Raw genomic sequence first — 144,179 nt, 5'->3', positions numbered from 1 at the left:
TCGCACCATTGTACTCCAGCCTGGGAAACAAGAGCAAAACTTCGTCTCAAAAAAAAAAAAAAAAGAAAAGAAAGAAAAGAACATTATTTGTTCAATGGGGACTTCTTAGATCTTTCCTATTAGGCTGTGATATTCGTGTGCAGGCCAGAGTTACAGTATTTGCCATTTTAGGAACAGGGCTCATATGAATAAACATTACGGTCCAAATGCGGACAGTAACTGCTATCCCTGAACAGTTGTGCGGCTACTTGAAACTGAAATATGCTGTGAGTATGAAAGACACATCAATTCTCAACAAAAAGAACATATGCAAATGAAGTAAAGAATGTGAAATACTTCATTGTGTATTTATTTATAATGATTTCAGGTTGAACTCGAAAATGTAAAATTATGTATGTGGCTTGCATTTGCAGCACACATTGTATTTCTCTTGGATACCACTGGCCAAAGTTCAAAGCTTAATGCCGGGTGTGGTGACTCACATCTATAATCCCAGCACTTTGGGAGGCTCAGGCAGAAGGATCACCTGAGCCTAGGAGTTTGAGACCAGCCTGGCCAAAATGGTGAAACCTTGTCTCTACACAAAATACAAAACTTAGCCAGGCATGGTGGCGCACGCCTGTAATCCCAGCTACTCAGGAGGCTGAGGAAGGAGAATTGCTTGAGCCTGGTTGCAGTGAGCCGAGATCACACCACTGCACTCCAGCCTGGGTGACAGAGTGAGACTCTGTATCAAAAAAAGGAAGAAAGAAAAAAAGCTTCAGTTATCCCTACACTCTATATGTGCATATTGATAAATCAAGAAGTGCCTGTATTGAGCTTCTGCAAAAGATTTTTTGGGGAGGTGAAGGAAGGAGCAGTTCCATCATTTTAAAAGATTAATTTTTAAAAGCTTCAAGATTAATCTGTACTTTTAAAAAGGATTTCACAACTATTTTACCTGTTGTATTTGTTCTTGGCTGAGTAACTACAGTTGTATTGTGAGTAAGAAGTTCTGGATCATAAATACATAGTTGATATTAATATTATAATAAAGCATTTAGAAGAAATTTACAGGCCTTTCTCACACAGCTGTGCACTGCTAATTATTATTATTATTATTTGAGACAGAGTCTCGTCCTGTTGTCCAGGCTGGAGTACAGTGGTGCGATCTCGACTCACTGCAACTTTCGCCTCCCAGGTTCAAGCAATTATCCTGCCTCAGCCTCCCGAGTAGCTGGAATCACAAGTGCGCACCACCACACCTGGCTAATTTTTGTATTTTTAGTAGACACGGGGTTTTGCAATGTTGGCAAGGCTGGTCTCAAACTCCTGACCTCAGGTGATCCTCCCACCTCAGCCTCCCAAAGTGCTGGGATTACAAGCATAAGCCACTGTGCCTGGCCAATTTTTAAACATAATCCATTCTGCCTTCATTTTATAGTGAAAATAATCATTTTGGTGACTTGAATTTTGAAAATAGAAATTTTCAGACATTCAGGTGAGACTAGCTGGATGTCTCCAAAGTCATCTTTTTTTAAGATAAATATGCAAGAGTCACTTTTCCCCCAAACCAGCTTAATTCTGTTTCTGAATCTTAGATGAACTGTCTCACAGCAGGGCCAGAAGCAGCTTGCTGTATCATCTTAAACCTTTCCTCTCAATATACAACTCAGTCCCAATGAATATACACAGATGCACAACCTCAATCAGTAAGCAAGACTCAACCCACTTTAACATTCCTTTCATGAGTAGAGAGAGGCCTTCTGTTCCTACCCCCAACACTCAAACTACCCATGTATTACCCTTCAAAATTAAGCCAGAATAACCTTTCTAAAGGGCAGATCCAAATTATTTTAAGAGGGAACTGCTATGAGACCATTTAATGACTGCCACTGCTTTTGTAGGATCTAAGACCTTCCTCCATTTGGCCACCCAAGTCTATCTATGCAATCCCACCATGCCCACATGGCACTCCTCACTCCACACAGAATGGGTGAGGTATGTGAATATGTGGGCATATTTGACATCTCCCTGCCTTTACTCGTATTTGGAACACGTTCCCTCCCTTCTGGATGCACAAATGACTGATCTGGGTATGCCATCCTTGCCTTCTCCCCTAAAAATTCTCAATAACTCTTCATTGCATTTTTCATAATATTAAGCCTCCCAAGGACAGGGTTCTTGCTAGACCCAATTTTGCACATCTGATACTTATACTAAATACATGTTTGTTCAATAAATGAATCTAAATGTTAATTGTAAATATAAGGAAGTCATAATGAGAGGGGAACAAAAGGCCCTTCCTCATCGAATTAATCTCTCCTTAGGGAAGACACTGAATTTGTTTCTGCAGATTATCATCTTACCTTTTAATAAGAAATTTAATTCGATTGCCCACTTGAATGATGTTTTCCAGCCTTGCAATTCCATACCACGAGAGACTTCTGAAAGGAATGTTTTCTGGTAGCCCTTCCACATACAGATCATTCGCATGGCCTTCAAATTTTTGGTACAGTAGAGCCTTGGCTTCAGTGCTCCCCAAGGCTTCAGCTGAACAAAACCAAAGCAATTCAGGAGACTATGCTTGTGTTGAAATCAGATTTTAGTACAATCCAAAGCAAGGTGCAGGTCAATTTTTTTAAATTGGAAAAACTCTAGAAATATATTTACTAACTATTGAAGCAGGCTTAAAGCAAAGGCAAGTATAAATGACCCATTATTAGACATATCAATGAGACAGAAAATTAACAAGGATATTAAGGACTTGAAGTCAGTTCTGGACCAAGAGGACTTAATAGACATCTACAGAATTCTCCACCCCAAATCCACAGAATATATGTTCTTCTCAGCACCACATCACACTTATTCTAAAACTGACCACATAATTGGAAGTAAAACACTCCTCAGCAAATGCAAAAGAACGGAAATAATAACAAACAGGCTCTCGCTGCATAGTGCAATTAAATTAGAACTCAATTAAGAAACTCACTCAAAACCGCACCAACTACATGGAAACTGAACAACCTGCTCCTGAATGAGAACTGGGTAAATAACGAAATTAAGGCAGAAATAAAGATGTCCTTTGAAACCAGTAAGAACAAAGACACAACATATCAGAATCTCTGGGACACATTTAAAGCAGTGTTTAGAGGGAAATTTATAGCACTAAATGACTAATGCACTAAATGCCCACAAGAAAAAGCAGGAATAATCTAAAATATAACATTTATGCAGCTAACAAACATGAAAAAATGCTCATCACTGGTCATTAGAGAAATGCAAATCAAAAACAATGAGATACCATCTCATGTCAGTTAAAATGGCAAACAATAAAAAGTCAGGAAACAACAGATGCTGGAGAGGATGTGGAGAAATAGGAATGCTTTTATACTTTTGGTGGGAGTGTAAATTAGTTCAATCATTGTGGAAGACAGTGTAATGATTCCTCAAGGATCTAGAACCAGAAATAACATTTGACCCAGCAATCCCATTACTGGGTATATACCCAAAGGATTATAAATCATTCTACCATAAAGACACATGCACATGTATGTTTATTGCGGCACTATTCACAATAGGAAAAACTTGGAACCAACCTAAATGCCCATCAATGATAGACTGGATAAAGAAAATGTGGCACATATACACTATGAAATACTATGCAGACATAAAAAAGGATGAGTTCATGTCCTTTGCAGGAACATGGATGAAGCTGGAAACCATCATTCTCAGCAAACTAACACAAGAACAGAAAACCAAAAACTGCATGTTCTCACTCATAAGTGGGAGTTGAACAATGAGAACACATGGACACGGAGGGGAACATCACACAACAGGGCCTGTCGGGGAATGCGGGGTTAGGGGAGGGACAGCATTAGGAGAAATACCTAATGTAGATGATGGGCTGATGGGTGCAGCAAACCACCATGGCACGTGTAACAAACCTGCACGTTCTGCACATGTACCCCAGAACTTAAAGTATAATAAAAAATAATAATAACCAAATCCTGCCCCCAATCCAAGGCCACAAATAATTTAATTAAAGCCTATAAAATAGGACACACAGAAAAGTCACTCTGTTTCCTTGACTCCACAACTTGTATGTGTGGCTTATAATGCATTTACTTTATTATCACTCTCGATAAATTCTGGGGGAGAAAGCCGGGGGTAACACACCTAATCCTTTCATGAAATGTATAACATGGCCTCGAGTGTGTGGAATCTTTTCTCAAGCCCCCATGCCTGAGTGCCATTTGCTGATGGCCCTTCCCTATGATTGAGGAAGCTGGGTCACTAGTTGGACACTAAGTACAAGACAGCATGAGAATCATGCTTGCAGCTGCAGTTAGCTGGAGGGCTGGTAGAAGGCACTGCTCCATGATTGTATATACTGAGTTCTGCCATCTTAATGATATCTGTATATGTTTTCTATCTTTGAAGATACTTGCATTTTTACATATCAGAATCTCAAGGCTGAGAAATAAAAATTTTAAAAATTAAAAAAATAATAAAAATAAATGACCCACTATTACCAACCAGACTTTGGCAGATTTAAGTGCCCTGATCCTAAGACAATCTTAATAACTCTAAGATCTTAAAATATTAAACTTTGTTTTTCAATATTCTTAGGAAGAAGAGAAAAAAATTATAGACAATAAAGAACACAACCTGAATACTATTTGTCTTTTTGTTTGTTTGTTTTGTTTTGTTTTTTTTCTGAGACGGAGTCTCGCTCTGTCACCCAGGCTGGAGTTCAGTGGCATGATCTTGGTTCACTGCAAGCTCCGCCTCCTGGGTTCAAGTGATTCTCCTGCCTCAGCCTCCTGAGTAGCTAAGATTACAGGTGCCCGCCACCACACCTGGCTAATTTTTGTACTTTTCAGTAGAGATGGGGTTTTACCATGTTGGCCAGGCTGGTCTCAAACTCCTGACCTCAAGCGATCTGCTCACCTTGACCTCCCAAAGTGCTGGGATTACAGGTGTGAGCCACCACAGCTGGCCTGCAAATACTATTTGGAAGCAGCCTTTTGCCACTAACTGCTTGTGAAATTAATAACCCTCCTCCACTGGCTGCTGCAAACAGGCACATTTCAGGCTGAATTTTCATCCACACTGCAACCACGAGATCAATGTTCTTTACCCCTTCAACCTCATGAGCACGCTATTTTAAAAGAAATAACTTTCCACAAAGAATTCATGAAATGGGAAATAAAAATAGTAAGCAGAGGCCAGTTTAGATTAAAAGAGGCATAACAACCAAAGTTAGCACATGAAGATTGTTTGGACCCAGATTTAAAGCAAAATTTTTCAGATAATGAGGAAATGAGATACTGTTCAGGTAAGAGTAAGGAAACTTGGCCAGGCGCAGTGGCTCACACCTGTCATCGCAGTACTTGGGGAGGACGAGGTGGGCAGATTACCTGAGGTCAGGATTTCGAGACCAGCCTGGCCAACATGGTGAAACCCTGTCTCTGCTAAAAATACAAAAATTAGCTGGGCATGGTGGCGTGCGCCTGTAATCCCAGCTACCCAGGAGGCTGAGGCAGGAGAATTGCTGGAGCCCGGGGGGCAGAGGCTGCTGTGAGCTGAGATTGCACTCCAGCCTAGGGTGACACAGCAAGACTTTGTCTGAAAAAAAAAAATAAAGAGTGAGGAAACTCAACTAAGGGTTACAGATGAGCTGACACCAAAAAATCATTGTAATTTTGTCAGATGTGATGAGATAGTAGCTGTGTAAGAAAATGTTAATGCTGTTCGGGGATGCACACTGAACAGATAAAATGATGTGATGACTGATTTGCTTTACAATATTCCTGCAAAGGGAGGTAAAGGAATAGAAGAACAAAACGTAGGACAATCTTAATGATCACAGAAATTGAGGAATGGGTATTTTAGTGTTCACTGTACAATTTTCTCTACTTTTGAATAGGTATAAAAACTGTAATTTAAAAATGTAAAAAAAGTGCCAGGAGCGATGGTTCATGCCTGTAATCCCAACACTGTGGGAGGCTGAGGCAGGTGGATCACTTGGGTCAGGAGTTCAAGACCAGCCTGGCCAACATGGTGAAAGCCTGACTCTACCAAAAAAAAAAAATCAGCCGGGTGTTGTGGCAGGCACCTGTAGTCCCAGCTACTCAGAAGGCTGAGGCAAGAGAATTGCTTGAACCTGGGAGGCAGAGGCTGCAGTCAGCCAAGATCGTGACACTGCACTCCAGCCTGGGTGACAGAGTGAGAATCCACCAAAAAAAAGAAAAGTAAAAATGAATTGACTAATCCCTGCTCTGAAGCCACATCCAAATCAAACTCTAAAAAGAAAGATTCAAGCAATTTAGATCGTGCTATTTATATATAGATCTCCCTTGCACCTCTGTATGTAACATTTAAATATTTTGTAACCTGATGGTTGGGAGTGGCTCAAAGCTGGGCATGGTGGCATGTGCCTGTAGCCCCAGCTACTTAGGAGACTGAGGCAGGAGGATAACTTGAGCCCAGGAGTTCTAGTCCATCCCAGACAACATAAGACCCTGTTTCTTTGTTTCTTTTCTTTTCTTTTTCTTTTTTTCTTTGTTTTTTTTTTTTTGAGATGGAGTTTCACTCTTGTTGTCCAGGCTGGAGTGTAATGGTGCAATCTCGGCTCACTGCAACCTCTGCCTCCTGGGTTCAAGTGATTCTCCTGCCTCAGCCTCCCAACTAGTTGGGATTACAGGCGCACGCCACCACACCCAGCTAACTGAGTATTTTCAGTAGAGATGGGGTTTCTCCATGTTGGTCAGGCTGGTCTCGAACCCCCCACTTCAGGTGATCCACCTGCCTCAGCCTCCCAAAATGCTGGGATTACAGGTGTGAGCCACTGCACCCAGTGGACCCTGTTTCTTTAAAAAGAAAAGTCAGGGAGCTGTCAGGGAGCTCACTGATGAATTATTTTGGTGATATCAACAATTGCTATCAAAACACAACTATAAAATCCAAAATTATAGGCCGGGCATTGTGGCTCACACCTGTAATCCCAGCACTTTGGGAGGCTGAGGCAGGCAGATCACGAGGTCCGGAGATCGAGATCATCTTGGCTAACACAGTGAAACCCCGTCTCTACTAAAAATACAAAAAAAAATTAGCCGGGCATGTGGTGGGCACCTGTAGTCCCAGCTACTTGGGAGGCTGAGGCAGGAGAATGGCGTGAACCCAGGAGGCGGAACTTGCAGTGAGCCGAGATCGCACCACTGCACTCCAGCCTGGGCGACAGAGCGAGACTCCGTCTCAAAAAAAAACAAAACAAAAAAACAAAAACAAAAAAACAAAATCCAAAATTATATCTATTGCCAGATCTTTCTCCTTACTTCCAGACTTATTTATCCAACTGTCTCCTTCACCTCCACACCTCAACTTAAATGTCAACTTGAAATTAATTAATTAATTAATAATTTAATTATTTATTAATAATTAATATCTTTGTTCTTAGATTGGCTTTCCTCTAACATCTTGAGATTTGTCTTAAATTCTTACTTCATGATATTAGCACCAAATCTGAAGGGCTGTAGTACAGGAACTCTCTGAGATCAGAAACACATGTATTTTTGAGAAACCACACAAAATGAAATAATTATCATAGCTGTAAAAAGAAATATGCCCATAAACAAATCATAGTAAAGGATTAGAGGCTTTCAGTCACACTAGAGAGTGATGTTAAATAAAATTATTCTGTTAATTCAACAAGGAAATATATAAACCTAATTCTAACACAGTTTTTATAAAATAAAAAAGAACCAATTGGAGTTGAAAGTGAAAAGTGGAAGTTCAGAAAGAGGCGAGGCCAACTACAGAACGTGCTCATCACATATCATCAAGGCTGCCCCAATCACACCCCCTGCCTCCCCATTTCCCTTATTCCACTTAATTCTTTCCCAGACCTTATACCTTCTTACAGAGTAAATATCTCCTACTTACTACACATTTCCCCACCAGATTGAATGCTCCAGAATGCACGGCGCAGGCCACTGTCTTCTGCACTGCCCAGTTCCCCCCGCACCTGACTCAGAGGTGCCAAATGACTTCAGGATTATGAGGTTGGAAGTAGTGAATATTTCCTGAATACTTGCAGTGGTTCCCAGCAATGACAAACGTAAGATTTCCTCTCTCCCTTTCAGGAACCTTAAAGAAAGCAGCAATACTGTCAGAGGTGTTTGAACAAGAACAACTTGATCTTAAATAGAAGCTGGGTAAAATGAGGCTGAGACCTACTGAGCTGCGTTCCTAGATGGTTAAGGCATTCTAAGTCACAGGGTGAGAGAGGAGATCAGCACAAGATACACGTCATAAAGACCTTGTTGATAAAATGGGTTGCAGTAAAGAATTCAGCCAAAACCCACCGAAACCAAGATGGTGACATGAGTGACCTCTGGTTGTCCTCAATGCTACACTCCCACCAACCGCATGACAGTTTACAAATGCCATGGCAACATCAGGAAGTTACCCTATATGGTCTAAAAAGGGGAACCATAAAAATAATCCACTCCTGGCCAGGTGCGGTGGCTCACACCTGTAATCTCAGCATTCTGGGATGCCAAGGTAGGTGGATCAGCTGAGGTCAGGAGTTTGAGACCAGCCTGGCAACGTGGTAAAACCCTGTCTCTACTAAAAATACAAAAACAAATTAGTTAGGTGTGGTGGTATGCACCTGTGATCCCAGCTACTAGGGAGGCTGAGGCAGGAGAATTGCTTGAACCCAGGAGGCAGAGCTTGCAGTGAGCCAAGATCACACCACTGCACTCCGGCCTGGACTCCATCTCAAAAAAAAAAAATAGTAAGAGAGGCTGGGCGTGGTGGCTCACAACTGTAATTCCAGCACGTTGGGAGGCTGAGGTGGGTGGATCACCTGAGGTCAGGAATTCGAGACCAGCTTGGCCCACAAGCTGAAACTACATCTCTACTAAAAATACAAAAATTAGCTGGGCATGGTGGCAGGTGCCAGTAATCCCGGCTACTTGGGAGACTGAGGCAGGAGAATTGCTTGAATCTGGGAGGCGGAAGTTGCAGTGACCTGAGACTGCGCCACTGCACTCCAGCCTGGGTAACATGAGTGAAACTCCTTCTCAAAAACAAAACAGTAAGAAAAAACTGGAGCTGAGTCCTGCTCATTATATTTACTTTCCTAAAATAAAACAACATTATAAAAAACATTACTCAGTAATATACTTTAGTTGAAAGGGGAAAAAAGAGACTTACCAAATTTTTTTGCAGAAAAGCTGATCCACCATCTTTCTTCATTTAGTGATTCTGGCATACCATTCTTCCTTTACTGTCGAAATCACAGGAATACAAGTTTTCTCAATTTAATGGGTTTAATAGCTTGGGTTATTAAATATTATTATTATAAAATAGACAGTATTATTTTTTCTTTTCCTGTGACTAAAATTATTTCTAATATCCAGAATGTATTTACTACTGAAACAATGCTGACACACACTGCACAAAAAAGGAAGAACCAGACATTCATGAAAGCTGGGAAAAAGCAGAACTCAGTGTGCTCAAGAACCACTAGCAGGCCGGGTGCGGTGGCTCACACCTGTAATCCCAGCAGTTTGGGAGGCTGAGGCAGACAGATCACCTGAGGTTGGGAGTTCAAGAACAGCCTGGCCAACATGGTGACACCCCAGCTCTACTACAAATACAAAAATTAGGCAGGCGTGGTGGCAGGTGCCTGTAATCCCAGCTACTTGGGAGCCTGAGGCAGGGAGAATTGCTTGAACCTGGGAGGTGGAGGGTGCAATGAGTTGAGATCACACCACTGCACTCCAGCATGGGCGACAAAGCAAAACTCCATCTCAAACAAACAAACAAAAAACAGCTAGCAGGTGCCATTTGCTATGGGGAGACTAGGGATATAATCTTGCTGCAATCCTTCCATTTTAGTAAATCTAAACAGTGTGATTCCATTCTGTTTTGTCCCCACTCTACTCCAGAGCCAAAACAAATAAGAAAATCCGTTATATTTCTATTTCTTTCAAAACACATCTAACAATTAAGAGATGATATGCATGGCTCCATACTCTAAAAGGAAGCCTCTTATGTCCTGGGTATCATGGACATTTGAGGGATGTTTGTTCAGTTGTCTGGTGCAAGCTTCAATAATAACCTGTTCAATGCATTATGCCAGACAAATTCTGCATCTCAAAAGTAGGAAAAATATTGTTCTTTTAGTTCTGTCTACCCATAAATGCAACATTTACATGTATTTATAATGGGTTAATACAAATAAAATGAGTTTACTGTTCTAGAGAGTATTAGAATTTTGACAACATGAATTCTCCTGTCCTGGCATGTAATTAAATGTTAGAGGAATACTATTTCATGTGGAAGATACCATTAAAAAATCAATGTTAAGCATTAAATAATTATTTCACATAATCTTCTAATCTGACTTAAGACTGAAGACCTACCTCCTGCAGCTGGTTTATCAAGTTGTAAATCTTCACTTGTTGAATTCACAAGTTCATGTCTGCAAGTGAGAATAAATACTTAATATTCACTAGGCAATATTCAGCAAAGTAATATCCACTAGTACATATTTAACATTTAATCACCAAGGGTGGCTTTGGAAAGAAAAGACAGGCTGGGCACGGTGGCTCATGACTGTAATCCCAACACTTTGAAAGGCTGAGGCAGGCAGATCATGAGGTCAGGATTTCGAGACCAGCCTGGCCAACATGGTAAAACCCATCTCTACTAAAAATACAAAAATTAGCCAGGCATTGTGGCAGGTGCTTGTAATCCCAGCTACTCATGAGGCTGAGCTAGGAGAATCACTTGAACTTGGGAAGCAGGGGTTACAGTGAGCCGAGATCACACCATTGCACTCCAGCATGGGCGACAACAGCGGAACTCCAGCTGAAGAAAAAAAAAAAAAGAAAAAAAGAAATATCCCATTACTTTAAGGCAATGTAGATACAGCCAGAATTTCTACAGAAATCTGAACCACATTATAAAGCCAAAAAAAAACCAGCTAATATTATTTAAAACATATAGTACTAAATGGAATAGGTAATATTTTCGTTTTTTTTTTTTTTTTTGATACAGAGTCTTAGAGTGCAATGGCAGTGAATCTCGGTTCACTGCAACCTCTGCCTCCTGGGTTCAAGCAATTCTCCTGTTTCAGCCTCCTGAGTAGCTGGGACTACAGGTGCTCACCACCATGCCCGACTAGTTTTTTTTATTTTTAGTAGAGATTGGGTTTCACCATATTGGTCAGGCTAGTCTTGAACTCCTGACCTCAGGTGATCCACCCACCTCAGCTTCCCAAAGTGCTGGGATTACAGGTGTGAGCTACCGCACCTGGCTGGAAAAGGTAATATTTTCCACACATAAACATTAGTGTAACTTTATTGGACTTAAAAAAATATTTTTTTTTAGTAAGAGAAGCAGAAGATTCTCCTGAACTGCATCATTTCAACTAGCATTTATTTACTCATGACTAAAATACTACAACGACTATAAAAAGTCAAGTGATGGCCAGGTGCAGTGACTCATGCCTGTAACCCCAACACTCTGGGGGGCCAAGGCGGGTGGAGCACCTGAGGTCAGGAGTTTGAGACCAGCCTGGCCAACATGGCGAAACCCCGTCTCTACTATAAATACAAAAATTAGCTGGGCATGGTGGCTCTCACCTGTAGTCCCAGCTACTAGGGAGGCTGAGGCGGCAGGATTGCTTGAACCTGAGAGGTGGAGGTTGCATTGAGCCATGATCACGCTGCTGCACTCCAGCCTGGGTGACAAAGCAAGACTCTGTCTCAAAGGAAAAAAATAAAAAGTCAAGAGCATAGGGATTATTAAAATCAGACATAACCAATGGTCTCTCATCTGAACAGCTCCATTTTTTTGCTATCATTATGTGTTAAGGTCTATTTGCTAAACATTACTATTTGTACTAAAGTTTCAAGTGTATCCTATAACACATTAGTGCTGACTTAGGTTTAATGTCCTTTGCTGTACACTATACTTGAATATCATACTTATATATCACAACAAATGTATCTTTCTCTAAGGCAATTACCATTAATACTGCTTTAAAATTACAAAATGTGGGCCAGGTGTGGTGGCTCGCGCCTGTAATCCCAGCACTTTGGGAGACCAGGGCAGGTAGATCACGAGGTCAAGAGATCAAGACCATCCTGGCCAACATGGTGAAACCCTGTCTCTACTAAAAGTACAAAAATTACCTGCGTGTGGTGGTGCACACCTGTAGCCCCAGCTACTCTGGAGGTTGAGACAGGAGAATCGCTTGAACCTGGGAGGTGGAGGTTGCGGTGAGCCAAGATTGCACCATTGCACTCCAGCCAGAACAACAAAAGCGAAACTGTCTCAAAATATATATATATATATAAAATGTGAAGATTGTTTTTATAGTTTCACAACAACTGAATATTAATGTCTTTAAATAGTAAATCACCATCACAACAAGAGCCCCACAACATAATCTGTTTCATTTTATAAAAAGCACTGACATTTATAAAATTGTCATAGACAATTTATAAAACTGTAATAGCAAATTATTTTTACTCAGAATAGTACTAAATTAACAATATAATAAAAACATAGGTCGGGTGTGGTGGCTCACACCTGTAATCCCAGCACTTTGGGAGGCCGAGGAGAATGGATCATTTGAGGTCAGGAGTTCGAGACCACCCTGGCCAACACGGTGAAACCCTGTCTCTACAAAAATATAAAAATTAGCCGGGCCTGGTGACACACCCCTGTAATCCCAGCTACTTGGGAGGATGAGGCAGCAGAATTGCCTGTAATCCCAAGTATTTGGGAGGCTGAGGCAGGAGAATCACTTGAACCCAGGAGGTGGAGGTTTTAGTGAGCTGAGATTGCACCAATACACTGCAGTCTGGGCAACAGTGTGAGACTCTAACTCAAAAAAAAAAAAAAAAGGATAAAAGTAGAGACAATAGGGGCATCTTGGTGAATACCGAATTTAACAAAGCAGATTAAGAGAAACAATTTGTTTCAAAAAATAATATTCAATTAAATCTCTAAGATCCAGGGCTTTGCAATAAATATGTAAATAAATCACCAATATCCATGCTGAAAGTTTAAAAGAAATGCTAAAGAAATAAAACTTTTCCTTAGTTTTGCAGTAATCTAGAAACAAAGAATGTTTCTAATATTTAGACAGAAACTACAAAGCACCTTACAAGGAGAGACGTGTAAGGATGGCAAGATTCATCAGCAGCCCGGGGCTTGTCCACAGTACCCCCATGATGAACAATAACTCCATTGTGTAAATGCTTATGAACAAAGTATTACAGGACTTTTCCAATTTAAACATACCGTATTTTCTGTCAGACAATTCTTCAACTTGTTTACATAGATCAGCGATATGATTATTCCATTTCTCTGAAAACTGAGCAAAAGTTGATTCTCAATAATATGTCCCTATGTCAGAGCAGCACTAATATATAATGACTTATTTCCTATATTTTACATACTAACAGTCCATATCATTTTACTGCTTTCGAAAACATTTTTCCCTTTTTTGGTGGTTCTTAGAATTAGTTTAATAGGAGACTACAAGAGAAGTTTTAAAGTTTAATGCCTCTTTTTAGCCTTTAATTTCTGAAAAGCAGGAGGGCAGAAAAGATCAATCAAATTAAACACAACAACAGGGAGGCCACAATGAGGAGGTCTCCAGAGGCCTTTTCGCAAACTTCCTAAAACATGTCTCAGCTGTGTGGAAATAAGGCTTTACAGCAGCTGGGTGCAGTGCTGTATCTCTACTAAACCCTATCTCTACTAAAAATACAAAAAATTAGCTGAGAATGGTAGGCGCGCACCTGTAGTCCCAGCTACTCAGGAGGCTGAGGCAGGAGAATTGCGTGAACCCAGCAGGCGGAGGTTGCAGTGAGCTGAGGTTGGGCCACTGCACTCCAGCCTGGGCAACAGAGCAAGACTCTATTGAGGCAAGGTTTCTCATTCTCAGGTCCGAGGGGTTCAATAACTGGGCCCTTAGGGAGGTGTGAGCTCCCTGAAACGATGCAAGGTTTTGTGTGGAGAGTGTGCACATGCGTTTCTGGGAAAACAGCCCACAGCTCTCATTCTCAGCAGGCTCCACACTCAAAAAAGGTTAGACTCTTGCTACAGAGCTGTGGGAGCAGCTAGGTGAGGGGCCTGCCAAGGGCACTCTGGGGACTACCTGGGCAGTCCTGAGCCCACCTGGGCAGTCCTGAGCCCACTGTCCCTTAGGTAGGCTGTGCTGCTTGGTATTTGCAGAGCTGAGGGGGTGGGGCATGCGGGACTGTGAAATCACCCTGAGATGACCCACGGTACTCAGCTGGGAAGTGAGGGGTGTGTATCCTGCAGCATCCTCCATCCCTAGGGCCATGGGGCCAGGAGAACTGGCCCTTGCAGCAAGTGAAAAGCCTATCATTGACTCCCTCCCTGGCCATGTAGACAATGAACCAAAGGCACCCATATGAAGTAAATGCCTTGGTCTCTGTGACCGAGGTGACCAGTAGGCATTCCCAGGTGCAGGGAAGGTCCTGACACCAAGATATGCACCTGGTCACCTGAGGAAAGAGAAAGGACTATCCAAGTGGTTGGGGCTGAGCTGGGTGTGGAGTGGTCCTTGTGGGTCATGGTGAGTGGGAGGGGGAGCAGCATGAGCCAGGCCTCGCTTCAGGAGGACAACCAGGAGACGGCCTGGAAAAAGTGCTGGACCCATGAGGGTTCAAGACTGGCCAGAGAGGGAGATGGGATAGGCTGGGAAGTCCTGAGGTCTGAAGATTGGCCCTGGCAGGCAGAAACCAGGAAAGGTGGGCAGTTACCTACACCCTGGGGGCCAGATGCATCCTTAGCCTAGAGCAGGTGCCAAGATTTCTGGCTCTGGGTGTGACCTAAGTCTGGGGAAAAGCCCCAACACCCACCAGGACACCTGCCCCCCAAACTACTTCAGATGCTGAGCCCAAGCCAGGAGCAGGAAGCTGGACTGATGCCTAGGGTAATCCCGACAAAGTCCCTGACTCCCCCCAGCTATGGGGCTGAAGGGGAATTACAGCCCAAAGCCCAGATGCTGGCTCTCAAACTAACACTGAGCCCTCAGTGCCCAAAGGGAGACTCAATCAGCACACTTTCCAGATGGGGAAATGGGCTCAGAGAGGTGCAAAAGCCTTGCGCAGTGCCCCAGACCAGGACTCTAGGCCCAGAGTGTTCTTTTGTCACTGTGTCCAGAGGGTAGCAGCTGCTCTGATATAGCCACCTGAGCCTGGCAACTTTCTCCAGCTTTGGAAGCCCAGGAGCATGGCCCGTGCCCACAGATGCACCTGGCATGAGGCGCACCCAGAGGGACAGAGGCAGATGAGTTTCGCCTCCTCCACTGGATTGTGAAGGCCTCCAAGGAGACAAAGATCTGCTTGAGAAGGCAGCAGATAGTGAGCAACCTGGGGTGGTTTAACTCTGGATGGATCCGCAGTGCCTGGATGGGACCTGGCTCAGACAGAGCTCAGTTCTGCAGGTCACTGAGGCATGGAAAGGTCACAGCTACCAAGTGTAGGAGTCTGGATTCAAAGCCAACAGCGTGACTCCAAAGTCCCTGCCCTAGCCCCTGGACCACCCACCTCTCGGAGTCACCCTTGCAAGCTCATCAGATGTTCAGGCCAGTAGCACAACCAGCCAGGGCCAGGGAAACTTGGGGAGCCTCATTCCAACATAATCCTTGCACCCTTGCCCCTCACCATCTTTCTTCCTGGGTTAACATCACCCCCTACACAGAGCCTGGGCCACTTAACTTGACATCAAACAGATGCCTCAATAAATCAGAGTCTGATCTTCTAGAAAAAAAAAAAAAAGACAACAGATATACAGTTGCAAGTTAGAATGTTAAAGAACATAAACATACAACAACTTAATGTACATATAAATTCAATATGTAGCCAATCATTGTGACTATGACACAACAGAATATTAACATACTATTTTCAAAATGTATACAAGCTTAATGATCTATTTATATTCAAAATATGAATCATCAACATAATTTGCCATTAATATCTCATTCAGTCCCTTCACAGGACACATGATCCACTGGGAGTTAACACAATAGCAGCTGGCAGGCAGTGACACACAGCAAAAACGAAAACCAACAGGTGAAATAGTTCTGAAATAAAGAAGGTTTTAAAGCTAAGAGAAACCATTGAATTACTAAGTCGTTAGCACTAATTTTGAGCCAACTAATTAATATGAGATGAAACAATGTCCTATGCTTTGGTGAATTCAAACCATGTTTAAACAATGTCTATAAAGTGACTTTCAAAAAGCTCCTGGCTTTACAAAGGTGAGATTATAACATAGTAATACATGCTAAAGCATTTCCCCCTGCAGATGAGCATGTTGTAACTTTCATCAGCCACATTGAGAGTCCAGAAGATGAGGGAAAAGGTTGTGGATTTCACTGAGAACTTACCAGAGTTGAACCCCCTCACTTTCCGTTGCCCATCATTGGCAGGTTCCGGAACTGGTGGCTGTGGTAGTTTGTTGGCCTTTGGTCTCTTAGAAGGTGAAGAATCATCATCACATTGAAAAAGAAAATGGTCATTAATGAAGGAACAATCCTAGGTTACAGCCACCTCCTGGTCAATTCCCAACATTGAAAAGGTGAGCAGCTTTAAAGCTATTTTGAATATTAATAATTATTCCTGTACTACGATCTTCAGCATACCTTTTTCTAGTTACATTTGAAATTTTATTCTTTTGGGATGTGCTCAAGTGAATACTGCTTTATCCTCTGTCTTGCTTCATTACTTTTTAGTTTGCTTCATTTGAATCATCATTATAAATCTCCCCTTGCCCTCAAATAACTCTGAAATTGCTGCCAATAACTATACTGTTTTAAGGCTTTTCAGAAAAAACTTTCAACAAAGACAGTCACCTAAAGTTATACAAATATAGAAGAAAGGGAATATAATAAAGCTTAGGTTGGAAAAAATATTTAAGCTTATACAAAATTCAAACATACATAAACAAGGGAAGCTGGATAATTTTATGTTCAAATACTTTTAACAAGTGCAAAATGTATATGCTTAAAGAAATAGGGTTGGCCGGGCATGTTGGCTTATGCCTGTAATTCCAACACTTTAGGAGGCCAAGGCAGGCAGGTCACTTGAGGTCAGGAATTCAAGACCATCCTGGCCAACATGGTGAAACCCCATCTCTACTAAAAATACAAAAATTAGGCTGGGCGCGGAGGCTCACACCTGTTACTTTGGGAAGGTGAGGTGGCCGGATCCCCTGAGGTAAGGAGTTCAAGACCAGCCTGACCAACATGGAGAAACCCTGTCTCTACTAAAAATACAAAATTAGCCATGCATGGTGGCGCATGCCTATAATCCCAGATACTCGGGAGGCTGAGGCAGGAGAATCGCTTGAACCCGGGAGGTGGAGGTTGCAGTAAGCCTAGATGGCGACATTGCACTCTAGCCTGGGCAACAAGAGCGAACCCCGTTTCAAAAACAAAAACAAAAAGATATTAGCCAGATGTGGTGGTGCCTGTAATCCCAGTTATTCAGGAAGCTGAGGCAGGAGAATCGCTTGAACCGAGGAGGCAGTAGTTATGGTGAGCAGAGATCATGCCACTGCACTCCAGCCCAGGTAACAGAGCAAGACCCTGTCTCAAAAAAAATAGGGCTACATTATTTATGAAACAGATACTGTTGACTCAGTCACCAGAAAGCGAAGGTCGCCGACATCAGACAAATTCACTGGAGGACCTATGTATGTGCTTTGAAAGACAAAACTGCTTTTGTAAAGAATACTGTATTTCAGAAAAACATAATCATATTAACAACTAATAACACTGTAAAATGCTGATGTGTTGAATGCTACTTTAGAAAAACATGTTCAAGTCTAGGAAAAAGATTTCTAATAGAAAACTACGTATCAATTACCTAGCTAGCTAGCTATCTAGAGACAAGGTTTCATTCTATTGCTCAGGATGGAGAGCAGTGGGATGACCATAGCTCACTGCAGCCTTCAGCTCCTGGCCTCAACTTATCCTCCTGCCTCAGCCTCTTAAGTAGCAGGGCCACAGGTGGACACAGGTACACCTGGCTTTTTTTGTTTGTTTTGTATAAACAGGGTTTCACTACATGGCCCAGGCTGGTCTCAAGCTCTGGAGTCTTGCTCTGTCACCCAGACTAGGGTGCAGTGATGCTTCTCGGCTCACTGCAACCTCCGCCACCTGGGTTCAAGAGATTCTCCTGTCTTAACCTCCTGAGTAGCTGGGACTACAGGCATGCACCACCACGCCTGGCTAATTTTGTATTTTTAGTAGAGATGGGGTTTCTCCATGTTGGTCAGGCTGGTCTTGAACTCCCAACCTCAGGTAATCAGCCCGCCTCAGCTTCCCAAAGTGCTGAGATTACAGGTGTGCGCCACCGCGCCCGGCCTAATTTTTGTATTTTTTTGTAGAGACTGGATTTCACCATATTGGCAAGGATGGTCTCAAACTCCTGACCTCAGGTGATCCACCCGCCTCGGCCTCCCAAAGTGTTGGGATTACAGGCGTGAGCCACCGCACTTTCTTATGTTGTTAAATAGCCTAGCCCAGGAGGGTGTGGTGGCTCATGCCTGTAATCCCAACAACTCTAAAGGCCAAGGTGAGAAGATTGCTTGAACCCAGGAGTTCAAGACCGGCCCAGGCAACATAGCAAGACCCCCCCATCTCTACAAAAGATACAAAAATCAGGCCAAGCGTGCACCGTGCCTGGCTAACCTTTGTATCTTTCGTAGAGACGGGGTTGCGTCATGTTGCCCAGGCGCATCTCGAACTCCTGAACCCAAGCCATCCTCCTGCCTCGGCCTCCCAAAGTGTCGGGATAGCAGGGCCCAGGCAGCCTCATGTGTTCTTTAAGCAGTCCCTCCCGGTTGTACACTTGGATAGTTTTCTTTTTTACTTTTTTATACAGGGTTTACCTCAGTCTCGCAGGCAGGATTGCTGTGGTGAGATCACAGCTCATTGGAGCCTTGAATCTTGGGGTTCAAGTAGCTGGGAGGCTGAGGTTGGACTACAGAGATGGGGTTGAACCATAGCTGCTGTTGGCCTGAAGGGATCCTCCTTCCTGGCCACACCCAGACACATAGTTTTCCATTTTTGACCCACGTAAATACTGTGCTGGGTGGGAGTTTGTCAACTACCGCTTTCCAGCCAGAAACACACAGGAACTGGCAGGAAGGTCGCGGTTACCAGGCTCCACTCTGAGAAGACTGCCCAGCTCCAGGCACTGTATAGCCATGATGTTCACCATGATGCAAACTCAAATGTATTCCACTATATGAATAAAGTAATATTCTAATTCTTCATCGGAAAGTTATGGTGGTGGGAGGTCCAGGCAGGCGGATCATTTGAGGCCAGGGGTTCAAGACCAACCTGGCCAACATGGTGAAACCCTGTCTCTACTAAAAATACAAAAATTAGTTGGGCGTGGTGGCACATGCCTGTAATCCCAGCTACTCTGGACGCTGAGGCATGAGAATCCCTTGAACCCTGGAGGTGGAGGCTGCAGTGAGCTGAGATTGTACCACTACACTCCAGCCTGGATGACAGAGCAAGACTCCGTCTCAAAAAAAAAAGTGTTCCTTGGAAATTGTCAAATGTATTCCATTATAGATCTCTCATTTAATGGCTAGGAGAAGAGAGAGCAGCAGAGATGGAAGAGAATCCTTATAAAATTCTGCTGAGAATACGACCCCTTTCTTCATAATGCTCACGTTTCTCATGCTGAGAGTAGCTGTGCAATTTGGGTGTTTAAAAAAATTGATTAGCAGAATATTTTCTGGCTGACTTGATCAAACTTATATCTAGCCTGTGTTTTTAAAAGATGCTTTTAACTGTTTTTCTCTCAATACAATTTTTCTCAGAGTGAGAGCTGTTTTTCTCTTGAATGCTTTTGGTTTTTGTTTTAGAGGCCCCATTACTATCCCATGGTGTCTGTGAATGAGGTGGGCTGTCACAGAGCTCTTAGAGCTATCTCTGTCTGGACTCATACTGAAAATCCAGCAGTATTTTTTCTTTGTCTCTGTTATAAATACAAACTGAGGCTGAAACAGTGCTCCTATTCCCATTATTATGAAGGTGCAATCCTACCTGGGAAGCCTGCAGGCTCTCCTGCCACTCAGCACTTCACTGGAGTGCTGCTGTGGCAGTTGGTGATAACCTAAGATGTGTTCTGCCAGCTGTGAGCTCTGTGCTGTGGGTTGTGCCTCAGGGAAAGATGGTAGGAGTCAAGAGAGGACACCAGCCACCAGGACAGAGCAAGCAGGAGTGCTGTAGTCCAGTGGTCAGGGAGTAGAGAGCCATTGCTTTTAAATGTAAATAGCCATAAAGATATTCAACCCTATTCAATGATTTCTGTAGGAAAGGGAGAGCCTACCTTCTGCAGGCACCTGGCTTCAAGTTGCAAAATTACCTCTTGTCATGAAGACATGAAAAGTTTATTTTGTCATTGATTATAACCAATTAGCATACAAGTATGTCTTTGCAATCTCTTAAGCAGATTGACTGTGATGCGTGTCACATTCTGGTTTAATTGTGTAATGAAACAGTTTTCTTTCTGTTTTATCATTGTGGAGTTACTCTGGGGCTGGATAAAACTTTTAATTATATTTTCCAAACACTGTTTAAGCTTACCACACATGATATAAACATATAAGGTGCCAACCAAGCTTTAATCTAGATGGGCCTTTCCATCTCAGGCTTCCAGTCAACTCACGATTGTGCTGCAAAATGCATGCTGTCCCCTGAATATGCAGGCTGGATCGTGCCTCTGCCTATTTGGTATCTAGTCCTGTATAATCACATCTAGAGAGGCTAGACCCAATTTCTAAATACTTCGTAGAACAGCAATCAACCATTTTACCTCTTTCAATGACTCTTGTATCTTTAGACCTTGAGCTGATTCAGAGACCACCGGGCCCGGAAACCCAATTAGATTAATATGCATGCATTGAATAGATATGTAGGCATGAGAATCTCCACTTTCTCTTTCTCCTCTTTTTAAAATGCCCACGAATGTGCAGATGACATCTGCTGCTACTCCACCCATCCAGGACCTAAATTTGCAGCTCCAAATTCTGAATCTAGGTCTTGAGATTTGGGGGAAAAAAGCCTTTATTTGAGAAATGCAAATCCTTTTAGTTATAAGGCTCAGAGACATTAAAATTAGACCACAGTTATGTCTTTCTCCCTTCTTTGAACTGTGCATTTACTTGTTAAAACTGCTTGCTATTGCCACAAGTAGGTATAAATTAAACTAATAATGACATGCTGGACACCATAACCCACACCCTATAGCTTAACAATGTATATCCAATTAGTAATCCATGTTATTTTTTGTGAATAAAAAGAATTTCTGACAAACCAATATGTATCAGTCCACTCTCTGTCCTCTTATTTTGCCTTCACAGATCCACTTGTAACTGCTGCTAATCCAAGTGTAGATTCCAGGCATCTTGAATTTTTGCTCCCAGGTTACAATCCTCAAGGTTGGCTCAAATGAACTGTCTACTTATATTCATGTTGCCTCAGTGATTTCCTTTTAGGTAGACATATCATTTAGAATATGCTAGAGCAACCTCTATGAGGGAATCTCTTTTTTGTTGTACTCTGCTTGCTGTAACACTCAAGAATACAGAGCCAGGTTGATTCGACCTAGAATCTGCATAAAAGAGCTGGCCTCTGCCTGATATTTATAAAGCAGGGTCAGACTTTGGATGGAGAATGTACAGGAAACCAGCAGGAGGCATTTTCTGCATTGTGAGGTGTCAACGTAGACATCTTAAAGCCCCCCTTTAAGAGTGTGGCTCTTTGAACTTTTCAGATCTTGTTCAGTGACCTGCTACAGTAATGTAAGAGGCTCCAGATGTAAATAGAATCTGATGGTAGAATCTGTAAGTGTAAGCAGGCATCTTAGGAGTGAGAGATCAAGGTCACAAAGTATCCAGAGCCATGACCACAACTATACCTACCTGTAAAATTTGATACTGGAGTATTCTTGTCCTTCCTACCCAAGAGCTAGCCAATCAAGACAGGTGATCCAGGTTCTGGAGGTCCACCAGGGCATTTCCATTTTCTATTTAGAATCAGCCTGAGTCTGCCCTGCTTGGCTTATCCTTAAGCAATCAGCCCAGGTAACTGGGAATCTTCTCACAATCATCTAGGCATCTCTCAGACATTTGAGGATGTCCACAGCAGAACTGTGTCAGGCTGGCAAGAGCGGTTAATTCTGCTTCTGTCTCAGTGTAAGAGAAATGAGTCATCCTGTGTTTGTCCCTCCCCTAATATAAGAGATGTCTTTGCTTGGTACCCAGATGAGAGTTTCTCCAGTTTCCTGGTACTTTAGTGAAAAACAAGGAGGAGGTCTGGAGACTCAAACAGATAAACCAATTGCTACCATTTCATATGGCCATTAGAAAAATAGATGAAGCATCATTGTCCCTACCATCCAGGAACTGTTAGTCTAGACAAGCAACTGAATTCAACATGGTTGAATTAAGCATCATATGGTTAGCACAATGAATAGATGTGTGAAAAAAAAAGTGGGCTTTATTTGGGCAACTTTCTGTATATTTTTGTAACTTCTGATGTCATCATTTGAGTGGATGTTTATGGACACAAGCGTTGTAATTATTCTTCTTATTTCTTATACCTTGCTAAGAATACATATTTATCTTCCAATAAAATTACCCTACAAAACCCTAAGAGATTTGTTAAATTGCTTATTAGCATATGTTATAAAATTGACAGGGCAGTGGCTAAAAAAGATTAAAACTTCACAACTGTGTGATTTAGTTTTCTTTTAGGTAAACTTAGGAAAAACAGAACTGGAAATACCCCAGTGGCATAGAGAGCAGAATTCTACATAGGGTCCACTCTCTGCCCCAGCCCTGTTCAAATTCATCCTTTTTGGAGGCCTTACTTAGTTCTGGCCCCACCCTGGATCCTTGTCTCACAGAACTGATTAGAAGAGATCAGAGTATTGGATAGTGAATCCTGCAGCCTTTCTAGAGCCAGTGCGCACAATTTTCTGAAACCCAAAAGCAGATAAATGGAAAAAATGTGTGAGTCTTAATTTTTAAATTTTTACTAAAACGGGTGCTTGCAGAGAGATATTCCATTTAGCAACCTGTTTTCTATTCCTGCAGATGCAATAGCTGCTCCATAAGTAACAAAAAATTAAAATAAACACAATAAAAATTTCTTTAAGCTACATTAAACTTTTCCTTTCTGTATCCCTCTCCTCAGTCTATATTTAGCTTTTATTCTGTACATTTTTAAATACAATCAGTGACAGAGAAACAGAACAAATAAAAATGCTGCACTTTTAATCTAAATCCTTAGAATTATTAAACACTTAGTACCAGCTCCCAAGGTGTTATGAGGATTAAATCACATAATGTGTAATTCCCAGTAAAGTGCTCTGTAATATCCTCTTCAGCACATAGTACCTGCTTTATAAACATTGCATTAGTACATGTGAAAATGTTTTTCAAACGCAGATTTATTCAGATATGGCTGCCTTCTGTTTGTTCTGTAAACTTTAAAGAGCCAGCAAAGAATATGAAAATTGATTGTCTTCATTTGAACTAGAAGTATTTGTGTCGTGACAAGAATGCTGAGTGTAAGGGACTCTGCTGTGCCTGCTTTCTCTAACTAATGCTAATAACGATCCCAGGAGGAGCATTCACAGGGGACTTGTTTGAAACACCCATTCATGGACCCTTTCCAAACCTGCAGAATCTCATTACGTAGAGTGGGGCCAAAATCACCAAGTGATTTATAAGCTCATTAATGCTTGGAAGGCAATACTTACCTAAGTGGTTATTGGCCTAGGCTTCTAATTAGGATTACATGACCAATTTGCAGAAATCTCTTTACTCATGCCCTTTCCACATGTTTATTAGTCTGGGTGGAAGCATCCATGTTGTTTTAGTTAAGTTTCTCATGTGACTCTAAGGTGAGGACAGAATCAAGTATGAGTTGTTCAAGATACATTCATGTGAATTGAGTTGTGTTTTGTTTTGTTTTTTGAGACCCACTCTTGCTCTGTCACCCAGGCTGGAGTGCAGTGGGATGATTTTTGCTCACTTCAACCTTTACCTCCCAGGTGCAGGTGATTCTCCTGCCTCAGCCTTTCGAGTACCTGGGACTACAGGCATTTACCACCACGCCGGCTAATTTTTTTGTTTTTTTTTTGTTAGAGATAGGGTTTCACCATGTTGGCCAGGCTGGTGTTGAACTCCTGGCCTCAAGTGATCGACTCGCCTCTGCTTCCCAAAATGCTGGAATTAGAGGTGTCAGCCACCATGCCCAGCCTGAGAGTTAAGTTTTCTTTTGCAATAAAGGGTGTTCACAGGGCTGGACCTATTTGGATTTGGTAAGGAGAGGGCAGTGTGACCCATATTTCGATTACTGTAGCAGAAATTACTGGTGTCTGTGGCAGTGGAGGGCACATTAGGACAGGAACAGGGAAACTTACTTTTCTTTTTTTTTTTTTTTCTTTTTTTTGAGAAGGAGTCTCGTTTTGTTGCCCAGGTTGGAGTGCAGTGGCGCGATCTCCACTCACTGCAAGCTCCGCCTCCCAGGTTCACGCCATTCTCCTGCCTCAGCCTCCAGAGTAGCTGGGACTTCAGGCACCCGCCACCATGCCCGGCTAATTTTTTGTATTTTTAGTACAGACGGGGTTTCACCATGTTAGCCAGGATGGTCTCGATCTCCTGACCTCGTGATCCACCTGCCTCGGCCTCCCAAAGTACTGGGATTACAGGCGTGAGCAACAACGCCCAGCCAGAAACTTACTTTTTGGGGGGTTGGGGGAATGGAGTCTTGCTCTGTCACCCAGGCTGTAGTGCAGTGGTGCGATCTCAGCCCACTGCAACCTCCGCCTCCCGGGTTCAAGCGATTCTTCTGCCTCAGCCTCCCGAGTAGCTGGGATCACAGGCACGCACCACCACGCCCAGCTAATTTTTGTATTTTTAGTAGAGAGGGGGTTTCACCATGTTAGCCAGGATGGTCTCGATCTCCTGACCTGGTGATCCGCCCGCCTCGAACCTCCCAAAGTGCTGGGATTATAGGCGTGAGTCACTGTACCCGGTCGGAAACTTACACTTTTATCTCCATGGAACAGCTTATTTTTCCTGAATCTCTTCTTTATAAAGGACAAAAACGGGTGGACTTTTTCTGCAGGTCTTGGACCTTCTGCCTGTGGGTGTGGTGGTAGCAGGTAAACAGGTGGTGCTGACACCTTTAAAAGCATATTCGCAACATGCAGGTGTAATTTGTCCATAGAATCTCATCTTAAAAGGAATCCCAGAGAAACAGGAGAAAGAGGAAGACATGACCTTTTTTTTAGCTTAATATGTCTCAGATAGAGAGCTGTGTCCACTCTGCCTCCTGGAATGCCATGCGTTTAGTTCTTGCAAACCTTTACTTCTCTAATTGTGTTGTTTCTCCCTAATGAGTTTGTTTTAACTACTTTTTAAAATTCTTATGATAGTCAAGGGTCTCTGAAAAATATTTTTTCCTATGTACCAGAGGCTTCTCTACATCTCTACATCATGGCTCTTTATATGCCACGTAGAAATCTCATTATGAATTTATAATCTGCAACATGAAAAATGTTCCCTCTGTGGCTGTTGAACATGGGAAGGTGTGACTACTCAAGATTCCTATTGGGGAAAAGCTAGGGTCTTTAGTAAAGAAGGAGAACATGTAATGTTGAGGTACCATCTCTGTTCTCCATTAGCTCTATGCAGAACACGATTAATAAAATGCTTTTTCAAACAGAATGGCATTTATTACCCAGAAAGTTCTGAAACACATTATTAGGAGATAGATACCTGCTCTTTAGGGTGCTAAAGAAAGACTACTTAAAATCACTATTAAAAATTACAGAACATACGAATTATCTGTATCTTGAAGTTTCCATAAAACTGATTTTTTATGGTTAAATTCAAACTCTAATTTGCTTTTGAGATCGATATCGCAGCAGTGAAGCTGCATTTTTCTGTGTGCATCAGCACATTACAAAAATTTGTCCTAGTGCAGTTGATGTTAATGATTCAATTGGTTAAAGAGCTCTTGGACAGATTTCTTTACTATAATTATTTTTCTCTTCATTATTAAGTATCTTTATGCTGCTGATGTGCATGTAAACCATCACATTTAATCTGGCAGCTGCCTTTCTTTCTTAGGTTTTCTGTGCGTATATCTGCCTTAGGAAAATGAAAGCTGTCATCCCTTTTTACAGGCCAGAAAAACTGGGAAAAACACAGGCTCATCCACCTACTAGATGTTTGACAAAATACTCTTCTTGGGCCAAAAACATTGACATTATTGGTGAGCTTTTTAGAAATTTAGAATATCAGACTGTTCCAGATCTTCTGAAAAAATAATCTGCATTAACGAGATCTGAAGTTTATCGTACACATTAAAACTTGAGAGGTACCTTTTAACTCAACATGTCTTTTTCATCTCAAAAATACACACAACTCATTCTGTATGATGCAGATATAGCATTTAAAAATAGACATGTTGGCGTTTATGCCCTAATTTATACTTTATTATCCAGAAAAGTACCATATATACACAGATGTTGTGGATCTTATACCACTTTCTTTTCTCAGGGTTAGATAATACATTAGAAAATATTTCTGTGTTAAAAATTCTTTTATGGATAGTTTCATTCACTCCTATAAGTCAGAACCAGTTTTCTTTACTGTTTTATTTTACCTTGAAATTTAAAATTATGCCCATGGCCACTTGGTAAATGTATGTGATTTTGTGTATGTGTGTGTTTTTGTGTTTTTCAGGGACCATTGACATTTATGGATGTGGCCATAGAATTCCCTTTGGAGGAGTGGCAATGCCTGGACACTGCACAGCAGAATTTATATAGGCATGTGATGTGAGAGAACTACAGAAACCTGGTTTTCTTGGGTGAGGGTAACTTCAATACACGTTTTCTAATATACCCTAAAGGTTTTAATTCTCTTTTTTGTAGAATGTTTTTGGTGATTTATGCTTTGCATCAATTGAGTTTCAGATCCCTGTTTTCAAAAAAATCTTTTAGATTTGTCATTGTAGAAAATAGTTTATTCAAGATGTTTCATCTTTACCATAACTTTCCACATTCCTGAGATGATCTTTATCATTCAGTCTTGATTAGTGGTAATTTTAGAAATTTATTGGCATAAAATATTGTTGCCCACACCTTAAAATCTAACTCCCAACAACAATTGTTTTGATTCAGTAGTACCAGGTAGTGAAATTAAGAAACTACAAATTTAAAATATTTTCTAAATCTTTGGAAATTTTTGTTATAAATTAGCATTTGGGGATTAATGTACTAGAATATTCTATTGCATTCTCTTTACTGAGCACATTATCAAGTTGGTAATTGGAGAATATGTGCAAGATTTATGTTATTTATTTTCAATAAAACAGGTATTGCTGTCTCTAAGCCAGACCTGATTACCTGTCTGGAGCAAGGAAAAGAGCCCTGGAATATGAAGAGACATGAGATGGTAGCTAAACATTTAGGTAAATGAGAGTGAATACACAGATGGCACAGAGAAGAGGTCAAAGGCCAAGGAGAAGGCCACAGCTTAAAATGTGATTTGGTAAGCTGTGTTCCAAAGGAAATAGTTTCTGGAAAGCCCGAGTTCTTTTTTATTTTTCTCTCACATAGAACATATTTTGTATTGTTTTTCAATTCTCTAAGGATTCCTCTTTCCCTTTAGTGATCTGTCTTCAATTTCACAGTGAAAGCCAACGTCCTCTTCATGGGATATAAAAGACTGCACAATCTGACTGGTTTTTTTTGTTGTTGTTGTTTTGGGGGACACACAAATATGCATAATTTTGAGAAACTCTATGTTAAACAGTTTTTTAAATCCTCTTTTTGCATCAAGTCTGAAATGTGTGAGTAGTGATTTCTGTTCCATTGGTTTTTTTGTTGTTGTTTATTTTTCTGTATATTCCATTCTGTTTTTACTACTATAGCTTTGAAATATAGTTACATATGTAAGGCATATGCAGTGCCAATATACCTTTTCAGGATTTGGCTATTTTGGATTGGCTTTTTCTTTTTTTTGGCAGGACAGATTTGCTGCTGGTATTATTCTCACTTGACAGCTATTTTCTTCAGGACTTTGACAATGTCACACAGTTCCCTTCTGGCCTGAAAATTTTCTTGAGAAATTCACTCATTACCTCATAAGACTATGCTTATAAATAATATATCACTTTTATCTTGCAACTCACAATATTCTCTTGTCTGTGACTTTTAAAATTGTGCTTATATATGTTCTTGTTGTAAATATCTTTGTGTGTATTCTAGTTTCTTTGTTAACCTTTTTCATTTTTACATCAGTTTCTCTTATAATTTTTCAGTTCCTTTTTTATATTTTTTACCTCCACAATATCTGTTTTTTGATATTTTTAATATTTTTGTTATCCCAATTTTTATGATTTTTAATAGTTGTCTGTGTTTCTATTTCATTCATGGAGTATTATTCAATTTATGTTAACTTTTTAAAATTAATTTTTTAATGCTTGCTTTCTGAAAATTTTATAATATCTGATAGAGCTATGTTGCCCTAAAATTTTGTATGCATTGTAATCTTTAATTGAAATTTGAACATTAAAAACAAGCTACCTGTCACAGTGTCTATAATGTAGCTTTGTCCTGGCAAAGTCTGAAACCATTTGTCTTAGCTAGAGATCCTGAGAGTCTTTCAAACATGTTCTTAGGATGTGTCTTGTCTGAAATGTTCTAGTTGTTTTTTAGTTAAAAGACTTTATTCATGTTTCTTCTTAATAGTCATCACTTGCCACAACTGTTCCCTGTCTGTAGTACAGTCTCTTTCCTGCTGTAACATTTACCTTTGATCTCAGGAGACTCAAAATGTCATTCCAAAGTATACCACTGTTAATTTCAGCACTTTATGTCATTGGAGACAGAAACCAGTGTCCGCAAAAGCACCTAATAAAGCCAGAAATAAAGATGTGGGTGTGTTATTTTTCTTGTCTGTTGAAAAAGAAAGCAAAAGTTGGTAATGTACTTCTAAAGACACTATGTTATACTGAGGAGCAGAAAGAACTGTGTTGGGTAAATGTAACCAACTTTTCTTTTCCTTCCATGTGGCTTTTGGAATTGTGCTAACCTGGAACACTGCACACACGTAACTAATTTATAAGTTTTCTATAAATGCATTTTGGTCAATATGCTTTTGTTACATTTATATGTCTATGAAGGAATTCAAACTTATGGTATTTTGCTATGCCATCTTGCTTATGTAGTTTCTGTAACTTTATGGGTTAGATTTGTAAAGTATATTCATCTGAGTCGAGCAAGTGAAGTAATTTGTTACTTTTATTTCTTTCAGTTATGTTTTATTATTTTGCCCAACACCTTTGGCCAGAGCAGAACATAAGAGATTCTTTCCAGAAAGTGACCCTAAGAAGATATAGAAAATGTGGATATGAGAATTTACAGTTAAGAAAAGGCTGTAAAAGTGTGGTTGAGTGTAAACAGCACAAAGGAGATTATAGTGGACTTAACCAATGTTTGAAAACTACCTTGAGCAAAATATTTCAATGTAATAAATATGTAGCAGTTTTCCATAAAATTTCAAATTCAAATAGACACAAGATGAGACATACTGAAAATAAACATTTTAAATGTAAAGAATGTCGCAAAACATTTTGCATGCTTTCACACCTAACTCAACATAAAAGAATCCAAACTAGAGTGAATTTCTACAAATGTGAAGCATATGGAAGAGCCTTTAACTGGTCCTCAACCCTTAATAAACATAAGAGAATTCATACTGGAGAAAAACCTTACAAATGTGAAGAATGTGGCAAAGCCTTTAACCAGACCTCACACCTTATTAGACATAAGAGAATTCATACTGAAGAGAAACCCTACAAATGTGAAGAATGTGGCAAAGCCTTTAACCAGTCATCGACACTTACTACACATAATATAATTCATACTGGGGAAATTCCCTACAAATGTGAGAAATGTGTTAGAGCTTTTAACCAAGCCTCAAAGCTTACTGAACGTAAGTTAATTCATACCGGAGAGAAACGTTATGAATGTGAAGAATGCGGCAAAGCTTTTAACTGATCCTCAAAACTTACTGAACATAAGTACATTCATACTGGAGAGAAGCCGTACAAATGTGAAGAATGTGGTAAAGCCTTTAACCAGTCCTCAACCCTTACTACACATAAGAGAATTCAAAGTGGAGAGAAGCCCTACAAATGTGAAGAATGTGGCAAAGCTTTTAAACAATTTTCAAATCTTACTGACCATAAAAAAATTCACACTGGAGAGAAACCCTACAAATGTGAGGAATGTGGCAAAGCTTTTAACCAACTCTCAAACCTTACTAGACATAAGGTAATTCATACTGGAGAGAAACCCTACAAATGTGGAGAATGTGGCAAAGCCTTTAACCAGTCCTCAGCCCTTAATACACATAAGATAATCCATACTGGAGAGAATCCCCACAAATGTAGAGAATCTGGCAAAGTTTTCCACCTATCCTCAAAACTTAGTACACGTAAGAAAATTCATACTGGAGAGAAACTCTACAAATGTGAAGAATGTGGCAAAGCCTTTAACTGATCTTCAACCCTTATTGGACATAAGAGAATTCATACTGGAGAGAAACCCTACAAATGTGAACGATGTGGCAAAGCTTTTAACCAATCTTCAACACTTACTACACATAAGATAATTCATACTGAAGAGAAACAGTACAAATGTGATGAATGTGGCAAAGTTTCTACCCGAGCCTCAAAACTCATTGAACACAAGAAAATTCATACTGGAGAGAAACCTTACAAGTGTGAAGAATGTGGCAAAACTTCTAACCATTTCTCAACCTTTACTAAACATAAGATGATTCATACTGGAGAGAAGTTACACAAATGTGATGAGTGTGACAAAGCTTTTAACCGATCTTCAACCCTTTCTACACATAAGATAATTCATACTGGAGAGAAACCCTACGAATGTGAAGAATGTGGCAGAGCTCTTAATTGATCATCAAACCTTATTAAACATAAGAAAATTCATACTGGAGAAAAATCCTACAAATGTGAAGAATGTGGCAAAGCTTTTAACCAATCTTCAAATCTTATTAAACATAAGAAAATTCATACTGGAGAGAAACCCTACAAATGTGAAGAATGTGGAAAAGCTTTTAACCAGTTCTCAACTCTTACTACACATAAAATAATTCATACTGGAGAGAAACCATATAAATGTGAAGAATGTGGCAAAGCTTTCAACCTATACGTAAACCTTACTACACAAAAGAAAATTCATACTGGAGAGAAACCCTACAAGTGTGAAGAATGTGGCAAAGCTTTTAACCAAGTGTCAACTCTTACTATACGTAAAAGAATTCATACTGGAGAGAAACCTTACAAATGTGAGGAATGTGGCAAAACTTTCAGTCGATCCTCAAAACTTACTACACATAAGAAAATTCATACAGGAGAGAAACCTTACAAATGTGAAAAATGTGCTAAAGCTTTTAGCCAGTCTTCAACCCTTTCTACATATAAGATAATTCACACTGGAGAGAAATGCTACAAATGTGAAGAATGTGGCAAAGTTTTTAACCGATCTTCAAACCTTACAGACCATAAAAATATTCATACAGGAGAGAAATCCTACAAATGTGAAGAATGTGACAAGGCCTTTAGCCGGTCCTCAATGCTTACTAAACATAAGGTAATTCATACTGGAGAGAAACTGTACAAATGTAAAGAATGTGGTAAAGCTTTTAAACAGTTCTCACACCTTGCTATACATAATATAATTCATACTGGAGAGAAACTCTACAAATGTGAAGAATGTGGCAAAGCTTTTAACTTATCCTCAAACCTTACTGCACATAAGAAAAATCGTACTGGAGAGAAACCCTACAAATGTGAAGAATGTGGCAAAGCTAACCTATCATCAACCCTTACTCCACATAAGACAATTCATATTTGAGAGAAACCCTGCAAATGTGAAGAATGTGGCAATGCTTGTAACTAAATCTCAAACTTTGCTAAACATAAGAAAATTAATACTGGAAACTTTACAAACCTGAAAGATGTGACAATGATTTTCACAGCACCTTCAAACTTTTCTAAACATAAAATAAATCATACTGGTGAGAAATCTTAAAAATATGAAGAATGGTACAAAGCCTTTAAATGGTTGTCACACTTGATTGTAGGTAAGATAATTTATACTGGAGAAAACTCCCAGAAGTGTGAAGAATGTGGCAAAACCTTTAATTAATTTTTCACACGTTATAGCACAGGAAAGCACTTCAGAAAAATTGTACAAATATAAATGTGGAAAAGCCATTAATATCTGCTTACATCTTACTCAGCATTAGAGAGTTAGTGCTTAATAAAAGCATTATAAAAGCAATTAGTGTAAAATCAGAAAATGAAAGCTTTTTTTTTTTTTTTTAGATGGAGTCTTGCTCTGTCACCCAGGCTGGAGTGCAGTGGTGTGATCTTGGCTCACTGTAACCTCTGCCTCCCAGGTTCAAGCAATTCTCCTGCCTTAGAATCCAGAGTAGCTGAGACTACAGGCACACACCGCCACATTTGGCTAATTTTTTTATTTTTAGTAGAGACTGGCTGTCACCGTGTTGGCCAGGCTGATCTCGAACTCCTGACCTCAAGTGATCCACATGCCTCTGCCTCTCAAAGTGCTGGGATTATAGGTGTGAGTCACTGTGCCTGACAAATATAAGCCTTTAAAGAGAAGACGGTTTTCATTTTGAAGACAAACATTAGGTACATAAAGAGGGTTGTAGTGTCTTTACTTGTATCACAGATTTTATTGTACACATTATGTACTAAAGGAAAATCCTGAAGCAGTGCTCAAACTTTGATCAACATCAGGGAGTTTATGTTGGAGAAAAACTGCAAAAGTAATATATTTGGAAAAACATTTTTCAAAAACTACTGCTTAGAAAACACCAGGGGATTTATACTAAAATATATTTTTGCAGATGCAGTAAGTATAAAAGAAATTTAATCCAAAATTAAGTGTGTGTAAATATCAGAGAATTCACAGTAGAAATATCTAAGGCACTGACATTTTAGACATTGAACTTAATCAGTGTGCTGAGTACAGAAAATAATCCAAAATTAAAGTTGGTAGATAAATTATTTGTATATAACTTTAAAAGAGGTAGAAACATTTTTAGTTATAATTACATTTGAAGTATACTTTTTTCTTTGAAAAAATTACAAAATTTTTAAAAAGTGAATGATGTAATTCAACTCAAATTACTTCATGCTTTTCATTCTATTGTATTCACATGTGAAAGCATGTGATCAATTGTTGCTTCATCAAAGATATGAGACATTCTTTTTTGTTAGGTGGGCAATATTTTTTACCTTTTCTATGGAAGAGTAAAGACATTACAATGTAGGATGCATGATAAAAATCTAAGTGGAGAGGCTCTTTGTGTTTAATTTATAATATTGAATGATGTATGAGGGAAGTGTTCAGAGGAATATTCTGCATTCTAGTGAAAATATCTTTTATTTTAGTTAAAATTAAATTAAAATTAGTAGTATATCATTTTACTAACTGTACTTTTATGTAATAAAATGCAGCACATTTTAAAAATTTTAGATTATTGTGAACTTAATTTTTTAATTAAACTTTTTTTTAACATGTTAAGACCAATTGTGCATTCAGTGAAGTATTATTATGCCACTAACTTTAACCTATCCCACCTTACTCAAGGGTGTTGGTAAAAGATAGTAACAATGTACTATTTAATAACAGAGTGGACTAACATCTCTAATAATTTCTCTTGCCAGTGACTTTAAACTAAAGAACTTAATTAAAGAACATTGTTCCCATAGGTTAAATTTTTATTATTTTTCTTATTTAAACATATTTTTCTTAACTTTTGTGGGTACATAGTGTGTGTATATATTTATGCCATATATGGCATATTTTGATACAGGCATATGAATAGGTATTAATCACATCAGGGCAAATGAAATATCCATCAACTCCAGCATTTATCATTTGTATTACAAATGAATTCTACACTTTTAGTTACTCTAAAATGTACAAGTAAATTGCTATTGACTATAGGGTCATTTTCATGGGTATAATAAAAATTATATACAAGTATAAATAAAATCCTGAGTCTTAAAATTCTGAGTCCTGCTTAAACATTATAAAAATTTTGTTATGTATTTTTCTTTGAACATGTCTCTCTGCCTGCAAACATAACAGAATTTTAGTATTGGTTTACATAGAGTTAACTATACCCATATATTACTCTAAAAATAAACGTTAAGTGCAAGAAAGTTATGGACTGTTTTTGTGTGAGTGTGAGTTTGTACTTGTACTTATTTTCAAAAGAAAAGAGCAATATTGGAACAAAACAAATATTTTAATAAAGTAATGTACTAGACAACTGAAAACTTCAAAAATGCTGAAAGTAAATGTATACTCTGCTTTGTATTGAATTCATTACTGCCAAATCTTCTGACTTATGATTCAGAGTCTCTCCATGCAAATTATGTTTTTACTTGCCTGTTAGTCATGCTAGACCTATAATTTTCTTGTTTCTTACCTTTTTTCTTTTATACTTTATGAGGTATTTATTATGTGAGCTGTTCATGGATTATAAGAATGATTTTTATAAAATTCAGTACTGCACACAAGATAAGTTTTAGATGTATTTCCAAAATTGTGTATTAATTGTATTTAGTTAGAACATTCCATTTGTTCTTTTAATTGGAGAATCCTATATAAGCCTATATTTCTTATTCTTTTCTCTTGTTATAATTGACATAAGTAAATTTATTTATTTATTGAGCCAATTTGTTCAGGTAAGAACTAGGAATGCTTCATAAGTCATGAGGATGTTTTTATATATATATGTGGCAAACAAATATGACAGTGCTTGCTGTGTAACAGATGTTCCATAATAACCTGTAAACATTCCTGCTGGAGTTAGTTTGTAACTTCAAGTCAGAGATGGAAAATACCAATAGTGAAGAAATAACATAGATTCTTCATGTGCAGATAACATTTTTTTTCCATGCTGCAAAGTTAAATTTTGCTGAATTTAAAAAGAAATTTTGGTTCTTTTATTTCCTAATTACCTTTAGTTTTGTTTGTCTTATTATGTGACTTCTGTGTATTCATCACAGCCCTTCGCCTTCTTTTTCTATGTGATGGCTACACTTTGCTCACTGTTGTTTTCATGCCATGTCATTTTATACGGTACTTTGTAGGTTTTGATGAGAAAGTTGGTATTTTTAATGCACTCAAAAATTGCTTTTTGGCCGGGCGCAGTGGCTCACGCCTGTAATCCCAGCACTTTGGGAGGCCGAGGCGGGCGGATCACGAGGTCAGGAGATCGAGACCATCCTGGCTAACACAGTGAAACCCCGTCTCTACTAAAAAATAAAAAAATTAGCCGGGCGTGGTGGCGGGCGCCTGTAGTCCCAGCTACGCGGGAGGCTGAGGCAGGAGAATGGCGTGAACCCGGGAGGCGGAGCTCGCAGTGAGCCGAGATCGCGCCACTGCACTCCAGCCTGGGCGACAGAGCGAGACTCCGTCTCAAAAAAAAAAAAAAAAAAAATTGCTTTTTATTGGAGAGTGCTTATCAATATAACTTTCTGATCAGTTAATTAAGATAAAAGGCATACATTGTCTACAGGTGAGAGGATTAAATCAGTTAGCATTGTTTTTTTTTTTCTGTTTGTAAAAGGAAAAACTTATTAAATTTTTAAACGGAGTTATTAAACAGAGTTTCACTCTTATTGCCCAGGCTGGAGTGCAAATATATTGTGGCAAATATAAAATTTGCTAGAAAATACATCTTAGAAATTAAGTTATAAGAGAGCAAATGGTAAGTGAAGAATTTTAAATTTAATTTTCTATGATATAGCATAACATACATTTCCATGCAGAATCTTTTATTTTTAAATGTGAAATTTAAAGGTTGCAAAATAATAAAATGACTTCTGTGGATTTGATACTTGGAATGATATTTCTTTTTTATATTGATATTACAATTCTGAGGAATTTTTCACTTATTATTTTTTTAGTGGGTGAAGGTGAGTGTACAGTTATTGCTTTTTGTCACCTAACTATAGTCAGCTTCTTGGTCATTTTCTCTAGAAAACTTTTGAAGATTATGGCAGCTTTTGGATTAAACATTTTCTGTTATTTTTATGCAAATTCATTTATTGTGTTCACAGGGTGGCCAGTCATGAGACCATAAGCAACAGCTGCCCTTTTAGTGTCTTTCATGCCATTACCATCTGTAATAAATAAATGTGTACTTTATTCTGCAAAACATGATGTTTGGAAGTATATGTTGTCAAGTGCTTAATTCTAGGTAATTAAGGCTTTACCTCACATCGTTAACATTTTTGTGGTCAGAGTATGTGACATTGTCAATGTTTTTCAAAAACACAACTACATTATTATGATCTGTAGTCACTATGCTGTACAAAAAGACCTCTTAAACTTATTCCTCCTATTAAACTATAATTATGTATTCTTTGACCAACATCTTCCAAAACCCCCCTTTTTTCTAAATACCTTGGTGTCTGGTGGTCACCACTTTATTCTCTACTTTAATGGGATTAAGTTTCTTAGAATCCCTGTGTAAGTAAAATCATGAAAAATAATCTTTGTGCCTGGCTCATGTAGACAAATATAATGTCCTCCAGGTTAATTCATGTGATTGAAAATAATAGAACTTTCTTTTTTAAAGACGAAGAGTATTCCATTGTGTATATATACCACATTGTCTTTATTTACTCATAAATGTTGAACTGTTGATTGTATATTTTGGTAATTGTGAAGAGTGTTGCAAACAACATAGAAGCATAAATGTTTCTTCATTCTGATTTCACTTGTTTTGGATATATAACAGTAAAATTGCTGTATTGTGGTTTAATTTTAAATTTTTTGACAAATTTTTGTTTTTCATAGTGACTCTCCTCATTCACATTCAAACCAACAGTGTGCAAGCATTCCTTTTCTTCATACTTTGACTAACACTTTCTTTTCTTTTTAATAAGAGTAATTCTAACAGGAGTGAGTTGATAATCTCCTGGTTTTTCTTTTTGCTTTCCTGATTGTAGTTGATATTGAGCATTTTTTATATATCGCGACCATTTGTCTTTTCTTGAAAAATATTTATTTAAGCCTTTTGCTCATTTTTAATAGTTATTTGTCTTCTGTTGTATAGTCATTTAAGTTTTTTATATGTTTCTGTTATTAACCCCTTGTCCCACGTATGATTTGCAAATATTTTCTCCCATTTTTTTCAGTTGTCTCATTTTGTTGATTGTATCAGATTCCATGAAGCAGCTTTTTAATTTCAAGTAATCTAACGTATCTATTTTTCTTTTGATTTCCTTGGATTTTGAGGTTAAATAATAAAAGTCACAGCCTAGATCAGTGTTAGGGGCTTTCAATCTATATTTTTATGGTAATTTCTGAGTTTTAAGCCTTACATTTAAGTATCTAATTTTAGTTGATTTTTATATGTGGTGTGAGAAGAGGATCCCATTTTATTTCTCTGCATGTGGATATAAAGTTTTCTCAACCCCATTTGTTGAAGAGACTGTCCTTTTTAAAAGAAATTATAAAATAAGTTAGCTTAAATACGTGGATATATTTCTGATCTCTTTTCTGCTCCATTGGCCTATGTGTCTGTTTTTATTCAAGTACCATACTGTTTTGGTTACTATACTTTGTAGTATATTTCAAAGTCAGATATAGTGATACCTTCAGCCTATTTTTATTTTTTTATTTTTTTTCTGTTTGGTTGCTTTAGCTATTCAGGGTCTTTTGTGGTACCATATAAATTTTAGGTTTGTTTGTTTATTCATTTATTTATTTATTTATTTATTTATTGAGACAGTTTCACTCTTGTTGCCCAGGCTGGAGTGCAATGTCATGATCTCACCTCACCGCAACATCCGCCTCCCAGGTTCAAGCAATTCTCCTGCCTCAGCCTCCCGAGTAGCCAGGATTACAGGCATGTGCCACCATGCCTAGCTAATTTTGTATTTTTACTAGAGATGGGGTTTCTCCATGTTGGTCAGGCTGGTCTCGAACTCCCAACCTCAGGTGGTCCACCCACCTCAGTCTCCCAAAGTGCTGGGATCATAGGCGTGAGCCACCATGCCCTGCCAAATTTTAGATATTTTTTAAAAATTTCTATTAAGTATGTCATTGGTATTTTGATAGAGTTTGCATCATATCTGTAGATCATTTTGTGTAATAAAGATATTTAGTGTATTAATAAGGCAAATTCGTGAATAAGTACTATTTTTCCATTTGTTTATTATTTAATTTTTACTTTAATGTTCTTTAGATTATAATATATGGTGTTTTAATATTTTGATTAAATTGATTTCAAAGTAAAGTTACTACAGTTATTGTAGATGGGATTGTTTTTAAATTTCATTTTGAGGTAGTTAATTTTTAATGTATAAAGCTGATACTATTTAATGTTGATTTTAAATTCTGCAAATTTAATAAATTTGTTTATTCTAGTGGTTCTTAGTGAAGTGTTAGTCTTCTATACTGTAGATTATGTTATGTGCAAAGAGGGATAATTTAACTTTTTGGTTTTTTCAATCTGGATTCCTTTTATTTTATTCTCTAATTTCTCTGTCTTGAATATTTAGTACTACATTCAGTAAGTGTGAAGGAAGTGGGCATCCTTGTCTTGTTCTAGCTCTTAGAGTAAAAGCTTACAACACTTTCCTGTTTAGTATGTTGTTAGCTTTGCATTTTTTTGTTATACATGGCATTTATTGGCTTGAGATGCATTTGTCCTGTAACTATTTTTTTCAGAGATTTATTGTGAGGGAATGTTGAATTTTTTTGAAACTTTTATTCTGTATTTATTTGAATGTTAGATTTGTGAAATCACAACTAATCCCATATAAATACAGAACATCCTCAGATACTACTATAAATATCTCTATGCATGCAAACTAGAAAATTTTTTAAAAAATAGATAAACTTCATATACACAATCTCCCGAGACTGAACCAAGAAGAAAGAGAAGTCTTGAACAGAGGAAAAATTTATAACAAAATTAAATTTGTAATTTAAAAAACCCTACATAGTATAAAAGGCCCTGGATCAGATGAATTCACAGCTAAATTCTACCACATATACAAAGTTGAGCTTGTGCTAATCCTTCCTAAATTGTTATATGAAATCAGCATCATCTGGATACCAAAATTTAGTTAAGACAACAAAAATATAGTTCAGTATGCCTGATGAACATTGAAACAAAAATCTTTCATGAAATACTAGTAAGCTGAGTTCATAAACAAATCAAAAAGTTATTTTGCCACAATCATGTGAGTTTCATTTCATGAATGCAAGGGTGTTTTATCATACGCAAGTCAATAAGTGTGACTCACCATATAAAGATAATTAAAATGATTAAACCATATAATTATTACACTAGATGTGGAAAATTATTAAAGGAAATTTGATGTTCATAAAAATATTCTCAACATGCAACAAGGCATTGAAAAAAATACCTCACAATAATAAGAGCCATCCTCAGGCAACATTATCCTCAGGCAACATTATACTGAACAGGAAAAAGCTTGATGCATTCTTACAAATAAAAATAAGAACAATGTCCACTCTAAATATTCCTATTCAACATAGTTCTGGAAGTCCTAGCCAGAGCAATCCAACAAGATGAAAAAAGAAAAAGGCATCCAAATAAGAAAAGAGGAAGTCAAATTATCTTCACTGATGATATAATTCTCTACTTGAAAAACGTTAAAGATTTCTCCCAAAGACTCCCAAGCCTAAAAAATGATTCAGCAAAGTGTCAGGATACCAAAGCAATGTACACAAATGACTGGAATTTCTATACACCTTGAATAACATTCAACACTTGAATAACATTTAAGCAGAGAACAAAATCAAGAACAGAGCTCTATTTAAAATAGCCACAAACAAAAAATAATATACCTAGGAATGGATTGAGTCAAGGAGGTAAAATATCTTTAGAAGGAGAACTACAAAACATTGCTGAAAGATATCAGGGACAACACATACAAATGGAAAACATTCCATGCTCATAGATTTGAAGAATCAATATAATTAAAATGTCCATGATGCCTAAAGCAACTTGTAAATTAAATGCTCTTTCTATCAAACTATCAATGCAATTTTTTGTAGAATTAAAAACAATGGTTTTAAATTCATATTGAATAAAAGAGCCCAAATAGCCAAGGCATCTTTAAACAAAATGAATAAACCTGGAAGCCTCACTTTACCTGACTTCAAACTGTACTACAAGTGACAGTAACCAATATAGCATGGTTCTCATACAAAAATAAACATGTAGACCAATGGAACAGAAGAGAGAGACTTGAAATAAAGCTACACTCCTACAACCAACTTATTTTTGACAAAGTCAACAGAAATAAAGGGGAAATAACTTTCCATCTGATAAATGGTACTGATAAATAATGGACTATATGGTTAGTCATATGCAGAAGAAAAAAACAACCCTTACCTCTCAGCATATAAAAAATGTAACTCAAGATAGATTAAAAACTGAACATGAAGCTTCAAGCTATGAAAATCCTATATGAACACCTAGAAAGTACTCTTGTGGACACTGGCCTCTGAAAAGAATTTGAGACTAACACCTTAAAAGTAAATGCAACAAAAATATAAATTGACACCTAATTAAACTAGATCTCCTGCACAGCAAAAGAAATTTGACAAAGTAAATGGACAAGCTACAGCATAGAGAAAAATATTTGCAAACTGCACACAACAAAAAAATTAATATACAAAATCTATAAGAAATGTAATAGGAAAAAAGCACAGAATATATCAATAGATACTTCTCAAAGGAAGATATAAAAGCTGTCAAGAAACATGCAAAAAATTGCCCACCATCTCAAGCCATTAAAGAGATTAAATCAAAATGACAATGTGATACCATCTCACACAGTTAAAATGGCTGTTATTAAAAAGTAAAAAAAAAATAGCATGTTGTGGAGAATAGGGAATGTTTACACAGTCTTTGTGAGAATGCAAATTAATTCAGCCTTTTGTTGATTAATTCAACCTTTTGTTGATTAATTCAGCCTCTTGTTGGAGCCTCTACTTCAACAAAAGATGACATGAATTTCAAGTTATTATGCTGACACATATATTGTCTCTAGAAGGGTTCTGGTTTTTTTGCAATCAAAGTGTAGCATTTCTGGCTTCCCTTGTGCTGCTTTGTTTGTGTGAAATAGGAAGGTAGGAAGTAAAACCAAGTAAACCATGACATTTCTATTTTCTACAGCCACAGCATCTGAATTCTAGTGTTATGTCAACTAGAAATAATGTCAGTATTTCAAAACTGACAAAAAGAAATTGATACTTTATCTTTTTAAATGTTTTATAGATTATAAAAATTTATAGTTTCTGAATTATATAAGTTAAACAACCTGAACATGCAGATACCTAAAAGTTTTACCTAGATAATAGTATTAATATTTTAATAGGTTATGATTGTGAGTCACAGTTGCCCCATTGAGTTTACTGGAAAGCAGTTATTTATCTTCTAAGTGTATGTAGAGAATAGGCTTTCATAATCCTAAACAAAGAGATCTTTTAAGATTAGCACTATATTTAGATTTGAATAAAATTCATAGGCTTGTAGTAACAGAAATTTTAATATATTTTCTAATAGAAAAAAGTCAATAGAAATAAGTTATTCAGATGAGTTTTAAAAAACTTCACGTGTTCATTAAATAACATTTAAAATTACATTGTAAGTGACTGATTTGTAATTCCAATCTATTTCATTTTAGTCACTGAGAAAACAATATCCTTAAATTATTCAATCAGAAAAAGTATTCTTATATTAGTGTTTCTGAAACTTTCAGAAACTGTAGACCACTCAGTGGATGGGGAGGCATATGCAGACCACAAATTTTCTATGTAATAATAGGTTCATCTTAGCTTTAATATAAAAATTAAATATATTTCAAAAGTAAAATTAGTGGCTTTTTTAAGTCATGAGAGACATATTATTGTTAGAACCCATTTGCCAAATTATTTGTGTTAGGCTTAGTAATAAGTGCTTTCAACCAAAAATCAAGTTCTACATACTATCTCAGCGTAAAAAGAAAGTGGTTTTTATCTTATTTATTTTTACCAATAAAATATTTTTATTTTTAAACTGTTATTTTAGATTTAGAGGGGGTACACCTAGCCTTTCTAGACTTCCTTAGTAATTGGTAAATTTCTCTTTTTATTTTGTCATTATTACTTTTTCTGCACTCAGGCTGGAGTGCAATGGCGCAAACATTGCTCATTGCAGCCTTGAACTTCTGGGCTTAACATATTCTCCCTCCTCAGCCTCCCGAATAGCTGAGACCACAGGCACAAACCTGTGTGCCCAGCCCATTATTATTACTTTTAATGTCTGCTAGTTCCTGGGGTGCACAGAGATTTAAAGGTCACATTCTTCCAGGGTTTGGGCATAACATGAGCACTGGAATTAAATAGGTAGGTCCCACAGGGAAGGCAGTGCCCAGGAGAATAGAATCTAGGTGTGGGTGTGACCACTCTCCTTCTCAACTTGGCTCTTTCTTCTTGTTTGAAGAGACAGAGTAATACTGGGAGGCAAAAAAGGACCATGGGCTTGGGGTCAGAGGGTGTGATTTGAGGTCTGGAGTTGATCTCTTAAAGGCTGTGTGAAGTTGGCACTGTCTCCAACCTCTCTCCTGCAAAATGAGAAAAACAAGGCTGGATGAACTGAGTTCGCTTTCAGTCTTTTTTTTTTTTTTAAGTTTTTTATTTCCATAAATTTTGTGGAACAGGTGGTATTTGGTTACATGAGTAAATTCTTTAGTGGTGATTTCTGAGATTTTGGTGCACCCATCACCTGAGTAGTATACACTGAACCCAATTTGTAGTCTTTTACCTGATGCCTTTACATCCTTATAGTTTAGCTCCCAATTATGAGTGAGAACATACAATGTTTGATTTTCCATTTCTGAGTAGTATTCAATTATATATATATATATATATCCACAGTTTCTTTATCCACTTGTTGATTGATGGGCATTTGAGTTGTTTCCACATTTTTGCAATTCCAAATTATGCTGCTATAAACATGCATGTGCAAGTATTTTTTTTTTAAATAATAACTTCTTTTCCTCTGGGTAGATACCCAATAGTAGGACTGCTGGATCAAATGGTAGTTCTCCCTTTAGTTCTTTAAGGAATCTCCACACTGCTTTCCATAGTGGTTGTACTAGTTTACATTCCCACTAGCAGTGTAGAAGTGTTTCCTTTTCACTCCATCCACACCAACATTTATTATTTTTTTATTTTTTTTATTATGGCCATTCTTACAGGAGTAAGGTGGTATCACGTTATGGTTTTGATTTGCATTTCCCTGATCATTAGTGATGTTGAGCATTTTTTCATGTGTTTCCTGGCCATTTTTATATCTTCTTTTGAGAATTGTCTATTTATGTCCTTAGCCCACTTTTTGACGAGATTTTTTTTTTCTGGCTAATTTGTTTCAGTTTGTTGCAGATTCTGGACATTAGTCCTGTGTCAGATATATAAATTGTGAAGATTTTCTCCCGCTCTGTGGGTTGTTGTTTACTTTGCTCACTTCCTTTGGCCATGCAAAAGCTCTTTAGTTTAATGAAGTCCCAGCTATTTATCTTTGTCTTCATTGCATTTGCTCTGGGGTTTTTGGTCATGAAATCCTTGACTAAGCCAATGTCTAGAAGGGTTCTTCTGATGTTATCTTCTAGAATTTTTATAGTGTCAGGTCTTAGATTTAAGTCCTTGATCCATCTCGAGTTGATTTTTGTATAAGGTGAGAGATGAGATCAAGTTTCATTCTTCTACATGTGGCTTGCCAAGTATCCCAGCACCATTTGTTGAATAGGGTGTCCTTTTCCCACCTTATGTTTTTGTTTGCTTTGTCAAAGATCAGTTGGGTGTAACTATTTGTGTTTATTTCTGGGTTCTCCATTCTGTTCTGTTTGTCTATGTCCCTGTTTTTATACCGGTACCATGCTGTTTTGGTGAGTGTGGCCTTATTGTGTTGTTCAAAGTTGGGCAATACGATGCCTTTTGATTTGTTTCTTTTGCTTAGTCTTGCTTTGGCTAGGCAAGCTTTTTTTTTTGGTTCCATATGAATTTTAGGATTGTTTTTTCATAGTTATTTGAAGAATAATGTCAGTACTCTGATGGGAATTGTATTGAATTTGTAGATTGCTTTTGGCAGTATGGTCACTTTTAGAGTATTGATTCTACCCATCTATGAGCATGGGATGTGTTTTTATTTGTGTCATCTAGTTCTTTCAGCAGCGTTTTGTAGTTTTTCTTGTAGAGGTCTTTCACTTCCTTGGTTAGGTATATTCCTAAGTATTTTATTTTTTGTGCAGCTATTGTAGAAGGAGTTGAGTTCTTAATTTGATTCTCAGCGTGGTCGCTTTTGGTATATAGCAAAGTTACTAATATGTGCACATGGATTTTGTATTCTGAAACTTTGCTTAATTTATTTATTGGTTCTAGGAGCTTTTTGAAGGAGGCTTTAGTGTTTTCTGGGTATACAATTATATCATAAGGAAACAATTAGTTTCAGCTCCTCTTTACTGATTTGGATGCCCTTTATTTCTTTCTCTTGTCTGATCATTCTGGCTAGGATGTCCAGTACTATGTTGAATAGAAGTGGTGAGAGTAAGCATTTTTGTCTTGTTCCAGTTCTCAGAGGAAATGCTTTCAACTTTTCCCCATTTAGTATTATGTTGGCAGTAGGTTTGTCATAGATGCCTTTTATTATATTAAGGTATGTCCTTGGTAGGCCAGTTTTGCTGATGGTTTTAATCATAAAGTGATGCTGGATTTTGTCAAATGCTTTTCTCCATCTATTGAAATACTTATGTAATTTTTTTTAAAAATTCTGTTTATGTGGTGTATCACATTTATTGACTTGTGTACATTAAACCATCCCTGAATCATTAGCTATAAAACCCACTTGATTATGGTGGATTATCTTTTTAATATGTTGTTGGATTCGGTTAGCTAGTATTTTGTTACGGATTTTTGCATCTATAGGCTGGGCCCTGTGGCTCAGGCCTGTAATCTCAGCACTTAGGGGGGCCGCAGCAGGACAATCACTAGGGGTCAGAAGCTCAAGACCAGCATGGCCTACATGGTGAAACCACGTGTCTATTAAAAATATATGTATATTCTGCAGTTGTTGGGTATAATGTTTTGTAAATATCTGTTAAGTCCATTTGGTCTAGGGTGTAGCTAAAGTCCATTGTTTCTTTGTTGACTTTCTCTCTTGATGACCTGTCTAGTGCTGTCAGTGGAGTATTAAAGTTTTCCACTATTATCGTGTTGCTGTCTGCCTTATTTTTTAGGTCTAATAGTAATTGTTTTATAAACTTGAGAGCTCCAGTGTTGGGTGCATACATATTTAGGATTGTGGTATTTTCCTGTTGGAAAAAGTCTTGCATCAAAATAAAATGTCCCTCTTTGTCCTTTTTAACTGATATTGCTTTAAAGTTCCATCTGATATAAGAATAGCTACTCCTGCTTGCTTTTGGTGTCCATTTGCATGGAATATCCTTTTCCTCCCCAATACCTTAAGTTTATGTGAGTCCTTAATGTTAGGTGAGTCTCTTGAAGGCAACAGATAACTGGTTGGTGAACTCTTACCCATTCTGCAATTCTGTATCTTTTAAGTGGGATGTTTAGGCCATTTACATTTGATGTTAGTATTGAGATGTGAGGTACTATTCCTTTTATTTTGCTATTTGTTGTCTATATACCTTTTTTATTGTATTTTGGTTTTATAGATCCTGGGAGATTTATGTTTTAAACAGGTTCTGTTTTGACGTGTTTCCAGAATTTGTTTCAAAATGTAGAGGTCTTTTTAGCAGTTCTTGTAGTGCTGGCTTGGTAGTAGTGACTGCTCTCAGTATTTGTTTTTCTGGAAAAGACAGTATATTTCCTTCATTTATGAAGCTTAGTTTCACTGGATTCAGAATTTTTGGCTAATTATTGTTTTATTTAAGGAGGCTTGAAGATAGGGCCCCAATTCTTTTTAGCTTGTAGGGTTTCTGCTGAGAAATCGGCATTAATCTGATAAGTTTTTCTTTATAAGTTACCTGGTGCTTTTCCCTCACAGCTGTTAAGATTCTTTCCTTCATCTTGAATTTAGATAACCTGATGACAGTATGCCTAGGTGATAATCTTTTTTAGATGAATTTCCCTGATATTCTTTGAGCTTCTTGTATTTGGATGGCTAGGTCTCTAGCAAGTCCAGGAAAGTTTTCCTCAATTATTCCTCCAAATATGTTTTACAAACTTTTAGATTTGTCTTCTTTCTAATTATTTCTAATAATTACCAATTATTCTTAGGTTTGGTCACTTAACATGTCCCAAACTACTTGGAAGTTTTTTTTTATATTATTTTTTCTTTGTCATTGTTGGATTGGGTTAATCCAAAAACCTTGTCTTTGACCTCAGAAGTTCATTCTTCTACTTGCCTGATTCTATTGCTGAGACTTTCCAGAACATTTTGCATTTCTCTAAGTGAGTTCCTTATTTCTTGAAGTTGTGATTGTTTTTTATTTATGCTATCTATTTGACTGAAGGTTTCTTCCCTCATTTTTGTATGTTTTCTGATTTCCTTAAATTGGACTTCATTTTCTCTGGTGCCTCCTTGATTAGTTTAATAACTGAACTTCTGAATTCTTTCCCAGATAAATCAGAGATTTCTCCTTGGTTTGGATCCATTGCTGGTGAGCTAGCATAATTTTGGGGGCATATTAAAGAACCTTGTTTTGTCATATTACCAGAATTGTTTTTCTGGTTCCTTCTCATTTGGGTAGGCTATGTTAGAGGGAAGTTCTAAGGTTCAAGGCTGTTTATTCAGATTATTTTGTCCCATGGGGTATTCCCTTGATGTAATACTCTCCCCCTTTTCCTAGGGATGTGGCTTCCTGAGAGCTGAGCTGTAGTGATTGTTATTTCTCTTCTGGATCTAGCCCCCAAGCAAGTCTACCAAGCTCTGGGCTGGTAGTGGGAGTTGTCTGCACAGAGTCCTGTGATGTAAATTGTCTTCAGGTCTCTCAGATGTGGATATTAGCACCTGCTTCAGTAGAGGTGGCAGGTGGTGAAATGGACTTCTTGAGGGTACTTAGGTTTGGTTGTTTAATGCACTATTTTTGTGCTGGTTGGCCACCTGCCAGGAGGAGGTGCTTTCAAGGGAGCATGGCTGTGGTAGTATAGGGAGGATCAGGTGGTGAGTGGGGCCCTAAGACTGCCAAGAGTATAAGCTATTTGTCTTCAGCTACCAGAGTAGGTAGGGAGGGACCATCAGGTGGGGGATTGTTAGGCATATCTGAGCTTAGACTCTCTTTGGGCGGGGCTTGCTGCAGCTGCTGCAGGAAATGGTGGCATTGTTCCCAGGTCAATGGAGTTATTTTCCCAGGAAGATTATGGCTGCCCCTGCTGTCATGAAGGTTGTCAGGGATGTGGGGAAAGCCAGCAGTTACAGTCCTCACCCAGCTCCCACACAACCTGAAAGACCAGACTCACTCCCACCATGCTCTGCACCAAGAGCACCGAGTTTTCTTTCAGGCAGTGGGTGAGCAGGGCTGAGAACTTGCCCAAGGCTACCAGCCTCCTAGCTGCGAAAGCGAGCAGGCCTTTTGTGCCTGCTGACTTTGCAGTCTGCACACCTGATTCATGCCCTCCTGCAAATTCTGGCCAGGTGAATTCATGTTTGGTTAGAATTGTTAGAAAGTTCAGCTGGAAGTTTCCTTCTCCCTGTGGTCTTTTCCCACTTCCCTTGACAGCCCTCTCCAAGGACCCCTTTGAAACAAGTCTTTAAAAGCTTTCCTGAAGACCCAGAGAGCCCACAGGGCTTCTTCTGCTTCCTCTACCTCTGTATTTAGCTCATCTCTCTAAATTGACTCAGCTCGAGGTAAGGTCAGGTCCTTATCCCATGATCTAGACTTTCAGGTTCCCAAGTGAGGGTGTGTGTATGAGAGCAGATGATTCCTTTTTCCCACTTTCACATCTTGGGCACTCATAGTATTTGGGCTGTCTCTGAGATCCTGCAGGAGAAATTAGCTTCCTTCAGAAAGTCTGTGGGTTCTCTCAGCTTTCCTGGTTCATTCCTGCAGTAGTTCTGAAGCAAAAGTTCATGATGCGAGTTTCTACACACTGCTCTGAGTGGGAGCTGCAATCTATTTCTGCCTCCTGTCTGCTATTTTTGTCAAAAAACTGATTTTAAAATTCCTCTTTATTTCTACTAAATTAGAAAATTAAAAGCCAAAATGTTAGATCAGGAATAATAATTGGATGAGAGGGTGTTGGGCATATGGTTAAGACTGAAACTTAGAATCAGGTGGTTCCTGATTGCATTCCAGTTCTGCCATTTATGGGCTGTACGATATGAATACAGTTTCTTGACCTCTCTGTGCTTGACTCTTCGTCCGTACAGTGAGGATCATACTGCCTAAATCCTAGGGTTTTGTTAAATTAAAGCAATTAGTACAAATAAAGGTACCCAAAGTTTGCCCAGCACATAACAAGTGTACAGGAAATTTATTAGCTCTTATTTGTTGATTCTGTTAGATCATGATCAATATTAAGCCAGAAAACAATGTGGCCACATCAGTGATTTGTAACTCATGTTTATTCTAGTCAGTCCGGGGCTGTAATAGTAGTCGAATGTTTATGATACTATCCTTTTTTAAAAACTATTAATATTTTTATTGGCAAATAAGAGTTGTATACATTATGAGGTACAATGTGATGTTTGAATATATGTACATAATATGATTATGTTGAGTTAAATAACACATGAACTCACCTATCATTTTTGTGGTGAGATACTTGAAATTTACTCTTAGTTATTTTAAAATATACAGTAATTATTGTTTATTGTAGTCACCCTGCTTTGCAATAGATGTCAAAACATATTTACCCTGTCTATGTGAAACTTTGCATTCTTTGATCAACAACTCTCTGTTTTCTTCCCACCACACCCAGCCTCTGGTAAAGATTATTCCACTTTCTACTTTTTTGAGTTAAACTTTATTCTTGCAGTATTTGTCTTTCTGTGCCACGGTTATTCCATCTAGCATAATGTCTTCTAAATTCATCTATATTGTTTCAAATGATAGGATTTACCCCTTTTTAAAGGCTGAACAATATTCCATTGTGTATCCAATTTTTTTTAAAAAAATGAATTTAAAAGACCAGGTGTGGTGGCTCACACCTGTAATCCCAGCACTTTGGGAGGCCGAGGGGGGTGCATCGCCTGAGGTCAGGAGTTCGAGACCGGTATGGCCAACATGGTGAAACCTTATCTCTACTAAAAATAACAAAAATTAGCTGGGTGTGGTGGCAGGTGCCCGTAACCCCAGTGACTTGGGAGGCTGAGGCAGGAGAATTGCTTGAACCCAGGAGGTGGAGGTTGCAGTGAGCCGAGATGGTGCCATTGCACTCTAGCCTGGGCAACAAGAGTGAAACTCCATCTCAAAAAAAAAAAATTAAATATATTTATTGATTGAAAAACTCATGTTATGGAAGGATATTTCTGTGTTAAAGAACATGTTAATGTAATTCAGTATACACGTATCTTAATAGCTAATTTGTACTGAGCACTAACCATAATACTACTTATGTGTTAATAAATTTAATTCTCACAGTAACTGGATAACATAGGCATTACACTTATCCATTTTGCAGAGAAAGAACCAGAGCTATGGGTAGAAATGACTTGCTCATAATAGTAGAATATTAAAACACAGGCAAATATGTCTCCAGAGATAGCACTTCTGAGTACAACAATAAAAACCCTCTTTAACCAGAAAGGAAACAATTAACACTCACTTTTAATAAAAATTAACAAAAATTGAATAATTAGATACATTTTCATTGTTCTGCGTGTTTGTGAATGTATCAAATGGTACATAAGAAATAAGCCAGAAAAAAAGTTAGTTAATATTTTAATGAATAAAATTGGAAAGTAGTTAATTATTATTTGCAGATGATATCTTTGTTTGCTTTGCTAACAAAAGCAACTAAAAGATGATTTTAAAGGTCTATTCAGGTGGGTAGGCAAAATTTTAAGATATTCCCCAGGATTGCCAGTCTGTTGCACACCTGCTGTGGAATCCTTTTTCCTTGATTGCAAAAGAATGTGTGACTGTGTTGGAAAATCATTCATAAAATTAGGTTGTTAATGTGTTGCTTTTGTGTTCATCAAAAGGGAGATTATCCTGATTGGGCTAAGCTGAATAAGAGGTGCTTTTAAGAGAAAGGGACACATGATAGAAAAATATCCCAGGTGGCCTGGAAATAAGTGACTTCTACATGGGCCATGCTGTAAGCTGCTTATGGAGGCCACATGGCAGGAAATATATTTGTATATTGTCATCATTTCTGCCTCCCACATGTTGCTTCCAGTAGGGAGGACAAGGAGAATCCCATTGCAGAGGAAAAAAAGGGGGGTCTTAGTCATGCAATAAATAAACACCTTATCTGAGATAGCTTAAGATAAACAGAGGAGACCACAACACAACCACATCAATTAGAGGAAAAAGGCAGTCTGGTTGAAAGAGCCCACTGGCATTGAAACAGGAAAGGTTCCCTTGTTCCCCTCACAGAGTGTGTGATGCGGGTGTGGTTCACTTCTTTGGTGCTCCACTGCACTAGGGAAGCATACAGACAGGCAGACCGACCCCACGGCAGTGTCTAGGGGTAAGTGTTTACAGTTCCTGAAGCCCCAGTGGGCATGTGTTACAGGGCGCTCTCTTAGTTTGCCGTCTATAGGCAGCTCGTATTAACCAGCTCAATTAGACCCCCTTCCTTATCACCAGGACAGGGGGATTTCTGTATCCTGTGGTTTCTTGCCTTGGTGTACCAGAATAATCGGATCACACGTGGGCTTGGAGAATGAGTGTAAAGTTTTATTGAGTGGCATAGCTCTCAGCCAATGGGGGAGGCAGAAGGGAGATGTTCTTTCCCTGGAGTTGGGCCGCTTGGCGGCCCTAGCTCTCCTCCGACTGCCCGGACCAAACTCAGCCTAGTCCTACCAGTTGATAGCCTGCTGGTGTGCTGGTGCCTGCGGGTGTGCTCTTCTGCCAGCGTGCTCCTCTCGACGTCCTCTTGAGGACCAGCCACTTGCATCTTCCTCTACTGATGTGCTCCTCTCCACGTCTGGTCACTTGTGTCTCTGCCTTGCTAGAGTCCCGGGTTTTTATAGGCCCAGGATGGGGGCATGGTGGGCCAGGGTGGTCCTGGAAAATACATTTGGGCACAAGGGCAGAAGTGCCTGTCCTCACTTAGGTCCGTGGGGGTGGAGCCCTGGCCAGTGACAGCGCCCTCCTCTACCCAGCAGTTCCCTTCCCCACTTCCATATTATTTAAACGGACCATGCTCTTCCCTTCCCAAGCACTCTTGCATCAGCCTTATGAGGCAACATTTAGTAAGCTGTAGTGAATGGTCAGCCTCTGGGATACCAATAGTCTACCAAAAAGGCTGAACTCATTCTAATTAAATCAGCATGTCTGCACCATTCTGATGACCCTGTTTTACTTTATCCTATGTACCCTCCTAGAATTAAAATTATCATGAAAAAGCATACCTAATTTTTCATTTTCACAATTGAAAAATTTTGAAAACAATAAATTTAATAATGAACTTCTGCTAATTTTAGAGGATTCTACTATACTGTAATCCAACATATATATTTCTTTTTTTTTTTTTGGAGACAGAGTCTCACTCCATCACCCAGACTGAAGTGCAGTGGTGTGATCTCAGCTTACTGCAACCTCAACTTCCCAGATTCAAGCCCTTCTCCTCCCTCAGCCTCCAGAGTAGCTGGGACTACAGGCATGCACCACCACACCTGGTTAATTTTTGTATTTTTAGTAGAGATGAGGTTTCATCATGTTTGCCAGGCTTGTCTCGAACTCCTGACCTCAAGTAATCCACCCACCTCAGCCTCCCAAAGTGCTGGGATTACAGATATGAGCCACCGCATCTGTCCATAATATGAGTATTTCTTGAAAGCAGGAACAGTTATGTGGATATTTGCTCTTAGATTAACATAATAAAAGTAACAAAACATTTAAAATCGGATAATATTAGTCAAAACCACATCTTTTCAATGGCTTAGCATAATTGCCATGCTTTTTGAAATGGACAGATTACTAACAGGAAGCAAAGACCAGATTTAGGATTTGCTCCGTTATTAAGTCCTTGATATTTCAGGGCAGTACAAGAATTTCGATAGGTAGGAAAATGCATACAGTATACACATGGCTTTTCTCTGATTTGCTTTAACATTAAAAAATTGAAGATTACAAATCTAATCTCTTAATTTACAGTAAATTTAAAAAGGATTTATTTTTCCGCCAAGAAAATAATTATATAAAATTAATGGGTAACAGATGCCTTTAGCTGCCAGAAAATAGCATGACTAGATTCAGTAAGTATGTAGCCACACAAATAACAGTCCATTACATTAAGACCCTAATAGGTGCATGTGGAAAACATTTCTGTGCAATGTTGTGCACCTTCACTCTGCACTTTCTTCTGCCTGTTTACAGAGATACCAATTTCCCCTGAGTAACTCAGGGTGAATACCGGGAATTGAGAATGCTGTGTTCAGAGGGATTACTACAAACATCATTAACACATTTTTCCATATTATAAAGACATTTCATAAATCTTATTCTGCCTCACAAAGGCTTTTAGTAAAGAAAGTTTCTTTACAGTGCTCAAATTGAATTCATGAAAAATTTCAATATTCTAGGTAAGTCAGAGACACTTAAGTGTCAACAAAATTTCATAATACATACTTGAATGAGATAAAGTCTTCTTAACTAAGAATTTTATTTTATTTTATCACTACATTTAGAGAAGAATAAAAAACTGGTACTTTGAGCCAAATAACAGTGTTTGGCATGTGAGTACCACCCAAACAAGTGCTCTTCATCATCATCATTAAAATGGCAATCCACGTGCTTTCCTGGCACCAGGTGGCCTGTTTTCCACTGACATAAAGTGGAGAAGGCTTTATATTAAAATAATGAAGGAGGGTGATATAAATTGAATGCCTGTATGAAATACAACTTATAATAAAAAGCAGAAAGAAATCTTACCACTAATGCTTCTCCTATAAAATATCACCAGAAATTAACTGGTTATTATCCTCAGATTTCCTTCCATGAAAAATGGCAGGAACACATTGTAAGGAACATCAAAAGAGAACAGATGAAGTAGCCAAAGGAAACAGGTTATCTGATCAGACAGCTAAGTCAAAGGTGAGGAAGCCTCAAAGAATTAACACACTTCAAGCCCTTCGAATATAGGAAGGCTCCATAAGAGAAAATAAACCTCAGTATTTCTCTGTGGAAATAGAATGGGCCGCTTCTTCGGGGTATATTTTCATCTCTCAGGATGGCTACAGTCAGAGGACAGAGGATGGCAAACTCCATTTGCTAGCCTCAAGCCAATGGAAAGTCCTTAAAATCCTTCAACAAGTTTTTCACTTAGGAAAGGATAAATCTTATCATTGTGTTCAGAGATTCTTTTCAGGCAGAAAACCTCTAAGTTGGTTAAGCATGTAACCTCTCTAGCTCACTTCCAACAGGAATTGACACAACTGGCAGAAGCCCAACCCCAGGAAATAGGAACACCTTTGTTTAACTCGAGATTTGGCATTAGTGAAAACCCTCTCCTTTCCTAAACTCAAACTGGGAAGAGCCCTACACTGATTTTCTTTCAAGCTCCTTGGCAGTAAAAGTTACAGGTATCAAATTCTGAATGCATCACACTGAAGTCAAACCCTGAAGAGCTGAGGGAGCAACCTCTGACAGCCCAGAGGAATGTCCTGAATATCAATGTGGAGAAATAGAAGATCTTAACCTGAAAATCATAAAAGATAAGTAACTGAGTGAGAGCTACTCATCTTACTCAATCCCATCTACCTCACCAGATACTTTAAAAAAATTCTACATTTCCTCTCAAAATTCACCGCCAAATATTAGACCTTCTTTTTAATGCATATTTGCCAGAAATTTCAATTATACATAGAATTGCATTTGTAACTTCATAAATTCCCAAAGGAAAATGTTATAGCTTGGCAAGTAAAGTTTTAAACAGAAACTATTTACTACACCACTTTTGCAGGAATTGTTATATTCACGCTATTATTTGCAATAGAACTGTACGCTGTGGCACCCACAATGTGGAATTCTACTTGTAAAATTCTAATTGCTGAAATAATTTACCTAATTGTTATCTTTGTAAAAGGATTAGCAGTTGCAGAAAAGATTTAGTCAAGTTTGTTTTGCTTATAGCAGGAGTAAGAGTTATGGATAGGAAGTAAGCATGGAAGTTTTACTATCGTTAAGTTTGATAGGACTTTGTATTAAAGATTAGTACTATGGTGCACTCTAAGCTATGGAAAGAAGGTTATAAAAAGATTTTATATAAGAAAATATCTTGTATGGTAAATTCTTGTCCTGAAAGGAAATGACTGGCTGTTTAAAGGAAGGATGTTTAGGACAAGTCAGAAATTTTAAGAATCTTGTAAGAGGGCCTGTCATGAAAGAATTTAATAATTAAAGGAAAGAAATTGCTAAGATCAACACTAAAGTTATTTTAGCCACCCAATAACGTATTCTCCCAATGATATTGTAAGTTATAAAAGATGGCCTAAACCTAATAGTATTCCCTAATGGCAAGTCATGGGGGAAATGTATGTTTTCTCAAAACAAATGTTACTTTCATATTAACATTTCTGGCAATGTACAGCAACATCTAGCGGAGGCAAACTGGTATTACAATCCATTGGTGTAGCTAACAGCTAACAAACTGCTGTCACAGTTATGGTCTATAGGATCTCTACTAACAATGGTAAGCTAAATACTCATATTCTAACCCTATATTTCAAGCCTTCTTGAAAAATTTATCTCTTTTCACCTAGAAACAATTAAACCTTAAATGGTGCTATGAACAGAGCCACACATGGACACACCATTCTTTTGAGAACCCTTAGATCAACCTCAGAAGAAGCCCCAACTGCTCTCCCCTGCCACAGCACTCCTTTTCTTTCTTTTCATTTTTTCTCTCTTTTTTTGTTTTTTGAGATGGAGTCTTGCTCTGTCACACAGGCTGGAGTGCAATGGCATGATCTTGGCTCACTGCAACCTCTGTCTCCCAGGTTCAAGCAATTCTCCTGCCTCAGCTTCCTGAGTAGCTGGGAATACAGGCGGATGCCACCACGCCTGGCTAATTTTTGTATTTTTAGTAGAGATTGGGTTTCACCATGTTGGCTGGTCTTGAACTCCTGACCTCATTATCCACCCACCTTGGCCTCCTAAAGTGCTGAAATTACAGTCGTGAGCCACTGCGCCTGGCCCACAGCACTCCTTTCCAACAGGAAGTACCCAGAAAGAGTTATGTTTGCCAAGCCCAGCTCGGTCACGGAGACCCTAACCCAGCAGCACTAGTGGAATTAAAGACACACACACAGAAATATAGCATGTGGAGTGGGAAATCAGGGGACTCACAGCCTTCAGAGCTGAGAGCCATGAGCAGAGATTTACCCACTTATTTATTAACAGCAAGCCAGTGATAAGTATTGTTTCTATAGATTATAGATTAACTAAAAGCACTCCTTACAGGAAACAAAAGGATGGGCCGAAACAAAGGGATGGTCTCTGGCTAGTTATCTGCAGCAGGAACATGTCCTTAAGGCACAGGTTGCTCATACTATTGTTTCTGGTTTAGGAATACCTATAAGTGGTTTTCTGCCCTGGATGGGCCAGGTGTTCCTCGCCCTCATTCCGGTAAACCACAGCCTTCCAGCATGGGCGTTATGGCCACCATGAACATGTCACAGTGCTGCAGAGATTTTGTTTATGGCCAGTTTTGGGGCCAGTTTATGTCCAGATTTGGGGGCCTATTCCCCAGCATGTCCCCCTTCTTGTTTTTGCAGGGCAATAAAAGCAAAGGCAGCTTTATCACGGTGAGCTACTTCTCGCAGGAGTCAGGATCTGCATCTGCAGACTACACAAAGACAAACAACACAGATTAATAACACAATCATCATTGAAATCACAGAGCTTCCAAGTGTTTTCATCCATTTTAATGGGTTACTGGCTGCTAATCCGTCTGCAGCTCCTTCAAGCACTCCAGTTCCTGGTATTAAGGTCAGATGTGCCTGGGATGCTTTAAATATTTGTTCTTTTAACTTTGCAATATCCAAAGACCAGTTTGTAGAGTGTCCTTCTAGATGCTTTTTTATTCGTTCCCAAATTTTGATCTTATTAAGAGCCATTAATAGTTTCCACAAATCCTTTTGTTAATCTCCTACAGCGGGCCATATCATTGGAGGTTGAGGTGCCACTATACCGCCATGTTTCCAGATAATAAGAACTCTTGCCATACTTCTTACCATTTCTACCATCTGACTGTTTTGTTCCGACCAGCTGAACATAGTGTGGCCATGGCACACAGACTCAGAGGTACAATTCAAGCTAAACATCCCCTTAGGAGACCAATCAATAATGATTCCATAGGAATCATTGTGCAGCACCTCTGCCTGTTCTGCAATGCAATATTCCCAAACAAGTACATTGATTTTTTCTGGCCAGGTTCAATTCTGTTTACAAATAGGTTTTTGAGGGTGGTATGCCTTAATTATAGGAGCAGATTCATTATGGTAAATACTAAGATCAGAAAGCATGTGTAACTGGGTCATAGAGTGATTACATTCAGGCATTATTGCCAGCCAAGATTGATAGATATGCCCAATAAGTATAATTGTTCTCTGTGTCAGCACTTGCTGAAGGAATACTCACAGCAATGGTGATCACCGCTCTCATAGCTATCATTAAATTACTCATTGTGACTGGTTGTCCCACTTTCCTCAGGTTTTCTTCCACCATCTGTGACAGCTTCTTGATCTCTCCCCAAGTAGGTGGCTGTGTTTGACGTGTATTGCTCGTGACAGTTGGGGTCCTCCTCAGCATCAGTCTTGACATGGCTGCAACTGGGGGGTCCTCAGGATTCTCCCAGAATCTCTTCCACAGCATCCGGCTCATGATAAGGTTTTAGGTGTCTTGATGGTATCTAAATCAGCTGCTGGTTCTGGCCTGGAGAAACACAAGCATAATCTCTACCCCAAGTTATTATTTTACCTATTTCCCAACTTTTTGTTATCAGATCTCTCCACCAAACCAGTTGTTCTGCTTCTGTCTTTGCAGCTGGTTTCTGTAGATGCTGTTCAGCTGCTGATAGCATCTGGCCCTTAGGCAGGCTCAAAAAATTTAAAGTCAATAATGCTAGATTCAATTGTATATGCAGTGTCCCATAGTCCCTGTTTCCCCCCGCCCCCTTTGTTTTTGCTACTGCTGTTTCAGGGACAGATTCATTCTTTCTACTATGGCTTGTCCTTGAGAATTATATGGGATACCAGTAATGTGTTTAATATTCCACATAGAGAAAAATGTAGCTAGAGCTTGGCTAGTACAGCCTGGGGCATTATCGGTTTTAATAGAAGCTGGAATGCCCATCACTTCAAAACATTGCAAAAGGTGACATTTAACACAGGCAGAAGACTCTCCTAATTGGCATGTAGCCCAAAGTGGGAAAAGGTGTCCACACATACATGTACATAAGCTAGTCTCCCAAACGAGGGAACATGTGTGACATCCATTTGCTAAAGAGAATTAGGTTCCAATCCTTGAGGATTAACTCCTCCTGTAAAAGATGAGGAATGCGCCATTTGGCAAATTGGGCATCACTGGGTAATAGCTTTAGCTTCTTTCCAGGTAATGCTGTATCTGCGTTTGAGACCAGAGGCATTAACATGGGTTAAATTGTGAAAGTGTCTAGCATTAGATATTGCAGTAGCAACTAGGCGATCAGCCATTTGATTCCCTCCAGTTAAAGGTCCTGGAACAGGTGTATGAGCCCTAATGTGAGTGATATAAAAAGGGTGCATTCTACTCCTAACTGCTATTTGCAATTGGGTAAATAAAGTCATCAGTTGTTCATCTGTATGAAATCATAACTGAGCATTTTCAATTAATTGTGTGGAATGAACCACGTATGAAGAATCAGAAATCACGTTAATAGGCATATTAAAAGCAGCCAATACCTCAATTACAGCTATAAGCTCTGCTTTTTGAGCTGAAGCATAGGGGATCTGAAAAATTTTACCTTTCCAGCCAGAGTAAGAAGCTTTACCATTACTAGACCCTACAAGGAGCCCAGGGACCCCAAAGCAGGGAGCAAAGGATGTTTCTCCCACCTGGAGCACAGCCCTGTTGCAGAAGGCACAGTCTCCGCTCCGGGAGCCCGGCAGGGATCCAGGGCTGGTGGGGGAGGGGGTGCCCGGGCGGAGCTCACCTGCGGCGGTGGGTCGTAGGGTCCCTGGCTTGTGGAGAGAGGCTGGCGCTGTTCCTTGGCTCCGCTCCCCAACGGGAAAAGCGCCAGGAAGTCGGGTTCCCGGCGGTCTCCAGGCTCTAGCCCACCCGCGCCCAGGCCGCACCCACCGCGTCCCCTCCGCCCCCACACACGGTGTGGAGCGTCCCGACCGGGCGTCAGCGGGCAGGGCCATGCTGCTCCGGTGGACGCCCAGAAGCGCGGAGCCCCTTCCCAGTAGGGCCTGGAGACCACTCTACACTGGCTCGGCGGCCCTGGGACTCGGGCTCCGGCTCCCGTGGTCTAACCCCTCCTGGGGGCTGTGTCCTCACCGGACGCCAGGTCGCTGGAGACCTCTGGGTCGCCCCGGCTCCTGGCGGCTCCTGGTGCCACGCGGTCCGGAACTGGCTTGCCTGACATGAGAGGGACAGAGCGATGCGGCTGGCGGGGCTGGGGGTCCCCGCTAGGTGGGAGAGCGGCGGGGCTGCTGCTGACCGGAGCAGCCTGGGTCTGTTCGGGAACCGTCGCCCTGAGGCCCCTCTGCCCCGCAAACCCTCCGGGTGCAGTTTGGGAGTGAAGCCGGACACCAAACACCATCCACGCTCAGCCCCACGTGGGTCCAGGAGTCCCAAGCCCAAGCCCCTGCACCTGTATTTTAATTTTTTTAAAAAACCTGAGGGTTAAAGTCAGGCAAGTCAGCTGACTCAGTGTTTGCCTCCTGCTGCCTAGATGTGACCAGCGTCTTTTGCTGGCAGTCAGAGACCAAGCCCCCCAAGGCCTTCCAGGACCCCCTGACTGGTGAGGCCATCCTCTGCAATTATGAGCAGCACTGAGGTGCTCCCTACCCAGGGTCACTGCCTGAGCCGGCTAGAGGCCCAGCAGGGGCCACTGGAGCTGTGAGACCCAACCTCCCAGAAGCTGCCTCCTCCTGCCCAAGGAGGCTGTGCATCCTCACTCAGGGCTGTGAGGGGGAATGAGGGCAGCTCACAGGCTAAGGGGCCGCTGAAGGCAGTTTTTGTGGACAGCTGACTTGCGAGCCTGGAGGAAGAGTTAGGGTGTGTGTGTGTGTGTGTGTGTGTGTGTGTGTGTGTGTGTATGTGTGTGTGTGACAGAGAGAGAGAATTATTTCATTCAAGGACATCTGCGTGTCTCAGTAGAGTAGGAGTGAACAGCAGCATCCCTGCAGAGGAGCAGCATGTGGACAGAGTCACAGGCTGGCTGGATCACAACAAATCCTTGTGGGTCAAGGAGAGTGGGTTCCCTGGTCAGCTGCGGTCTGGGTTTTGTGTTTGCCTTTTCCTGCTGTTCCATTAAGCCAGGACACTGGGGCCAGATTGCCCTCAGCCATGGCCAAGGGTTCCCTGACAAACTGGGGAAGACGAATTCCCTTCCCAGCCAAGGGGCACAGGTCAGAGCAGCCTGTTCAGTGTGGATCTGAGCTCAGAGAGGGGTAGCAACTGTCTCAGAGTTACAGAGCAGGTCAGTGGCAGGGCCCGTGTCCCTGACCTCCAAGCTCTATGTCTCTGAGGAAATATTCCACCCAAGAGCATGAGAGTTCTCTGAGCATGGACTCCCTGGCAGGTGAGGTCATTTTACCCATTATCTCTTTTCATCCTCATTGTGTGTGTGGTTTGTATCAATGTCCCCATTTTATGGCAAGAAACTTAGGCACAGTGAGGAGCAAAGGCCTGTGCAAAGCTATAGAGCTCAGAAGTGGCTGAGCTGACCAGACAGGCTTCCTTCACCATTGCTCTGCTCCATTTGGAGGTTGGACAATATGCCTTGGGACCAACAGCCACAAGCTTGTGTGGGCTCAGGGGAGATATTCATTAAAAACTAGAATCCATGAAGCTTCCAGCCCCACTCATTTCTGCAGGGGCAGGTGGCTGTGCTTGGCATGGGCTCCTCATTGCTCAAAATAGAGCCTTCTCTTCCAGATAGAGCCTATTGTCCCAAAGGTGAGTGAGGTTGCAGCCCAACCTGGGCAGGGTGATATCTTCTGGGCTAGACTGGAAACTCAAGCCTTGGAGCTGGACAAGTTATGTCTTCTGTCCTGCCTCAGTCACTCCTAGGCTGAACGACTCTGGCCACATTGCTCTCTAAGCTGCTGTTTCCTTATCTTTAAGATGGTGACAATGACATCTCTTTCCCACCGTAGCTATTGGTGTTTAGTAACTCGTCAGCCTTAGGAGTTGGCATGCATATTCTCTGGCATTACCCAATGGCTGTATTTGTGAGTTTTCCCTGGTCTATGGGGACCTTCCTGAGGGCAGAGGGCAGGGACCAGGTGTCACTTGACTCAGGACCCAGACAGGCACAGCACAGCCAGAACCAGAGGGGGCAGGGCCTGGGTATGATTGGAATCCAGGCATCTGGCCCAGTTTTTCTGGCTCTGTCTCCTTCCCCACCTTTTCCAAACTGATCTAAGGATCAGATTTGCCATGCTGCCCAGGCATCCTGGTGGCCCTGTCTGAAGAAGCAGCATCAGAATTTCTCTGGTGCCAGCTGGATGACTCAGAGAGAAAAACTGGTCACCAAGTTCTGCTTCAAGTGGGTAGGGAAGAAAGCTACCACTTGCAGCTACTTATTATGTGTCACCAGCCAGGCACTTTTCCTACTTAGTGGTCACCTCAGCTAAGTCATAAAGACACAGAAAAGAGTGCCTTGTCCCAGGTTCACAGCTGATAAGTGGGGTGTGGGAGAAGAGGTGCTGAAATCCACATTTATCTAAACCTTTCAGACCCATGTGCATTTCTCCATTTTTACCACATTGTCCCCTCCTTGGTGACAGCCTGGGCTGCTGCTCCTGCCTCTCACTGGCCTCTCTGCCTCCAAGCTGCCTGTGCCTTAGGAAGCTCCATGTTGCGCTTTCAAACCAGCAGCCCAATCCATCCCTCACCTACTTGTGCCTTTCAATGACTCATTGTCCTCAGAAAATGACCCTGGCTCCTAGGTGTCCACACCTTTGTGGCCCTGGGTGCAGTGGCTCACATCTGTAATCCCAACACTTTAGGAGGCTGAGGTGGGTGGATCACCTGAGGTCAGGAGTTCAAGACCAACCTGACTAACATGGCAAAGTCTGGTCTCTACTAAATATACAAAAATCAGGCAGGCATAGTGGCGAGCACCTGTAATCCCGTTACTCAGGAGGCTGAGACATGAGAATAGCTTGAACCCGGGAGGCAGAGGTTGCAGTGAGCAGAGGTCACACCATTGCACTCCAGTCTGGGTGACAGGGCAAGAGTCCATCTCAAAAAAAGAAAAAGCAAAGAAAAATGAAAAAATGAAATAAAGTGATCTACACCCCTTCTTTCAGAATCCTGAACCTGATAATCCTGTTGCTATTTGGTGTTAAAAATGTGCTTCGAGATGTTTCTTTTTTGGGGGGGGCGGGGGGATGGAGTCTCACTCTGTCACCCAGGCTGGAGTGCAGTGTCACAATTCAGAGATTTTTCTTTAATGATAATCTCAGCCTCTTTAATGATAATTCACCAGCCTTCGCTGCACTGCCAGGAGACCTTGAGATTGTCCCCCTTCCCTCTTTATGAAAATGTGCTATGTTTCTAGACAACATGGAAAAATAGAAAAGTGCAATTATAAAAAAAAAAGCAAATCACAGATGAAAACTTATGGTAGACTTTATATAAACCCCCAAAACAGGCAACACTCAAATGTATATTGTTTATAGATAAAATTGCATAAAGTAAATGATAACACAAAATTCAGATAGTGGTTACATTGGAATAGGAGGTTAATAGGAGACTTCGGAGGTATCCACTTCTCAGGAGTGTGTGAGGGTTTTATGTAGCCAGACTGAAAGTTTCATGAGAGTAGAGACCAATATTTTTTCTTCATTTTATTTCCTAAGCCTAGCAAAAAGGATGGCACATCGTGTCTGCTAACACACACTTTTCAGTTAAATGAATAAATACACGACCTTGTAAACGGTCAAGCTATGCAGATCAAGACTTTATTATTATTAGTTACTATAGTTAATTAATAGATTCAAATAGAAGGTAATAAACCATAGGACTCAGAAAGCACTACTGAAAGTTTAATGTTAAAGTCGCACTCTTGGGTAAATTAAAACTCTTAGTTCCTAAATTTGTGACCATTATAATTACATTTAAATTGCCACATGAGTATGAAACATGAAATCTGACTGAAGGCAAGCATAATTTAGAGGAAAAGGCAAAAAAAGAAAAAAAAAATGAAAACCTGACTGGGTCAGATCCGCAAGTTCTACTCTGTGCTGGTTTTGTTTTTGTTTTTTGTTTTTTGTTTTTTTAAGACAGAGTCTCGCTCTGTCATCCAGGCTGGAGTGCAGCGGTGCTATCTCAGCTTTGCCTCCCGGGTTTAAGCAGTTCTCTGCCTCACCCTCCCGAGTAGCGGGGATTACAGGCGCCCACCATGTCTGGCTAACTTTTGTATTATTAGTAGAGACGGGATTTCACCATCTTGGCCAGACTGGTCTCGAACTCCTGACCGCGTGATCCACCCGCCTCGGCCTCCCAGAGTGCTGGGATTACAGGCATGAGCCACCGCGCGGCCTCCGTGCTATTTATTTATTTATTTTTGTATTTTTAGTAGAGACAGGGTTTCACCATGTTGGTCAGGCTGGTCTCGAACTCCTGACCTAGCGATCCGCCCGCCTCAGCCTCCCAAAGTGCTGGGATTACAGGCGTGAACCACCGCGCCCGGCCCTCTGTGCTTCTTTTAAGGAAATAGTTCTCCCTTCTGGTGGAGAGGGAGGCTGGCTGGAGGACTCTGGGCCCTTCTGTCCTCCCCGAGGTGGCAGTCGCTGATCTCTGCTCAGGTGTGAGGGGCGCCGCGATGCCCTGGGCCTAAGGCTGCCAGGCCCCGCTCCTCCTCATTCCCCTGGACTCTTCCACGGTGGGTGTCTCTGTGCCCCTGCATCTTCCTGTGCGTCCCTCTGATGAAAGGGTCGGTGGCAGCTTGAAGCTGGTGGGAGGAACTGGCCGCAGGCTGAGGAGGGCTCGCCCAGCTGCGGGAAATGCTCTGGTTGACCTTGGCTTTCTGTGCACCAAGCTGGGTCTCGACCCGAGGTTGGAGCCGAGGCGTCCCGGGGCTGAGCGACCCTGGGTGCGGGTGCTCCGGCTGCTGCTGCGGTTCCTGCTGTGCTTGGTTGGGCGGCGGCTGATACCAGCGCCCACCAGAAGTGCAGGAGCCATCCCGCAGGCGGGAGGAGGTGCTAGCTAGCCATGGTCCCTGAAAACCAGGCTCTGCTGACAAATCTCAGACGCCAGAAACAGAAGAACCCAGAGAAACTGCCCGAGAAACCTGAGCCAAACAGATGGACTGTTGGAGGAGCTGAGGGTGAAGCTCCGGTAACTCCTCAAAGTGGAACAGCAAAGTCAGCACCAGAAATAGACAAGAAAAATAAAATTTCAAAGAAAATTAGAAGAAATCAAAGGCAGATGCCAAAGCAGCGAAAAACCCTCCACACCACAATAGAAATGGAGTTGATGAAAGAGTCTGAGAAATGAATCTTAGTCACTGAGAGAAAGGACAGCAGTGAACATGGTCAGGTGCTGATGATTCTGGTCCACTGGATCCCACCATCCCTGGGAGAGTAAATACCATCCCAGTCATCACCCAGCAAGTTACCACCGCAGCATTTCCCATGTGTTCCAAAATGAATAAAGGTGATTCTCATCACAAGTGCAAATAAAAAGTCATTTATCATGTTTTTAATCTAAACTGTCACAGTTTAGTTTACTATTTTGTTCTTTTTGTGCTAAAACATTTGTTTTTCATTATTTGAGACAGAGTCTCGCTCTGTCACCCAGGCAGGAGTATGGTGGTGCAATCTCAGCTCACTGAAACCTCTGCCTCCTGGGTTCAATTAATTCTCCTACCTCAGCCTGTCCAGTAGCTGAAAACTACAGGCGTGTGTTACCACACCTGGCAAATTTTTGTATTTTTAGTAGAGACGGTTTTTCACCGTGTTTGCCAGGCTGGTCTCAAACTTCTGACCTCAGGTGATGCACCTGCCTCGGACTCCCAAAGTGTTGGGATTACAGGCATGAGCCACCCCATCTGGCCAAACATTTGTTTTTCATATATTTTTAATTTTTTTAAGGCAGAGTCTCACTCCTGCCCAGGCTGGAGTGCAGTGGCGTGATCTCAGGTCACTGCAGCCTCTGCCTTGTAGGTTTGAGCAATTCTCCTGCATCAGCCTCCCAAGTAACTGGGATTACAGGTGCCTGCCACCACATCCAGCTAATTTTTGTATTTTTAGTAGAGACAGAGTTTCACCATGTTGGCCAGGCTGGTCTTGAACTCCTGACCTCAGGTGATATACTTGCTTTGGCCTCCCAAAGTGCTGGGATAACAGGCATGAGCCACCGCACCCAGCCACATTTGTTTTTTAAAAGTGGCAGCCACAGTTCCTGTCTAGATATATTTTGAACTTTTGTATGTTAACTGTAACATAAACTGTTATGTTTTAGGTAATGTAAGATTGGTGTACACAAACTTTACAGATTACTGTAGGGTTCAGCAAATGATGTATATAATGACATTTTTATCTCTAGTTTTTGATGTATAAATCTTCCTTCAGAAAAGATTGGCTTCTTTAAGAAATGACTCCACAAATTCAGGCTTATTTTATAAAATGGCACAGTAGTAAAAAAAATTTTTTTAATTTTTTTTTTTTTTTTTTTGAGACAAGGTTTCACTCTTTTTGCCCAGGATGGAGTGCAATGGCATGATCTCGGCTCACTGTAACCTCCACCTCCCGGATTCAAGTGATTCTCCTGCCTCCTCTTCTTGAGTAGCTGAGATTACAGGGGTGCACCACTGCGCCCAGCTAATTTTTGTATATTTAGTAGAGACGGGATTTCACCATGTTGGTTAGGCTGGGTCTTGAACACCTGATCTCAGGTGATCCACCTGCCTCAGCCTCCCAAAGTGTTGGGATTACCGGCGTGAGCCACCGCACCTGGCCTAAAAATGGATATTTTTAATTAATAATTTGTGTTTTCAAACATGCTGAAGTCTTGTTTTAGTAAGTCTGGGGATAGTTGACTAATTTTATTTTGTTTTTTTATGGGGTGTTCAAAAATTTTGATTGATTGATGAGTAAACAAATCATTTTCTTTCAAATTTCATAGATCTATTAAAGTGTCAATATATTTTTAATTAAAAAATGTCTTTCAGTATTGTTTCAGGGATTTACGCCTAGTGGAATCTGCTCAACCTGTTAATCGTTGTCTCCTGACAGATTCCAAATCACTGTCAGTGTGCCTGTATGACTCTTCTTTCCATAGTCTTTGAATTAAATTTGTGTTACTTCTTTGAATGTTATATAATACAGCTCATATGTTTCAAATGAAACTACAAGGTAAAATGAGTTATGACTTAGTATAAAGAAGCTGTTAGCAACTCAGTATTACGTATACAGATGGATGTGGCTCAACAAGAATTTAGACAAAAATATTGAACTGTAACAGGTTGCCATGACTTAGTCTCTAATGAGTTTATAGATAAATCTATATTTCAGCACATATATCCAGTTGTGTTCAGTACCTCTAAAGGTGGTATATCAAGAATTCTTATGCTACTGTCTGAGAAAACAGACTCTGCTGTTACCTAGGAAGTCAACCAGAAGGCCGGCCGGGCGCTGTGGCTCATGCCTATAATCCCAGCACTTTGGGAGGCCAGGGCTGGTGGATCGCCTGAGGTCAGGAGTTCGAGAACAGCCTGACCAACACGGTGAAACCCGGTTTCTACTAAAAATACAAAAATTAGCTGGGTGTGGTGGCACATGCCTGCAATCCCAGCTACTCAGGAGGCTGAGGCAGGAGAATCACCTGAACCTGGGAGGCGGAGGTTGCGGTAAGCAGAGATTGCGCCATTGCACTCCAGCCTGGGCAACAAAAGCAAAACTCTGTCTCGGGAGAAAAAATAAAATAAATCAACTGGAAGGCATTTTTATAACCTTGCACCACATAACTAAAAGCTGAAAGGTAGTACTAATAAATGAAAGCTACATCACATGGAAAATGGTAATCCAGAATTTAACTTTTGATATTTAAGTATTTGAACTTTTGATATAAAAAATTTGGTAAAATAAAGCTTTTGGTAAGCTTTGTGTAGCTTGACATCAGCATAAAGTAGGAAAATATCTTAAAAACAAAAACCTACACCAAAAAAAACTAGTCAATGCTTATATAGTGATCTTTGTGCTGTGGGAGTCCAAAGCAAAACATTTGGTGAACTTGATATTTATTTTGAGCATATTGGCATACTGATAAAATTATTTGAGTGATACATGTCCACATCTCAAAAATACAGCCTTGTACTATGAATAATGAAAAGTCTTTTTCCTCAAGAGGATCCTGATTCTCAACCCAACATATATGGCAACGCTTTCCTTTGGTTCCTCCAAACTGAGGCCTCATTAAGGCTCAGATATGGAGTGAGAGGGACCCAGCAACAGACAATGTGAAACAAGAAGGATGAGGTAAGATGGTCAGATCTTAAGGCTCAGGAATTGCCTGGGGAATCTCAATATAATGATGTCAACTATAAAGCTTACTGGGTTAAAAAAAAAAATCAAAACATAAAAAGCTGAAAATTCCATGAGTTGACTTTGGTGGGAAGGAGACTGTAGAATTTTAAGCAGTTGTGCCAAAAGGATTGAGTCAGAATGACATTTATCTAAGTATTATTAAGGCAAAGGTTTACAAACACGTAAGTATTTGTTCCAAATCTTATTACCGCAGCAATATTCTTTTCTGTAATGTCAGCTTCCCCAAGCTAGGGATGCCATAGACAAACTAAGACAAGTGCCTAATATGTTGTAGGTAATTAGTTTCTAATTTCAACAAACTTTCAATAAACTCTGTTTCATGTATAAATCTCATTGAAAAGCACTGTGCAGTAGCTATTTCTCTCAGTGATTTCTGGGATTTTCTGTTGCTTGATTCAAAACCAACCTTATTTGAACCCGATCATTTCTAAAGTTCCAAATGTAATAACAAAAGAGAGTAGAAATGAAACCAAGTCACCCCACGCACTTCATGTCCAATATATTTGGTTCTGCAAATGAACCAAAAACCACACAAGCTAAACAATAGTGGTTCAAAATTCAACCTAATTTCAATTGTAGCAGTCAAAACTATATGCTAAAATTAGCAAAGCCACAATGCAGAATCCCTTAGGCTGTTATTCCAGGAAAAATAATAAAATTCTTATTTTGGCATTTTTCAAAAGAATACACTAAATATGACAAAATATACCCAGTTATTAAAAATCTTTGAAATATAAATTGTTATTCTTAAATATTTGCTATATTTAGAAGAGCCTTTCAGTGAAAAATGCTTATAGCTACTATGTATAAATTAAAACAGCCCTTGGAAAAATAGTATCTTTTATTAATAATGTAGATTGAAGCTCCAAGGATGTAAAATAATTTCTCCTGGGCACATAGCTCATGTCCCAAATCAAGCTCAAATGAAGATATGTAACAGTCATAAGTTATATTATTAAATTAAAATACTTCTAGAAATAAAAATAAAAGGAGAGTTATAAAAACAAAAACAAATTAAAAAAAGGAAGTGGATTCCTCACAATTACTCCTAAGGTATGGATTAAACCTAAGTGTTAATCAACAGGTGAATGAATATAGAAAATGTGGTATATTTACACAACGAAATGCTATTCTGCCCTTCAAAAGAAGCAACTCTCGTTATTTGCAACATCAATGAACCTGGAGGACATTATGCTAAGTAAAATAAGTCAGCAGAGAAAAGAACCCACTTAATATTATTTTTCTTTTCTTTTTGAGACGGACTTTTTCTCTTGTTGCCTAGGCTGGAGTACAATGGCGTGATCTTGGCTCAACGCAACCTCCACCTCCCGGATTCAAGCAATTCTCCTGCCTCAGCCTCCAGAGTAGCTGGGATTACAGGCATGCGCCACCATTTCCAGCTAATTCTTCATTTTCAGTAGACAGGGTTTCTCCATGTTGGTCAGGCTGGTCTCGAACTCCTGACCTCAGGTGATCTGCCCGCCTGGGTTTCCCAAAGTGTTGGGATTCCAGGTGACAGCCACCTGCCCGGCCACATAATATTATTTTCTATGTAGAGTGTACAAAAAATTTAAACCATAGAAGCAGAGAGTAGAATGATGATTGCCTGGAATTGGGGGTGGAGGAGATGTTGGTCCAAAGTAATGGGTCTTCCTTATGTCTCTTACCTTAACATATAAGCTATTCTTCTCTGTTTTGATTCACCAGGGAATGGAATTATATCCTGAAAATCAAAACTGAAGGAATTATGTATTTGTTAAAGCAATGCAGGTTGTATACTGAAATTTCAGAGGCTTAGAAAAATAACATATCTTCTGCTCACATCACCATCCCCTGTGGTTTTTCTTTCCTTTTTCTTTTCTTTTTCTTTCTTTCTGGTTAAGACCACTTCTTTGTGCTCTTTCAGGAATCACATTATATTTTATCTACTATCTTCTGCGTTCTTTTTCTTCAGTGACTACATTTAAAAAGAGATGCAGAGAAGACACATTTGCTTCTTATCCACACATCACTTTCACTCACTATTAGTCAATGTGGGTAGAGCTGAGAATAGCAGTTTCCTGGCAGGACAGCCACTTCTTAGCAATATAGAAATCACTGAAAGAAAAGTATAAGTCTTTCATAAAAAGCTAATGTATTTTAGGCAAAATAAGCATATGAATCATAGTAAAATGCTTCTGGTAAAATAAAGATTCATTTTGTTGATTTCTATTACACCAGGTAATATTTCACCAAAGGCTAGCAAATGTATAGCCAAAAAAGTAATATCGTTTGAAATAAGAATATTGTGAATAAAGTTATTCTGTCAATAGAACATGACTTCATAGTCTTACCTGTAGCTGTACAACATCAAATGCTTTTCATTAAAAATTGTATTTTATACAAGTATTCAATTTCTGTCACCTTTCTTCTCTATTTCAATGCCTTCTTCACTTTACACCAATAAAAAACAAGCCAGCTGGTGCCAGGAAAGCACATGGTGCTATTGCCATTTTAATGACAATGAGTAGCACTTGTGTGCAAAACACTGTTATTTAACACAAAGTACCGGTTTTCTATTTTTCCCTAAATTTACTGAAAAAATTTTTAGCTAAGAAGACTTTTATCTCATTCAAGTGTGTTTTATAAAATTTGGTTGACATTTAAGTGTCTCTGACTTACCTGGAATATATTATAATTTTTCATGAATCCAGGTTGAGTACTATAAATAAACAATCTTTTACTAAAAGCCTTTCTGAGGCAGAGTAGGATACATCAAATTTTATTATAATATGGTAAAAGTGTGTTAAGCATGTTCCCAGTAATCTCTCTGAACACAGAATTCTCAGTTCCCAGTATTCACCTTGAGTCACTCAGGGGAAATTGGTATCTCTGTAAGCAGGCAGAAGAAGGTGCCCAGTGGAGGTGCAACACATTGCATGGAAATGCTGTCCACATGCACCTATGGGGTCTTAATTTAATTGGGCTGTGATTTGCATGACTAGATACTTACTGAATCTGGTCATACTGTTTTTGGCAGCTAATGGCATTTGTTCCCCCATCAGTTTTCTAGTTATTTGCTTTGCTGAAAAATAAATCTTTTGCTAATTGAAAGACCAGATTTGCAATTTTCAATTTTTACATGTGAAAGCAAATCAGAGAATAATAATATGTGTATGTAGCATGCATTTTCCTGCCTATCAAAATTCTTCTTGTATTGCCTTGGAAACCCTAGGAAGCTACCTGAATAATTCTCCCTTCAAGTTGTTTAGCCAAGATTTTAGATTTCAAAAGATCCATAACTTAATAATTGAGCAAAGCAAAAATCTTGTCTTTGCTTCTTTTTAGTAATCTGGTCATTTCAAAAAGCATGGCAATTATGCAAAGCTATTGATTTTTTATCAATTTTTGATTAATTTTATCCCATTTCAAGTGTTTTAACTGTTACTTTTATCTTGTTAAACTAAGAGAAACTATCTACATAACTGTTTATGCATTCACCCCTGTAATCCCAACACTTTGGGAGGCTGAGGTGAGTGGATTACTGGAGGTCAGGAATTCCAGACCAGCCTTGTCAATATGGTGAAACCCCATTTCTACTAAAATGTAAAAATTAGCTGGGCACAGTAGCGTGCACCTGTAATCTCAGTTACTTGGGAGGCTGAGGCAGGAGAATAGCTTGCACCCGGGAGGCAGAAGTTGCAGTGAGCTGAGATCACACCACTGCACTCCAGCATAGGTGACAGAGCGAGACTCTGTTTCAATAAATAAATAAATAATAGGTGGAGAATAAGCACTGGCAAAATTCAACATATGCTCATGATAAATCTCTGAATAAAATAGGTAGAGGACAAATGCACCTCAAGCCAATATACACCAGATATACCAAAAAAATGCACAGCTAACAACATATTAAGCAAGGAAATGTTGTAAGCTTTTACTCTAAAAGCTAGAACAAGACAAGAATGCCCACTTCGGTCAGTCTTATTAAACATAGTATTAAATGTCCAAGTCAGAAAATTTAGAGAATAAAATCAAAGGCATCCAGCTTGGAAAAAAAGTTAAATTATCCCTGTTTACAGATGACATACTCTTAGGTATAGAAAAGCCTAAGACTTCACTTAGAACTAATAAACAAATTTATTAAACTTGCAAAATACAAAATCAACACACGAGTCAGTAGCATTTCTACACAAGAACAATTAACTATCTCAAAATGAAATTAAAAGCAATCTCATCTACAATAAATGTAATAACTACACTTTGAAATCAGTTTAACCAAAAAGTTAAAACACATTATAATCTAAAGAACATTAAAGGAAGAAATTAAATACTAAACCAATTAAAAAATAGTACTAATTCATGAATTGGCATTAATATTGTTAAATATCCATATTACAGAAAATAATCTGCAGATATAACACAACCTTTATCAAAATACCAGTGACATACTTAATTAAAATTAAATATATATATCTAAAATTCATGATACCCCACAAAAGATCCTGTATAGCCAAAGCAATCAAGAAAAAAAAAAACACTAAAGTTATTACCCTGCCTGACTTTGAAATATACTACCAAGCTATAGTACTCAAAACAGTATGGTACTTGAATAAAAACAGACACATATGCCAGTGGAGCAGTAAAGACAAACCAGGAATATATCCATGTATTTACAGCTAACTCAATTTAAATATAGGTAACACTTTCTTAGGGAAAGGGCATTATCTTCAATAAATGGTGCTAAGAAAATTATAGCAACATGCAGAGCAATATGAGACCCTCATTTCACACCATATATAAAAATCTATTCAAATAGTTTAATTACTTAAATGTAAGGCTTGAATCTCTGAAACTACTACAAAAAATATAGAGTAAAAGCCCCATTACATTGGTCTAGGCAGTAATTCTTTTGATTTAACCTCAAAATCCCAGAGAATCAAAGGTAAAATTGAGTCAGATTACTTCAAGTTATTAATAAAAAGCTGTTGAAAAAAATCTGATACAACAAACAGGACAAGAAAAGTAAAAAATGGGACAAAATATTTGCAAACCATACATGTGACAAAACCTTAATATAAAAAAAAATGTAAGAAACTTGGCCAGGCTGCAGGCTCATGCCTGTAGTTCCAGCACTTTGGGAGACCAATGAGGGCAGATCACTTGAAGTCAGGGGTTAGAGACCAGCCTGGCCAACATGGTGAAACCCCATCTCTACTAAAAATACAAAAATTAGCCAGGCATGGTTGTGGGTGCCTGTAATCCCAGGTACATAATTATAGTTAAATAAAAGGAATAAGTTCAAAAGATTTTCCTGTACAGCACGGTGACTATGGTTCATAATAATGTATTTGTATATGCTAATACTGAAAAAATGAAAAGTGCTAAGAAAAATGCTAAGAAAATGTGAAGTGCTCTCACCATAAAATGTTAACTATGTGAGGTAAAGCATTAACTTGGAATTAAGCATTTGACATTGTATATATACTTCAAAACATGTTTTACAGAAAAAAATGCATTTTATGTCACGTCAAAAAATTCATTTTTAAAACATTATAGAAAGATAATAATGTTTCAAATACTGTGTCTGTTTCATAAACTTGGCTGAATAGTATCAAAAATACTTAGTTCTTGTGTGGTTTTTGTCATCTGTCATAATCACAGAAACTCTGATATTTAACAGCATGTTCTGGACCCAGTACAGTCCGTGGGAAAAGCCAATGTACTTTAGGGTTTTTACTTTAAGCTTGTGGTACCTGGAGTTTCTGGTACAGATGGTAATGGTATGAAAGACACTAAAAGGGCAGGTGTTGCTTATGGTCCCATGACACCATTCTGTGAAGGCAGAACACAAATTTGCATGCAAAAAAATAGAAAACGTTTTAATCCAAAAGTTGCCCTGATCTCCAAAAGTTTTCCAGAGAAAATGACCAAGGAGTTGGCTACAGATAGGTGACTAAGAATAAAAGCTGTAGACTGAACTTCACCAACCAAAAAAATATATATTAAGAAAAGTGAGACCGGGCGCAGTGGTTCACGCCTGTAATCCCAACACTTCGGGAGGCTGAGGTGGGTGGATCATCTGAGGTCAGGAGTTCGAGACCGGCCTGGCCAACATGGCAAAACGCTGTCTCTACTAAAAAGTACAAAAATTAGCCAGGCGTGGTGGCAGGTGCCTGTAATCCTAGCTACTCAGGAGGCTGAGGCAGGAGAACAGCTTGAACCTGGGAGGCAAAGGTTGCAGTGAGCCGAGATGGCGCCACTGCACTCCAGCTTGGGTGACAGGAGTGAGACTGCATGTAAAAAAGAAATTCCTCCAAATTGTAATATCAATATGGAAAAGAAATACTATTCCAAATTTCAAGTCAACAGAAGTCATTTTATTATTTTGCAATGTTTTACAGTCACACTTAAAAATAGATTCTGTGTGAAAACGTTACTCCCGCGTTCAAATGATTCTCCTGCCTCAGCCTTCAAAGTAGCTGGGACTACAGGTGCACACGACCACAGCTGGCTAATTTTTGTATTTTTAGTAAAGACAGGGTTTCACCACGTTGGCCGGGCTGGTTTCGCACTCCTGGCCTTAAGTAATCCACCCAGCTCAGGCTCCCAAAGTGCTAGGATTACAGGCATGAGCCACCGTGCCCAGTCAGATTTACCATTAGCTCTCTTAAAAATTTAATTTCTGGCCGGGCGCAGTGGCTCGCGCCTGTAATCCCAGCACTCTGGGAGGCGGAGGTGGGCGGATCACCTAAGGTCAGGAGTTCACGACCAGCCTCACCAACATGGAGAAACCCTGTCTACTAAAAATACAGAATTAGCCAGGCGTGGTGGCACATGCCTGTAATCCAAGCTACTCGGGAGGCTGTGACAGGAGAATCAAACCCAGGAGGTGGAGGTTGTGGTGAGCCAAGATCGCGCCATTGCATTCCAGCCTGGGCAACAAGAGTGAAACCTCATCTCTAAATAAATAAATAAATAAATTTCTAACATATTTTCTAGCAAATTTTATATTTGCCACACTTTGTATAAGAATCTAGTAAGATTTTTTTTTTTTTTTTACAGTTAAAAACAATGCTAAGTGATTTAATCCTCTCACCTGTGGACAGCGTATGCCTTTTATCTTAACAATCTGACAGTTATATTGGTAAGCAAACTCACCAATTATAACCAATTTTTCCGTGTACTAAAAATATCAAATTTCTCATCAAAACTTACTAAATTACCATGTGAAATGATATGGCATAAAGACAACAGCAAGAAAACTGTAGCCATAACACAGAAAAAGAAGAGCTGTGATGCACACATTGTTGGAATACACATAAGACAAACAAAACTGAATATAATTAGAAAATAACCAGAATTTCTCTTTAAATTCAGCAGAATTCAGCTTTGCAGCCCAGAAAAAAAATGTCCTCTCCACATGAAAAATCAATGTTACTGTTTCACCACTGATATATTCCATTTCTGACTTGAAGTTACAAACTAACTTCAACAGGAATATTTATGTCTTACTATGGAGCATCTGTTATAGATCAAGCACTGTCATGTTTGTCTGCTATGTTTATATAGAACAGCATCCTCATGACTCAGGAAGCCTCCCTAGTACTTACCTGAATAAATTCAATAAATAAATAAATTTACTTATGAAAATTATGAAAAGTGAAAGAAAGAATAACTTTAAAAAAGTCGGCTTACATAGGGTTCTCCAATTAAAAGAACAAAGGGCAATGTTTTAACTAAATAAATAAAATATAACTTAATAGACTAATAGTAAAATTACATCTAAAAATTACTTTTTGTGCACTACTAAATTTTATAAAAAAAAATTGTTGTAATCCCTGACCAGCTCATATAATACTTCATAAACTGTAAAAGAAATTGTAAGAAAAAAGAAATGTATGGCTCCACCATGAGTACCAGGCAGGTAAAAACAGAACATCTGCATGGGGAGATTCTGAACCATAAGCCATAATATTTTACAGTAATGAATTCAATACAAAGCAGAGAGAGTACAGATTTGCTTTCAGCATTTTTGAGGTTGGTAGTTTTCTAATAAATTAGTCACCTTATTAAAATGATTTGTTTTGTTCCAATATTGCTGTTTTCTTCTGAAAACAGGTACAAACATACTCACACAAGCACACTTACTCTACAATTTTCTTACACTTAAGATTTATCTTTAAAGTAAAATATATGTATATTTAACTCTATGTAAATCAAAACTGAGTCTTTATATGTTTGCAGGCAAAGAGGCATGTTAGAAGAAAAATATATAACAAATTTTTAAAAATATTCAGGACTCAGAAATGTATGTATTTTATTTATACTTTTGTAATTTTTATTATGACCATAAAAATAACCCTGTAGTCCATAACAATTTAGTTGTACATTTTAAAATAAAAGTAATACAAAGGATAAATGCTAGTAATGGATACCTCATTTACCCTGATGTGATTATTACATATTATATACCTGTATCAAAACATGCCATATACAGCATAAAAACATACTATGTACCCATGAAAAATAAGAACAATAAATTTAAATAAGAAAAAATATAAATGTAAAACCTATGGGAATATTCTTTAACTTATCTGCAGTTTAAAGCCACTGGCAAAAGAGATTACTAAAAATGTTAGTCCACTATGTAACCAAATAATATATTGCTATCATCTTTTACCTACACCATTGAGTAAGGTGAGGTAGGTTAAAGTTTGTGGCATAATAACGCTTCACTGAATGCACAAGTCTTAACATGTTAAAACATGTTTAAAAATATAAGTTCATACATAATCTAAAAATTTTGAAATGTACTGTATTATGAAAAGCACAATTCATAAAATGATATAATTGAATTTTAACTAATATTAAAAATTTCACCATAATGCAGAATATTACTCTGAACACCTACCTCATGCATCACTCAATATTATCAGTTAACCACAAGAGCCTCTCTACTTAGATTTTCATCATGCATCTTTCATTTTAATGTTCTTACTCTTCCAAAGAAAAGGTCATAATGCCCACCTAATAAAAAAAAAATCTCATATCTTTGATGCAGCAAGTTGATCACATGCTTTCACATGTGAATACAATAGGAATGAAGAAAAAACATGCACCGGGCGCAGTGGCTCATGCCTGTAATCCCAACATTTTGGGAGGCCGAGGCGGGCATATCACCTGAGGTTGGGAGTTTGAGACCAGACTGACCAACATGGAGAAACCCTGTCTCTACTAAAAATACAAAATTAGCCAGGTATGGTGGCACATGCCTGTAATCCCAGCTACTAGGGAGGCTGAGGCAGGAGAATTGCTTGAATCTGGGAGGCAGAGGTTGCGGTGAGCCGAGATCACGCCATTGCACTCCAGCCTGGGCAACAAGAGTGAAACTCCGTCTCAAAAAAAAAAAAAAAAAAAAAAACCCAAAACCAAAACCAAAAAAAAGAAAACATGAATTTGAGAGTTGATTTACATTATTATTCACTTTTCAAAAAACCTGTAATTTTTTCCAAAGAAAAGTGTACTCTGAATGTAAATATACCTCTAACAAAAACTTGTTCACTATTAGTTATCTACCAACTTTTGTTTTGGATAACTTTCTGTACTCAGCACTCTGATTTTGTGTAATGTCTGAAGTGTCAGTATCTTAGATATCTGTACTGTGAATTCTCTGATATTTATATAAACCTAATTTTGGATCATTTCTTTCATATTTACTGCTGCATTTGCAAAAATATATTTTAGTGTAATTCCTCCCATGTTTTCTAAGCTGTTGTTGAAAAAAATATTTTTCCAAATTCATTACACTCATAGGGTTTTTCTCCAATATAAATTTCCTGGTATTGAACAAAGTTTGAACAACTGCTTCAGGGTTTCTCTCTGGTACAAAATGTGTACAATAAGATCTATGATACAAACAAAGGTACTACAAACCTCTTTGTACTTTTAATGTTTCTCTTCAAAATAAATACTCTGCTGCACTTTGCAGGCTTATATTGTCTGAAAGATCTTTTGACAGTAATTTCATTGATAATGCTTTTATTAAATACCAACTCGCTGATGTTGAGTAAGATATGAGCAGATATTAATGACTTTTCCATTCTTCATACAATTTTTCTCAAGTATAAATGCTTTCCTGTGCAATAAGGTATGAGAATTGTTTTGTCACATTTGTCACACTTCTGGGAGTTTTCTCCAGTATGAATTATCTTACATACAATCAAGTGTGACAATCGCTTAAAGGCTTTGTCACATTCTTCACATTTCTAGGATTTCTCACCCATATGATTTCTTTTATGTCTAGAAAAGTTTGAGGTGTTGTCAAAAGCACTGTCACATCTTTTAGGTTTGTAGGGTTTCTCTCCAGTATGAATTTTCTTATGTCGAGTAAGGTTTGAGGACCGGTTAAAAGCTTTGCCACATTCTTCACATTTGTAGGGTTTCTCTCCAGTATGAATTCTCTTATGTTTAGTAAGAGTTGAGGACCAGTTAAAGGCTTTACCACATTCATTGCATTTGTAAGGTTTCTCTCCAGTATGAACTCTCTTATGTTCAGTAAGGGTTGAGAATGCCCTAAAGGCACTGCCACATTCTTCACATTTGTAAGGTTTTGCTCCAGTATGAATTATCTTATGTTTAGTAAGGGTTGAGAATACACTAAAGGCTTTTCCACATTCTTCACATTTGTATGGTTTCTCTTTAGTATAAATTCTCTTATGTTTAGTAAGAGTTGTGGACCGTTTAAAGGCTTTACCACATTCTTCACATTTGTAGGGTTTCTCTCCAGTATGAACTATCTTATGTCTAGTAAGGGTTGAGGACTGGTTAAAAGCTTTGCCACATTCTTCACATTTGTAGGGTTTCTCTCCAGTATGAATTCTCTTATGTTTAGTAAGAGTTGAGGACCAGTTAAAGGCTTTACCACATTCATTGCATTTGTAGGGTTTCTCTCCAGTATGAATTATCTTATGTTTAGTAAGGGTTGAGAATATACTAAAGCCTTTGCCACATTCTTCACAATTGTAGGGTTTTGTTCCTGTATGAATTATCTTATGTTTAGTAAGGACTGAAAATACACTAAAGACTTTGCCACAATCTTCACATTTGTAAGGTTTCTCTTCAGTATGAATTTTTTTATGTTTAGTAAGAGTTAAGGGCTGGTTAAAGGCTTTGCCACATTCTTCACATTTGTAGGGATTCACTTCAGTATGAATTATCTTATGTTTAGTAAGATTTGAGAACTGGTTAAAGGCTTTTCCACATGTCTTACATTTGTAGAAATTCACTCTAGTAGCAGTTTTCTTATGCTGAGTTAGTTGTGAAAGTATGCAACATGATTTGCCACATGCTTTACATTTGAAAGGTTTCTTTCCAGTTTGTCTTTTCTTATGTATATTTGAATTTGAGAATTTATGAAGGACTTTAACATATTTATCACATTGAAATATTTTGCTCTGGGTAGTTGTCAAACATTGGTTAAGTCCATTATAACCTCTTTTGTGCACCTTATGCTCATCCGCACTTTTACAGCCTTTTCTTAATTGTAAATTCTCATGTCCATATTTTCCATATCTTCTCAGTATCACTTTTTGAAAAGAATCTTTTAAGCCCTGCTTTGGCCAAAGGTCTTGGGCAAAATGAGAACACACAACTGAAAGAAATAAAAGTAACAATTACCCCACTTACTAGACTCAGATGAATATACTTTACAAATCTAACCTATAAAAATATACAAACTACATAAGGAAGATGGTATAGCAAAATACCACAGGCCCTAATTCCTTCACAGACACATCAATGTAACAAAAACATACTGACCAAGATACATTTGTGGAAAATTTATAAATGAGTTAAGTGTGTGCAGTGCCCCAAGTGAGCACAATGCAAAGAGCCATATAGAAGGAAAAGTCTATTGCAGGTCGGGTGCAGTGGCTCATGCCTGTAATCCCAGCATTTTGGGAGGCCAAGGCAGGCAGATCACAAGGTCAGGAGTTCAAGACCAGCCTGACCAACATGGTGAAACCTTGTCTCTGGTAAAACCACAAAAATTAGCCGGGTGTGGCACATGCCTGTAATCCCAGCTACTCAGGAGGCTGAGGCAGGAGAATCCCTTGAACCCACAAGGTAGAGGCTGCAGTGAGCTGAGACTACGCCATTGAACTTCAGCCTGGGTGATGAGAGCGAGACTCTGTCTCAAAAAAAAGGAGTAAATTGCCAACTCTTGGTTTCTTTTTGAAAAGAGAAGAAAAATAGTGGCACACACATATTCATTTCAGACTTCTAGGGGCCTTTCCAGACACTGGTTTCTGTCTCTCCTGACGAATGCAAAAGAAATGGTGATATACTATGGAATAACAGTTTGAGTCAGCTGAGACCCAAGGTGAATGTTGCAGCAGCAGAGAAACTGCAGTACCACAGACAAGGAACAGGTGTAGCAAGTGATTACTGACTATTAAGAAGAAACATGAACAAACTCCTTTAACTAAAAAACCCAAAAAATTTCAGAAAAGACACATTTTAAGAACATGTTTGAGAGACTACCAAAATCTCTAGCCAAGACAGTTGGTTTCAGACTAAGCCAAGATAAAGATACGTTATAAAGACTGTGATGGGTAGCTTGTTTTTAATGTCCAAATCTCAATAATTATAATGCATACAAAATAGGAAGGCAACATGGCCTCATCAAAAACATTATAAAATTTTCTGAAAGCAACTATTAAAGAATGAAGCTGTAAAAATTAATTTTAAAAATTTAAAATAAATTGAATAATACTCAATGAATTAAATAGGAACACAGACAACTACTGAAAATCAGAAATATAAGGATAAAAACAAGTGTTAAAAATATCAAAAACAAATTGTTAAGGTAAAATGACAAAAAAACTAAAAAATTTTAAAAGTAGGAAAACCTGATGTAAAAATGAAGATGCTCAACAAACTAGGATACACACAAAGATATTTATAACACACACATATATAAGCACGATTTCAACAGTCACAGGCAAGACAATCTTGGGAGCTGTAAGATGAAAGTGATGTGTCATTTACAAGGATAGTCTTATGAGAAAACCAGTGAATTTGTCAAGAAAATTTTGCAGGCCAGAAAAAAACTGTGTGATATAGTCAAAGTCCTTAAAAAAAAAAAAAAAAAAAAAAAAGCTGCCAAGTGAGAATAATACCATCAGCAAAACTGTCCTACCAGATAAAAAGGAAAAGATCTTCCAAAATAACCAAATCCTGAAAAAGTATATTGGCACTCCATTTGCCCTACATATCAAAGATGGTGAAAAGGAATTATTTCCACTGAAAATAACATGATGCAAGAAAACAACACATAATCATATGAAAATACATAACTTTCTGGGAGAGACATGCACATACACAAAAATACTATTCCTTAGCATTATCATAATGGTGCAGTACACATTTTTAATTATTCTCTAGAACTTGAAAGATAAAAGCATAGAAATTGTTATAAACAACTGTTAACGGACATACAACATAAAAAGATAATTAGCACCATCAATAACAGTGTTGAGGGCAGATGTAATGAGGAAAAAATTTTGTATGCAGCCGGGCATGGTAGCTCATGCCTGTAATTCCAGCACTTTGGGAGGCCAAGGCGGGTGAATCACAAGGTCAAGAGTTCGAGACCAACCTGGCCAACATAGTGAAACCCTGTCTCTACTAAAAAAAATACAAAAATTAGCCAGGCATGGTGGCACGCGCCTGTAGTCCCAGCTACTCAGGAGGCTGAGGCAGGAGAATTGTTTGAACCTGGGAAACAGAGGTTGTGGTGAGCCAAGATTGCGTCACTGCACTCCAGCCTTGGCAACAGAGCGAGATTCTGTCTCAAAAAAACAAAAACAAACAAAAAAACTTTGTATGCAACTGAAGTTAATTTTTTTTACCAGGTTAAACTATATTGTTTTATCTTTTAGAGGTTTTATGTAATCCCCAAGCTACCCCAAAAAATATCTGTATGGATACACAAATAAGAAAGAAATGAAAGCATATCGATACAAAAATCGCAAAGACACAAAGGAAGATAAAGAAAATGAGAGACAAAGATACAAGAATCAAATAAAACAACTAATAAAATGATATTTGTAAGACTTTCTCCTTCAGAAAATTATTTGAATATATATAATTAACTTTCCGATCAAGAGACATACATTTAATAAAGGGATTTATTTAAAAAATTGAAAAATCGGCCAGGCACGGTGGTTCATGCCTGTAATCCCAGCACTTTGGGAGACCGAGGCGGTGGATCACCTTAGGTCAGGAGTTTGAGACCAGCCTGACCAATATGGTGAAACCCCATCTCTTCTAAAAATACAAAAATTAGCCAGGCATGGTGGCAGGTGCCTGTAATCCCAGCTACTTGGGAGGCTGAGACAGGAGAAGCGCTTGAACCTGGGAGGCAGAAGTTGCAGTGAGCTGAGATAGTGCCACTGCACTACTCTAGCCTGGGTGACAGAACGAGACTCCCCCTAAAAAAAAAAAAAAAAATTTGAAAAATCAAGATCCAAGTTGCCTTTCTACAAGACTCAGCAAAGATCTAATAATAAAAAGACTGAAAGTGGCAAGATGGAAGTAACATTCCAAGCAAATATTAACAAAACGAGAGCAGCAGACGTCAAAATAGTATTACACAAGCTACATCTTAAGTAACTGTCATACTTTATAAAATGTACTTTAAGTCAAAACTCCAAAGAGACAAGTACGGACGTTAAACAATAATAGATTCATGATTCATGAGAAACTATGACAAATTTGCGTGCGCGCATGTGTGTGTGTGTGTGTGTATGTGTGTGTGTCTCACATTAGTGTTCCAAATATATAAAGCAAATATCAACAGAATTGAAACACATAGAGAACAATATAATTATAGACTATTTTAATATCCCATTTTCTATAGTAAGAATAAAACAAGACAGAACATTAGTAAGAGAACAGAGGACCTGAAGGCAGTATAAAACAAATATTCCTAACATAGGTATACAAAACTCAACAACATTAAGATACACACCCTTATCAATAGCTTATACAACTTTCTTCTTGACAGACCACCAAATAAGTCAAAAGAGTCTTAAGAAGTATTTTAGAACTGAAATTTTATGGATTACTTTCTATAACAAAAATGGAATGACAATATAAAACAATAATATTAAAAGCTAACAAGTTTACAAATATATAGTAAATTAAACCACATTCTTTAGCATGCTTTTGTTCAAAAGTTGAAATATTGGGAAGATGTCTATACTGCTCAATGTAATCTACAAGATTTAATGCAATGTTTTCCCAATTTCTCATTGCATTTTTGAAGACATAAAAACAGCAACCCCTAAAGTATATGGAATCTCAAGAGACAATAAAGTACCTAACAATCTTCAAAAAAAGGAACAATGTTGGAAGCATTATAGTTTCTGATTTTAAAACATATTACAAAGCTACAGAATTAAAACAATTTGCTACAAGTATAAAGGTAAAAAAAAAAAGGAGACTAGTAAAATAGAATGCAGCACATATATATACTTTCACATATATAGTCATATGAAGAGTCATTTTCATACCCATAATTATTATACCATTGTTACTGAAAGCCAATAGGTAAAAGCAATGCAAATTTCTGTCACCAAATCATTCAGTAGATATGATCTGAAATATAAAAATACTTGGCCGGGCACTGTGGCTCATGCCTGTAATCCCAGCACTTTGGGAGGCTGAGGAGGGCGGATCACACGAGGTCAGGCGTTCGAGACCAGCCTGGCCAACATGGTGAAACCCTCACTCTACTAAAAATACAAAAATTAGCCGGGCATGATGGCACTCGCCTATAATCCCAGCTACTCGGGAGGCTGAGGCAGTAGAATCACTTGAATCCCGAGGGGCAGAGGTTGCAGTAACCCAAGATCACGCCACTGCACTCCAACCTGGGTGAAAGAATGAGAATCTGTATAAAAAATAAAAATAAAAACACACACACACACACAAAACAAACAACAACAACAATAAAACTGGACTGTCACTCAGTTTTCAAAAAGCAGAAGATATTCTAACAACTATAACGATAAATCTTGATGACATTATGCAAAATAAAATGAGCTGCCACAAAAAGACAGAGTTTGTATGAGATATATGATGCAGTTACACTCCTAGAAAAAAAAGAGTAGTGTTTGAAAAGTGCCATGAAAATGGGAAAAAATGGTAGTTGTTTAATATGTGTTGAGACTAGCTTTGTAAGATAAAAACACTTAGTAAAATGTTGCATAATATAATTAGTATGACTAAACTGAATATTTAAGAATATTTATTGTAAATTTTGAGATTTTCTTTTTTTCTTTTTTTTTAATTTTGAGACAGAGTCTTGCTCTTCTACCTAGGCTGGAGTGCAGCAGCACCATTTTGGCTCACTGCAGCCTCCACATCGTCAGCTCAAGCGATTCTCATGCCTTAGCCTCCAGTAAAGCTGGGATTACAGGCATGCACCACCACACCTGGCTAATGTTTTGTATTTTTAGTAGAGACAGGGTTTCACCATGTTGGCCAGGCTGGCCTCGAACCCCTGACCTCATGTAATCCACTCGCCTCGGCATCCCAAAGTGCTGGGATTACAGGTGTGACATGGACTGACTGATAACCTGATCCCAGGAGTTTGAGACCAGCCTGGGTAACATGGCAAAGCTCTGTCTCTACAAAAAATACAAAGAAACTAGTCAGGCACAGTGGCTCACACCTGTAATCCCAGCACTTTGGGAGGCTGAGGCAGGCGGATCACTTGAGGTCAGGAGTTCAAGACCAGCCCGGCCAACATGATGAAACCCCATCTCTACTAAAAATGCAAAAATTAGTTGCTGTAATCCCAGCTACTCAGGAGGCTGAGGAAGGAGAATCACTTGAACCTGGGAGGCAGAGGTTGCAGTGAGCCGAGATCATGCCACTGCACTCCAGTCTGGGCGACAGAGGGATACTCTGTCTCAGGGGAAAAAAAAAAAAAACAAAAAAACAAAAACAAAGAAACTAACTGGGTATAATGGTACATACTTGTAACCCAGATACTTGAGGGACTGAAATGACAGAATCATCTGAGTTTGGAAGGTTGAGGCTGCAGTGAGCTGTGATCACACCACTGCAAACCAGCGTGGTTGACGGAATGAGACCCAATCTCGAAAATAAATAAATAACTACAATTATTTAAAAAAAAAAAAAGGAAATAGAATGCCAGAGTGGCTTAAGAAAAAAGCATAAAATATGCTGCCTACAAGAGACTCATTTTAGCATTGAGTCAAATAGGCTGAAAGTAACCGATTGGAAAATATCTATGTTCCATGAAAATAGTAACCGCAATTGGGTGAGGTGGTCATAATCATATCTGACACAGTATGCTTTAAATATTAGTGGCTGGGCATGGTGGCTCTCACCTGTAATCCCCGCACTTTGGGAGGCCGAGGTGGGTGGGTCACCTGAGGTCAGGAGTTCGAGACCAGCCTGGCCAACATGGTGAAACCTCATCTCTACAAAAATACAAAAATTAGCCAGGCATGTTGGTGGGGGAGTGCCTGTAATCCCAGTTACTTGGGAGGCTGAGGCAGAAGAATCACTTGAACCTGGGAGGCGGAGATTGCAGTGAGCCGAGATCGTGCCATTGTACTCCAGCCCGGGCAAGAGAGCAAGACTCTGTCTCACAAAAAAAAAAAAAAAAAAAAAGCATTAGCATGAAGCAAAGATTGATATTATATAATGGTAAAATAGGTCAATTTACCAGGAATCCATAACTATTATATGTATCTATCTGTGTATGTATGTATAACATCAGGGCTCCAATATATACATAGCAATTACTGACAAAAGTGAAGCAGGAAATACATACCAACATAATAATTGTAGACCTCAAGACCCCATTCTCAAAAATAGAAAATTCAAATAAATTAATAAAACAAAGAAAACTTAAGGCTAGGTGTGGTGGCTCACGCCTGTAATCCCAGCACTTTGTGAGGCTGAGGCGGGCGGATCACCTGAGGTCAGGAGTTCCAGACCAGCCTGATCAACATGGCAAAACCCCATCTCTAATAAAAATACAAAAATTAGCCGGGTGTGGTGGTGGGTACCTGTAATCCCAGCTACTTGGGAGGCTGAGGCAGGAGAATTGCTTGAACCCAGGAGGCAGAGGTTACAGTGAGCCGAGATCGCAGCATTGCACTCCAGCCTGGGTAACAGAGCAAGATTCCGTCTCAAAAGAAAAAAGAGAAAGAAAACTTAGACATTATAGACCATATTAATTATTTTGCATATAGAGGAATACCTGAGAGGGGATAATTTATAAAGAAAATAAGGTTTACTTGGCTCACCCTTTAGCAGACTTACAAGAAGTGTGTGCCAGCATCTGCTTCTGGTGAGGGTCTCAGGAAGCTTACAATCACGATGAAAGGCAAAGACTGGACATATCACATGGTAAGAGACAGAGCAAGTGTGAGGTGAAGGAGCCAGGTTCTTTTAATGAACCAGCTTTCATTTGAATTAGTAAAGTGTAAGCTTTCTGATTACCAAGAGGATGGTGCCAAGCCATTCATGAGGAATTTTGCCTCAGACCCAAATACCTCCCATCAGCTCCCATATCCAACATTAAGGATTACATTGTAGCATGAGGTTTGGAGAACATGGACATTCAAACCATATTATAGATCAACTAGGCTTAACAGACACATAGAAAACTTACCAGTCAAATGCAAGAGATTACACAATATTTTTATTTACACCTGGTATATTCTGTTGGGATACATATCAACTCATTTAATTTAAGAATACCATGGCTGGGCACGGTGGCTCATGCCTGTAATAACAGCATTTCGGGAGGCCAAGGCAGGCGGATCACAAGGTTAGGAGATCGAGATCATCCTGGCTAATACGGTGAAACCCCGTCTCTACTAAAAATATATAAAAAAAAAATAGCCAGGTGTGGTGGCTGGCGCCTGTAGTCCCAGCTACTTGGGAGGCTGAGGCAGGAGAATGGCGTGAACCCGGGAAGCGGAGCTTGCGGTGAGCCGAGATCAAGCCAGAGCACTCCAGCCTGGGCGACAGAGCGAGACTGTCTCAAAAAAAAGAATACCAGCTAGGCGCAGTGGCTCATGCCTATAATCTCAACACTTTGGGAGATCAAGGTGAAAGAATCACGTGGGGCCAAAAGTTTTGAGACCAGCGTGTACAACCTAGACAGACCTTGTCCCTACAAACAATCAAAAAAATTAACCAGACATGGTAGTGCATGACTATAGTCCCCAACTACTCAAAAGCCTGAGGTAAAAGGATCACTTGAGCCAAGGAGGCTGAGGCTGCAGCCAGTGAAAACCATGCCACTGCGCTCCAGCCAGGATGACAGATTAAGATCCTGTCTCAAAACAACAAGTATAGAGGACCAAAATTATACACTGTGTGTTTTCTGACCAAAAATGAATGAAACTAGCAATTAAAAGCAAAAGTAAAACTGGCAAATCTTAAAATATATGAAAATAAAATACTCTTCAACATATTTTTGCTCAGGGGTCAAAACATTAAATTTTTAAAAAATGTCGGCCAGGCATGGTGGCTCACAGCTGTAATCCTAGCATTTTAGGAGGTCGAGGTGGGTGGATCATCTGAGGTCAGGAGTTTGAGACCAGCCTGGCCAACATGGTGAAACCCCAGTCTCTACTAAAAAAAATACAAAAATTAGCTGGGTGTGGTGGTGTGAACCTGTAATCCCAGCTAATCAGGAGGCTGAGGCAGGAGAATCGCTTGAACCTGAGAGGCAGAGGTTGCAGTGAGCCGAAACTGTGCCACTGCACTCCAGCCTGAACATATAAATTCAATATAATTTCTATAAAAAATCCCAATAGCACAGATTTTACAGAAATATTGTTAAATTTTGATTATGAACTGTAGTCAAATATCCATGAAAAAGAACAAACAGGCATTATACTTTCTGATTTCAAAACATATTAAAAGATACAATAACCAAAACAGCATGGTACTGACACAAAAACAGATAAACAGATGAAAGAACGGAATAGGGAAGTCAAAAATGAACGCTTCTGTATATGATCAAATGACCTTCCACAAAGTTGTCATGAGCACAATAGAGAAAAGATATTCTCTTCAAAAAATATGTTGAAAACTGGATCTCAACACTGATAACAGAAGATTGGATTATTTCCTTGAACCATATATGAAAAATATTTTAAATAAGATACTTAGAAAACTGGTCAGGTGTAGTGGCTCACGCCTGTAATCCCAGCACTTTAGGAGGCCGAGGCAGGAGGATCACATGGTCAGCAGTTCGAGACCAGCCTGGCCAACATGGTGAAACCCCGTCTCTACTAAAAATACTAAAATTAGCCAGGTGTGGTGGTGCACACCTGTAATCCTACCTACTCAAGAGGCTGACGCAGGAGAATTGCTTGAACCTGGGAGGCAGAGGTTGTAGTGAGCCAAGATCACGCCACTGCACTCCAGCCTAGGTGACAAAACAAGACTCCATCTCAGAAGAAAAAAAAAAAAGATACTTAGAAAAAAAAAAAAAACCAACAAATCTCTTAGAAAAAAATATAGGGCAAAGACATGACATTGGTCTTGGCACCATTTTCTTGGATACGACATTAAATGCATAAGCAACAAAGGTAAAGAATTAAAAAATTTAACCACACTATATTTCAAAATTTTTGCACATCAAAGAAAACATTCAATAACGTGACAATGCCTCTTACTAAATGGGTGAAAACATTTGCAAATCACATGTGATGGGAGTTAATATTCAGAATATATAAACAACTCTTAAAGTGGAAAAATAAAGTTCAATAACTTGATTTAGAAATGGATGAATAATTGAATGATATTTTCATCAAAGAAGATACACAGGCCAGGCACAGTGACTTGTGCTTATAATCCCAGCACTTTGGGAGTTCGAGGCAGGAGGATTATTTAAGGTCAGTAGCTCGAGACCAGCCTGGCCAACATGGTGAAACCCCGTCTTTACTAAAAATCAAAAATTAGCCAGGTGTGGTGGTGCACACCTATAATTCCAGCTACTTGGAAGGCTGAAGCAGGAGAATCGCTTGAACCCGTGAAGGCTGGAGGTTGCAATGAGCTGAGATCATGCCACTGCACTTCATTCAGCCTGGGCAACAGAGTCCATTTCTAAACACACACATACATACACACACACACACACACACACACACACACACACACACACACACACACACAAATGGGAAAAAGCATTTGAAAGGACACACAAAATTACTAATTTATAGAGAAATGCATAAAAATCATAATAAAAAACAAAATCATCTCACATCCAACAGAATGGCCACTACTAATTTTTAAAAACATCAAATCTGTTTATCATTTTTATTGGAAAATAAAATCCATGTGGATGGTTGGTGAAAAACCAGATGCAGCCATTATTTAAAAACGTTATAAATGTTCCTTAGATAATTAAAAATGAAATAATCATCAAATACAACAACCCCATCTATGAATCTGTATCCAAAACATGCAACACAGGACCTGAAAGACATATTTGAACATTCACGTTTATTGTACCACTATTCACAAAACCCAAAAGGCTGAAGCAACCCAGATGTTTCTTGAAGACATCAAAAAATGTAACATATACATACAATGGAATATTATTCAGCCTTAAAAAGAAAATCTTGTCACATTTTAAGATAAACTTTGAGAATATTATGTCTCCTGAAATAAGCCAGTGACAAAATGATGGATACTATATGATTCCACTTATATGAGATATCTTAAGTGTCACACTGTATTTTTAGTAGAGACGGTCACACTGATCAAAACAGAAAGTGGAATGGTGTTTGTCAAGGGCTAAAGAGAGTAAAATGTACAGTTGTTACTTAATGGGTATTGAGTTTCAGTTTTACAAAATATAAAATTTCTAGAAGTTTTTAGCACAACAATGTGAATATACTTTACATGTCTGAAATGTACAGCTTTTTTTTTTCTGAGACAGGGTCTCACTCTGTCATCCAAGCTGGAGTACACAATTTTGGCTCAATGCAACATCAAACTCTAAGGCTCAAGAGATTGAGAAGGCCTCCCTTCTCAATCTCTCTAGCAGCTGGGACCGCAGGTGCACACCACCATGCCTGGCTATTATTAAAAATTATTTGTACAGAGGGCGTCTTCATATGTTGCCCAGGGTGGTCTCAAAACATTTGGGCTCAAGTGATCTTTCTGTTTTGGCCTTTCCAAATCCTGGGATTACAGATGTGAGCCCCCACCATACCTGCCCCTGAAATGTACACTTAAATAGATTTAAGATGGCAAATTTTATGTTACGTGTTTTTTGTTTTGTTTTGTTTTTTCTTTCTTTTTTTTTTTTTTTGAGACAAGAGTCTCGCTCTTTCGCCCAGGCGGGACTGCAGTGGCGCCATCTTGGCTCACTGCAAGCTCCGCCTCCCGGGTTCACGCCAGTCTCCTGCCTCAGCCTCCCGAGTGGCTGGGACCACAGGCGCCCGCCACCATGCCCGACTAATTTTTGGTATTTTTAGTAGAGAATGGGGTTTCACCATGTTAGCCAGGATGGTCTCGATCTCCTGACCTCGTGATCCACCCGCCTCGGCCTCCCAAAGTGCTGGGATTATAGGTGTGAGCCACCGCGCCCGGCCTGTTAATGTGTTTTTACAAGAATTATTTTTTTAAAAGAAAAACTGAAAAAATACACAATTATAAATCTTTCCAAAAATTACCTTCAAATAACAAGTGTTTCTCTTACATAAAGAAAACATATATTCAGGCCGGGCGCGGTGGCTCATGCCTGTAATCCCAGCACTTCGGGAGGCCTAGGTGGGCAGATCACGAGGTCAGGAGATCCAGACCATCCAGGCTAACACAGTGAAACCCCGTCTCTACTAAAATTACAAAAAAATTAGCCCGGCGTGGTGGTGGCCACCTGTAGTCCCAGCTACTCGGGAGACCGAGGCAGGAGAATGGCGCAAACCCGGAAGGCAGAGCTTGCATGAGCCGAGATCTTGCCACTGCACTCCAGCCTAGGCGACAAAGCGAGACTCCGTTTCAAAAAAAAAAAAAAAAGAAAACATATATTCATTGTTAAAAACACATGGTGAAAAGAAGACTATTTCCATGACTCCTCACCTAGATAAGATAAAACAACCATTGAAAATCATCTAAGAAAGAATATATACAAGATAAGCCATAACCAAAATTGAGGTCATATTTATAGACAATAACACACATATATAATCTGATTGTGATAGACATGACTAATTTCTCTTAATTAAACCTCACATTGTCTTAAAGTATACAAACAGAATTGCAAATTGTCTAAAATTATACGTAAGTAAAAACAAAAAACACAATAAACTGATGTTAAGAAACCAACAGTAAAATAACACTAATCTGGAATGGCAAAACAGTAAGAGAAAATGTTTACTCATAAACTCTGGTATGCAACATTGATGTACCATTAAAAAAGAATTTGTCAGCTGGGCATGGTGGCTCACACCTGTAATCCCAGAACTTTGGGAGGCCGAGGCAGGCGGATCACGAGGTCAAGAGTTCGAGACCAGCCTGACCAACATGGTGAAACCTCGTCTCTACTAAAAATACAAAAATTAACTGGGCATGGTGGCACATGCCTGAATCTTAGCTACTTGGGAGGCTGAGGCAGGAGAATCGCTTAAACCCAGGAAGTGGAGGTTGCAGTGAGCTGAGATCATGCCATTGCACTCCAGCCTGGGACACAAGAGCTAAAAATTCTATCTCAAAGAAAAAAAAAAAAGAAAAATAAATATAAAATAAAATAACAGAAAAATTTGAACTAGCAAACAGAAAGTAAAACTATGTAGGGAGAGTGACATCAGTAAGATGCAAAAATAAAAGGTGCCCTATTCATTTATCCCCTCACAACAAGAAAATTTGTCAGCCATCCCTGACAAAAATGCCTCTATGAGAGAATCAGGCATCATGGCTCACACCTGTAAGGACAGCTACATGGTACATTAAGGTTGGAGAATCGCTTCAGGGAGGAATTTTAAGACCAGCCTGGATTATGCAGCAACACCCCATCTTCAAAATAAGTGCCTTTAAAGAATCTTTGAGATCCAGGGAGGGAGTTATGAAACTCTGCTAAAGCTCAAGATTGAGGAGTGTTCTTTCCAGGAGGCAGGCCCTCATTCGGGAGGCAAACTACAGGACCCCTGTTCTTTGCTGCAGAGCATGAAATGGCCCACCCAACTTGGTCTCACTGAGAATTCTGAACTTACTCTGTAACTATCCCAAACTCCTCCCAGCCACAGTCTGGGAGAGGTCCTGCCCTTCCAGAGGCTTAGAGAAAGACATGCATTTATAGCCATGCGGACAGACCTGCAGACCTTGGGCTTTACTATGGTCCCTGAAGCAGTTCAATGACTCAGTTCCAGCTCCCTGAGCTACAGTTCATGGCCGGTTCTGCCTACATAGAAATCCACACAGTGACCTGGGAAAATCCTCTCTGGTACTCAGTGAAATCCACACTCATCCATATCCTAATAAAAGGCCCACCATATATAGACCCAACTGCAAAAACCTGCCCTGGTGTCTGCCCTACAAAGCAAAGTCCTGAAAGATTCAGTCTGTCCAAAAATATAATGGGAATTACAACTACCCAAACTCCTTGTAACAAGCCAACTAAAGGTGGACCCTAGTGCAGACCCAGCATCCTTGTAAGCAAGCTACAACCCCTCTCCACTACAAACCCAGAGGGCAAACCATCACTCTGGGGGCCCAACATAAAAAGATCTTTACCCGCTGAAACCAGGTTATAAAAACTTGAAGAAGTGTTTGTTTCTTCAAATTCACAGACACCAATGCAAAACTATATTGTGCCATTGTCAATTGCTTCTATTTTAACATAGCACTGGAAGTATGTATTAGAAGAATTAGTTTAAAAAAAAAAAAGAAAAAAATAGCCATTGAAATTGAGGACAAATAAGTAAAAAGTTGCTGTTGTAGATCACATGATCTTATCTTTTAAAAACCACAACTAGTACATGAAAACCTGTTTAATAAATACACTGAGTATATCAGCAAAATATAAAATTAACATACAAGCGTATGTTATGGTTTCATACACTTAAACTATCTGGTAAAATAGAGGAAGAAAACAATCTTATTTACATTAGCATTAAATCATAAATTTCTGAGAAGAAATTTAACCAAGCAGGTAAAAAATCTTTTTTGACCGTTTTGCTCTGTTGCCCAGGATGAAATGCAGTGGGGTGATCTCAGCTCACTGCAACCTCCGCCTCCCAGGTTCGGGTGATTGTCCTGCCTCAGCCTCCCAAGTAGCTGGTGCACACCACCACGTCCAGCTTATTTTTTGTATTTTTAGTAAATACGGGATTTCCATGTTGGCAAGACTGGTCTCAAACTCCTGACCTCAAGTGATCCACCCTCCTCAGCCTCCCAACATGCTGAGATTACAGACGTGAGCAGCCATACCCAGCCTAAAAAATCTTTACAATGAAGAAAATTAAGGAAGACGCAAATAAACTTAAAAATATTTTACGTATATGGATTCAAAGAATAAATATTGTTAAAGTGCCATTTATCCAAAGTGACCTACAGATTCAATAAACGCCCTATCAAAATTGCAATGGTATTTTATTCACAGTAATGGAAAATATAATCCTAAAATTTACATGAAACTACAATAAATTTTGAATAGCCAAAGCAATCTTGAGGAAAAAGAACAAAGTAGAAAGACATCATAGTTTATAATTTCAAACTATATTTCAAGACTATAGTAACAAAAACAGGATTAAATGTACAGAAAAATGAACAAAACCCAATGTAATATAAACTACTCTCACATATTTCAGATGTGATGCAAAAAGAGAACTTGAAAAATAGTTTAACACAGAGTTTCTCAAAATTATGCAGATATCTGTGTGTCCCCCAAAACAATGGAAAAGCAGTAAGATTGTGCAGTTTCCTATATGCCAGGAATAGGACTTTAGCTTTCACCATAAACTTGAAGGAAAATCACTGAAGGGAAAGTAGAATCCTTAGAGAATTTAAAAGCATAAGACAGAATATGCTCCTATGTGAGAGCAAAGGAAAAAAAAATCCAGCTCTCCAGAAACTACTTTTTTTGAACGCAGCTTCCCAAATCACATTTTTTTTTTTTTTTTTTTTGAGACGGAGTCTCACTCTGTCTCCAGGCTGGAGTGCAGTGGCACGATCTTGGCTCACTGCAACCTCCGCCTCCCTGGTTCAAGTGATTTTCCTGCCTCAGCCTTCCAAGTAGCTGGGACTACAGGCATGTGCCACCACGCCCAGCTAATTTTTGTATTTTCAGTAGAGACAGGGTTTCACCATGTTGGTCAGGATGCTCTGGATCTCTTGACCTCATGATCCGCCCGCCTCGGCCTCCCAAAGTGCTGGGATTACAGACGTGAGCCACCGCGCCTGGCCCAAATCACATTTTAAGAACTGACTTTCTCCTTGACCTTTAGACCTGTCATCTGTGTCATCTGTTATATTCGCTATCACTCTCACCTACCTGGGGGTTTGGCTACCATCGCATGTCTCTTCATATTGCAGGGCTCTTTTCCTTGCTCCAGACAAGTGATCAGGTCTGGCTTAGAGACAGCAATACCTGTTTTATTAAAAATGAGTAACATGAATCTTGCTCATATTCTCCAATTATCAACCAGTAATGTGCTCAGTAAAGAGGATGTAATTAAGTATTCTAGTAAATTAATCCCAAAATATCTAATTAGTAATGTAAATTTCTAAATATTTAAAAAATATTTTAAATTTGTATGTTCTTAATTTCACTACTCAGTACTACGGAATGAAAAATTAGTGGTGGCAATTAGATTTTATGGTGTGGGCAACTTTTATGCCACTAAATTTTTGGAATTACCATTAATCTAGAGTGAAGGATACAGAGTACCTCGAGAATGTGGAAAGTTCAAGTCAAGATGAAACATCTTGAAGAAATTCATTTCTAAATGAACAAATCCCCAGGATTTTGTTGAAAATAGGGATCCAAAATTTATTTATGCAAAGCAGAAATTTCCAAAAAACATTCTACAGAAAGGAGAAGTGAAACCTTTAAATTATGTATTAAAATTATCCTCACCCAGGAAGACCAGGTTTCTGTAGTTATCTAACATCACATTCCTATACAAATTCTGCTGTGAAGTGTCCAGGCATTGCCACTCCTCCAGAGAGAATTCTATGGCCACATCCCTAAATGTCAGTGGTCCCTGAAAAACACACACACACAAAAACATATTTACCAACTTGCTCTGGACAGAATATTTAATTTGACTCAAGGTGGAATGTGAAAGTAAAGAGAACTGGTTTTTACTTATAGGAGTGACTAAAATTATCCAATAAAATAATTTTCAAAACAGAAATATTCTCAAATGTGTTCTCTAACTCTGAGAAAAGAGTAGCATAAGATCCACAATAGCAGTTTATATATGATACTTTTCTAGATAATAAAGTATAAAATTAGTAACACAAACACGTACATTTGTGAGTGCTATATTTACATCATACAGAATCAGCTGTGTGTATTTTTCAGATAGAAAAGAAATGCTGTGCTACAAGCTAGCTTTAAAATTTTAATGTGTACAGTAATAAACTGGAGATCTTGTTATGCAGATTTTCTTTCCAGAAGATCTGGAATAAAGTCTGAGTTTCCAAATTTTTAACAAGCTCACCAGTAATGCCAATGTTTTTGGCCCAAGAAGAATATTTTGTCAAACATCCAGTAAGTGGAAGAGCCTGTGATTTTCCCAGTTTTTCTGGCCTGTAAACAAAGATGAGAGCCTTTATTTTCCAAAGACAAATATATACAAAGGAAACCTAAGAAAGAAGGGCAGCTTCCAGATTAAATGTGATGGTTTATGCACATCAGCTGCATAAAGATACTTAATAAAGAAGAGAAAAATAATTAACTCTATAGTAAGAAAAATAAATCTGTCAGAGAGCTCTTTTATTTTATTATACTTTAAGTTCTGGGTTACATGTGCAGAACATGTAACATAGGTTACATGTTCTGTTACATAGGTATACCAAGTGAATCATTAACATCAACTGAACTAGGACAGATTTCTATGATGCGCTGAGGCACAAAGAAAAACACAGCATCACTGCTTCAATATTGCCCCTTGCAAAAGTAAATTATAGTCTGAATTTAACCATACAGAAACATCAGTTTTATGCCCTCTTCAAGATACAGATAACTCTTATGTTGTTATTTTGTGTGTATGGTTTGTTTTTTTTTTTTTTTTTTTTTTTTTGAGACAGTTTTGCTTCCTTGCCCAGGCTAGAGTGCAATGGTGTGATCTCGGCTCAGTGCAATCTTCGCCTCCCGAATTCAAGCGATTCTCCTGCTTCAGTCTCCCAAGTAGGTGGGATTAACAGGTGCCTGCCGCCATGCCCAGCTAATTTTTTTTTTTTTTTTTTTTGCATTTTTAGTAGAGATGGGGTTTCACCATGTTGGCCAGCCTGGTCTCGAACTCCTGTCTGCCTCAACCTCCAAAAGTGTATGGGATTAGAGGCGTGAGCGACGTGCCTAGCTTATGTTATTTTTAACAGTAATTTTAAGTAGTCTTCAACACCGTAGAGAGCAGTTTTCTCCTAATAATTTTTTTTCTTGTTGCCCAGGATGGAGTACAGTGATGCAATCTCTGACCACTACAACCTCTGCCTCTCAGGCTCAAGCGATTCTCCTGCCTCAGTCTCCCTAGTAGCTGGGACTACAAGCATGTGCCACCACACCCAGCTAATTTTTGTATTTTTAGTATAGACGAGGTTTCACCATGTTGGCCAGGCTGGTCTTGAACTCCTGGCCTCAGGTGATTTGCCCACCTCAACCTCCCAAAGTGCTGGGATTACAGGCATGAACCATCATGCCTGGCCATCTCTGAGTAATTATTTTTTAGAACTTTTTGGGTAATAAATGTTATCCTGTTTAAATAAGCATTTTGTTAATCCTGTTCTGCACAGAGCTAATGGAGAACATAAATGAAACCCCAACATTACATGTTCTCCATATTTACAAAGGACCCCAGCTTGTTGGAAACAGGCCCAAAATCTGGCCATAAACTGGCCCCAAAACTGGCCATAAACAAAACCTCTGCAGCACTGTGACATGTTCATGATGGCCATGACGCCCACGCTGGAAGGTTGTGGGTTTACCGGAATGAACACCTGGCCCACCCAGGGCGGAAAATCGCTTAAAGGCGTTCTTAAACCGCAAACAATAGCATGGGTGAGCTGTGCCTTCAGGACGTGCTCCTGCTGCAGATAAGTAGCCCAACCCATCCCTTTATTTCAACCCATCCCTTTATTTCCCATAAGAACTACTTTTAATCTATAATCTATAGAAACAATGCTTATCACTGGCTTGCTGTCAATAAATACGTGGGTAAATCTCTGTTTGAGGCTCTAAGCTCTGAAGGCTGTGAGACCCCTGATTTCCCACTTCACACCTCTATATTTCTGTGTGTGTGTCTTTAATTCCTCTAGCGCCGCTGGGTTAGGTTCTCCCTGACCCAGCTGGTCTCAGCACCAGCTTTTCCCCAATAGGAATGTTGAATATCCACAGCCACAAAGGAAACATTTTTAATGTTGCACATCACAAAGTCATGTGAGAATTCTGCATGGAATATAAGAAGCCATGATGTAGAGAAAGTAGAGTAGGCTCTGGTATATAGGAAAGAAATATTTTTCAGAGATGCTTGACTATCATAAGAATTTTTTAAAGTAGTTAAAATAAACTTAATAGGGAAGAAAAATGCAAGTAGAGAAGCAAAGGTTTACAAGTACTAAACACATGGCATTCCAGGAGGCAGAGTGGACACAGCTCTTGATCTGAGACATGTTTAGCTAAAAAAAAAAAAAAAAAAAAGGCCATTTTTCCCCCTTTTCTCCTCCTTCTCTGGGATTCCTTCTCAGATGAGAGTCTCTGGACAAATTACACCTGTATCTTGAGAATATGCCTTTGAAGTGTCAGCACCACCTGTTTATCTGCTAGCACCACACCCACAGGCAGATGACAAGAAAAAGTCCAAAACAGATAAAGTCCACCCATTTCTGTTCTTTATAACAGCAAAGATTCAGGAACAAGGAGCTGCTCCACAGAGATAAAAATAAAGTTTCTCTTTATCTGTCCTCAGGTGCCCTCCCTTGCCACAGACACCAGCAATTTCTGCTACAGTAATGGCAATATGGGTTGTACTGTCCTGTTCCTACCAAACTCAAACAGAACTGGCCCTGTGACCACCCTTTAGTACAAAGGCAGAAATTAACTCTCATGAATGTATTTTGAACCCCTCATAGCTGATTCTGTTCTTACTCTAGAATCACGACGCACTTATTAGGTTGGTGTGAAAGTAACTGTGGCTGTTGCCAATTTTTTTTTAATGGCAAGGTAAAAGAAATAAAAATAATAAGTAATAATAATAGTGTTGTTTTTTTTTTTAAATAGCAGAAACAGGCCAGGTGCGGTGGCTCATGCCTATAATCCCAGCACTTTGGGAGGCCAAGGTGGGTGGATCACCTGAGGTCAGGAGTTCAAGACCAGCCTGACCAACATGGCCAAACCCCATAACCCCATCTGTACTAAAAAAAAAAAAAAAAAAAAAAAAAATACAAAAATTACCAGGACGTAGTGGTGCATGCCTGTAATCCCAGCTACTGGGGAGGCTGAGGTGGGAGAATCGCTTGAACCCTGGAGGCAGAGGTTGAAGTAGCCGAGATTGAGCCACTGCACTCCAGCCTGGGTGACAGAGCAAAAATCTGTCTCAAAAACAAAAAAAGGCGAAAACGACAATTACTTTTGCACCAATCTAATAATTAAAACAACATGGATGCTTCCACCAAGAACATTAAACAGAACTTGTGGAAAGGGCACAAGTAAAAAGATTTCTGCAAATTTGCCATGTAATCCTCATTAGAAGCCTGAGCTGATAACCACTTAGCTAAGCATTGCCTCTCAGATTTTAACGAGCTTATAAATCACTTGGTAATTTTGACCCAACTCTATGTAATGTTATTCTGCAGGTTTGCAAAGGGTCCATGAATGGGTGTTTTAAACAAGTCCTCGTCAATGCTGATGTTGCTCCCCTTAGGCTCATTAGCTCTAGTTAGAGGAAGCAGGCACAGCAAAGTGTACCTTACACTCAGCACTCTTGTCATAACACAAGTGAAGACAATCCATCTCCACCCTAAAGTATCTTCTTCGCTGTCTCTTTAAAGTTTACAGATTAAACAGAAGGCAGCAATGTCTGAATACGTCTGCATTTGAAAAACAGCATGTACACATGTACTACTGCAATGTTTATTAAGCAGACACTGTGTTCACCGTGTTCTCACTCTCAAGAGTATGTTACACAGTGCTTCGCTGGAAATAACACATTATGTGATTGAATCCTCGTAACACCCTGGGAGCTAGTACCAAACGTTCAATAATTCCCAGGATTTAGATGAAGGGCCCAGCATTTTTACTTCTTCTTCTGTTTCTCTGTCACTGATTTTTTTAAAAATGCATAGAATAAAAACAAAATATAGACAGATGAGAGACACAAAAAGGAAAATTTCAATGTAGTTTAAAGGAATTTTTATTCTGTTTATATTTACTTTTTTGTGACTTGTGAAACAATCCCTGGATCTGCAAGAATAGAAAATAAGTTGCTGGCCGGGTGCGGTGGCTCAGGCCTGTAATCCCAGCACTTTGGGAGGTCAAGGCAGGTGGATAGATCACCTGAGGTCAGGAGTTCGAGACCAGCCTGGCCAACATGGCGAAACCTCATCTCTACTAAAAATACAAATATTAGCTGGACATGGTGGTGTACACCTGTAGTCCCAGCTACTCGGGAGGCTAAAACAAGAGAATCACTTGAACCCAAGAGGCGGAGGTTGCAGTGAGCCAAGATCGCACCACTGCACTCCAGCCTGGGTGACAGAGCGAAACTCAATCTCAAAAAAAAAAAAAAAAAAAAAAAAAAACTAAAATGAATCCTGAGTCAAAAAGAAAAACAAAGGGTTTATTTAGCTGTTCATATGATTTACATATATTCAAAAAAGCAGAAAAATATCTACATATAATCTAAATGCTTTAAGAAAACAGAGAAGAGCAAAATATTCTCCCTTATTTTCAGGAAACAGAATCATAAAGCCTCTTATTTCTAATTTATATTTTCTCCTACAACAGCCAGGCCTCAGGACATGCTCTTGAACTCTTGGACATCTGAACTCAGTAGATAACTGGATTCAGGCATCTAAGGAGTAGCCTTGGGCACACTGTGTGCACTTTAAAGAATATTTATGGGGTGGGGGGAACAGAAGAAAAGGTGTTATTCATGAGTGCACATGAATAAAGCAAGTTCTTAGAAACCTATGAAGAGACTTCGATTCTAGCACAGTAATAGTGGGAGACAACAACACCCCACAGACACTATTAGACAGATTATTGAGGCAGGAAATTAACAAAGATATTAGGACCTAAACTCAATACTTGATCAAATAATCCTAATAGAAATCTACAGAACTCTCCAACTAAAAACAACATAAATGGCCAGGCATGGTGGCTCACGCCTGTAATCCCCATACTTTGGGAGGCCGAGGCGGGTGAATCACCTCAGATCTGTTCAAGACCAGCCTGGCCAACATGGTGAAACCACGTTGACTCTATTAAAATTAGAAAAATTAGCTGAGTATGGTGGCGGGCACCTGTGATCCCAGCTACTAGGCTGAGGCACAAAAATCGCTTGAACGCAGAAGGCGGAGTTTACGGTGAGCCATACAATTACGTGGAACTTAACCTGCACTTGAATGATATTTGGGTAAATAATGGAATTGAGACAGGAATCAAGAAGTTTTTTGAAACAAATGAGAGCAAAAATACAACATACCAGTATCCCTGGAACACAGCTGAGGCAGTGTTAAGAGGGAAATTTATGCCATTAAATGCTCACATCAAAAAGTTAGAAAGATCTCGATTTAACAACCTAATATCACAAATAAAAGAATAAGAGAAGAGCAAAACCCTAAACTAGCAGAAGACAAGAAAAAACTAAAATCAGATGTGAACTGAAGGAGATTTAGACATAAAAAAACTATACAAAATATTAAGAAATTCAGAAGTTAAATCTTTGAAAAAATTAATAAAATAAACCAATAGCGAGATTAATGAAGAAGATTCAAATAAATACAATTAGAAATGACAAAATGAACATTACCACTGAACATACAAAAATACAAATAACTTGGCCAGGCACAGTGGCTCACACCTGTAATCCCAGCACTTCGGGAGGCTAAGGCGGGTGGATCACCTCAGGTCGGGAGTTCGAGACCAGCCTGACCAACATGGAGAAACCCTGTCTCCACTAAAAATAAAAAATTAGCCAGGCATGGTGGCGCATGCCTGTAATCCCAGCTATTTGGGAGGCTGGAGCAGGAGAATCACTTGAACCCAGGAGGCAGAGGCTGCAGTGAGCTGAGATCATGCCATTGCAACCAGAGTGAAACTCCATCTCAAAAAAAAAAAAAAAAAAAAAGGCTAGTTCACTATAATCAAGTAGGCTTTGTCTTTAAAATGCAAAGTTGGTTCACCATACACAAATCAATAAATGCTATTTATCACATAAACAAAACTAAAGACAAAGCCCACAAGATTATCTCAATAGATGCAGAGAAAGCTTTTGATAAAATTTAACATACTTCATGTAAAAAATCTTCAACAAACTAGGCATTAAAGGTACACACTTTAGCCCAGTGCACTGGCTCACTCACGCCTGTAATCCCAGCACTTTGGGAAGCCAAGGTGGGTGGATCACCTGGGGTCAGGAGTTTGAGACCAACCTGGCCAACACGACGAAACCCCATCTCTACTAAAAATACAAAAATTAGCCAGGCATAGTGGTGCATGCTTGTAATCCCAGCTACTTAGGAGGCTGAGGCTGGAGAATTGTTTGAACGTAGGAGGCGGAGGTTGCAGTGAGTCGAGATTGTGCCATTGCACTCCAGCCTGGGCAACAAAAACAAAACTTCGTCTCAAAAAAAAAAAAAAATTACAGATTTAATGCTATTTTATCAAATTACCAAAAAGATTCTTAACAGAAAAAAAAACTATTTTAAAATTCATATGAAACAAAAACAAACAAAACTTGAATAGCCAAGGCAATCTTAAGCAAAAAGAACAAAGCTGGAGTCATTACATTACCAGACTTCAAACTATACTACCAGGCTACAGTTACCAAAGCAGCATGGTACTGGTACAAAACAAAACAAAACAAAACAAAAAACAGGCTCATAGACCAATGCAACAGGATAGAGAGCCCAGAAATCATGCTACACACCTACAACCATCTGATCTTCTACAAAGCTGACAAGAGAAATGTGGGAAGAATTCCCTGTTTAATGGTGTTGGAATAACTAGCTAGTACTATGTATAAGATTGAAACTGGACCCCTTCCTTACACTACATACAAAAGTCAACTCAAGATAAATTAAAGGCTCTCCCTCTCCCTCTCCCTCTCCCCCTCCCTCTCCCCTTTCCACAGTCTCCCTCTCATGCTGAGCGGAAGCTGGACTATACTGCTGCCATCTCGGCTCACTGCAACCTCCCTGCCTGATTCTCCTGCCTCAGCCTGCCCAGTGCCTGCGATTGCAGGCGCACACCGCCACGCCTGACTGGTTTTCGTATTTTTTTGGTGGAGACGGGGTTTCGCTGTGTTGGCCGGGCTGGTCTCCAGCTCCTAACCGCGAGTGATCCGCCAGCCTCGGCCTCCCGAGGTGCCGGGATTGCAGACGGAGTCTCGTTCACTCAGTGCTCAATGGTGCCCAGGCTGGAGTGCAGTGGGGTGATCTCGGCTCGCTACAACCACCTCCCAGCCGCCTGCCTTGGCCTCCCAAAGAGCCGAGATTACAGCCTCTGCCCGGCCGCCACCCCGTCTGAGAAGTGAGGAGCGTCTCTGCCTGGCCGCCCATCGTCTGGGATGTGAGGAGCCCCTCTGCCTGGCTGCCCAGTCTGGAAAGTGAGGAGCGTCTCTGCCTGGCCGCCATCCAATCTAGGAAGCGAGGAGCGCCTCTTCCCCGCCGCCATCCCATCTGGGAAGTGAGGAGCGTCTCTGCCCGGCCGCCCATCGTTTGAGATGTGGGGAGCACCTCTGCCCCGCCGCCCTGTCTGGGATGTGAGGAGCGCCTCTACCCGGCCGTGACCCCGTCTGGGAGGTGAGGAGCGTCTCTGCCCGGCCGCCCCGTCTGAGAAGCGAGGAGACCCTCTGCCTGGCAACCGCCCCATCTGAGAAGTGAGGAACCCCTCCGCCCGGCAGCCGCCCCGTCTGAGAGGTGAGGAGCCCCTCCGTCCGGCAGCCACCCCGTCTGGGAAGTGAGGAGCGTCTCTGCCCGGCAGCCACCCCGTCCGGGAGGGAGGTGGGGGTCAGCCCCCGCCCGGCCAGCCGCCCCATCCGGGAGGGAGGTGGGGGGGTCAGCCCCCCGCCAGGCCAGCCGCCCCGTCCGGGAGGGAGGTGGGGGGTGTCAGCCCCCCGCCCGGCCAGCCACCCCGTCCGGGAGGTGAGGGGCTCCTCTGCCCCGCCACCCCTACTGGGAAGTGAGGAGCCCCTCTGCCCGGCCAGTCGCCCCGTCCAGGAGGGAGGTGGGGGGGTCAGCCCGCCGCCTGGTCAGCCGCCCCATCCGGGAGGGAGGTGGGGGGGTCAGCCCCCCGCCCAGCCAGCCACCCCGTCCGGGAGGGGGGAGGGGGAGTTAGCCCCCTGCCCGGCCAGCTGCCCCTTCCGGGAGGGAGGTGGGGGAGTCAGCCCCCCGCCCGGCCAGCCGCCCCGTCCAGGAGGTGAGGAGCGCCTCTGCCCGGCCGCCCCTACTGGGAAGTAAGGAGCCCCTCTGCCCGGCCAGCCGCCCGGTCCGGGAGGGAGGTGGGGGGGTCAGCCCCCCGCCCTGCCAGCCGCCCCATCCGGGAGGTGAGGGGCGCTTCTGCCCTGCCGCCCCTACTGGGAAGTGAGGAGCCCCTCTGCCCGGCCACGACCCCGTCTGGGAGGTGTGCCCAGCGGCTCATTGCGGACGGGCCATGATGACAATGGCGGTTTTGTGGAATAGAAAGGCGGGAAGGGTGGGGAAAAGATTGAGAAATCGGATGGTTGCCGGGTCTGTGTGGAGAGAAGTAGACATGGGAGACTTTTCATTTTGTTCTGTACCAAGAAAAATTCTTCTGCCTTGGGATCCTGTTGATCTGTGACCTTGCCCCCAACCCTGTGCTGTCTGAAACATGTGCTGTGTCCACTCAGGGTTAAATGGATTAAGGGCGGTGCAAGATGTGCTTTGTTAAACAGATGCTTGAAGGCAGCATGCTCGTTAAGAGTCATCACCACTCCCTAATCTTTACCCAGGGACATAAACACTGCGGAAGGCCGCAGGGTCCTCTGCCTAGGAAAACCAGAGACCTTTGTTCACTTGTTTATCTGCTGACCTTCCCTCCACTATTGTCCTATGACCCTGCCAAATCCCCCTCTGCGAGAAACACCCAAGAATGATCAATAAAAAAAAAAAAATCACAAAAAAAAAAATAATAATCATTAGAGAAACGTAAAGAAAAACCACAGTGAGATACAATCTCATACCAGTCAGAATGGCTATTAACAAAAAGACAAAAAAAAAACCAGATGCTTGCAAGGCTGCAAAAAAAAAAAAAGAATACTTATACACTGTTAGTGGGAGTATAAATTAGTTCAACCACTGTGAAAGCAGTGTGATGATTTCTCAAAGAACTAAAATCAAAATTACCATTTGATTCAGCAACCTGAATACCCAAAAAATACTCTATATACCCCCCAAAATATAAATTATTCTATTATAAAGACACATGCAAATGCATGTTCATTGCAGCACTATTCACAATAGTACTTGTGAGCAAAGACATGGAAGCAACCTAAATGTCTATCAATAGTAGACCGGATAAAGAAAACATTATGGCTGGGCGCGGTGGCTCACACCTATAATCCCAGCACTTTGGGGGGCCAAGGTAGGCAGATCACTTGAGGTCAGGAGTTGGAGACCAGCCTGGACAACATGTTGAAACCCCGTCTCTACTAAAAAATACAAAACAAATTAGCCAGGCATGGTGGTGCATGCCTGTAATCCCAGCTGCTTGGGAGGCTGAGGCAGGAGAGTCGCTCGAGCCTGGGTGGTGGAGGCTGCAGTGAGCCAATATCGTGCCACTGCACTCCAGTCTGGGCGACAGAGGGAGACTGTCTCAGAAAAAAAAAAAAAAGAAGAAGAAAACATATTGTTGGGTGCAGTGGCTCACGCCTGTAATCGCAGCACATTGGGAGGCCAAGGCAGTTGGATTGCCTGAGCTCAGCAGTTTGAAACTAGCCTGGGACAACATGGCAAAACCCCGTACGTACAAAAAATACAAAAAGAAAAACTAGCTAGGTATGGTGGCATATGCCTGTAGTCCCAGCTACTTTGGGGGCTGAGGTAGGAGGATTGCTTAAGCCCAGGATGTTGAGGCTGCAGTCAGCCAAGATCATGCCACTGTACTCCAGCCTCGGCAATAGAATATCCTGTCTCCAAAATAAAACAAAATATTTAATAAAAACAAAATATGATATATAAACATCATGAAATACTGTGTGGCCCTAAAAAACTAATAATAAGGTTATGTCCTCTGCAGCAACATGGTTGGAGCTGGAGACCATCATCTTTAGCGAACTAATGCAGAAATGGAAAACCAAATACATGTTCTCATTTATAAGTAAGTGCTAAATAATAACACATGGCACCCTGGGAGGCAGAGTCCAGCAGATCAGTTGAGGTCAGGAGTTTGAGACCAGCCTGGTTAACATGGTGAAACCCTGTCACTATTTTTAAAAATAAATAAATTAGCCAAGCGTGGTGGCAGGTGCTTGTAATTTCAGCTACTCAGGAGGCTGAGGCAGGAGAATCACTTGAACCTGGCAGGCAGAGGTTGCAGTGAGATCATGCCACTGCACTGTAGCCTGAGTAACAGAGCAAGACTCCATCTCAAAACAAACAAAAACACATGGACTCAAAGCGGGGAACAACAAACACAGAGGCCAAGTTGAGGGTGGAGGGTGAGAGGACAAAGAGGATCAGAAAAAGTACCTATTTGGTGCTATGCTTACTACCTCAGTGACAAAATAATCTGCACACCAAAGCCTCACAACACAATTTTACGTATATAACAAATCAGCATGTGTACCACGAACCAAATATAAAAGTTAAAAGGAAAAAAATCCATGAGTGGAGAATAGTGCAATGTAAGTGGATGGATTTGTTTGTGCTATCAGATAGTGGCCCAGGGGGGCTGTACTCTGATTTGTGTCCATGCAGGCAGATGAGATTATGAACAGGTGGTGCAGAACCGCTGGTTGGTAGAGGAAGCAGATTGCTACTGCAGATTCAGTGTCTGGGGGTGGGGATATCCCCAGAGACATGTAGACACTTTTGTGGATTTTTGGCAAAAAATACCAGGATCAAAAATGTTGTGGTGAAATTCCTGAGGGTGGTTCCTAGTCCTGGGAGGGGTGTGGACACATCAATGTCTAGTGCGTATGTTTGAGAGTGGGTGGGAATCCTGTGGTGGCAGCTGTGGAAAAAAGGGGTCTGTTATCACAGCTCATTTCCTCTAAGTTGTCAGTTCTCGCTCACCCTGGGAGGAGACCTGGAATCACAGGACAACGGGCAGTGTGACAGTCTGTGTACAGGAGAGCAGAGCCAGAGCCTCCCATTCCCAGACACCCAGAGTTCCATTCCAGGCCAGGCTTCTGTGATATCTTTCCTCTGGTACCAAATCTCTAGAGTTTGTGGAATACCAAGCAATTCTCTAACACCAACTAATTGTCTAACATTTGAATTCTGACACCACCCAGGGTCAGCACATACCCTGATTCAGGGCTCAGTCCCACAACACTATCCTCACTGCAGATGCCAGTCACAAATTCCATAGGCCCATCTATACACTGGGGTTACTGTTTAAAAATTTGGGACTCCCATAACCTCCCTCAAGTTCAATAATTTGATAGAGCTACTCACAGAACTCAGCAAACACTGTAGCTATGTTGACCAGTTTATTATAAAAGACACAACGCAGGAAAACTCAAATGGAAGAAATCTATAGGACCAAGAAAAGAGGTGGGGAAAGATGAAGCACATAGATAATCCTGGTAAATAGCTGTGATTAATAAAATTATCCATCCTTTGTGTTCTCCAGGAACAGTTGATGGAAAGAAACACCCTCCCATTATGATTTAGATGGTGCTCTTTTCTTACCTATCACATAACCAAACACAGACTCCACATTTCCTTTTCTCATTAAAAACAAACAACAAACAAACAAAAAACAGCTGAATTGGTCTCAGTGGCTAAGAGGAAATATTTCTTAATCAAACTTTACTTAAGTTTATCTTCTTCCCACAGGCTCAGAATTTTGAGCTACCATCAGTCTGAACCAACATACACCATTTTATGTCCCAGCTAAGAACACGCTGACTTCAGGGTAAAACATTCTCTGATATAAAATCTAATTTTCCCACCTTCTATTTGCCATCCCCTCCCACCTTCTTTCTAATCTTGTCTGCCTAAACTTTGCAGTCCTTCAAGATCTTATAGTTGGTACTTTGCCTGTTGCAACACTCTTTTGGAATTCAAAATTTTTTTACATAACTTTGTTTTATTTTGTAAGTCTAGAAACTGCCTTAAAACAGTAACAACTTCATCTCCAGTAAGACCTTCCTAATCCCCTTCCATCTTAACTTTAACTGCATCTGCTTGTGGGTCCCCAGCTTTTCTGGGCTCTGTAGCTTCTCTCAGTATAAAGGCTTCTTCCATGGCTGGTGTGAGCAGGCTGGGACATCTGCAGGGGAGTCTCCCCAAAAAGAACCTAACTGGGCCTTTAATAACCTCCTTTTGCAGGCTCCATATTAGCCTTAGCTTAGAGTCACTGGGCTGGAGCTTTAATTTCCATGTCAGAGGTATTAACTTGGTTTTTGAAAGTAAGTGTTTAAAAAATCCAGCAAAATTACTCAAACACAGTGATCATATAAGGGGAAGACATTTTAAGGTGTTTACATTTTATACCTCAACAAGAAAAGCAAAAGTATCCATTCCTTTTAGATGATAAACATATTATTTTATAATTTTTATTAAAAATCATGTAGTAAACAGTCATATGGGAACACTTCTGGGAGGTACCAAGTTTTACCATATAATTCAGCATTAAACTCAGAAATCAAGATAACAGGACATAGACTAGAGATATTCACTGTTACAAATGTACTCTGCATAAAGAGGAACTGATGTTTTCACAAATCTAAGTAACTGACCAATTATCTACTACATATTCTTGTGGAAAAGTATTTATTTTCTACAGCCAAAATTAAAAAGAGATTCTCCCTATTTTTTCCTTGGTTAGCATTCTAAAAGCCAAGACTTGGAATTCTGTTTGATCTCACCCATAAAAGACACACCCGAGAAAATTCTTAAACTCATTCTGGGAAAGAAAAAGATAAATGAGAATTTTTAACAAATGGACTATACAATTAGATATTATTTCTCTCCCTGAAACCCACCTTTTTGTAAATTTTTTACCTTTCAAGTTTTACTAATAAAATGCAACTTACAATAAAAAACTGAAGTCAAAAAAAGTGAAGAAATCTTTTCAGGATGATAAACCCCCAGAGAGTGGCAGTGCTGATTAGAAAACTGATGTGTTTGACTGGTGGCAAGTCAGGCCACGATCCCTTGATTCTCCCACCCCATCCTGCTCACTTAAGTGCTCAACGACCACCCTCTTCGGAGACACTATACCTCAGTTACTGCTCCAGATGCATTTTAGTTTGCAAGTTCTTGCACCATCTCACTGGAGTAAGTTTTTTTTAGTTTTTTTGGTACACTATTTTTTCTTTCACAAATGTTAGAGAATTCAGGGGGAAGAAATTATTTCTGTTTTCCCCTTACTACCAGCATCTGATTGGCTGACCAGCAATCTGTCTCCAAGAAATGAAAGCTGGATTGGGTGAAGACAATCTTAATGTCTCAACGGGTTAGCTTTTCAAAAAAAAAAAAAGTGTGGCCAGCGTGGGGTGCCTCACGCCTGTAATCTCAGCACTTTGGGACGCCAAGGTGGGCGGATCACTTGAGGCCAGGAGTTCAAGGCCAGTACAGCCAACATGGTGAAACCTCCTCTCTACAAAAAACACAAAAATTAGCCAGGTGTGTCAGCGTGCACTTGTAATCCCAGCTACTTGGTAGGCTGAGACTGGAGAATCGCTTGAACCTGGGAGGCGGAGTTTGCAGTGAGCCGCGATCGCCCCACTGCACTCCAGCCTGGGCGACAGAATGAGACTGTCTCAAAAAAAAAAAAAAAAAGTGCACCAGGAGATGCCTGTCAGCCCCACGACATCCACCTGCTCTTTTGAGAAGCTACACTCCATACCTGAGACTGTCCTATGGGAGAAAATGACCCAGGAGCTGACATTCACTAAACATTCTAGCAGACATAGCGATTGTGGGTATCTTGGTTTATCCCCAGACAGTACTAAAACTCAAAACCAGGAAAACACTGAGGAGTGGCTGAGGAAACATCACTCCATAAAGTTTCCAAACGGAAACCTTGACCCAAAAACATTTTGGTAAGATCTCTGTGCCTAGGGAAGATTATTTAAAAAAGAGGCACAGATATTTTTTTACAATACAGTGTCAGGGGATGATTCTTTGCTTTCTTCTCCTGGGAAATATTTTCAAACAGAAAAAAATTTTTCTAAAGTGCTATCCAATGCTGTGTCAAAAAATGATTAATTAAAATACAGTATCTAAAATGTACACTAAAATAATGTGAATTAGGATGAGGAAGTTGGCATTTCGGAATGTCAGAAAAAACTGGAAATTTGGTATTTTACTGCAAGCCAGAGTTAGGCTGAAGGAATTGGGGGTGGGGAGTAGTCTTGAGACTCTGCTTGGGCCACACGTGAAAATTTCAGGGGAAAATCTATCCCCTTTAGAGTGTGTACACAATTAAATAGCAGGCAATTAGACTGAGGTAGCTCCAGTCCCAGGGTCCCCATTTTTTTAAAAATCTAACTCAAATTGGCCGGGCGCGGTGGCTCACGCCTGTAATCCTAGCACTTTGGGAGGCGGAGGCGGGTGGATTGCCTGAGCTCAGGAGTTCGAGACCAGGCTGGGCAACACAGTGAAACCCAGACTCTACTAAAATACAAAAAAGTTAGCTGGGCGTGGCGGCGTGCGCCTGTAATCCCAGTTACTTGGGAGGCCGAAGCAGGAGAATTGCATGAACCCGGGAGGCGTTGGTTGCAGTGAGCCGAGATGGCTGCCATTGCACTCCAGCCTGAGCGACAGTGTGAGACTCCGTCTCAGAAAGAAAGAAAAAAAAATCTAACTCAAACTTTTTGTAAATTACAACATTGAGGGAAACAAAATTCAGGCTTAACCAACCATAAACTGCGAATTAACCTCTGATGACACAACCAGGAAATGTCCACCCTGAATTTACAAATTAAGAAAGTACATAACGGTACCTAACCAATTATTGGCTTTCTTCATCACACACCTTATAAAAGTCTTTCCTTCAAGCCCCTCCCATGGACCACAAAGTACAAACCACAGCTGGGTGCTCTATAATTTGTGAATGACTGTCTGATTAAATTCTTTAATATCTTCGCGGTGACTTCCATACATTTTTAATAGAAAAAAGGAGGGTCTGGGAACCCCATGGACCAAAGCTCTTCCTATTCATGAACCCTGCACCCCGAGTCATCGAGGAGAGAGATACGGCGCTGCGGGAGCAGAGCTGCCCAGGGAGGGGCTCCAGGCCAGGGAACGGTCACTGCGCAGGGAGGAGACAGGACGCCCGGGATCCCGGCTGCCAGCCCAGCAGCCATCTTATGACTGAAGGGGACTGAGGGCCGAGCTGCGCCAAGGAGAACTCCCGGCCGCGGATTTTGGAGTCTACTGCAGGGAGGCCGGAGTCTCGCCACATCCACTTCCCACCAGTTCCAACCAGCCCCTCCCCCTCTCTCGGGATCTGGGACCCGGCACGCTCACCATTTCTAGGCTTCCAGGGAGTCCTGGCGTCTTAGCTGTGGATCTCCCAATACCTGCAGGTAACGGGGCCACAGAAGATGGACCTCTAGGAGTAGAGGACATAGAGCAGTGAGGACGAGACCTGGAGCTCCGACTGCAGCGAGAGACAAAGGCCCCGCCAAATCCCGGAAGCCGTCCTGTCCGCTCCAGCTGCGTGCCTGATTGGACGGGTCCCAGCCCAGCGTCCCTGATTGGAGGATGTTTAAGGACCCGCCCCCTCAGGCCCTGAATGACAGAAGGTGTGCTCAGTTGCTGGGCTGAAAGAAGATAGAATGAAACCTAAACTGCAGGCTTTTCAGTCAGGGCTTCCTCCCTGAACTGAGCCAGGCCCACCCACAGGGTATTTGCATTTAACCTTGTGTATAAGGTCATATGCATTTATATTAATAAATAGTATAGTGTGTGAAAGGAAAATAAATTTTGGGGCCCCAAAATCACTGAGCTATAGGGAAAAGTCAAGCTGGGAACTGCTTAGGGCAAACCTGCCTTCCATTCTATTCAAAGTCACCCCTCTGCTCACTGAGATGATTGCATATCTGATTGCCTCCTTTTCCCAAGCTAATCAGGAACTCAAAAGAATGCAACCATTTGTCTTTTATCTACCTAGGACCTGGAAGCCCCCTCCCCACTTCCAGTTTTCTTTCTTTCTTTTTCTTTCTCTCTGTCTCTTTCGGAGTCTCGCTCTGTCTTCCAGGCTGGAGTGCAGTGGCACGATCCGATCTCTGCTACTGCAACTTCCACCTCCGGGCAGGAGGCGATTCTCCTGCCTCAGCCTCCAGAGTAGCTGGCTAATTTTTCTATTTTTAGTAAAGATGGGGTTTCACCACTTTGGCCAGGCTGGTCTTGAACTCCTGACCTCAGGTGATCCACCCGCCTCGGCTTCCCAAGTGCTGGGATTACAGGCGTGAGCCACCGCGCCTGGCCTCAAAATAAACCTTCTAAATTAACTGAGATCTGTCTCAGATATTTGAGGTTCACAATTATATGGCTATTAACAAATGGAAAAAACATAATAACATTATTTAATATCCGATTTTACGACCTTCCTAGCTTCTGGTCCTTTAAGCAGGCAGCCTGAGATTTTAAAACGGAGTTAATCCTCTGAAATAAAATGTAAGCCACATGTGAATTTTAAATATTCTAGTAGCCAAACTTAAAAAAAAAAGGAAGAAACAGGTGGAATTTATTGTAACAATTTCATCGTTATATATTCTAGTTCTAGAATTCAAATATTCTAATATTCAAAATATTATTTTAATATGTGAGCAGTATGTAATTTTTCATGTAATATATATTATTGTATATAATATAAAATATGTATAATAATATATAATATTATGTATAATATTATACATGACCTCAAGTGATCTGCCCGCCTTGGCCTCCCAAAGTAGTGCTAGGATTACAGGCATGAGCCACCGCGCCCGAAGCAGCGGTGCTTTTTGAGAAGGAGTTTCACTCGCACAATGTGGGCTCACCGCAACCTCCACCTCCGGGTTCAAGCGATTCTCCCACCTCAGCCTCCTGAGTAGCTGAGATTACCGGCATGCGCCATCGTGCCCGGCTAATTTTGTATTTTTAGTAGAGACGGCGTTTCTCCATGTTGGTCAGGCTGGTCTCGAACTCCCAACCTCATGTGATCCGCCCGCCTCGGCCTCCCAAAGTGCTGGGATTACAAGTGCTTTTAAGAGAAAGAGACCCATCATAGGATGATCCCATGGCAGAGAAAAGAAAAGAGGGTCTCACGGAAGAAATAATCACCTATCATCTGGAATAGCATAAGACAAGCAAAAGAGATCACGACCTGACTACATCAATGAGAAGAAAAAGGCAACCTGGCTGAAAGGACTCATTGGCATCATGGAGCTACATTTAATAAGCTGCAGTGAATGGTCAGCCTCTGGGATACCAATAGTCTACCAAGAAGGCTGAACTCATTCTAGTAAAATCAGCATGTCTGCACCATTCCGGTGGCATAGGGTTACAGTATCCATTACAGAAACCCCATAAAGACCAGTGGGTACCCTTCTAGAATTGAAGTTATTGTGAAAAAGCATACCAGCGCCGGGCACGGTAGCTCATGCCTGTAATCCCAGCACTTTGGGAGGCTGAGGCAGGTAGATCACCTGAGGTCAGGAGTTCGAGACCAGCCTGGCCAACATGGTAAAACCTCATCTCTACTAAAAATACAAAAATTAGCCAGGTGTGATGGCGTGCGCTTGTAGTCCCAGCAACTCGGGAGGCTAAGGTATGAGAATCGCTTGAACTCAGGAGGCAGAGGCTGCAATGAGCCGAGATGGAGCCACTGCACTCCAGCCTGGGAGATAGAGCAAGATTCTCTCTCCAAAAAAATAAATAAATAAAGGCATACTAGCTTGGTGCCTTGGCTCATGCCTATAATCCTCGTGGCATGGAAAACTAGAACATGGACACACACAGAGTTAGGTTCAGAGCAGAAGTTTATAGGCAAAAGAGAGAAAAGAGCTCTCTGTGACAGAGAGTGTTCTTGGAGAAGTGGGTGGCTGGTTTCATGGTGAAATGCAAGGTGTTTTATAGATGATCTTGAGAAGGTAATGTCTGATGTACATAGGGTATGAAAGATTGATTGGATTAGGTGTGCCATTTGTATACGGTGCAAAAAACTGGTTAGGACTAGTTGTGCTATTTGCATAGGTGCGAAAATCTGGCCGCCCCCACCCTAATTTTTTATTATGCAGATGGATTCTCTGCCTGGCCAGCAGCCATGTTGCCTATTTCTTTAACGTTCAATGGTGAGGAAAGGGAGGATGGAGCCTCCATGTTGAACACACCTGGCTAGCTGCTGGCATTCACTAGTGCAAGCTTCCGGTTTGCTTATCCATGTTTGCTGCTCGATTTTTCAGGCTGCTTTTGGTTAAAAGGGAAACCTTGCCAGGGACTCTTTTACCCTCGCTATCTGCCTAAACAATTTCTTTCTATCTCCTGTACCACTTGCATTTTGGGAGTTCGAGGTGGATGGATCACTTGAGCCCAGGAGTTTGAAACCAGCCTGGGCAACATGACAAAACACCATCTCTACTAAAAGTACAAAAATTGCCCGGCATGGTGGCACAAGGCTGTATTCCCAGCTACTCAGGAGTCTGAGGTGGGAGGATCACTTGAGCCTTGAAAATGGAGGTGGCAGTGAGCCGAGATTACACAACTGCACTCCAGCCTGGGTGACAGAGCGAGACTTGGTCTCAAAACAAACAAACAAACAAACAAACAAAAAAAAGAGAGAAAAGAAAAAGCATAAAGCATACCTAATCATTTGTTTTCACAGTTAAAAACCCTTGAAACCAGGCAGGGTGTGGTGGCTCATCCCAGCACTTTGGGAGGCCGAGGCAGGCGGATCCCATGAGGTTGGGAGTTCGAGACCAGCCTGACCAACATGGAGAAACCCCGTCTCTACTAAAAATACAAAATTAGCCAGGCTTGGTGGCGCATGCCTGTAATCCCAGCTACTTAGGAGGCTGAGGCAGGAGAATCACTTGAAACCGGGAGGCAGAGGTTGCTGTGAGCCAAGATCACGCCATTGCACTCCAGCCTGGGCAACAAGAGCAAAACTCTGTCTCAAAAAAAAAAAAACCTTGAAATTACAATGAACTTCTGCTAATTTTAGAGAATTCTGCTATACTGTACTACAATACTGAACTTTAAACACCTTAATAGAAATATTTTTTCTTTTTTTTTTTTTTTTGAGATGGAGTCTCATTTTATCTCCATCTGGAGTGCAGTGGCAAGATCTTGGCTCTACTTCAACATTTGTCTCCCAGCTTCAAGTGATTCTCTTGCCTCAGCCTTCCAAATAGCTGGGATTACAGGTATACACCACCACACCTGGCTAATTCTTGTGTTTTTAGTAGAAATGGGGTTTCACCATGTTGGCAAGGCCGGTCTGGGACTCCTGACCTCAAGTGATCCACTCACCTTGGCCTCCCAAAATGTCGGGATTACAGGCGTGAGCCACTGCGCCTGGCATAATATTTCCTGAAGGCATAAATAGTTATGTAGATAGTTTCTCTTAGATTAACATGATAAAAGTAACAAAGACAACATTTTAAATGGGATAAAATTAACCAAAACCACATTTTTTTTCAATGGCTTGGCATAATTGCCATGTTTTCTGAAATGACAGATTACTAACAAGAAGCAAAGACAAGATTTTTGCTTTGCTCAATTGTTAAGTTTTGGACCTTTTGAAATTTAAAATTCTGGCTAAACAATTTGAAGGGAGAATTCTTTAGGTGGCTTCCTAGGGTTTCCAAGGCAATACAAGAATTTTGATAGGCAGGAAAATGCATGTTATATACACATATTGTTCTTCTCTGCTTTGCTTTCATCTTTAAAAATTGAAAATTGCAAATCTAGTCTCTCAATTTAGAGTAAGTTAACAAAAGATTTATTTTTCAGCAAAGCAAATAATTGTAGAAAACTTATGGGGAACAAATGCCATTAGCTGCCAAAAACAGTATGACCGGATTCAGTAAGTATCTAGCCATGCAAATGACAGCCCAGTTAAATTAAGACCCCAAAGGTGCATGTGGACAGCATTTCCATGCGATGTGGTGCACCTCCACTGGGCACCTTCTTCTGCTTGTTTACAGAGATACCAATTTCCCCTAAGTGACTCAATGTGAATACTGGAAACTGAGAATGCTGTGTTCAGAGGGATTACTGGGAACATGGTTAACACACTTACCATATTATAATAAAATTTGATGTATCCTACTCTACCTCACAAAGGCTTTTAGTAAAAGATTGTTTATTTATAGTACTCAATATGGATTTATGAAAAATTATAATATATTCCAGGAAAGTCAGAGATACTTAAATGTCAACCAAATTCCATAAAACACACTTGAATGAGACAAAGTCTTCTTAGCTAAAAATGTTATCAGTAAATTTAGGATAAAATAGAAAACCAGTTCTTTGTGTTAAATGAACAGCGTTTGGCACGCGAGTACTACTCAAACGAAGAACACTCAAACGAGTGTTCACTGTCATCATTAAAATGGCAATAACAACACGTGCTTTCCTGGCACCAGCTGGCTTGCTTTCCATTGGTGTAAAGTGAAGAAGGTGTTGAAATAGAGAAGAAAGGTGATAGAAATTGAATACTTATATAAAATACTATTTTTAATAAAAAGTAGCATTTGATGTACAACTACAGGTAAGACTTGTATGAAGTAATAATGTTATTCTATTGACAGAATAACTTTATTCACAATATTCTTATTTCAAACAATATCCCTTTTTTGGCTAAATATATGCCAGCCTTTTGGTGAAATATTACCTGAGCTCAAGAGAAATCAGCAAAATGAGGCCGGGCGTGGTGGCTCACGCCTGTAATACCAGCACTTTGGGAGGCCGAGGCGGGAGGATTACGAGGTCAGGAGATCGAGACCATCCTGGCTAACACGGTGAAACCCTGTCTCTACTAAAAAATACAAAAAATTAGCCGGGCGTGGTGGCAGGCGCCTGTAGTCCCAGCTACTCGGGAGGCTGAGACGGGAGACTGAGACGGGAGACTGGCGTGAACCCAGGAGGCAGAGCTTGCAGTGAGCGGAGACCGTGCCACTGCACTCCAGACTGGGCGACAGAGCAAGACTCAGTCTCAGAAAAAAAAAAAAAGAAATCAACAAAATGAACCTTTATTTTACCGGAAGCATTTTACTATTGATGCGTATGCTTATTTTGCTTAAAACACATCAGCTTTTTGGCTGGGCACGGTGGCTCATGCCTGTAATCCCAGCACTTTGGGAGGCCGAGGCGGGTGGATCACGAGCTCAGGAGATCGAGACCATGCTGGCCAGCACAGTGAAACCCCGTCTCTACTAAAAATACAAAAAATTAGCTGGGTGTGGTGGCGGGCGCCTGTAGTCCCAGCTACTCGGGAGGCTGAGGCAGGAGAATGGCGTGAAACTGGGAGGCAGAGCTTGCAGTGAGCTGAGATTGCGCCACTGCACTCCAGTCTGGGCGACAGAGCAAGACTCCGTCTGCAAACAAACAAACAAACAAACAAAAACATTAGCTTTTTATGAGAGACACACTTTTCTTTCAGTGATTTCTATACTGCTGAGAAGTGGTTGTTCTACCAGGAAACTGCTATTCTCAGCTCTACCAACATTGAGTTTTGACTCCTCAGCATATAATTCCATTCCCTGGTGAATCAAAACTGAGAGAAGAATAAATTACATGTTAAGGTAAGAGACACAGGGAAGACCCATTACTTTTGACCCACATCTCCTCCACCCCCAGCCCCAGGCAATCATCATTCTACTCTCTGCTTCTATAGTTTTTGTGCTGACTTATTTTACTTAGCATAATGTCCTCCAGGTTCATTGATGTTGTTGCAAATAACAAGAGTTGCTTCTTTTGAAGGGCTGAATAGCATTCCGTTGTGTAAATATACCACATTTTCTATATTTATTCACCTGTTAATTAACACTTAGTTTGATTCCATACCTTAGGAGTAATTGTGAGGAATCCACTTCCCGTTTTTTTCATTTGCTTTTACCTCTTTTTATTTTTATTTCTAGAAGCATTTTAATTTAATACTATAACTTATGATTGTTACATAGATCATCTGAGCTTGATTTGGGTCATGAGCTATGAGCCCAGATTTACATCCTTGGAGCTGCAATCTGCATTATTAATAAAAGATACTATTTTTCCAAGGGCTGTTTTAATTTATACATAGTAGCTATAAGCATTTTTCACTGAAAAGCTCTTCTAAATATATTATAGTAAATATTTAAGAATAAGAATAAAATCATTTATATTTCAAAGATTTTCTTATACTTGACTGGGTATATTTTGTCATATTTAATGTATTTATTCTTTCTGAAAAATGCCAAAATAAGAATTTTATTATTTTTCCTGGAATAACAGACTGGGTTTCTGTATTGTGTCTTTGCTAATTTTTGCATATAGATTTGACTGCTACCATTGAATTTAGGTTGAGTTTTAAACCCACTGTTTTTTAGTTTGTGTGGTTTTTGGTTCATTTGCGGAACCAAATATATTTCATTTGCGGAACCAAATATATTAGACATTTAGTGTTTGGGGTAACTTGGCTTCTTTTCTACTCCCTTTTTGTTATTACCTTTGGAGCTTTAGAAATTGCTAGGATTCAAATAAGGTTGGTTTTGAATCAAGTGATAGAAAATTCCAGAAAAGACTGAGGGAAATAGCTACTGGATAGTGCCTTTCAGTGAGATTTATACATGAAACAGAGTTTATTGCAACTTTGTTGAATTTAGAAAATAATTGCCTACAACATATATAGGCAATTATTGGTGACAGAGTGAGACTCCGTCTCAAAAAAAAAAAAGAAAAAAGAAAATAAAAGCTTTATTTTACCAAATTTTTCATACTGAAAGTTCAAATTCTTAAATATTGACAGTGACATTCTAGATTACCATTTTCTAGGTGATGTAGTTTGCATTTATTAGCACTGCCTTTCAATTTTTCCTTTTGTGGTGTAAGGTTATAAAAATGCCTTCCAGTTGATTTCTTGGGTAATAGCAGAATCTGTTTTCTCAGTAGCCTAAGAATTCTTGATATACCACTTTTAGAGGTATTTGAACACAACTGGATATATGTGCTGAAATATGGATTTATTTATAACCTCATTAGAGACTAAATCATGGCAACACGTTACAGTTCAGTATTTTTGTCTAAATTCTTGTTGAGCCACATCCATCTGTATATGTAATACTGAGTTGCCAACAGCTTTTTTATACTAAGCCAGAACTCATTTTACCCTGTGGTTTCGTTTGAAATGTATGAGCTGTATTATATAACATTCAAATAAGTAATAAAAATTTCATTCAAAGACTATGGAAAGAAAAGTCATACAGGCACACTGTTAGTGAATTGGAATCTGGCACATGACACTGATTAACAGGTTGAGCAGATTCAACTAGATCTAAATCCCTGAAACAATATTGAAAGACAGAATTTTTTAATTAAAAATATATTTGACAATTTAATAGACCTATGAAATTTGAAAAAAAATCAATTTGTTTACTCATCATCAATCAATATTAGGTTAAACTAAAAATTTTTGAACACATCATAAAAAAATAAAATTAATTCACTACCCCCAGACTTACTGTGATTAACACAAGACTTCGGTGTATTTGAAAGCACCAAATTATTAATTAAAAATCTCCATTTTGAAAAGATCTTCAAATTTTTTTTTCTTGAGATGGAGTCTCGCTCTGTCACCCAGGCTGGAGTGCAGCGGCACGATTAGGGCTCACTGCAACCTCTGCCTCCTGTGTTCAAGTGATTCTCCTGCCTCAGCCTCCTGAGTAGCTGAGATTACAGGTACACGCTGCCACGCCCAGCTAATTTTTTTTTTTTTTTTTTTTTTTTTTGTATTTTTAGTAGAGACGGGGTTTCACTATGTTGGCCAGGCTGGTCTTGAACTCCTGACCTCGTGATCCATCTGCCTCGGCCTCCCAAAGTGCTGGGATTACAAGCATGAGCCACCGTGCCCGGCCCGATCTTTCGTATATAACTACTAAGTAAAACCTAATACTAATATGTTTGATTTATGAAAGATTTGTGAATGCCTATCACTGTAGTTAAAAATCATAAAATTATATAAATAGACTGTCTAAATAATTTTGATTAAAATAGTTGGTATTTTATTTGAGTACCAGTATTTATATAGTATGACAAATTCAGGCTTATTTTATGAAATGGCAAAAGAGTATTTTACTTTTTTAGAAAGGTAAAAAGTATTTTTTTTTTTTACTGTTGTGACATTTTATAAAATAAGCCTAAATTTGTGGAGACATTTTTTTAAAAAGCCAATCTTTTCTAAAGGAAGATTTATACATAAGAAACTAGAGATATAAATGTCATATTATATACATCATTTCCTGAACCCTACAGTAATCTGTAAAGTTTGTTTGTATACACCAATCTTAGATTACCTAAAACATAATAAAGTTTTTTAGTGTTATATTTAACATACAAAAGTTCAAAATATATCCAGACGGACAGGACCTATGGCTGCCACTTTAAAAAAACAAATGATTGGCCGGACATGGAGGCTCATGCCCGTAATCCCGGCACACTGGGAGGCCGAGGCTGGTGCACCACTTGAGGTCAGAAGTGTGAGACCAGCCTGGCAAACACGGTGAAACCCTGTCTCTTCTAAAAATACAAAAAGTAGCCAGGTGTAGTGGCACGCGCCTGTAGTTTCAGCTACTCTAGAGGCTGAGGCAGGAGAATTAATTGAACCCGGGAGACGGAGGTTGCAGTGAGCCCAGATTGCACCACTGCACTCCAGCCTGGGCGACAGAGCAAGGCTACGTCTCAAATAAATAAATAAATAAAAACAAATGTTTTAGCACGAAAAGAACTTAAAATAATAAACTAAACTGTGACAGTTTAGATTAAAAACATGAGAAATGACTTTTTATTTGCACTTATGCTTAATTACCTTTATTCATTTTGGAACATGCAGGAAATGATGCGGTGGTAACTTGCTGGGTAGTGACTAGGACGGTATTTACTGTCCTAGGGATGGTGGGATCCAGTGGACCAGAATCGTCAGCACCTCACCATGTTCCCTGCTGTCCTCTCTCTGTGACTAAGTTTTGTGAGAGAGGAAGGGAAGGGAAGGGGAAGGGAGGGGAGGGGGAAGGGAGGGGAGGGGGACGGGAGGGAGGAAACAGAGCAACTCACCATTGCACCTCCCATGCTGGCCACAACATCTACTTATGGTGGGCCTACTGTGGGTTGCTTGGAGACTGCATGACATGTTCATACCGGCCCTCAAGATGCCATCAATAGGGGAGCCAGATAAGTAAGCAAATAATTAGCATGCATGAGCTGCTATTCTCTGCTTTAAAGGCTGCTTCTCTTACCTGGTATCTACTTGTAAGGAAAATGATCCATCTCTAAAGATTTCTATTTACTGAAAGAAAACAGAACATGATGGACTGTTCTGGCACGCAGCTTCTTTTAAGTTATGGAAAGATGTTCATGATAGATTGTGTTCAGTGAAAAAATGGTATGCAATGCGTGCTCAAAATTGTGAAAAATGTACACTTTTGGAAAGGGTTATATCAAAATGTCACAGTGTTTGGTTGTCTCTGAGTGATGATGAGTCTTACTGATACAGAAAGTAGAAAAAAAATATTTGACAGACAGTGAGCATAAAAGAGTACTTGGCAGAGCTTCCCTTTAGCAAAAGGAAGACAAATATTTTTTTTTTCTTTACTAACAAAGATCAGCCTGAAAAATGGAGCTGCAAACATAGATAAGCAAGCTGGAAGCTTGGAAGGGTGAATGCCGGCAGCTGTGCCAATAGAAAAGGGCTACCTGTGGGCCAGGCATGTCCAACATAGAGGCTCCATTTTTGTTGTTGTTGTTGTTACTACATGTAGAGTAAAGGAATGGGCAATATGATGCAGCTCAGGAAGAAGACCCACTTAAGACCCACTTACATAATACAAGATTAGGGTGGGATGGACACAAATTTGCCACCTATGCAAATTTTCCATAATCTATGCAAACGACATACCTCTAACCAATTTTTCATGCTCCATGCAAATGACATACCTGGTCCAACCAATCTTTCGTGCCCTATGTAAATCAAACACCGCCCCCCTCATCAGGCATCTATAAAATCCCATGCATTTCACTGTGGATCCTGCAGCCCATTTGGGACCCCTCTCTCTGCAGCAGAGGGAGCTTTTCTCTTTCTTCCACCTATTAAACTTCTGCTCTTAACCTCACTCTTGTGTGTCCACATCCTAGTTTTTTATGACCATTAGGCAACAAATCTCGGGTATCACCCCAGAAGAACAAGGCTGCTTCATTAGGTTCCTGGAAAATGACACTGAACCCCTGTCCTGGGGAAGACAGAGGATGCCCATCCAAGGTCATGGATTCATTCCTAGCTTCTCTTCTATTTACAATAAAAACAAGAATAGCTGATATTACTGAGCACTAACTATGAGCCAAGCACTGTTGCTAAGCAAATTACATAATAACTCATTTAATCCTCCCTCAGCAACTCTGGCAGGTCTAGCTGGTTCCAGTGTTTATTTTCCATTGTTTTTCCACGTGTGGCAGCATTCAAGAGAATTGTTTTCTTTCCTTTTAGGGTTGAATACTGTTTTTTATCTATGAAAGAGGATACTCTGATTTCTCCTAAATGATAAGTTTAAATTTTGTTGCAATATCCAGTGATTTCTTTTCACTGGAAGGAAAGGAGGCATGCAGTTTTATTTCTGTCAGCCTGCTCAGGGCCACAGAGGTGTGGACACCTAGGAGCCAGGGTCATTTTCTGAGGACAATGAGTCATTGAAAGGCACAAGTAAGTGAGGGATGGATTGGGCTGCTGGTTTGAAAGCGCAACATGGAGCTTCCTAAGGCACAGGCAGCTTGGAGGCAGAGAGGCCAGTGAGAGGCAGGAGCAGCAGCCCAGGCTGTCACCAAGGAGGGGACAATGTGGTAAAACTGGAGAAATGCACATGGGTCTGAAAGGTTTAGATAAATGTGGATTTCAGCACCTCTTCTCCCACACCCCACTTATCAGCTGTGAACCTGGGACAAGGCACTCTTTTCTGTGTCTTTATGACTTAACTGAGGTGACCACTAAGTAGGAAAAGTGCCTGGCTGGTGACACATAATAAGTAGCTGCAAGTGGTAGCTTTCTTCCCTACCCACTTGAAGCAGAACTTGGTGACCAGTTTTTCTCTCTGAGTCATCCAGCTGGCACCAGAGAAATTCTGATGCTGCTTGTTCAGACAGGGCCACCACGATGTCTGGGCAACATGGCAAATCTGATCCTTGGACCAGTTTGGAAAGGATGGGGAAGGAGACAGAGCCAGAAAAACTGGGCCAGATGCCTGGATTCCAATCATACCCAGGCCTAGGCCCCTCTGGTTCTGGCTGTGCTGTGCCTGTCTGGGTCCTGAGCCAAGTGATACTTGGTTCTTACCCACAGGAAGGTCACCATAGACCAAGAAAAACTCACAAATACAAATACACCATCTTCTCATGCTGAGGCTTTATTAAGCCCCAGTGGCTACTCTGGGAGAGAGGTGCCACTGTCTCCATTTTAAAGATAAGGAAACCACAGCTTACAGAGAGATGTGGCCAGAGTTGTCCAGCCTCGGAGTGACTGAGGCAGAACCAAAGTCATAACTTGTCCAGCTGCAAGGCTTGAGTTTTCAGCCTAGCCCAGAAGACATCATCCTGCTCAGGCCTGGCTGCAACCTCACCCACCTGTGACTCATTTCTGGGACCACTGGCAGAAAGAGGAGGCTCTATTTTGAGCAATGGGGAGCCCATGCCAAGCACAGCCACCTGCCCCTGCAGAAATGAGTGGGGCTGAAAGCTTCATGGTTTCCAGGTTTTCATATCTACCCTGAGCCAACAAAGGCTTGTGGCTGTTGGCACACAGGCAAATTGTCCAACCTCCAGATGGAGCAGAGCAACGGTGAAGGAAGCCTGCTGGTTCTTGTCTCAGCTCAGCCACTTCTGAGCTCTGTAGCCTTGCACCAGCCTTTGCCCCATCACTGAGCCTGTTTTCTGCCTTACAATGGGGACATTGATACAAACCACACACACAATGAGGATGAAAACAGATAACAGGTAAAATGACCTCACCTGCCAGGGAGTCCATGCTCAGAAAACTCTCATGCTCTTGGATGGAATATTTCCTCAGAGAAATAGAGCTTAGGGGTCAGGGACATGGGACCTGCCACTGACCTGCTCTGTGACTCTGAGACAGTGGCTTCCACTCTCTGAGCTCAGATCCCCACTGGGCAGGCTGCTCTGATCTTCTATGTCCCTGTGTTGGGAAGGGAGTTCGTCCTCCCCAGCTTGTCAGGGAACCCTTGGCCATGGCTGAGGGCAATCTGGCCCCAGTGCCCTGGCTTATTGCAACAGCAGGAAAAGGCAAACACAAAACCCACACCGCAGCTGACCACGGAACCTGCTCTCCTTGACCCACAAGGATTTGTTGTGATCCAGCCAGCCTGTGACTCTGTCCACATGCTGCTCCTCTGCAGGGATGCTGCTGTTCACTCCTACTCTACTGAGACACGCAGATGTCCTGGCATGGGAGAATTCCCTCTCTCTCTCTCTCTCTCTCTCACACACACACACACACACAAACACACACACACAGACAAACACACACAGACACACACACACACATCCCTAACCTGCTTCCTCCAGGCTCCTAAATCACCTGTCCACAAAACCTGCCTTCAGCGGCCCCTTAGCCTGTGAGCTGCCCTCATTCCCCCTCACAGCCCTGAGTGAGGGTGTGCAGCCTCCTTGGGCAAGAGGATGCGGGCTCTGGGAGGCTGCGTCGCACATCTCCAGTCCCCACTGCAGGGCCTCTCACCGGCTGGCGCAGTGACCCCTGGTCGGAAGCACCTCAGTGCTGCTCATGATTGCAGAGGATGGCCTCACCAGATAGAGGGTCCTGGAGGGCGTGGAGGCTTGGTCTCTGACCGCCAGCAAAAGAAGCCGACATAGAGGCAGCAGGCGACAAACACTGAGGCAACTGACTTGCCCGAATTTAACCCTCAGGTTTTTTAAATAAAATGCAAGTGCAGGGGCTTGGGCTCGGGACTCCTGGAGCCCCGTGGGGCTGAGCGTGGATGGTGCTCGGTGTCCAGCTTCACTCCCAAACCGCATCCCGAGCGTTTGCGGGGCGGAGGGGCCCCAGGGCGACGGTTCCAGAACAGACCCAGGCGGCTCCGGTCAGCAGCAGCCCCGCTGCTTTCCCACAGCGCGGGGACCCCTATCCCCGCCAGCCCCATCTCACTGTCCCTCTCAGGTCAGAGGAGACCGTGGAGGACCGCGTGGCACCAGGAGCTGCCAGGAGCCAGGGCGACCTAGAAGAATCCGGGAACCTGGCGTCCCGCGGGGACGCAGCCCCAGGAAAGGTGAGGCCACCCGAGCCCGAGTGGGAAGGGGCTCCGCGCTCCTGGTCACCCGCAGGAGCCGCACGGCCCTGCCAGATGACCCCGGGCCGGACCCTCAGCACCAGCTGTTGGGGCGGAGGGGACCCGGTGGGTACGGCTCGGGCACCGGCGGGCGAGAGCCTGGACACTGCCGGGAGCCCGACCTCCCGGCCCTTTGCTGGTGGGGAGCGGGGCCAAGGAACAGCGCCAGCCCCTCTCCACAAGCCGGTGACCCCATAACTGCAGGGGCTGCCGCCGCCAGCAAGTGAGCTCAGCCCGGGCGTCCCCTCCGCAACGAGGCCCGGATCCCTGCTTGGCTCCCGGAGCCCGGACTGTGCCTTCCGCAAAACGGCTGCGCTCTAGGTACGAGAAACGTTCTTCGCTTCCTGCTTTGTGGACACTCGGTTCCTTGTAGGCGGTTCTGCTTGGCCCCTTGCCCTTATTAACCTTGACCACGGTGGCTGGGTGGACAGGGGCTGGACACCCTGGGCTCCACCAGAGTTTTCTCTTGCTAGGTGACTTGGGCTCTGGCACTCAGGGCCTCCGTTTCCCTGGCAGATAGATGAACATGGCTTGAGCAACTTTGTGTTCAGACGGTTTCTTCTTTCCAGAAAGTGGCCTCCACAGTGCACTTCCCGGCAGCATGGAGTCGGCAGTGGCAGCGTTTCTATCCGGCTCTGCGGGGCTGGGTGTCAACGGGACTCTCCCATCCCGCTGTCCTCCAGGAGCGGGACCTCTCACCCCGAAGACTTTGCTGAAGACGCGGCCCCCTGGTCAGGGGCAGAAAACAGATCCAGGCCGCCCTGCTCCTGCTGGGTGGTGGAGAAGGTGGAGGGCGGGCAGGTGCTAAGTGCTACTGTGAAAATAAAAATTATCATAATAAAGAACGAATGGGTTTCGTATCTTAATTCTCACCATCAATAGGGTATTCGTGGGCCCATTTGACAGAGGAGGAAGCCACCTGGAGAAGCTCCCTTCCTTGAGAGCCAGGCCCTTCCCTGTCCAGCCCCGTGTCACCTGCTTCCCTTACAGCTCGCTCTCTCTCCCTCTCATCTTCATAACCCTCTTCCCCCTGGGAGCAGGAATTTGAGCTCAGAGGTGTTGAGCAGCCTGTGCGAGGCCACAGAGCTCACAGGAGGAAGGACCCCCATAGAGACAGGGACATCTGACGAGGGAGCGCTCTCCTCTGGCTGGAGGGTGGGGCAGCAGCAGCAGCAGCCAGGCTTCAGGGAATGGGGTGAAATGAGGGCCCCGGGGGCTCCCCAGGTGGAAGAAGCACAGGTCTGGTAGAGGTTCCCAGGTGACAGGAGTTTGAGTGAGGGTCAGGGAGGTGTGTGAGGAAGGTGGAGACAGGTCCCACTTGGGCAGGTCCTGCCTGAGTGCCAGCACTGGGGCTGGGACTTCTCAGGGATGGGGGAGTTTTCTGCCTGCCCTGGGGCTGGGGTTATGCCCTCCAGCGCAGGTAGGGCTTCCTGCTTCCCCCATCGGGATGCAAGTTCTGGATTCGCACAAGGGTGAGGAACCAGTGACCCACCCGACCACCCCTCTGAAATTGGTCAAGGGGAACCCTGGGGCAGGACACCCTGCTGAAAGTCAGAGCCCTGAACTATTAAGAAAAAAAAAAAAAAGACAGGGCACGGTGGCTCATGCTTGTAATCCCAGCACTCTGGGAGGTCGAGGCGGGCAGATCATGAGGTCAGGAGTTCAAGACCAGCCTGGCCAACACAGTGAAACCTTGTCTCTACTAAAAATACAAGAAGATTAGCTGCATGTAGTGGTGGGCGCCTGTAATCCCAGCTACTTGGGAGGCTGAGGCAGGAGAATCGCTTGAACCCGGGAGGCAGAGGTTGCAGTGAGCTGAGATCGCACCACTGCACTCCAGCCTGTGCAACAGAGCTAGACTCCATCTCAAAAACAAACAACAACAAAAACACTGCACAATGGAGCAGTTGTCCTTCATCCAGAGGACACTGGCCCTCTCCACTCACTCCAAACTACCAGAAGACAGGTTAGCATGTGCCCTGCCTGCCATGCAGGGCCACATGGGAGGAGGGAGACCCACGTGGAAGGAGATGATCATGAGGCCAGATGAGAACATGCAAAGGGCAATTGCAGGGGCTGGTCTGAGGTGTGGGAGGAGTTAAGTTGGTAAGGCAGGCTGTGCATTTTAGAGAAAGCTGCCTGTGTCAAAGACTTGCACGTGCACACATTCACAGCATGGCCTCCACTTCATCCATCAGAAAATAATGATAGACCTAGCTTTGCACACACAGGGATTTGACCCACATGAGACCTCAGTCCAAACCCTGTACCGACCATGGAAAAGTAGTCTCCGTAGGGGCCCCAGTGTCCTTGGGACATAACACCTTTGTGAGGAATAAGTGAAGGGACATCTGTAAAGTGCTTGGTGTCGTGCCCAGCCTGGTAAATGCCCAGCACAGATCTGCTGCCACTATCGTAATGTGTGCAGGCCAAGGGAGAAATGGACAGGAGACTTCCACATGGGGACCATGCTCATCTCTGGGAGGCAACATTGGTGATGATGTATGTTTTCCATTTTCATTCTCTTCTGTGGTTTCCTTCTTGTACCACAAGAAGGTGATATGAGCATCAATTACTGTTTTGATGGAAAGTAAAAAGCATCGTAGGTCACCTCATGCAGGTGTGCCCAGGTGTGAGTTCCTTTTGCATTGAGAACTCCACTGTACCTGGCTTTGGTTAAGATCCTTCACCACCTTGGTCTCAGTCTCCTCAATTGTACTGTGGAGATTGGGGATTACCTCAGACAGGTGATGTGTGAGGGTTATGTGAGATGACAGTGGTTGAGTTTGTGAGTGCACATTGACTCTGCAGGCTCAGTGCCACTGCATCAGATTATAATGGCAGATTTCTTAGCTCTGCACCAGGTGCCCAGTAAACATGTAGCGATTGTCAGTTTATATTAGTAGAGTTAAATTTTCTCCACCAAGTGCAAATTTAGTTTCCTCTTCTGTGCCTTTTGTGACAGTGAGCTCACTTATCTTACTTTCCAGATGCAGCAGAAATGCCTACATTCTGTCCAGCTCCATTCTGCATCCTGACATGTCTACCCCACCCCACTTTAAGGAGAAAACCAGCTCAGTAAGGTGAAGTAACCTTCCCGGGGTCACACAGCAAGCAACAGTTCAAATGTTCTGGGCTCATTCAACTGAGTAAGGGAGGCCTCTTCAGAGCCTACTGTGTGCTGAGCTGGGCCTGTGAACCTTATTTCTTCTTCAAAACTGCTCTGCAACAGATGGCCGTGTCCTCACTGAATAAGTGAGGAAGCTGCCTTGCAGAGGTGGAAATCCAGAGTACCTAGTCAGCATCAGTGTGGTTTCCCCCACCTAAGCCTGCATAATTATCACAGTAGCTACCTTTCTGGTCTCAGTCTCCCTGCTTCTGCCCAAGGCCCCTGCAGTCTTTTCTGAGCTCAGTGGTAAGCCAGAGTGATTTGTTTAAACCAAGATCTCAGCCCTGTGAGAATTTGAGTAATGAAAACCATGCTGGTCTAGGAAGAAAAGCGCATCAAGATCTGATCTGGGCCTTCCCTTTCCTTCTAACTTTCTCATCTCCTCCACTCCCTCCCAGTTGATGTCTGCCTTGGCCAATGGCACTGTGGCCCCAGCACCGCCTTACCCATCTTTAGAAGCTTTTCCATGGGTGGGCTTCTCATATCCAGTGAATCTTTCGTGACCCTGTCCCTCATGCATCACCAAACCCCAGATCCTCTATTATGCCTCCTCACTTCCTCTCCTTCTCTCCTGTAATTGCTTCTCCCTCTAGTCTCAGTATTAACCCAGGGCGACCTAGAGGTCTGGAGGTGTAGGTGCGAAGTGACCCTGGGATGAACACACACAGATTCATGAGACTCTGCAATTCCTAAAGGGTAGAGAGTGGGACCTCATATCACCAACGTGAGGACTTTCCCACAGGACAGGTGACTTAATGAGTAGCAAATGTGACCAAGAGGTACAATTTTACCAGGCAGACAGTGAAGGGGCAGAAGAGAGGAGGGCTGGAATAACCTTTTCTGTTTTCTCTCTGATCCATTTATCTCTGTCCTAACAGAAGGCCTGCAGGAGAGGCAGTGACTTGCTTAAGGTCACAGCACCTTGGAGGAGGCAAAGCCAGGACCACAGAGAGGGCTTGGGGAGGCCTTGGGGCACTGTTGACAATTCCTAAGGCTGGCTTATCTCTGCCTTCTCCTGGGATCGTGGGACTATCCCGTGGATCCCCCAGAGAAGAGGAGCGAGAGTCCAACGCCGACACACGTCCACAAAGGTCCCCTGGTCCACCAAGAGGGAGAAACTTGTAACCAGGCAACGGTGGCATACACTGACACGCGAGCCAAGGCTCACCGCTCGCGACAGGTGTCCCGCGACTGGCGCATGCGAATCCGCGAGGCAGGCGCTGGGGCCAGGCTGTCAGGGCTGTCAGGGCTGTCAGGGCTGTCAGCCTGCCTGAGCAGAGGAAAATGGGAAGGCAGAGCCGGCCTAGTCTAGGGAAAATGCTGCCTGCGACAATCACTGTGGAAGCCTAAAAGTAACTACCATAGGGCATCCTCGGGCCATCTCATTAGTCGGGTCCCGCTGGAGGAAAAGGCGATTCGAGAATGTGAGGTGGGCGCTGGGAACTTCTCTTTGGACTCCATTCCTGAAAGAGTCTGTGTGCAAGAATCCAGTCCCAGGGAGAAGGGAATACAGTCTGGTGAGTTGTTGAGGGATCTCCGGGTGATGGAATCATACCTGAGACCCCAGAGGAGGGTGTCAGTGGAAGACTGCGAGGCCTTTGAGCTCACTGCCTCCGTTCATCCAGGGCCCCCCAGGGAGTCCTGCTTCTCAGCGCGGCTGTCTGGGTAAGGCAGGAACGGCAATAAAGGCAAGTCCAAGACGGAGAAGAGGTCTCACACCTGGAACTGGAATCCAACAAGGACACATAAGCTTGAGAGAGAGTTTCAGAAACCGTCTGGGGTGATTGCAAGACTGAAACGGGTGCCCAGGAGTGCTGTTGAGGGGCACTGTGGATCCCCCATGAAAGCAAAGGGAAATAAAGGCTCAAATGGGAGAATGAGAGGGTTTGTGCTGGAGTCAAACCCATGTTCATGGATTCTTGCCAGAAACCCAAGAGACTCCTGTAAAGTGCAAAAATCCGGGCCCCCAAAATGAGACGACTACCCACAACCTGGAGTGCAGTCAAACTACCGAAAAACCCTTGAGATCCCTAAAATCCCTGGCAAGCAAAAGATCCGTGGTGAGAGGCACTCACATACAGCAACAGGCCAAAGACCAACGAAATCCACAATGAGAAAAGACGTGCAGATGAAATGAAAAAGAGCCTAGAATATTAGGCAAAAGCCAGACTTGGCAGCCTAGGTCCCATCATATAGGAATCATGCTACAATCCTATAGAAGTGGGAGAACAAGAGTTCCGTTGTTGGCGGGTGTAACGGGAATTTACGGTTCCAAAAGTATCACAGCTGCCTAGTCCGCAAAACGTGACAGTGTTTAGACGGAAACACTCATACAATGGTCCCCATGAGGGTCGTCCTCTGTGAACACGGAAAGGTTTACTGTAGAAGCCTTTGAGCCAGACCAAGGAAACTCTAGGCCCACGAGAAAAATGGAAGTCAGGAAAAGAGGAGGCCGGGGTGCAGGACACATCACGCCCAGCCTCAGTCCATTCAAACTTCATGTGGCTCCGGGAATGACAGCCGAAATTGGGAGATGGCCAGAATGGTCAGGGTTTGCTCCAACTATTCCCCGGCACGTTGGGGTCCTCCCACCTGGGCACCGGGCCATGGTGTGGGCGGCTTGTGCGACGAGGTGAATGCGGGGGTGGAGTGGGAAGCACCTTCTGTATCATCTGTCCGCACCTGTTTAGCAGATGAAGGTGCGGGATCCCATCCACACCTCACCAGATTGCATCCTTACCCCTATCTGACCTACTTGCTGCTCACACTATCCATTACCGGAATGAAATACCGAGACGATGGAGGAGTGCCCGCCTCACGACGTGAAGCGCCTGCTCGGCTGGGAACCGAATTCGAGGTGGATTCAAGGAGCCCTGCGCACAGGACTGCTAGGGTCTGGCCCTGGGTTGGCCACCAGAAAAGGAGGCGCTCGGAGGTTTCTCTTCTTGGGTGTGGTGTGCTCCTCTTCTTTCTAGACCAGTTGCTGCTTAGCGGGGTGGGGTGGGGGGTGATTTGGGCTCCTGCGCGTCTCAGCCAGCCCCCCAATTCACCACGGATTCAGGAACCACGGAAAAAATACAGGACGCGGAGCCCCGCAGCCCAAGCAGAGCCGCACAGAGAGGCGTACCAGAAGGTCGGGCCACTCGGAAAAAAAAGAAAAAGCGCTGCAGTGCTTGAGCCATATTCCTTTCAGCGGACGCCGCCTTCACGCACACACACACACACAGAAACACACACACACGCACACACACACACAGCCGCATACACACGCGGGCAGCCAACACTCGCAACACTCCCGCAGAAACACACAGCCCGGCAGCTTCTGAGGCAGCGCGGTTCTGCTCCGCCGGGAAGCCCCTCCCGGGAGAGGGCAGCCCCGGGGAACACAGGCCTGCTGTAGTCAGAAATCACAGGGGGGCAACGTTTAAGGAGACTCACCCCACTCCGTCTAGGCAGGCCTGAGGCCTCCTGCGGATCCTTTTGGATCCTTAGGGATTTCGCGGTGTATCCCTGGGCCTTCCCTTGACGTTTCCTCAGGCTGGCTCGCCCCTGCCCTGTCCTAGATCGTGGGAGTATCCCGAGGATCCCACCAGAGAAGACAGGCGAGAGCCCAACGCCGACGCCCCCTCTCCACTAAGCCGCAGGGACTAGTCGCCAGGCAACGAGGGCGTTCACTATGAAGCAAGCCAGTGCTCGCCGCTGGCGCCTTGTGCCCCGCCACTGGCACATGCGCATTCGTGAGGCTGCCTCGGGCGCCAGGCTGTCGGGGCTGTCAGCCAGCCTAAGCAAGGACAATGGTGCAGGCAAAGACGGCCTGGTCTCAGGAAAAGTGCTGCCTGCGACTACCATTGCGGGACCATAAAAGTCTCGACCACAGGGCCTCCTGGGGCCGTCTCCGTGGTCGGCTCCCCCTGAAGGAGGAGGCGATTGGAGACCGTGAGGTGGGCGCTGAAAGCTGCTCTTGGGACTCCCTTCCCGAAAAAGGCTGTGTGCAGGAATCGGGTCCCAGGGGGTTGGGAATGCAGTCTGGTGAGTTGTTGAGGGGTCTCCGGGTGGTGGATTCATACCTGCGACCCCAGAGGAAGGTGTCAGCGGAAGATTGCGGGGCCCTTGAGCTCACGGCCTCCCTTAATCCCGGGCCGTTTAGGGGCTCCCGCTTCTCAGCACCCACGGGCAATCTGGGAGAAGCAGGAACCACGACAAAGGGAAGGACACGGTGGAGAAGAGGTCTCACCCCTGGAACTGGCATCCCACGGGGGCACGTGAGGATCAGAGAGTGTCTCAGAGTCCGTCTACAGCGATTGCAAGACTGAAATGGGTGTCCACGAGTGCTGCTGAGGGGCACTGTGGATCCCCCGTGAAAGCACAAGAAAATCAAGACTCGCCTGGGAGAACTAGAGGGTTTGGGCTGGAGTCCAAGTCAAGCTCACGGATCCTTGCCAGAGGACCCAAGAGCCTCCCGCAGAGTTCAAACAACCCCAGCCCCAACAAAGAGACCACGACCCATGACCTGGAGTGAAGTCAGCCTACTCCAAGTCCCTTGTGCCCCCTGAAGTCCCTGGCAGCCAAGATCTGGGGTGAGAGGAAGTCCCACCCAGCAACAGCCCCCCCACAAGGACAGTGGACGTGCAGATGAAATGAAACAGAGCCTAGATTACCCGGCAAAAGCCAGACACGGTTGCCTGCTTCTCATCCTACAGGAATCATGCAGCCCTCTGATAGAAGTGGGAAAACCAGAGCTTCCTTGTTGGCGGATGTAACGGGAATTTACCCTTCCAAAAGTATCACAGCAGCCTAGTGCTTAAACCGTGACAGTGTTTAGAAGGAAACACTCATTCAATTGTCCCCATGAGGGTCGTCCTCCGTGGACAGGGAATCGTTTCCTGTGGAAGCCTTTGAGCCAGACCCAGGAAACCCTAGGCCCACGAGAAACATGGAAGTCAGGAAAAGAGGAGGCTGGTGTGCCGGCCACATCCCACCCAGCCTCAGTCCATCCCACTCCCCTGTGGCTCCCGGAATGACTGCGGAAATCGGGAGCTGGCCAGAATGGCCCGGGTTTGCACTCCAACTGTTCCCTGGCAGGTTGGAATCCTCCCAGCTGGGCACCGGGCTATGGTTTGGACGGCCTGTGGACGAAGGGAATGCGGGGGTGGATTTGGAAGCACATTCTGTATCATCTGTCCGCACCTGTTTAGCAGATGAAGGTGCGGGACCCCATCCACACCTCACCAGATTGCATCCTCACCCCATCTGACCTAACTGCAGCTCACACTCTCTGTCCCCGGAATGAAATCCCGAGAAGATGGAGGAGTGCCCGCCTCACGACGTGAAGTGCCTGCTCGATTGAGAACCAAAATCGAGGCGGATTCAAGGAGTCCTGCGCACAGGACTGCTAGGGTCTGGCCCTGGGTTGGCCACAGGAAAAGGAGGCACTCGGGGGTTTCTGTTCTTGGGCGTAGTGTGCTCCTCTGCTTTCTAGAAGAGTTGCTGCTTTGCATGGGGATATAATTTGGGGCCCGTCGCATCTCAGCTAGCCCGCCAATTTATAGCGGATTCAGTAACCACAGAAAAAGTAAAGGACACGGAGCCCCGCAGCCCAAGCCCTTTCGCACAGAGAGGCTTCCAGAAGGTGGGGCGACTCGAAAAAAAAAGTGCTGCAGTGCTTCAGCCATATTCCTTTCAGTTGACGCCACATACAGGCACACAGACACACACACACACAGCCGCCATCACACGCGGGCAGCCAACACTCCCAACACTCCCGCAGAAACACCCAGCCCGGCAGTTTCTGAGGCAGCGCGGTTCTGCTTCGCCAGGAAGCCCCTCCTGGGAGAGGGCAGCCCCAGGGAATACAAGCGTGCTGTAGTCAGAAATCATAGAGGTGCAACTTTCAAGGAGACTCACCCCCACTCCGTCTAGGCATGCCTGAAGCATCCTGCCGATCTTTTTGGATTCTTAGGGATTTCGCGATGTATCCCTTGGCCTTACCTTGACATTTCCTCAGAATGGTCTGCCTCTATTGTATCCTGGATCGTGGGAGTATCCCATAGATCCCCAGAGAAGACAACCGGAAGTCCAACTCCGACGCACGTCACAGAGGACCCCCTCTTTGCCAAGAGTCAGAGACTTGTCGAGATGCAACGAAGGCATTCACTGTGACTCGAGCCCGCGCTCACTACTTGCTCCTGGTGCCCCGCCACTGGTGCATGCATGAGGCAGTTTCGGTCACCAGGCTGTCAGCGTTTTCAGCCTACCTAAGCAAGGAAAATGGTGCAGGCAGAGCCTGCCTGGTCTCAGGAAATAGGCTGCCTGCAACAAGTACTGCGGGACCCCAACGTTGCTCACCGTAGGGCTTCCTTAGTTTGTCTCCGTGGCCCTGTCCCGCTGGAGGAGGACAGGCTTTGAGACTGTGAGTTGGGCCATGGAAACTGCATTTCTGATTCCATTCCCGAAAAAGGCTGTGTGTAGGAATCGGGTCCCATTGGGCTGGAGATACAGTCTTGTGAGTTTTTGAGGGGTCTCTTTGAGATGGAATTTTAGTTAAAATTCTGGATGATGGTGTTAGCGGAAGATTCCTGTGTCCTTAAGCTCACTGTCTTCCTTCATCCTGGGCCTCACAGGGGCTCCTGCTTCTCAGCACGGTCGTCTGGGAAAGGCAGGAACCATGACAAAGGCTAGTCCAAGGTGGAGCAGAGGTCTGACACCTGGAGTTGGCATCCCACCGGGGCAGGTGAGGTTGAGAAAGTGTCTCAGAGGCTGTCTAAGGGCGATTTCAAGCCTGAAAAGCATGTCCAGTAGTGCTGTTGAGGGGCACTGTGGACCCTCCATAAAAGCAAAGGAAAATCAAGTATTGCCTGGGAGAACCAGAGGGCCGGTGTTAGAGTCCAACCCACTTTGAGGGATTCCTGCTAGTGCACCCAGGAGCTTCCTGCAAAATGCAAACCACCCCAGTCCCCACAACGAGATCACTACCCACAATCTGGCCTGCAGCCAGCTGAACTGCAGTCTCTTTTGACTCTGAAATCCCTGGCAGCCAACTACATCCATGGTGAAAGGAAGTACCACCCAGCAACAGCCCAATGGAAGACCCTCTCCACAATGAGGAAGGATGTGCAGATGAAATGAAACTCAGCCTAGATTACCAGGCAAAAGCCAGACATGGCTGCCTGCTTCTTATACTATAGGAATCATGTAGCCCTTTGATGGAATAGAGAAAACAAGAGTTTCCATGTTGGTGGAAATAACTGAAATCCACCGTTCCAACAGTATCGCAGCTGCCCAGTCATTAAAACGTGACAGTGCTCAGAAGGAATGAGTCATGCAATGGATTTCAATGAAGGCCATCCTCTGTGACCTGGAAATGTTTACTGTGGAAGATTTTGAGCCAGACCATGGAAACCCTAGGCCCAGGAGAAGCATAGAAGTCAGGAAAAGGGAAGTCCAGAGTGGAAGTTAAAGTTCAGGAAGCATCAGTCATCCATCCCACTGCCATGTGGCTCCGGGAATGAAAGTCCAAAGGAAGAGCCGGCCAGAGAGGCCACAGTTTGGGCTCCAATGGTTCCCCAAATGTTGGATTCCTCCTTGCTTGGAATCCGGCTACGGTGTGCAAAGCTTCTGCAATGAGGGGAATGCGGGACTAGAGTTGGAAGCACCTTCTGTGACATTTGTCTGCACCTCTCCTGAAGGGGAAGGTTCGGGATCCCAACCACACCTCACCAGATTGTATTCTCACCCGTATCGGACCTTATTGCTGCTCACACTCTCCGACCAGAATGAAATACCAAGACGATGGAGGAGTGCTCGCCTCCCCACCTGAAGCTCCTGCTCTGCTGGCAACGGATTTCGAAGTGAATTCAATAGGCCCTGCGGACAGGACTCCTATGCTTTGGCCCAGGGTTGTCCTTAGGACAATGGGGCCTTGGGAGGTGTTCCTTCTTGGGTGTAGTGTGCTCCTCTTATTTCTAGAAGAGTGGCTCCATTGCAGGGAAAGGTGATTTGAACACCTGGTGTCTCAGCCAGTCCCCCCACTTCACCACAGTTTCAGGAAACACGGGAAAAACAAACACGCCGCCCCGCAGCCCAAGCGGAACCACACAGAGAGGCGCACCAAAGGTCAGCCGACTCAAAAGAACAAGCGTTCCAGTGCGTGAGCCACGTGAGCCACATCCTTTCAGCAGACGCCGCTTAAACGCACCCACAGAAACACACACCCCCACACCGACACACACACGCAGACATCCAACACTCGCAACACTCCCACAGAAACACACAGCCCAGCAACTTCTGAGGCTGGGCGGTTCTGCTCTACTAGAAAGCCCCTCCAGGGAGAGAACAGCCCCGGAGAACACAAGCAGGCTGTACCTAGAAATCACAGGGGGGCAAGTTTCAAGGAGACTCACACCCACACCGTCTAGGCAGGCCTGAAGCATCCTGCGGATCCTTAGGAATTTTGCGCTGTTATCCCTTGGGCTCCGCTTGAGGTTTCTTCAGGCTGGGTCGCCCCAGCACACTTCTAGGGTCGCGGGACTATCCCATGGATCCTTCAGAGAAGACAGGCGAGAGTCCAACGGCGATGCACGTCCACAGAGGTCCCCTTCTCCGCCATGACGCAGGGACCCGTCGCCAGGCAACAGTGGCGTTCACTGTGAGGCGAGACGCAGCTCAGGGCTCGCGCCTGGAGCCCCGCCACTGGCGCATGCGCATTCGCGAGGCGCACTCGGGCGACAGGTGGTCAGGGCTGTCAGCCTGTCTAAGCAGAGGAAAACGGAGCAGGCAGAGCCGGCCTGATCTCGGAATAAAGGCTGCCTGCGACAAACACTGAGGGACCCTAAAAGTCTCGACCATAGGGCCTCTTCTGGCCATCTCCGTGGTCGTGTCCCGCTGGAGGAGGAGGAGATTCGAGACTGTGAGGTGGGTACTGGAAACTCCTCTTCTGATTCCGTTGCCAAAAGAGGCTGTGTGCAGGAATTGGGTCCCATGGGGCTGGGAATACAGTCTTGTGAGTTGTTGAGGGGTCTCTGGGAGATAGAATCCTAGTTAAAACTACAGAGGATGGTGTCAGTGGAAGATTGCAGGACCCTTGAGCTCACTGCCTCCCTTCATCGTGGGCCTCCCAGGGGCTCCTGTTTCTCAGCACGGCTCTCTGGGAAAGGCAGAACCATGTCAAAGGCAAGTCCAAGGTGGAGCAGAGGTCTCACGCCTGGAACTCGCATCCCACGGGGGCAGATGAGGTTGAGAGAGTGTCTCAGAAGCTGTCTGGGGGCGATTGCAAGCCTGGAAAAGGTGTCCAGGAGTGCTTTAGAGAAGCACTGTGGACCCTCATGAAAGCAAAGAAAAATCAAGGCTTGCCTGGGAGTACGAGAGAACCCGTGCTGGAGTCCAACCCACACTGAGGGATTCCTGCCAGTGGATCGAAGAGCCTCCTGCAAAATGCAAACCACCTCAGTCCTCACAACTAAATCACTACCCACAACCGGGCCTGCAGCCAGCCGAACTGCAGTCCCTTTTCATCCCTGAAATCTCTGGAAGCCAGGAAGATCCGTGGCAAGAGGAAGCACCACCCAGTGAAATGAAAGACCCTCTCCACAATGACAAAGGATGTTCAGATGAAATGAAACACAACCTCGATTACCGGGCAAAAGCCAGACATGGCTGGCTACTTCTCATCCTATAGGAATCGTGCAGCCCTCCGATGGAATAGGGAGAACAAAGGTTTTTTGTTGTTGGTGGTGGAAATAACGGGAATCCGTGGTTCCAAAAGTATCACAGCTGCGCAGTCCTTAAAACGTGACAGTGTTTAGAAGGAAACATTCATGCAATGGATATCCATGAGGGTCATCCTCCGTGAACTGGGAAACGTTTACTGTGGAAGACTTTGAGCCAGATCATGGAAACCCCAGGCCCACGAGAAGCATGGAAGTCAGGAAAAGATTAAGGCCAGAGTGGAAGCTAAAGCCCACGCAGCATCAATCATCCATCCCACTGCCATGTGGCTCCAGGAATGTAAGTCCAAAGGGAGAGTGGGCCAGAAAGGCCACAGTTTGTGCTCCAATGGTTCCCCGAATGTTGGCTTCCTCCTTCCTCTGAAGCGGGCTATGGTGTGCAAAGCTTGTGCAATGAAGGGAACGCGAGGATGGAGTTGGAAGCACCTTCTGTGACATCTGTCTGCACCTCTCCTGAAGGGGAAGTTTCCGGACCCTATCCACACCTCATCAGGTCAGCTCTGCCTCACCAGATTTTATCCTCAGCCATATCCGACTTTATTGCTGCTCACACTCTCTGACCCGGAATGAAATCCCAAGACAATGGTGGAGTGCCGGCCTCACGACCTGAAGCTCCTTCTCTTTTGGTAATCGAATTCGAAGTGGACTCAAGGGGCCCTGCGGACAGGACTCCTATGCTTTGGCCCAGGTTTGGCCTCAGATAAATGAGGCCCTGGGAGGTGTCTGTTCTTGAGTGTGGTGTGCTCCTCTTCTTTTCTAGAAGAGTGGCTCCGTTGCAGGGAAAGGTGATTTGGATTCCTGCGTATCTCACTCACCCAGCCCCGCTCTTCACCGCGGTTTTAGGAACCGCGGAGAAAACAAAAAACAGGAAGCCTCGCAGCCCAAGCGGCGCCACACAGAGGCGCACAAAAGGTCGACCGACTCGAAAGAACAAGCGTTCCAGTGCGTGAGCTACATCCTTTCAGCAGGCGCCACTTACACGCACACACAGAAACACACACACACGCAGACATCTAACACTCGCAACACTCCCACAGAAACACACAGTTCAGCAACTTCTGAGGCCGCACGGTTCTGCTCTGCCAGAAAGCCCCTCCGGGGAGAGAGCAGCCCTGGGGAACACAGGCAGGCTGTACCTAGAAATCACAGTGGGGCAAATTTCAAGGAGACTCACCCCCACACCGTCTAGGCAGGCCTGAAGCATCCTGCGGATCCTTTGGGATCCTCAGGAATTTTGGGCTGTATCCCTGGGGCTCCGCTTCACGTTTCTTCAGGATGGATCGGCCATGCCCACATCTAGGATCGCGGGTCTATCCCATGGATCCCTCACAGAAGACAGGCTACAGTCCAGTGGTGACTCACCTCCACAGAGGTCTCCTGTTCCGCCAAGCCTCAGGTACCCGTCGCCAGGGAACCATGGCGTTCACTGTGACGCGGGAGACGGCTCACCGCTCTCGTCTGGTGCCCCGCGACTGGCTCATGCGCATTCGCGAGGCAGGCTGGGGCACCTGGCTGTCAGGGCTGTCAACCTGCCTAAGCAGAGGAAAATGGTGCAGGCAGAGCCAGCCTGGTCTCGGGAAAAAGGCTGCCTGCAGCAACCACTGAGGGACACTAAAAGTCTTGACCATACGGCCTCCTCGGGCCGTCTCCATGGTCGGTCCCACTGGAGGAAGAGGCACTTCCAGACTGTGAGGTGGGTGCTGGAAACTGCTCTTCTGATTCCATTCCTGAAAGAGGCATTGTGCTGGAATCGGGTCCCATGGGGCTAGGGATACAGTCTGGTTAGTTATTGAGGGGTCTCTGGGTGATGTAGTCCTAGCTAAAATGCCTGAGGGGGGTGTCAGCGGGAAACTGCCAGGCCCTTGAGGTCACTGTCTCCCTACATCCTGGGCCTCTCAGTGGCTCCTGCTTCTCAGCATGGCTCTCTGAGAAAGGCAGGAACCATGTCAAAGGCAAGTCCAAGGTGGAGCAGAGGTCTCACACCTGAAGCTGGAAAACCATGGGGGCAGATGAGGTTTAGAGGCCGTCTGGGGATTACTGCAAGCCTGAAAAGAGTGACCTGGAGTGCTGTTGAGGGGCGCTGTGGATCCCCCATGAAAGCAAAGAAAAATCAAGTCTCGCCTGGGAGCACAATCGTCCTGTGCTGGAATCCAAGCCACGTTGAAGGATTGCTGCCAGTGGACCAAAGAGCCTCCTGCCAAGTGCAAACCACCTCAGCCCCCACAATGAGATCACTACCCACAACCTGGCCTGCAGCCAGCTGAAAAGCAGTCTTTTTTGATCACTGAAATCCTGGCAGCCAAGAAGATCCGTGGCGACAGGAAGTCCCACTCAGCCACAGCCCAATGAAAGACCCTTTTCTCAATGAAAAAGGACGTGCAGGTGAAATGAAACACAGCCTAGATTACCAGGCAAAATCCAGAAATGGCTGGCTACTTCTCATCCTATAGGAATCATGCAGAACTCCAATGGAATAGAGAGAACAAGTTTCCTTGTTAGAGGAAATAACGGGAATCCATGGTTCCAAAAGTATCACAGCTGCCCAGTCATTAAAATGTGACAGTGTTTGGAAGAAAACACTCATGCAATGGATCCCCATGAGGGTTGTCCTCTGTGAACTGGGAAACATTTACTGTGGAAGACCTTGAGCAAGACCCAGGAAACCCTCGGCCCATGAGGAGCATGAAGTCAGGAAAAGACAAGGCCAGAGGCGAAGCCAATGCCCAGGCAGCATCAATCATCCATCCCAGTGCCATGTGGCTCCAGGAATGAAAGTCCAAGGGGGGAGCCGGCCAGAAAGGCCACAGTTTGTGCTCCAACAGTTCACTGCACGTTGGAGTCCTCCTTTTTCTGAAGCGGGAGATGATGTGGACAGCTTCTACAATGAAGGGAATGCGGGGATGGAGTTGGAAGCACCTTCTATAACATCTGTCTGCACCTCTCCTGAAGGTGAAAGTTCAGGATCTCATCCAGTCAGATACACCAGATTGTATCCTCACCTGTGTCCGTCCTTATTGCTGCTCACACTCTCCGACCCAGAATGAAATCCCAAGACGATGGAGGAGTACGTGCCTCACCACCTTGAAGCTCCTTCTCTGCTGGGAACAGAATTCAAAGTGGATTCAAGGGGCCCTGCGGACAGGACTCCTTTGATTTGGCCTAGTGTTGGCCTCAGGAAAAGGATGTCCTGGGAGGTGTCTGTTCTTGTGAGTGGTTTGCTCCTCTGATTTCTAGAAGAGAGGTTCCTTTGAGGAAAATTTGATTTGCACTCCTGTGGGTGTCAGCCAGCCCCCCCACTTCACCGTGGTTTCAGGAACCACGAGGAAAACGAAAAACACGCAGCCCCGCCACCCAAACGGAGCCACAAAGAGAGGCGTACCAGAAGGTCAGCCCACTCAAACAAGCGCACCAGTGGGTGAGAAGCATCCTTTCACCAGACCCCAATTACACGCACACTCAGAAACACACACACACACACACACTCACACGCAGACATCCAACACTCGCAACAGTCCCAAAGGAACACACAGTCCAGCAGCTGCTGAGGCTGCCCGGTTCTGTTCCACCAAAAAGACCCTCCCGGGAGAGAGCAGCCCCGGGGAACACAGGCAGGCTGTACCTAGAAATCACAGAAGGGAAACTTTCAAAGAGACTCACTCCCACACCGTCTAGGCAGGCCTGAAGCAACCTGTGAATCCTTTGAAATCCTTAGTGATTTCGTGCTGCATCCCCGGGGCTCCGCTTGACGTTTCTTCAGGCTGGGTCGGCACTGACCACTTCTAGGAACGCGGGACTATCCGCTGGATTCCCCAGTGAAGACAGGCGTGAGTCCAACACCGATGCATGTTCACAGAGGTCTCCTGCTCCGCCAAGCCGCAGGGACTCGTCACCAGGCAAAGGTGGCGTTCACTGTGATGCGAGTCAGGGCTCCCCGCTTCCGCCAGGTGCCCTGCGACTGGCGCATGGGCATTCGCGAGGTAGGCTGGGGCACCTGGCTGTCAGGGCTGTCAGCCTGCCTAAGCAGAGGAAAATGGTACAAGCAGAGCCGGCCTGGTCTCGGGGAAAAGGCTGCCTGCGACAAACACTGAGGGACCCTTAAAGTCTCGACCGTACAGCCTGTTTGGGGCGTCTCGGTGGTCGACCCTGCTGGAGTAGGAGGCGCTTTGGGACTGTGAGGTGGGCGCTGGAAACTGCTCTTCTGATTCAATTCCCGAAAGAGGCTGTGTGCAGGAGTTGGGTCCCATGGGGCTGGGGATGCAGTCTGGTAAGTGGTTGAGAGGTCTCTGAGAGATGAAATTTTAGCTAAAACGCCAGAGGAGGGTGTCAGCAGAAAATTGCCAGGCCCTTAAGCTCACTGCCTCCCTTCATCCTGGGCCCCCCAGGGACCCCTGCTTCTCTGCACGGCTGTCTGGGAAGGGCAGGAACCACGTCCAAGGCAAGTCCAAGGTGGAGCAGAGGTCTCAGGCCTGGAACTGGCACCCCACGGGGGTAAATGAGGTTGAGAGAGTGTCTCAGAAGCCGTCTGGGGGCGATTGCAAGCCTGATAAGTATATCCAGGAGTGCTGCTGAGGGGCACTGTGGACCGCCCATGAAAGCAAATGAAAATCAAGGCTCACCTGGGAGCACCGGAGGGCCCATGCTGGAGTCCAACCCACGTTGAGAGATTGCTGCCTGTGGAACCAAGAGCCTCCTGCAAAGTGCAAACCAACCCAGCCCCCACAACTAGATCACTACCCACAACCTGGCCTGCAGCCAGCGGAACTGCAGTCCCTTTTGATCCCTGAAAACCATGGCTGCCAAGAAGATCCCTGAGAAGAGGAAGGCCCACCCAGCAACAGCCCACTGAAAGACCCTGTCCACAATGTAAAAGGACCTGCAGATGAAATAAAACAGAGCCTCCATTACCAAGTAAACGCCAGACACGGCTGGCTACTTCTCATCCTATAGGAATCATGCAGCCCTCCAATGGAATAGGGAGAGCAGAAGTTTCCTTGTTGGCAGATATAACGGGAATCCACGGTTCCAAAACTATCACAGCTGCCCAGTCCTTAAAACCTGACAGTGTTTAGAAGGAAATATTCATGCAATGCATCCCCATAAGGGTCGTCCTCTGTGAAGTGGGAAATGTTTACTGTGGAAGACTTTGAGCCAGACCCAGGAAACTGTAGGCCCATGAGGAGCATGGAAGTCAGGAAAAGAGAAGGCCAGAGTGGAACCAAAAGCCCAGGTAGCATCAGTCGTTCACCCTACTGCTATGTGGCTCCGGGAGTGAAGGTCCAAGGGAGGAGCTGGCCAGAAAGGCCACAGTTTGGGCTCCAACGGTTCCTGGCACTTTGGGGTCCTCCTTATTCCAAACCGGGCTATGTTGTGGACAGGTTGTGCAATGAAGAGAATGTGGAGATGGAGTTGGAAACAGCTCCTGTGCCATCTGTCTGCTTCTCTTCTGAAGGTGAAGGTTCAGGACCCCATCCATACCTCACCAGACTATATCCTCACCCGTATTATTGACGCTCACACTCTCCCACCCGAAATGAAATATCAAGATGATGGAGGAGCGCCCGCCTTAAGACCTGAAGCTCTTTCTCTACTGGGAACCGAATTCGATTGGATTCAAGGAGCCCTGCAAACAGGACTCCTATGGTCTGGCCCAGGGTTGGCCTCAGGACAATGAGTACCTGGGAAGTGTCTTTTCTCAGGTGTGGTATGCTTCTCTTATTTCTAGAAGAGTGGCTCCTTTGCAGGGAAAAGTGATTTGTACCCCTGCGGGTCTCAGTCAGCTCCCCACTTCACCACGGTTTTAGGAACCACGGGGAAAAGAAGAAACACGAAGCCCCACAGCCAAAGTGGAGGCACACAGAGAGGCGCACAAGAAGATTGACCGACTCGAAAGAACAAGCGCTCCAGTGCGCAAGCCAGATCCTTTAACCAACCCCACTTCCAGGCACACACAGAAACACACACACAGACATCAAACACTTGCAACACTCCCACAGAAATACACAACCCAGCACATTCTGAGGCAACCCGGTTCTGCTCCACCAGGAAGTCCCTCCGGGGAGAGAGCAGCCCCGGGAAACACAGGCAGGGTTTACCTAGAAATCACCGGGGGGGCAACTATCAAATAGACTCACCCCCACACCGCCTAGGCATGCCTGACACATCCTGCGGGTCCCCTGGGATCCTTAGGGATTTCGATCTGCATCCCTGGGAGTCCGCTTGAGGTTTCTTCACCCTGGGTCGGCCCTGCCCAATTCTAGGATCAGGGGACTATCCCGTGGATCTCTCAGAGAAGATGGGTGAGAGTCCAGCGGCGACGCACGTCCACAGAGGTCTACTGGTTTGCCAAGCTGCAGGGACCCGTGGCCAGGCAACGGTGGCGTTCACTGTGACGACAGCCGCAGCTCACCACTCGTGCCTGGTGCCCCGCAACTGGCGTATGTGCATTCGCGAGGCCGGCTCGGGCGCCCAGCTGTCAGGGATGTCAGCCTGCCTAAGCAGGGGAAAATAGTACGGGCATAGCCTGTCTGATCTAAAGAAAAAGGCTGCCTGCGACAACCCACTGTGGGACCCTAAAAGTCTCGACAGTACAGCCTCTTTGGGGCATCTCCGTGGTTCATCCCGCTGGAGGAGGAGGCGTTTCGAGACTGTAAGGTGGGCGCTGGAAACTGTTCTTCTGACTCCTTTCCCCAAAGAGGCTGTGTGCAGGAATCAGGTCCCAGAAGGATGGGTATACAGTCTGGTGAGATGTTGAGGGGTATCCGGGTGATGGAATCATACCTGAGATCCCAGAGGAGGGTGTCAGCAGAAGAATGCCAGGCCCTTGAGCTCACTGACTCCCTTCATCCTGGGCCTTCAAGGGGCTTCTGCTTCTCAGCACTGCTATCTGGAAAAGGCAGGAACCACGACAAAGGCAAGTCCAAAGTGGAGCAGAAGTCTCACACCTGTAACTGGCATCCCATGGGGGCAGATGAGGTTGAGAGAGTGTCTCAGAGGCCATATGGGGCGATTGCAATCCTGAAAAGGGTGTCC

The 144,179-nt window shown here is 42.2% G+C and overlaps 4 protein-coding genes, 2 long non-coding RNA genes and 1 pseudogene across 7 annotated transcripts; 3 read left to right on the top strand and 4 right to left on the bottom strand.

Annotated features, from left to right (window-relative positions):
- The first annotated feature begins 26,844 nt into the window (after positions 1–26,844).
- Positions 26,845–30,161, top strand: LOC101136021 (zinc finger protein 117). Its single transcript, XM_063708571.1, has 3 exons — positions 26,845–26,965; positions 27,494–27,568; positions 29,416–30,161. The coding sequence occupies exons 2-3, from the start codon at positions 27,535–27,537 to the stop codon at positions 30,159–30,161; spliced, it is 780 nt and encodes a 259-aa protein (XP_063564641.1). The 5' UTR covers positions 26,845–26,965; positions 27,494–27,534.
- An 888-nt stretch (positions 30,162–31,049) lies between these two features.
- On the top strand, positions 31,050–32,045 carry LOC134758804 (zinc finger protein 85-like; annotated as a pseudogene).
- A 23,610-nt stretch (positions 32,046–55,655) lies between these two features.
- Positions 55,656–58,142, bottom strand: LOC129523657 (uncharacterized). Its single transcript, XR_008667228.2, has 2 exons — positions 56,981–58,142; positions 55,656–56,186 (listed from the first exon to the last, which is right to left on the bottom strand). It is a non-coding gene; the product is annotated as an uncharacterized lncRNA (long non-coding RNA).
- A 240-nt stretch (positions 58,143–58,382) lies between these two features.
- On the bottom strand, positions 58,383–59,145 carry LOC134758803 (proline-rich protein 2-like). The gene is made up of 2 exons (XM_063708059.1): positions 58,853–59,145; positions 58,383–58,546 (listed from the first exon to the last, which is right to left on the bottom strand). Exons 1-2 carry the CDS (start codon positions 59,142–59,144, stop codon positions 58,383–58,385), a joined length of 456 nt encoding a protein of 151 aa, XP_063564129.1. The 5' UTR covers position 59,145.
- A 16,241-nt stretch (positions 59,146–75,386) lies between these two features.
- ZNF273 (zinc finger protein 273) lies at positions 75,387–110,396 on the bottom strand. 2 transcript variants are annotated; one of them, XM_019030799.4, is made up of 4 exons: positions 110,206–110,396; positions 94,235–94,361; positions 93,650–93,745; positions 75,387–78,736 (listed from the first exon to the last, which is right to left on the bottom strand). In XM_019030799.4, the coding sequence occupies exons 1-4, from the start codon at positions 110,305–110,307 to the stop codon at positions 77,352–77,354; spliced, it is 1,710 nt and encodes a 569-aa protein (XP_018886344.2). In that variant the 5' UTR covers positions 110,308–110,396; the 3' UTR covers positions 75,387–77,351. The 2 variants fall into 2 exon arrangements, with proteins under 2 accessions (XP_018886344.2, XP_055202918.1); XM_055346943.2 differs by lacking the exon at positions 75,387–78,736 and adding an exon at positions 78,745–83,021 and having other exon boundaries at positions 110,206–110,394.
- Positions 110,397–123,601: 13,205 nt separating this feature from the next.
- On the top strand, positions 123,602–128,740 carry LOC129523897 (uncharacterized). The gene is given in 6 exon segments (XM_055347847.1): positions 123,602–124,199; positions 124,464–124,486; positions 124,488–124,580; positions 124,829–125,116; positions 125,300–125,503; positions 128,422–128,740. Coding segments are annotated over 6 exon segments (1,215 nt in total). The 5' UTR covers positions 123,602–123,911.
- Positions 128,741–128,853: 113 nt separating this feature from the next.
- LOC129523659 (uncharacterized) lies at positions 128,854–136,041 on the bottom strand. The gene is made up of 2 exons (XR_008667230.1): positions 135,790–136,041; positions 128,854–129,153 (listed from the first exon to the last, which is right to left on the bottom strand). It is a non-coding gene; the product is annotated as an uncharacterized lncRNA (long non-coding RNA).
- Between the last annotated feature and the right edge of the window lie 8,138 nt (positions 136,042–144,179).

The sequence above is a fragment of the Gorilla gorilla genome, chromosome 6, assembly GCF_029281585.2.
Source record: "Gorilla gorilla gorilla isolate KB3781 chromosome 6, NHGRI_mGorGor1-v2.1_pri, whole genome shotgun sequence".
NCBI lineage: Eukaryota > Metazoa > Chordata > Mammalia > Primates > Hominidae > Gorilla > Gorilla gorilla.
The sequence above is the reverse complement of the archived record's forward strand: the minus strand, read 5'-3'. Positions and strand labels throughout refer to the sequence as shown.

Coding starts and splice junctions, on each gene's coding strand:
- ZNF273 (XM_019030799.4), bottom strand. CDS start 110,307: ATGTCCTCTACTCCTAGAGGTCCATCTTCTGTGGCCCCGTTACCTGCA. Junction 94,362..110,205: donor TCCCTGGAAGCCTAGAAATG/GTGAGCGTGCCG, acceptor TGTGTTTTTCAG/GGACCACTGACATTTAGGGA. Junction 93,746..94,234: donor CAGAAACCTGGTCTTCCTGG/GTGAGGATAATT, acceptor TTAATAAAACAG/GTATTGCTGTCTCTAAGCCA.
- LOC101136021 (XM_063708571.1), top strand. CDS start 27,535: ATGAAGAGACATGAGATGGTAGCTAAACATTTAG. Junction 27,569..29,415: donor GATGGTAGCTAAACATTTAG/GTAAATGAGAGT, acceptor TATTTCTTTCAG/TTATGTTTTATTATTTTGCC.
- LOC134758803 (XM_063708059.1), bottom strand. CDS start 59,144: ATGGTGTTTGGTGTCCGGCTTCACTCCCAAACTGCACCCGGAGGGTTT. Junction 58,547..58,852: donor CACAGCCCCCAGGAGGGGTT/AGACCACGGGAG, acceptor AGGGACCCTACG/ACCCACCGCCGCAGGTGAGC.